Source organism: Lepisosteus platostomus, chromosome 3 (assembly GCF_059453375.1).
Source record: "Lepisosteus platostomus isolate fLepPlt1 chromosome 3, fLepPlt1.hap1, whole genome shotgun sequence".
NCBI classification, from domain to species: domain Eukaryota; kingdom Metazoa; phylum Chordata; class Actinopteri; order Semionotiformes; family Lepisosteidae; genus Lepisosteus; species Lepisosteus platostomus.
In genome coordinates this window covers 10,521,712-10,628,151 of record NC_142613.1, presented here as the reverse complement: position 1 = coordinate 10,628,151, position 106,440 = coordinate 10,521,712, and the positions used below count along the sequence as shown (strand labels likewise).

General features: G+C 40.3%; 4 protein-coding genes across 8 annotated transcripts; 1 reads left to right on the top strand and 3 right to left on the bottom strand.

Moving 5' to 3' along the window:
- Positions 1-3,069: 3,069 nt before the first annotated feature.
- Positions 3,070-64,260, bottom strand: LOC148674350 (disintegrin and metalloproteinase domain-containing protein 9-like). Of its 2 annotated transcripts, XM_088624455.1 has the most exons (23): positions 63,817-64,257; positions 52,476-52,579; positions 46,698-46,756; positions 43,433-43,511; positions 32,974-33,050; positions 28,562-28,760; positions 27,388-27,453; positions 25,321-25,392; positions 24,698-24,867; positions 24,258-24,339; positions 23,133-23,266; positions 22,024-22,195; positions 21,394-21,486; positions 20,659-20,854; positions 18,350-18,455; positions 17,586-17,769; positions 14,929-15,009; positions 13,636-13,741; positions 12,764-12,905; positions 11,708-11,786; positions 11,186-11,215; positions 9,024-9,100; positions 3,070-8,258 (listed from the first exon to the last, which is right to left on the bottom strand). In XM_088624455.1, the coding sequence occupies exons 1-23, from the start codon at positions 63,899-63,901 to the stop codon at positions 8,201-8,203; spliced, it is 2,451 nt and encodes an 816-aa protein (XP_088480581.1). In that variant the 5' UTR covers positions 63,902-64,257; the 3' UTR covers positions 3,070-8,200. The 2 variants fall into 2 exon arrangements, with proteins under 2 accessions (XP_088480581.1, XP_088480582.1); XM_088624456.1 differs by lacking the exon at positions 11,186-11,215 and having other exon boundaries at positions 63,817-64,260.
- An 871-nt stretch (positions 64,261-65,131) lies between these two features.
- Positions 65,132-69,410, top strand: nudt18 (nudix (nucleoside diphosphate linked moiety X)-type motif 18). 4 transcript variants are annotated; one of them, XM_088624458.1, is made up of 4 exons: positions 65,132-65,223; positions 65,835-66,031; positions 67,007-67,220; positions 68,746-69,410. In XM_088624458.1, exons 2-4 carry the CDS (start codon positions 65,873-65,875, stop codon positions 69,354-69,356), a joined length of 984 nt encoding a protein of 327 aa, XP_088480584.1. In that variant the 5' UTR covers positions 65,132-65,223; positions 65,835-65,872; the 3' UTR covers positions 69,357-69,410. The 4 variants fall into 4 exon arrangements, with proteins under 4 accessions (XP_088480584.1, XP_088480585.1, XP_088480587.1 ...); XM_088624459.1 differs by having other exon boundaries at positions 65,138-65,223; positions 65,778-66,031; XM_088624461.1 differs by having other exon boundaries at positions 65,139-65,223; positions 65,838-66,031.
- A 1,131-nt stretch (positions 69,411-70,541) lies between these two features.
- fhip2b (FHF complex subunit HOOK interacting protein 2B) lies at positions 70,542-85,350 on the bottom strand. The gene is made up of 17 exons (XM_088624457.1): positions 85,127-85,350; positions 83,621-83,699; positions 82,720-82,889; positions 81,484-81,588; positions 80,441-80,563; positions 78,964-79,230; positions 77,910-78,106; positions 77,276-77,393; positions 76,801-76,877; positions 76,173-76,365; positions 75,423-75,592; positions 74,688-74,828; positions 74,104-74,194; positions 73,678-73,821; positions 73,222-73,362; positions 72,191-72,291; positions 70,542-71,735 (listed from the first exon to the last, which is right to left on the bottom strand). The coding sequence occupies exons 1-17, from the start codon at positions 85,175-85,177 to the stop codon at positions 71,633-71,635; spliced, it is 2,271 nt and encodes a 756-aa protein (XP_088480583.1). The 5' UTR covers positions 85,178-85,350; the 3' UTR covers positions 70,542-71,632.
- A 2,616-nt stretch (positions 85,351-87,966) lies between these two features.
- Positions 87,967-103,174, bottom strand: mob1a (MOB kinase activator 1A). The gene is made up of 6 exons (XM_088624454.1): positions 102,920-103,174; positions 100,354-100,520; positions 95,247-95,340; positions 94,022-94,155; positions 93,658-93,821; positions 87,967-92,986 (listed from the first exon to the last, which is right to left on the bottom strand). Exons 1-6 carry the CDS (start codon positions 102,931-102,933, stop codon positions 92,909-92,911), a joined length of 651 nt encoding a protein of 216 aa, XP_088480580.1. The 5' UTR covers positions 102,934-103,174; the 3' UTR covers positions 87,967-92,908.
- Between the last annotated feature and the right edge of the window lie 3,266 nt (positions 103,175-106,440).

Here is a 106,440-nt window from a genome sequence, read left to right as displayed (position 1 = left end):
GTAAAAACAGGCGGGGGAGTCAAGTCACTCTATGGAACCGAAGAACATAGTAAAAGTGTCCACTAGAACAGTGGCTCCCGGCCCCCATCCTGGAAGAAAACTCTCTCTTTTGGTTTTTGCTCCATCTATGCTGTTAATCTCTGGCTAATTAATACTAGTTTACTAATTGGGACAAATTTGTAAATATAATGTCAGCTCTCAGAAGGTCAGATGGGATCAGTAATGGGTATCAAACAGGTACCAATTTCCCAGTTTTAGAACTGCCCTCATTTGTGCAAGTTACCTGAAATGTAACCAACAGGACCTCTGCAGAATAAAAAAAAAACGTACTGCAGGACCAGGGAAAATGAGTGCGTCCGACAATTAACAAGGAAGGGAAAGATATGATCGCTGAACACCAGCATTTTTAGTTGTCTCGTGACTCCACTTTCCTAGAAAAAATACACACCAATAAACACGTTTCTGGAAATAAAATAACTCATTGCATCTCACACCCACAAATCTCTAAGCAAACACTGTCATCTTGAGTCAGAGTTCTTCTTCCAAGGTTCAGGCCTAAAATTGTGAATTTCTTATGGAAACACTAGATATAGAGGCATCATATATAGTATACACTCATTTTAAGGCCCTGTCGCCCATACAATGTAGACGGGCTTGGAGGACAGTAAGGAGGGCAGAATTTGAAGAGCGGAGGTTGCGAGGTGGGAGTAGGGCGATAAAAGTTCAGACAGGTATTGAGATGCCAAGCCATGTAAAGCCTTATAGGTGAGCATGAGGATTTTAAAGTCTACGCGGAATTTGACCGGAAGCCAGTGCAAGGACTCCAGGATAGGAGTAATGTGAACACTTGCACTAGACCTGGTCAGGATTCTGGCTGCTGAATTTTGGACATACTGCAGCTTGTTCAGAGTAGATTTAGATACCCCAGGGAGTAGAGCATTGCAGTGGTCAATTTGAGAGAATACAAATATGTTGATCAGCTTTTCAGCCACAGTTAATGATAGCATAGGGCGTAGTCTGGCGATATTTCTAAGGTGAAAAAAAGATGTTTTGACAGTACGCTGTACATGTGGGTCGAATGTTAAGCCAGAATCGAATATAACCCCAAAGTTTTTCAATTTTGATTGAAGCTCAAGTACAGAGCCATCTACAGACAGGGTTACAGGACTGGCTTTACGAAGTTGATGGGGGGTACCAATAAGCATGACTTCAGTCTTGTCACAGTTAAGATAAGAGTCATCCAAATTTTTATGTCAGAGATGCAATTAGATAGAATAGAGACAGCCACATCAGTGTTGGGTTTGGTATGGATGTATATTTGAGTGTCGTCAGCGTAAAAATGAAAGCTGAGGCCATGTGATCTTAAAAGCTGACCAAGTGGGAACATGTAAATGCTGAAGAGCAAGGGGCCCAGTATTGAGCCCTGGGGGACACCAGACTTGACAAGACCAATTTCAGACCTGTACCCATTGAGAGAGACAAAGTGACAGCGATCAGTGAGGTAAGACTTAAACCATTTGAGGGCAGTGTCAGAGACTCCAAACACAGTCTCGAGACGAGAAAGTAAGATGTTATGGTCAACAGTGTCAAAGGCAGCACTGAGATCAAGAAGGATGAATATGGAAAGAGAACCAGAATCAGAAGCTATTAGGAGATCGTTGGTGACTTTGACTACTTTGACTCTTGACTGTTCTTCGCAATGTGCAGGCTTCCACTGTACAGTAGATTGAAATGGTTGCATCCTAGTACAATCCAATTCTTTTATCAAAATTCCCACCAGATGATGGAGTGAGGAGGGGAACAGTGAATGGAACTCATTCCGTTGCAGTTCTAACTGGGTTGCCATCTGGGAGTTGGAAAGCGAAGCCTGTCTGATGTTTCTCAAGGTAACCACTAAGTGCAGTGGTTCTCAGACTACATGCAAGTTTAGACTTTTTTTCTGCTCAGTCCTTTAATACCCTAAACTGCAACATTTCCAGGTCTTTATGCGACCTCTCCCCATCTTGTTAATTAAGGGTGTTAATCCTTCTGCTGAAGGCCAATTGGTTACATGTCTGCTCACACACCTGAAGGAGGGCATCCCTAATACTTACTGTATTAGTACAGGGCTCATCCATCCATCCATTTTATTTACCACTTCCTCCAATCCTGGGTCATGGGGGAGCCAGGGCCTTTCCAAGCAAGCAACAGGTGCAAGGCAGGGTATACCCTGGACAGGTCGCCAGTCTTTCACAGGCCACACACAGGCACAAACACGCACACACTCGCACCAGGGCCATTTAATCATTTCATTTGATCATTATTTCAGAATATTTTGCAGACATTGCACCTTAAAATGGGTGCCATGCCATGGAAGAATGGCAGTTAGTGCCACTGCAATTGCAGCTCCAACTTTGTCCTCCATTTCACGGTGGCTTGCTTTCTGCATTTTCACTGGATACACTGGTTTCCTTCCATCTTACAAAGACACGCTGGGCAGGTTAATTGCCGTCTCTATTGTGCATGCGCATGTGTGCTCTGTGATGGACTGGCCTCCTGTCCTGGGTATAGTCCCATCTTGCGCCCTGTACTTCCAGAGTAAGCTCCAGACTGCTGCACCCCTCACCATGATCAAGTGGGTTTCTGAGAATGGATTGATGGCCTTTAAACCTTCTTGTGGTGCAGTGCTTTTCTGCTGCTTATTATGCCTCTATTAATAGGACCGCAGCTGGAGGCTTTATTTTAACTAAAATATCTCAGGATGAAGTATTGCATAGGCACTTATTTTGATGAAGACCATTAATAATTATATAAAAGATGACTGAATTTTCTGATACTATAAATTGTGAGCAGGGTGAGGAGACACAGGAAATACCACAGACATGTTACTTTTAAAGCAGTAATGCAACACAGAATTATTTTAGTTGACTGCATCAGTTTCAATGCATCAGAGGTGGGATATCACCTCAAGAAAAGACAGCAGTACATTACAGGGACCTAACGCTTAATTTAATACAAACAACAGGAAAATCTGATCATCTTGGCATCTGAAGGGACATAATTAAAAAAAAACATCTGAAAAGGTGTCAATTATTTTTAAAAGGCTTCTTAATAATGATGAGGTACAATATCATGTCTTTATTCATTTTTAAATAAAATCATGTCGCTCCACATCAGACAAGCAAAACATTTTTGTGACCAGCAAGCACACCAAGTATTTACAAAAATATGGAGAGATACACATTAATTATCCATCATTTTGTACTGATGGCTCAGAAAACATTTTTTAACAGTCAGTTCCAAAAGTCTACAGATCATTGTTGAAAGTGTTGCAGGACAAATGTGGCAAAAGTATTGTGTGTTGTAGTGATACGGAACAGGCTAGGTGGCTTTTATTGTGTCCTGGCTTTCAGAAAAGTCTTATGCCGGCCTAAATTAATAGGTACTATTAATAATGTCACATTTTTTTCCATGCCTTTTTTTTCATACCCTACATCACACAATTGTGCATTTGGAGACAGAGTAATGAGAGATTTAACAAGATCTGTAAAGGCCTGTCTGAAGGACTGTATTTTGACCAGTCAGAATCTAAGCACTCTGAAATTCATTCTCACACTTGGCCTACTGTATATGGACCACTTTTGAGAGCCTAAGAGATCTTTAGAATGTCAGTTTGTGTTGCTTCTCCATAAAATGCACAGCAGTACTTTATACATCAGAGAGGTATATTCAAATGTGCATGAATCATATAGACAAGTGCAATACAAAATGTAAAAGTTTGCAAAATCATAACGGGGGAGAAAAACAAGCAGGAAAAACCATTCCCAGGTAGTGATGTTTGATATCTTTGCCTGTGGGTGATCATAATACCTTCAAAGTTAAAAGGATAAAAATCTGCACTGGTCTTAAGGTACTGCCCGGTCTAGACACCTACTTGTCTCTTTCCTCCATTGATGCTTTAAGGGACTTACAATTTCCCCAAAATTCTAAAATTAGAATCCAGCCCACCTAAATTATCTTCCTGATATGAGGTGATAAATTCTGCATAAAGGCTCTCGGAGAATAAAACGGGATACAAAAACAAAAAAACACCCATTTCCCATCTAGTTCACAAGTATACACTTGCTCATATACACTGGAATAGCAAATGTACAGCACAATTTGAAATATGATTAAACAACAGCTATTAATACAATATTTGCACTGAAAGATGAATACTTTCTCCCTCCTTACAGCTTTTGTATTTTTTTCCACTGATGTTTTTGGAAGTGTAATTTTAAAAATATCTCTTCTGTTGGAAAACATCTGGACATACCATCATTCAAAACCATTACAAACATTCAAAAACATAGATGTACCTTGTTTTCTTATATTTCACAGTAATTAAAATGAATTAAAAATAGGTACAGGTACCTGGTAAACACAAATATATTGTGTTGTGAGAAATAGGCACTAGGAAGAGCACAGGAGATTAAGTCTGTCATTAATTAATATTGCCTTAGAACTTCTTTAGTTACACAAAAGTCATTTTTATTTTAACAAAGTTTGCTCCTCCAACAATATAGATACTGTATCGTTTTGACTGTACTGACAATCCACCACCAGCAAATCACACCAAGGGGGATTTTAAGAAAGGTTATCCACTGGAAACACCCTAGGCAGCAAAAAGTGTTACATGAATAGAGTTCTGCATTTTCTTTGTTTTTTATTTTACAATAACACATCTCCCTTTAAAATACAAAGATCACTGTTTTTATCATGATAAAACAGTTTATTTAAAATGCCATAGTTTCCATTGCTGACACTTTACTGTCGGAAGTCTCATTCAACATCTACTGAAAAATGTACAACCATGTGTACGTACAGTATATCAGTTGGTATACAGCAGGGCTGAAACACAATTAAAACGGCTCTGGGATCAGAGATTAGCATCCTCAGTAAACTCTGCTTCGGGAATCGATAAGGCAAACACTCAGCAACTGTGATGTTGAGTGATAAGAAGATGTTTTAGGTAATTAGCACTTTTTAATATATTTTAAAGGGATGTCACATTACAGAAAACAATGAACACTACACATGATGTAATGTTTATAGTTCAGAGGCTGGGTTTAGTATTAACTCTGTGTGTGAGTATTAAAATGTAAATACTAAAACTAACAACTTACTTTAGCATTCTTCAAACCTCTGCATTAGGCCAAATAAGTTCAATTAAATACAGAACAATTAATCCAACTGTTCTTTTAAGTATTTTAGATGTGCTTTACTGCCCTAAGGTATTTTTTCCTTACTTTTTCAAATTCTCTGCTGTCAGCAGGATGTTGATCCAGGTGAGCACCCAATTAGTGAAGTGAAACATCAGCTTAACTAATAATAAGGGTTAATTAAGCCTTTTTAGCAGTTTTCAAATACTAGCAAGGATTGGCTTTGAGCTAAAAAATACTGATAACCTGTCATCCGTAAACGTTTCGAAAAACAAAACAAAAATGTGTGATGAAGGTCATTATTAGTCCTTGTACTTATATGGAATAAACATGTGAATCATCTGTTAAATTAAGTAACAGAGCTAAAGCCAGCACATGCAGGGGTACTACAGGATCAAGGTAAAAAAAATTCTGATCCAACGAAAGTGAATCCATCACTGTTTCTAGTCTCTGTATATAATTGTTTTACCTGCAGTGCATCTAAATGAGCACATCTCTGGTGATAAACATGCCATGGTTTAATTCTTGGCTAGCAGATTTATAGGCCAACAAATATGATTCCTCCTATTCTGAAAGTTACAGAAAAACATTAAATATATAATGTTTCCACATCCCATAGATCCCACAGATCATAGATCGAGTTTATTTTGATTGTTGCATATTTTCCAATGCAGTCAAAAAACATTGAAAATGCATGTTTCATTTACCTCTGCGCTACATTTGAATTTTCTCAATTACCACTGTTTTGGGTTTGCGATGAGCTTTTAGATCACAGAAATATTAAGTTAATTTAGTTCTGAATAAAGTTCTGAAAGTATTTTTTAAAATCAAATAATCTTTTTAGTTTAAAATCCCAAATCATTAAAACAAATAACCCTAATGCCTACAGAGATTTTTAAAACACACAAAAAATAAAATCACAAATATATACATTGCATTGTTATATACCATCATAACACAAAACTACCAATGGCAAAATGTATACACCATTTGCTTTCCTTATACTAATTCAATGGCGTAAGGCACAAACTGTTCTTTGACCAGAGGGCTTTGTCTGTTTCAGACAGAGAAGGAAAGGAATCCAGAAGAGGAAACAGCAGCACTGACAAAGCCTTGTGAAATCGGGACTATGACACACCTTGAAAGGAATGACTGTATCAGCTGCACCACTGCCCAATCCACCAAAGCCACAGGTGACAGCAGACAAGAACAGGTTTTTGGCAAGTGATCTTAAGAAAATGAAAGAATAATCATTCAGAAAACAAGCTGTTTTTTTCCTTCTATCCAGAGGCTTCTGGAACTTATGGAATCCTCTTAAGCGAAGATATTTCAATTATTGGTTCTCTAATTAGCAGTCAATATGCATACCAGGAAGCCTGTAAAACATCTTGATTCTGCACACTCTGTATCAGTACCAGGTGCTTCTCACTGCAGATTCCATCCAAGTCTCCTTCTTGCCTGGGCCCATTTGAAAGTCATGGCCTGCACGCCCCTACTTGCCTTATGTGTCTCTTGTCTTGAGTGCAATACACAGTGAATTGGCGCAACATAAACTCATTTACATCCGCAGGGTGATTTTCAAAGCTTTTTGGCACCAAAACGGAATTCAGTTTTGCCTTTTCAAGAAATCACTTTCCATCTCAAGTTGTGCCAATCTTGTTTGGGCCAACCTGCATGTAAAAAAGAAGAACTGAGTCCTGTTATTATGTTAAACACATTTTTGCATTGCCTGGAGATGGAAGGAGTGGAGCCAATTTTGGACTGGAGCAAAAAGCTTTGGTACTCATCCTGTAGGAACTTTGCAAGTACTGTAAGTGTAGGTTTTAAAGCATCGCTTGAGTTCATCACTCTTCTCATTGTTGCTCACGAGGAGGCAACAGTCCAAACGAACCCAACAGAACTGCCTTTTTAAGCCTAATTTGTCTTTGGACGGAAAAGACAAAAGCTCTGCTTAAATTTGGCAAAAATATAATTTAAAAAACAGTAAAGACATAGAAAAACATAGGGCATAAAGCAATGTAACGTTAATATTAAGGGTATTTTGCTAAGGACTATTAAAACGGACTCAATTATTTTGAATACATAGTACCCTTCAAGGAAAATTACGTCCGTAGGGCAATAAAATGTACTAGAACTACACATCTGCCATTTAAGTCCGTATTTCACTATACTTTGAGCACTGCTGCCACAGGTGAACTTTTATTATACAAGACTGCAATGTTCCTGATATAGTAAATCCATGAAACTGAGAATTCTAACTATTGAGTTATTGCACATTTGTTCGGAGTTACTACATCTGGAAGTTCACCTACAGTATATTGTTGTATGATATTGCATTTGAGGCTGAAAACAATTGCAGTAATTAGAATAGATAAAAGGAACCATTTTGATTTCAGACCTCATGTCCAAGGGGTCTTCAGAATTTGCTGCTGTTCTGTGGTTTTTTGTCTTTGCAAGCAATTAAATTTGAACCCCAAATTAGGCAGCATCAACTCCTTGAGTAATGAGGGTAAGAGGAGCACAAGATTTCTCAGGTCTGCAGTTACCAGTGGACCAGACCAAAGAAAGAGTAAACAGAGTAGCGTCAGCAGGTTTGCTGGAAAATTCCTCAGGTCACGTATGAAGCATCAGGATTCTCCAATGATGCAGTTACCCAAACCATCAGTAGATTACATTCCAAGTCAGAGCCAGGGAAACCTAATGCAGTATATAGTGTATATACCGTAAAGATAAATAAAAAAATATCCATCACAACTTGTGTACTGCTTCTACATTCCTACAGCTGCACTTGCAAAGCAGGAGGGGAAGTGATCAGGTGGGTGATAGAAATGTGTTCCATGTTCCTTGGTAATGGATCTGGAACATCTTTTGGAATGAAGAGCAGAAACTCAGAGTCCACAAGGTCTCTAATGTGCAAGAGGAGCTCTTTTTTCCTCTCTGCTTCCTGCAGTCCGAATTCTGCTCACTCCGGTTCAGGGAGGAGTCTCTGTTTGCCCACTGACCTCCTCACACAGACTGTGTTATACTGGAGGGGGTGGGGCTGGTCTTTGAGGCACAAGCTGCTTAGCATAGGGAGGTCTAAAAGAGAAAGAAAAAAGACTGTATGTATTTACACCACCACAGAAGGATTACCACTTACCTCTTACTAGTTGTTTGCAATTTTAAACAAAAAGTTTAGTATGAAAATGTTTTCATCTTTGAAGCACAGTTGCATTTTTCTCCACTTTTTAAAACCATGGTGTAATGTTTGTTGTTGAAAAAAAGAAAACGGGTCAAGGTCCATTGTCACTTTTGCATGTTCTCTTGATGTTTCTAAATCTTGCTTGTATTCAAATCAAATCAAATCAAAGTTTATTTATCAAATGCACACAACAATACAGGATGCAGCGGTAGTTGCTGGCCATGAAATGTTTTTTCCGCGAGCTCACAGAATCACAAAAACAAAAAAATCACAAAATTGAGGTTATGAAAATAAGGTTACATAATAATAGATGTAATATAAATGGAATAAAACTCAATATGAGTAGAGTTGCTATGTGTCCATGGTGTATGCAATATATACAAGTAGTGCAGTTATGCTGAATACAGTGAACACCGTGTGTCCATGTAGCCATTACAGGTGATTTGTTTTTGATGGCTTTTAATTCTTAATCAATTTCTTTCATTTAATTTTTTCAGTAATATCTGGTTTTATTGTACTTCTGTATACTATTGTACAATTTATATAAAGGGCATCTGTATTAAATGGTGCTGTAGTATATAAAAATGAAACTGACTGATATTATTTGCACAAACTGAAATGAAAAGTCGAGTTTATGGCTGGCATGGGAGTCCGTTTCTTACCTCGACTGAGAAGGCAGAGGTGGTTTGGGTTTGGCTGCATATGAGGGCACAGAGGCAGTCCTGTTGGTCTGTACAACCTGTATGAGCAAAGCATACACACACACGAGTGAGAAATACAGAGAGGGCTGGGGACCAGGTGCCCATACCATAAACTCCAGCTTATGCACCTGTATTGTGAACATTCATGGACACTGTTGATCACACAGGATGTCAGGATTTAATCAATCAATCCTCCTAGAGTATGTAGGTCACATGTATACATGAGTGTACATAACTAGATAATTTATACATTACTTTGTGTGCATTCTGAGTGGTCTGTTCTTCAAAGCATTTTAATGCACTTTTCTGCCTTGGGGTGTACTTGCGATAAGAGACCTAATTAATTGCCCATCTGACTTACTAACTCAGTGCCCGTGTCACTGCCCAGGTCTTTGGGTGTAACCCCACCCTCCTCGATCATGACAGCCTCAGGTAAACTCTTTCACAGATAAACTCCTAAAATGCTAAACGCAAACTAAATCAGTTAATACCTGAATCAATAAATTCATTAAGGGTTTGTGGCTTTCTGGAAATGGGAGGAAAGAGGGCTCTTTTGACTGCACTGTAACTGTCCAAAAGTACACGAGATGGAACAGACAACATACAGATCCCAAATTCCAGAACTTTATGAATCGTAAGCTATCAATTAGATTTTTTTACCTTTCCTATTTTTGAACAATGCACAAGACGAATGTAATACATTTAGCTCCTGCTAAATAAGAGGTTAGTAGGAGCTTAGCATTTACAAGGCTATGGATCTAAGTAATTCCTGTAGGAGAAAGCCACTTTATTTCCAGAACAATAAAAAAATTCCGAGAATGACCTTTCACGTGAGCCAATGAATTAGTCATGATTTGTTGTACGTGCAGATTGAGGGAAGTGGGCCAAATGCCAATTAACTTTGTGTTGTGAAAAGAAGAAATGAAAGTGCTTTAAATGAATGCTATAAACAGACACCCATTACTGGAGACAACTAGCTTTTCCTTTCATTAAATATGCTTTTTAATTTTAGTATCATTAGCTAGCAAATTTTTCTGCTAGTTCTGTGCTGAAACCAAAGTGGAGCTGGCTCACTTCTCTCAGATGGTGTAACATAAACAACAGCAATTAATCTTTTCTCGGTGAACAAACTGAATAGCTAATCTCTAAATATGACCACAAACATTTTATAGAAACAATGCAGCACCAGAAATAACACAAACAAACTCTATGCGTAATAAGCAAAGACAGTTTAACACCACATTTAATTAATTCAGTGTAATTTAGACCACCAAACAGATGAACCATTTATAGAGTGTTTGGAATCATCCAACATTTCATATTAACTGGGCAGGTTATAACCTGTAATCCTGTACTTAACACTCCCATTATGCAGTGACCAACAGGTCCTGGGAATACTCTCAAACTATGTTTGTGAGGTGAACACCACAACAGAGCAACAAACATCGTAACTTTGCAATGCAGGAGACACAGCTGTGGGATGAAGCAATGATAAAAAGCAGAAACTCTTCAGCAGCTGACAAGAGGGCAGGGAGTCACTGGGACACAGCGGAAACCCAACAATTTCTTCTTGATCCACCGGAACAAAACCCAAGAACAAATTGTTTCCCGTTACCATTCAGGTTAGTACTGGACTGATTTCATTAGTAAAGTATAGACTGTACAGACGCATGCAGCTTTATCATTTGTCCCCAGAAACCCACAAAACTCCTCCAGTCTAAGTGCAGTTATCAGCTTGTATTAATTTTCAACGTTTAAAGTTGTTCACGTTTCACATAAAATACCGATGCACTGAAATACAACTGTTTATGTTTAGATGCTGTTCATGTTAGCATGCATCAGTTAGAGTACATTATCTTTCCAGTCATGAACTGCATATTTGTGGTTATTTACTCACATTTAATTAGTTAAAACTTTACTTTGTTCTTAATCCTGAAATTGTCAATGTCACAAAGTCACCCTACAAGATCCCGGTTTCTATAATGAGCTGATAACTCTTGGAGGAGTTCTGTAGGATAATTACAAAGCATCAGCAAAGCGACAAGTGTACAGGATGCTCTAGCAGCAGAAGCATGTCCCAACAGATCCACTTCTCAAGAGTAAAGACAGTGAATTTCAATTACCTCTTCTGGTGGTAATAACTGAACCTGGTGCTTTTCACAAAAGAGAGAAAAGATAAGCCTTAGCAATTTACAAAATAGTAAAGAAGTATATTACTCAAATTTGCCTAGAAAAGGGTATGTCACTACATCAATCAATAAGAGAAATTACGGGAGTGGCACTGGCAGAGATTATTAGCACTTAGTACTACAATAAAGTTAATATTATGCTTTAAACGCTTTTGCTGAACAGGCCAACAAGACCTAATGGATCTGTGTTTATTCAAGTTATCTTTCTCTTCTTGCATTTCAAACCTGGGCCTCTATAGAGGGTGGTGAAGGGGCTTATGAAGATTAAACCTGTAACGTGTAACTGAGGAGGATGAATACAGAAAACAGGAGTTAATAGACAGGGATCTAATGTCAAGCTTTCTGCTAAGACTAAGTTAAAGTGCGAGATTGTGATTTAGAGATCTAGACTATATTAAAGCACATGCCTGGAGTTATTAAAAACAGAGGAGGTCAGTGCTTTGTTGAGTTACTCACCCCATCTTTTACTATGTTGCTGGAAGCACTTCTCTGGGGATGGCCTCTCCCTGCACTTGCCTGAGGTCTGTTGTCACTCCTGCAGAAACAGAAGATCAGGCCACAGACAAACACAGGAAAAGACAACATGTGATAGAAGGCCAATGTATTCAAGGCACTTCCTCATACCCTGCCCCAGCTGTTGCCCCAGCAGCCCTGAGTGGAGACCCCTGCTCGTGACAGGGAGTATGGTGCCCACCTGACTTCTGAAAATATGAACTTATAAGAAAGCAAATTGTTTAAACAAAAGTCTTAGTTATTTGTCTATCCAATCCAATCATCCAATTTCTAATTGTTTTATCCAATACAGGGTCTTGGGGTGAAGTTCTACCACTAATTTGGAACAGACTAATTATTAAATCAACTCAAGTCACGACTACAACCCTCGTATGAACTCAAGAGAGATGATGTACACACTCCATCGCAAGGACATCCTCACCTGAGCCAACCGCCAACTGCCACACAGAAGGCAAGTTAAGGTAGAAAAACAGGAAGCCAAGTCAACCCTGGTGACCTACACTCAGCAGTGTGGGGAATTTCGGGTCATTCTAGTGGAATGACATCCATAAGACTAGAGCCATGCCAGTGGTCATGAGACTAACTCAGACTACAAAAGAACATTCGCTGTGATCTACACAGTGGCGGGACTTCAAGTTCAAGAGCTTGATGGAGTTTCCTAAGAAAATTCTTTAGTTCTCCAGTTTATAGACAATGTGGGAATTTGAAAAAAACAAGCAAACAATGTTAAGTTATATAGTAATGTGGAGAATTTTAAACCACAAACCAGAGGAAGCAAGTGGAAACTACAGAGAGGTGCCTTTAAAACTAAGAACTGCAAGCATTTATTTACACAAAGGGTTGTAAGTGTCTGGGATTACACATCCAGCCATGTAGGCAAAGCCAAAACCCCAATATCTTTCAAGAAATGGCTGGATGAAATCCTTGGATCAACCGAATGAGCTAAGTGGGCCAGACTGCCTGCTCTATCTGCTCGGTCGGATGTTCTCGTGTACTCACTCATAGCCCTGGGACCTCTTCTTCCTGCAGAAACGCCTCCGCAGCTCGTTCCTCCTCAAGAAGACATAGCCAGCCAAGAGCATCAGGGGGAGGACCAGGAAGAAGAAGACCAACAGCCCGTCCCGTGTTGAGGTGTCTTTGTCTGAGGGGAAGAAGGAGAGTGAGGTGGGTGAACAGCGTTGTGAGTCACTAAAACAGCATGACCAGCACTCCGTCACACAAACTCCCTCAGGAAATGAGCACAGGACTGCAAACCCGCCAGCACACCTACAGCAACACCTCCCACAGTCTGTCCTTTGGATACCGTGATACTGTACATAAAGGTTTCAACACAATAGTTTTGCACTTTTTTACATAGAAAGACATATCTGGTTTTATCAGGGCACTTTTCAAAACTGCTTTCTCATTTGGATTTGTCATTTCTGCAGGCAGTAGACTCACTACCACTGTCACAAAAGCACATGCAATGCCTGCTGTCCATTATCTCGTTTGTGTACTCCAGCTGGGACCTTCATGAGTTCACTGAACCTCTAATTCAAGTCTAATTCAGTTGTTGTAAGTTCTCTCTTTTTTGCTGGTAACTTAAGATGTACAACTGTTTAACTGAAAAAATGAACATGTTTCAAATGAAGACCATAATTAGGTCAGTTAAGTAACTTGGATCTTAAATTGCCAGAAACAAGACTGTGTCCCACCCATGGAAACCACACAAAATCCACACTATAAATGGCCTCTTTGTATTTACAATTTTCTTCTGTTATAAATTCCCAAAAGGATGCAGGGAAATGAGCTGCAAGTTTCATTGAAACCTTGAAAGGAAAGTTACAGAATGATAGTGATGTCTAAACAAATTCCACAGCAGTGGTACACACCATTGTACGTTGGTCCACTATCCACACTGCCTCCATAGCCTTCAGTTTCACAGTTTGGGGGAGCCCACCCGCTCTCGCAGTGACAGTTTTTGTTACTGTTGCAAACCTTATAAAGCAAAAACAAAGGTCTTGGTTAAACACAACCTACTGTACCAGCTACAGAATGAGCGAGCTAGATCTTAAATACTGATCTGGATACATTAAGATATAGCACGAAACTGTGCTTCAGTTAGACAATCAATCCAATACTGAATTCAATTCAAAATACTTTATTCATCCCTGGGGGTCAATTTAAGAATAAAAAGGTAAAGGTAAAATGGCGTTTTTGGTGGCAGACAGATTAATATACTGAGCAGCGACATTGTGCTAGCCCCTAGAGAAGACAGAGCGATTTTCACGTTTTAAGCAAACCAGGCACTCTGGATATAAAAAGAGAATAAGTGCTTTTTTTGCCCCTTATTTTTATACTAATGTATAAGAACACAGCCCATCTTTGTGTACCTTTGAGCTGGTATCAGCTCCTTAGTCAGCTCAGCTCAACACTGTTAGGCTCACACAAGCACAGCAGAGATGAAGCCAACATACATGTGACCTCATAAGGCATGCATGGCTGAGCTCTCTATTTGTGCTTTCCAGAGGGATGGCCCATGGTGCCCTTGGCGGAGCTAAGGTACGGGAGAGGGGACAGGTGGCTGCAGCTGACAGCACTGGGAGCTCTCAGACGCCTGGCCCAATCTGCTGCATGGCAAACTGACATGATCCCAGCCGCCTGCGGTGGTGCCCAGGCACTGGTGCATTGCAGCTGGCGGAACTGCGACCGCAGGCAGCTGCTGACAAAGTCCCGCTGCCTTCCTGGTATTTCCTCCAAGGCCACGCGCTTCCTGTGGTAATTCTAGAAGAACCTAGGCTCCAACTTTGTCAAGCTGCTCACCTCCATTTTAACATCCAGCTAACCGCAAGATGCAAAACGCTTAACTCTTTTTTCTAACTATCCTAAAGAGGCCTCTATTCTGTAGGAAAGGAGACAGAGAATGTTTACCGTTCTGCACCTTCCAGATTAAATACACAAAGAGAGCATCACAGATAATCCTGTAGGATTCAGATCAGTAATGAATAGTTTTTGGATTATCAAAGGAACCTAAACTGTATGCAAGACACAGTCTTATGTAAGGAATGTGTCTCAGTGTTGCAGGCCACAGCTGACTGGGCTATTTTAAGGGACTGGTGGTTTCTATTACTTAATTATCTGGCTCTTAATCATCTGGCCTCCAAATCCTGCTCCAAACGCCTTACCCCATGTCCATGGCACTTTTTCTCCACATCACAGTCGAAATTCAAGACCTCAGAGTTCACACACTGGTAGTTCAAACACACCTGAAAAGGAAGAGAATGTGAGCCTACACTGGTTACGTCTTCCCATACTTCAAGCTAGCTGTGCACCATTTTGTTGTATGTGTGTTGCGCACATAAAAGTTGCAATTTAAAATAAAGGGAGGTTAGGATTGAAATTATATGATACATTCGTAAAGACCTCATTTAGACTAATCAGTTCAACTGTGGTCATCATGTTACTCTCTAATCAGTCCAAAAGATAGCAATCAAAGGAGCGTCGACTGTCACTGTAAAGGAAATGAATTTCTCTTGAAATCTTGAACACTGAATACTATAAGGGGATCTAGCTCAAGTATTAAAAATGAAAATGAAATATACTTTTAGGATAAAAGGTGAAACATGAACCAGGAGACACAAGTAGAACCTCATGGGAAATGGACTAAGAACAGGAATACAAAGAACTGTGGGAATCTGAAACAAGCTACTGTACCTGTCATGTTCTTGAAGCCAATACACAGAATTATTTAGTTTAAAAATGCACATTCATTTGCTCTGTACATATTATTAAACTGATCGGGATCCTTCATTATTGTACAAAGCTGTACTTGTGTGCATCTCGTGAATTTCTTTTGTTATAGAAAAAGAAAGTCTTGTACATTCCATGTGTCATCCTGTTATGGCAATATATGACCTCTGTCTTCAAGAAGCCAGCTGACTGTTAGGATTTAAGCTAGCATTGAGAGTATAGGAGCTTAGTAACAGGAACTGACTCCATTCATTTACATTATAATACTTTATATCTTTTGTCTGCATTTCAATTTAAAAAACACACTTTACAGTCAAGTCCAGCTAGATGTGTGTGTAATATATACTACTGATCTTCAATCAATTTTCTGATGATCTTTGAGACTTGGTTAGTAACCTGCCTGGTACAGTACGTATTTATAGTATATAAGTTTCTAATATTTTTTATATATAATTTTTATAGTCAGTGTATGCACTGTCTTGTGCAATGTTTTGAAATGTGTGATGAACAGAAAAAAATCTTGGACTGGCGAGACAAAAGCCTAAAATGTCATTTTCCTATAAAAATAAATTGTCACTAGTTTTCTCCAGTGCACAATAATTCACCCACAGATGTCTATTTACAATAAGGCTCTCCTCTGCACTATACAAAGGTCCACTGCAGGTTGGGTTAAATAGCAGGGAGTGCTCATTGGAAATGGCAAACACTGAGAAGAGGTGCCACTGTTCTCACTGAAATTGACACCTCCACTGCAGCCCTGCAGGGGACTCTCTGTGCTTAGTGTGGCTATGGATACTAAGTGCTACACAAGGACGAACAATATCTTTCTGCAATACAAACTCTCAGGCCTGCAGTTTTACAACACAAGCTACTGTCAGCATCTCAAGGCAGTTTCACTACTGGTCCAAAAACTCTGGGGGGGGGAGCGGTGGCTCTGTGGCTCAGGATTTGCCCCTGTGGCTGGAAAGTTGCCGGTTCAAATCCCGCGGCTGGCAGAGGAATCCTACTCCACTGGGCCCCTGAGCAAGGCCCTTAACCCCAGCTGCTCCAGGGGTGCCGTATAAATGGCTGTCCCTGCGCTCTGCGTGCCTGTGTGCCTCATGGAGAGCAAGCTGGGGTATGCGAAAAGACAAATTCCTAATGCAAGAAATTGTATATGGCTAATAAAGTGATCTTATCTTGTGTTACAGCCTGCAGATGGCTGTCAATACTGGTTAGTGAGCAAGAGGATGACTACATTAAAGGCCAGTAATGTCAGGTGAGTGGTGGGGTGGGCACCAGCCATTCACTAGGCCTAGTAAGACAGCCTAAAATTACAGAGCCTCCCAACTGGCAGTGTATTATGATTAAATACACAGCTGGAAACAAGACTGTGAAACTGACAAAGCTCAATGAAAACTCCCATGTAATTACATTATTCAACCAATAGGTGGCTCTGGATTTCAATCCTTACATTAACATTTGGTCACACTTGGTTGGTTATAGTGTTTGATACTGTATAAATGCCCAGATCTACAGTTCATATGCACTCTGCTCAGCAGTACAGTAGAATTAATATGGAAACACTTCCACTTATACATTTTTTATATCCAGTGCTTCACTTAAAAGTCCAGTTTTTCAAAGGAATTGTGAGCTTTGAACTTTATCTGTTTTCAGTCTGATAAGGGTTAAACTTGCTATTGTGGTTTGGTTAGCTAAACTGCTCATTAAGGGTGTTAAGGACATGCCCCTAAAGGCAGAGAAGGTCAGTATCTGTCCACTGGTACTATATATGAGAGAAGTCAGGTGACATAGAGAAGCCAGCAACACCCTGTGCCTCTTTCTTCCCACTACTGAGCCTGTATGCTTGGAACACAACTGAGGGGGGGGGGGCTCACGTTCAAGTCAGAGGTATGGAAAGGCAGAGCGCAACACCGATCTTTTCATCATACTGGGGGTGAAAGATTAAATGTTGTATTAATAGTAGTAATAAAACACTGTGGAAGAAATGTGTGGTGACTAACGCAGGGTTAATGCACCATCAAAAACAACTTAATACATCTCTCTCTTCCCACCCTGACCAAACCCAACGTGTCAGGGGTTTTCTGGGTACCTTGTTCTCGCCACACTTGGTTCCTTCATTCACCATGCCAGGGTCGGGCACGTCGGAGCCCAGCTGGAAGTCCACGCCCCAGCACTTCGTGCCAGCGATTGGCGTCTGGATGATAGAGGGCAGGATGCCGAACACCGTCTCCGACTGCACGTTCTCGCACTGCAGCTTCCCGCACATGGCGTTCCTGAGCACGAGAACACACGAGGGAGGGAACATAATGGGAGGCGAGAAACGAAATGAGCCCGTCTGGCCCAGTAAGACTGCCTCAACAAGAAAGTGGAGCTGAATCTGGAATCCTTTTTTACATTTTCTACACTTTTAAGTTTAAGTAAACAGTTACTCCAGCACTATCACCTGCAAATATAAGTGTATATTGTTATATATGTAATATAGCATAACAGATACAATTATTGCCTTGTACTATCAGTAACAGTTGCAGACAGGTGCAGTTATTACTTCTTGTGATTATTTTTTGTTTGTGTTTCATAACAAGTACATATGTGTGTACACATATCTCAAAAAAGGGGACAAAGATGGTAGATGTTAGCCTGTTTAAACCCAGTGTGTCTGGTAACGGAGAAAATAAGTTTAAATTAAGTTTAAAAGCTTGTTGGAAAGTTCAATAGCTGCAGCACCACATGACTACATATACCGACCGATTTACTTTGAACACCATCAGAAAGCAGACTTTCCTCGTGGCTTCTGTTCAGCTCATATCCTCCCTGCCCCTGTTTGATAGTTGAAAGATTCCCGAACAGACTGACCTGCTTTCACACTTCTTATAGCCTTGGCCCTGGTAGCCACAGTTTCCGAATCGGTCTCCCTTCAGGTTGACGTCTTTAAAACACACCTCTGGAGCTGCTTTGGCCTCTGCATACAGACGGACACGAGAACAGTCAGTGACACTGCTAGTCCCTGTAAAACACAGGCCTTCAACAAGCCTCAGCCTCTTCTCTTCCTTTCCTAAACAAGCCCTTTTGTAGGTAAAAGAATGTAAAATCCACGAAGGCAACATACAGTGCCTTGCGAAAGTATTCGGCCCCCTTGAACTTTTCAACCTTTTGCCACATTTCAGGCTTCAAACATAAAGATATAAATTTTTTATTTTATGTGAAGAATCACCAACAAGTGGGACACAATTGTGAAGTGGAACGAAATCTATTGGATTTTTGAAACTTTTTTAACTAATAAAAAAATGAAAAGTGGGGCGTGCAAAATTATTCGGCCCCCTTGCGTTAATACTTTGTAGAGCCACCTTTTGCTGCGATTACAGCTGCAAGTCGCTTGGGGTATGTCTCTATCAGTTTTGCACATCGAGAGACTGAAATTCTTGCCCATTCTTCCTTGCAAAACAGCTCGAGCTCAGTGAGGTTGGATGGAGAGCGTTTGTGAACAGCAGTTTTCAGCTCTTTCCACAGATTCTCGATTGGATTCAGGTCTGGACTTTGACTTGGCCATTCAAACACCTGGATACGTTTATTTGTGAACCATTCCTTTGTAGATTTTGCTGTATGTTTGGGATCATTGTCTTGTTGGAAGATAAATCTCCGTCCCAGTTTCAGGTCTTTTGCAGACTCCAACAGGTTTTCATCCAGAATGGTCCTGTATTTGGCTGCATCCATCTTCCCCTCAATTTTAACCATCTTCCCTGTCCCTGCTGAAGAAAAGCAGGCCCAAACCATGATGCTGCCACCACCATGTTTGACAGTGGGGATGGTGTGTTGAGGGTGATGAGCTGTGTTGCTTTTACGCCAAACATATCGTTTTGCATTGTGGCCAAAAAGTTCGATTTTGGTTTCATCTGACCAGAGCACCTTCTTCCACATGTTTGGGGTGTCTCCCAGGTGGCTTGTGGCAAACTTTAGACGAGACTTTTTATGGATATCTTTGAGAAATGGCTTTCTTCTTGCCACTCTTCCATAAAGGCCAGATTTGTGCAGTGTAAGACTGATTGTTGTCCTATGGACAGACTCTCCCACCTCAGCTGTAGTTCTCTGCAGTTCATCCAGAGTGATCATGGGCCTCTTGGCTGCATCTCTGATCAGTCTTCTCCTTGTCTGAGCTGAAAGTTTAGAGGGACGGCCAGGTCTTGGTAGATTTGCAGTGGTCTGATACTCCTTCCATTTCAAGATGATCGCTTGCACAGTGCTCCTTGGGATGTTTGAAGCTTGGGAAATCTTTTTGTATCCAAATCCGGCTTTAAACTTCTCCACAACAGTATTACGGACCTGCCTGGTGTGTTCCTTGGTCTTCATGATGCTCTCTGCGCTTTCAACAGAACCTTGAGACTATCACAGAGCAGGTGCATTTATACAGAGACTTGATTACACACAGGTGGATTCTATTTATCACCATCAGTCATTTAGGACAACATTGGATCATTCAGAGATCCTCGCTGAACTTCTGGAGTGAGTTTGCTGCACTGAAAGTAAAGGGGCCGAATAATTTTGCACGCCCCACTTTTCATTTTTTTATTAGTTAAAAAAGTTTCAAAAATCCAATAGATTTCGTTCCACTTCACAATTGTGTCCCACTTGTTGGTGATTCTTCACATAAAATAAAAAAAATTATATCTTTATGTTTGAAGCCTGAAATGTGGCAAAAGGTTGAAAAGTTCAAGGGGGCCGAATACTTTCGCAAGGCACTGTAAGTGGAAATATTTATTCATTATTTGTGTATTTAGGAGGCAAACATTGTTTTTCCAAAATGTATTTTGCAAACAAAGCTGCTGTAGGGTTGTCAAAAAAATGCTCCTTTTTAACACCATAGTTCCTTCACCGGCCACTGGAGGGCAGGAGATTCTTATATAACCTGTGATGTTGTATAGCAGATAATGTCAGTTCATTCAGAAACATTTTCAAGCAGCATTTTATAAACCTCTCAAAATTGTATGATTTCAGAGCTAGTCAATCTGTTTACTTAAAACAATTGAGTATTTGCACAGGAGACTTCAGGTATAGCACCTTGAAATGAGCAGTGGACAGAAAAGGACACCTTACACCCACTAGACTAATAATAATCCTAGCCTACACACAAAATAACAAAGCAATGAGTGAACTGATGCCAGACTCACTTGGCCCAAAGATGGCCTGGCACTGCCCTTCGTAGTGCTGGCACTTTCCATTGTAACAGTAGGCCTGGGTGTTCTTGCAGGGTTGGCCGTTTTGCTTAAAGACGTCAGGCTGGCAGAGCGTGGAGGAGCCGTTGCAGTACTCCGGGAGGTCACACTCGTCAGTGCTGCTCCTGCAGACTGTGCCTCCGGGCAAGAACTGGTTCACAAGAGAGCGGGGCATGGAGAAGCAAAGGACATGAAGAACTAAGTGGAACATGCCTAGCCTCCTGCTCCACCAATTTCCACAAACTTCCGGGAATTTCAAAGTGACCCCAAGGAATGGTTCCAAATCTGGGGTCTGGGGGTTCTCAATAGTAGGTCAGGACGTCCCCCCTGAACACATCATTCCACGCACATGCCAGTCAAACCAAGATCACTTCCATCACAATCGGCTGGTTCATCAAGGTTGGCAGTTTAATTACTACAATTCTGTTCCATTTCAATGGGTGGGAACTAGGTGGGAGAGGAGGAGTTCTGCTGAAAGCAACAGCCCCAAACTCTCAGAAACACAGGAAGCCCTAGGCTGCTGGCTGGTGTCACCAACTTACACCCCTGAGGTACACCTGCCAAATCCACACAGAAGACATGATACTGAGCTGACTTTGCATCCCATCCCCACGAGAGGTGCTTCGTCACGCTTGAAGGTGGGTGATGCAGAACTTGTGTTCTCACAAGAACAACAAATGGCACGGTTACCTGGCAGTTCTTACAGCACATGCCATCTGCACACTGTGCTCCAGACTTCAGCTTGCAAGTTTTGGCCTCGCAGCACGGATCCTTTTCGCATTCCTGTGTGCAAGGAACAGGAGCAATTAGTTGGAAAAGCAAGGTTTCCAAAGACCTTATCACACTCCAAAGTGTTTTAGCATAACAGATTGTGGGTGCCATACTTTCACAGCATTAATGAAACAATGCTTCCTCTATGATTTCCTACCCACACTCTATTCTCAACCGGTGTGTGCTCAAAAGAGTCATAGAAGAATCACATTTAATACCTTATGATAAACTACAAAAGCTAAATGATGAGTGCTTGATAAAGGTGCTCTCTTTTCTAACAATCTGACATATGCATATTTCAGCATTAGCTTAAATATCTGACCTTTTTTAATACATCTATTAAAAAAGATGAATACCTATTAAATTGTTTAGAAAATATCCCTGCTTGAACCCATTAAATCAATTTCGCAGGATTCCTCCTACAGTATCGGCGTCAAGTCTGGACTGCAAACATGCACACAATGATAGCTTATCTCTTTGGAAGAACAAATCCTGTATGCATTTGGTCAATTTTTCATTTCTAGCATCTTTCATTTTTAGCTGGCCAACCTTGTCCGAGCCGCAGTCACACTCCTCCCCCAGGTCCACCAGCTTGTTGCCGCAGTAGGGCGGGCTGTAGGCCTCCTCGGGACGGGGCACGTTCAGCAGGCAGCTGCCCCCGTTGTTCAGGATCAGCTTCTCGAAGTCGTCGGAGCTGCAGCTGCTGAAGTTCCGGGAGCCCCTGCGGAGAGAGCGAGCCGAGGAGCACTGGGTTCAGCCGACCGCTGTCCCTGAGGGGCTCTGCACCCTCACCAGTGATCATGCACACTGAGGCTGAGACCATTAGAAACAGAGACCACACTGACTTCCACGTTAGGCAAAGCAGTGCCCAGGTTTGTGGCGAATTCAAGGTTTATTCTGGAACCAGACAACATTTTCTGAAAGATGCTGCTTCGGGCCATGCCATCCATGCAAGACAGAGATGGAAAGAGTCAGGGCATCGAAGTTTTGTCAAAGCCAGCCAGCGCCCATAATCCGCAGTGAGGGGCTCGTGCTTCTAAAATAACAAGTGACCGTTCCTGACTAGTCTACTGCTGTTGAGCTTAAGAATTATAACCAAATGGAGCCCCATGACACTGAACTAGATGGGCTGGTAAATACTGCAGCAACCACACAGCCTTGGTTTTTTAAAATGTCTACATTCACAAATTATTCTTTTACAATCTCACAGGTTGAAGGACTGCAACAATTTTCACTTACTTTGAAAAGGTGTAACTTGTTTAATGAAGGGCAGAGCTGCACAAATGCTGCAACACCATAATTAAAACAAATATGAGTAATGCTGTAACCCATTTTTGGCTTAGTCTCAGAATCCTTCCAGTTGCCACAGTGAAGTGTTTTTATAATGAGCAATTTCAGCCTCAACGTAACATATTCACACCTTTTCATGCTATTGCTTGTTCCTGCTCCAAAAATAAAACAGATGCTCTTTCAACTGGCTTCAGGTCAGAGATACGGTAAAGCTGAGGTGATGAATAATTTTTCATTTGATGTTAAGAGTTCACATTTTTCATTTGAATTTGGAGTTCTAGCTAGTTCGACATGAGAGAGAAAATCTCCCAAATCTAAGAACAGGAAGTGATGTGTTATTCCAGGAGCTGGAATACGACGGGACTCACGTAGCCCCGGAGTTCATGATGCAGCTGCCAACATCGCAGTGGCAAGTCCGCCCATCGTCATGGTTCATGCCCAGGTTGTGGCCCAGTTCATGGGCGACTATCGATGCGAAAGACTGGACATTGTTGTTTGTGTACTGAGAGGAGAGACAGATAAAACCAGGCAGAGAAAAAGGACATATAAGTAAAGTTGCTCATACTTTACTTGAATGGGGCACAATAACACCATTTTACATTTCTATATTTGGCTGACCCTTTATTCCAAAGCCATTAAACTTTGCACCAATTTCTAGAGCTGAGTATTTTACTGGAGCAGTTCGGGAACAATAGCAGTGTCTCGCCTGGGATTTTAACCCCTAACCTTATGGTTACAAGTCCCGAACCCTAAACTCTGCTTCACACTGCTACGAGTTATAACAGTATTGTAACTCCTTCAAAAAACTATACAATGCAAGTTAACAACATGCATAAAAAACATACAGCAAAAAAAACAAAACAAAGATATCAGGACTTTAGCTTCTACTAGCTGTGACTGCATACAGTCCTTGTCAATTAAATTCCTTTATTTATCCATTATTTTACTTCTCATTACCTGGAGTTCATCTCTTTGATTTCAACTTAAACCATGGCTATTATGAACTATTATGAACAATTGGGTTCCTGTAATGTCATTTGCACAAACGGTAATAAACCAGGATGCATGTTATAATATCATAGTGTGTTGTGTTTATGATGGCCTTATGACAGTGTTACAGTATGTGACTCCAATCAAGAAAACTGTTAACACAAAATTAAAATGCTGCAATCAGCACCAGGAAATGTACACTGAAAATGAATGGATGGATAAACAACATAATTGGAAGAATCACCCAATCCTGTCCCCAATACCAGATTTTTCTCAAAATGTTCTAAGGAAAATCCAGAAAAAAACAATCTTGTCTAAACTAGGAGTAACATTTTCAGGCGAACAGGTCAATCAACCAGAGAATTGAATGAAAAATGAACTATGACAGGATATGGACCAAGTAGTATTATATAGTGCTGAATATGTAAATCTCCCTTTTGTGAACGCAGAACTTCTAAAACCATGCAATGAAAGGATCTGAAATGATCATTCAAATACCATACCGCATTGATTCCCCCTCCGTGACTTCTTGAGCAGACAGTGCTAACAAAAGCCATTCCTGCTGTACCTCCAAAGCTCTTCTTTCTGAAAGGGAAAGCAGACAACAGGAACGTGAGGCTCCCAGCTTCTCTCCCCTCGCCTGGTCAACACTGATATTGACGGTGCTAAAAGATGTGTCAGTCCGCAAAAAACCTTTCCGCAGAAAACCGACATTGGATTCATTTGATTATATTTATATAACATCTGAAGTCAAGTTACAGAAAATCTTAAATCACTGGACATCTTGGGGCACTGCAGGGCTATGATGCTATCTGGCAGGGGTTTGGGAGCAGTGTGGGATGGGCAGGGCTGTAATGGCGAATGGTTCTGATCTGCAGGGGTCCTGCAGGGTTGTTACCGCTGTACGGAGTAAGACGTTTAGTTAGAGCACCCCCAGACTCACAGGATCAGCTGGGCACTGTCGTGTCTCCGACGGGTCACCATCTCCTTCTCTCTCCACTGTACAAACTTCCCCAGCACCTCCCCAGCACTTCCATCAGTATTGATGGGGTTCTGATAGGTCCAGATCTCCAGCCCCACCAGCACAATGCGAATGTTAAGAGCAATGTACATCTGAGAGTGATCAAGAAATCAAGAAAAGAAGGAGGGAAAAGGGTTCAATTAACATGGCAAACTACACAGAAGAAACAAAGGAATAAATTGGAATTTCCTATATGACGTGCACACAATATTTAAAAATAAAAATATACTCATCACACAACAAGTTAAACAAGGCCCAGCTAAACTGCACCCATCCCACAAATGTTTTGATTAATTATTCAGACGTAATCCATACATACTGTTATTGGCTTAACATGAAGTAATCTCTGCAGACTTGTAGAATTTCATCAAACATCTCATTTTGATAAAGGTGGTACATAAAGAGCCCAGTATGAACCATTGCATTTGAGCTGCGTCAACACGGGCTTCACCTCCTTGAGAGTCAGTCGGAGCTTTAAAGGTGGGTAGCCAGGCAGAATATAAATCTTGACAATTAATTCAGCTCATTGTGGTGAAAATACTCACGCTGTCGATGTAGTTGGCAAGGTGGACCATCTCCTCGCGCACTGCGGTCTGATTGCGGTTCATGTGGTTAAACTAAAGAGAAAAGCAAGAGACAGAGGATGATGATGGTGTGTAATGAGCACACCACCTCCAGTCAAGCTCTGGGCTGAAAGCCCCCACAGGTGTTTTCAGTGACCTTGCCTGGCAATCCTAATAGAATAGGGCAACCTTTATACACTCCTCTTAGAACTTCTAAATTAAATTTTCCAGAAGTATTAAGATCTTCTGTCTGTAAAAAAATGAAACGGGGAAAAAATGAATTCATTAGTCGAGTGCAGACAGCAATGACACTGACTTCTCAAACACAGAACAGAATGGGTGCTTGCGAGCTGCTGCTGATATGCTATTAAACCTTTCATTCTATGTACACATACAGTGCTAAACTGTCGACTTCCATTCAGCGTAGCTGGTAGCAAAGCCTGACAGTGACTGCCACTCTTAAACTGAGCATCCCGTTTTTTCTGCCATGCAGGCAATAATCTGTCATGTTATTTCACAGTTTCTGACTGACAAATGTCCACACCATGAGTGAACAGCTTTGTAATATATTATTGAGCAGATTTCTGATGGCAGGTTTCTCATTCTTTCAGTTCATAAACATACTGTATAAGAAATAACCTCGGCTGTATGATAGCTACCCACAGGACTATAAACAAAAACAAATTATTTTTAGATATTTTGTGTGGAATAGAATTCCCTAGGGACATTACCATCATGTAAGCGCTTTCAACTTAAATACACTTACAAACTCTCCTCTTCCAAGTCCTAACTCCTGCAATAAAAAAAAAAATTCTACAGCCTACTAAAGGAAGGGAAATTCTTATAAGAACAAAAACTGCAAATGACAGGAGGCCATTTGGCCCATCTGGCCCATCTGGCTTGTTTGACAGATTTGTAATCTAAGCTTTTAGTATGTTTATCAACTTATTTTTAACTTTAATAAAGTAGTTTCTTTTTCTGTGTACGTTTCTTGATTATGGACATTTCCATTCACAATGACCACTGTGTAAGTGTGCCCACTCCAAGAGCGAAAGACAACAATTCCTACCCAGAAGTTCACATCTTGGTTTAATCTTGACATCTACACTGTTAAATACTTTGTGCTCCACTGATCATTGTTACTTAGCTTTTGATGGGAAAATCACCCTAACCTTCCTAAAACTATCCTAGAAGCATGCATACAGCCATTATAAGAAAAAAAAGCCTGTTTCATCAGATATGTCCAGGAGATAAAGTTGTAATTAATGATTTTCTCAGATGGAGAAAATGAAAGATTTTACATTGGATTATTTTAAACATCCATTCCATTTCAGGCATAAGAACAGTATTACTTTTGTCATAGTAGTACTTATACTATCAGTGCCAGTATTGCACTGTTGAGGAAGGGGTATCTTTTGCAAGCAGCCATATCACCCTGCAACTCACAACTGGCAACCCACTGAAGCTAAGCGGGTGTGAGCCTGGTCAGTACCTGGATGGGAGACCTGAAAAAAACTAAGGTTGCTACTGGAAGAGCTGTTAGTGGGGCCAGCAGGGGGCACTCACCCTGCGGTCCATGTGGGTCCTAATGCCCCAGTATAGTGATGGGGACACTATACTGTAAACAGGCGCCGTCTTTTGGATGAGACGTAAAACCGAGGTCCTGACTCTCTGTGGTCATTAAAAATCCCAGGGCGTTTCTCGAAAAGAGTAGGGGTGTAACCCCAGCGTTCTGGCCAAATTTTCCATTGGCCTTTATCAATCATGGCCTCCTAATAATCCCCCTCTAAGAATTGGATACATTACTCTGCTCTCCTCCCCACTGATAGCTGATGTGTTGTGAGCGTTCTGGCCATTGCATCATCCAGGTGGGTGCTGCACATTGGTGGTGGTGGAGGGGAGTCCCCATTACCTGTAAAGCGCTTTGAGTGGAGTGTCCAGAAAAGCGCTATGTAAGTGTAAGCAATTATTATTATTATTTTCTTTCCTGTATGTCCACATTTCGTATTCCTACTCCATTAAGTTTCCACAGACAGTCAAGACTCTCACCCTCTCGTTGTCCACCACTAATAGCAGCTCCACATACCGAGTCTGAGGAAGCACCGCCCTCTTTCGCTGAAAAAACAAAAACAAAACAGAAACACACACGTTAACACAGAATTGTTCCCCTGGAAAAATGCTAACAAAGCAGGCATGCCATGACAGGCAGCACTAAGCTCTACGTCCAGCTTCTGGAGAGACACTGGCCGTGCTGGCAATTCACAATGCCTTTGAGTTTAAAATGATATCAGCCACCTTCCGAGGGATATAAAATCCCCCTGGACCAGCTGTTTTTTAGTCCATCTGTGTCATCCATTCTTTCATTGAATCCTTAATTAAACTACTAACTGGCTTAATTAGACATTATTAATTGAAGAGGACGACCAGGATTGCCCTTGTCAACACAGATGCTCAAATGAGGGAAAGACGTTGCTGAACAGGGTTAACCTGTGATGCAGGGCCTCATCCAGCAGCCGTGCAGGACTCCCAGTTACTATTACACTGTGGAAACTATGAGCTCTGACCTCACATGTCACTAAGGCACATTTGCACACTGAGCACAGAAATTATATCTTAAGAATATAAGAGAGGTTACAAATTATATTCAGCCAGACTATCTTGTTCCGTTGTTAGTAACTAATGCGTCTAAGGATCTCATCCAGCCCTTTCTCATAAGAAGCAAAGGTACTGTTTTTAATAACATGGCAGGGTATCTTGTTCCAGTTTCCTATAATCAGAGAAAGGTTGCAAATGAGAAGAGGGCATTTGGCACATCTAGCTTGTAGCGTCAGAGAATGTAACAGGCATCAATCCCACCACCACTCACATGCTTAATGAGTGCTCTATACAGTAGTAGCTTTTAGATTAATTCCTCTCCTCAAGGGTTTCAGAATACTTTTTGTGATTTAATGATGATTCAGGAAATGCAGACAATATTCCACATCTTGATACACTGGTGCAGCAATGTAAAGCATTCCAGCATTTTCAGGCTGGGTAAGGGGCAATAGTCTGGCCATATGTCTGAAACAGTCTGAGGTGTACAGTGGGGGGTGGGGGGTCAGAGAATGTGAAGAAATGAATGCTGGGAAGGGAGGACAGGAAGTTGTGTCATTGGCATGGGCTGGGGGGGATCTTCATCTCTCTAGAAAAGTTCAGTCATAAAAGAAACCCAATATCCTCTCACTCTTAACAGCTGGGTCATTGACAATGGATCGAGGTTCTGTGCATGTTCTATGTCTGAGGGTGGCGGCTCTGTGTGCTGCACTCCGCAGGACAAAGGCTCAGACCGAACGTCCTTGAGGTGGTAGATGAGATGCTGGAAGGAGGAGGAAGACTGCAAGGGCTCTATTCCATAGGTGGCATTGGCTGTGTGCAGAACCCCTCTGGAGAGAAAGAAGGAAAAATCAACACACATTCAATTCAGCGCCGCACTCACTGCCCTCAAGCAAACCTGCCACACTGGTATCTTAAAACACTAGACTTTTCCATTTGGTCAGCGAGCTGGTAATCTGAAATGGTAGAATGGAAGCTTTTATATATTCTATATAGAGAAGAACGTTTTTCACGGCACAGATTGCTGTAATGAGAGCCAATTTTAAACCCACTGTAAGTGGACAGCCAAGTGGTACGCTGCTGGATGGCACTATGCTTGCTTATGTTCAATGCCTTGACATTGCACCTTTGTCCGCTCAGTTTAGAAAAAGCATGCAACTCGCCAAAAATGTTCTGACTGCCTCACATTTCCAAATTATTTTTATTCAGAAGATAAGCTCCTCAGACTCCACAGGGATGTTTCAAATCACAAACTTTGGGGAATCCCCACCAGCATTTTTATCTTTGTGCTCGGGTTTGCTAATACCAATAGTGTTGGAGTCCTCAAAAAGTTCCATCAACTGTCTACTGTATTTATGATACTGTACTTTCCGGGACAACAGCAAAGCCAAAGCAAATCCAAGCATCGACCACCCCCTCATAGTTTCATCAAAATCATAGATCACAAAATAACTTGTATGCACATTTTTTTAACACAAATTTAATAAGTGACATGGCAGTGGACAAAATCAAACCTCCTTATCAGCACCTACATACTAGAGAAGTCAGAAAATTAGGTTTCCAATGGAAATAAATTATCCAAAAATACACACCAGTCCAGTTAAATGCGGGATCTGTTTTTAAGCTGTTTTTATTCCCTATCAAATAATTGTTTATTAGCAGAATAACAAAGTACTTGCAGACTTGTTTTCAGACCAGACTAGATTCTTTGGGGGATTAAGAATTCTGCCAGCAGGTTGACCTTCCTTCTCTGGCACTTAAATTTTCCTTCTCACACTTCTCTAATGGAACTGACAAACACCTCCCTTCCCCCCAAAAAACAGTGTAAGTTCGCAGAGGAGGCTGTCATTAGATCTCGAATTTACTCTAAAATAAAGACTAAGGAAAAGAAAGGCAGATATTTCCCATTCACTTGAATCTTGTTTGTTAATATATTTGACCAAAAATCTTTAATTTAAAAGTAATTTTTAAAGCTCATAGTATTTTTACTAGTAACTACAGTTTGTACAGTGGGTCTATAATCTTTATTTTCAACCTGCTTTTTTAACAGATTGTGATCTGCTGCAATTCCTTATTGAAAGCGTTATAAAAAGATATAATAAGAAACAAGCACTGGCACTCTAAACATTTCTAAATATTATCAAACCATAAGGATTCAATGTTATTTTGTAAATGTGGAATCAGCTTTTGATTCAAACACCATAGTACCATGCAGGACAGTCAGTGCTGACTGTAGGAGCACCAGTAGGTGGCCAACAAGTTGCAGGAATTGCTATTGAACAGAGAGAAGACCCAAACTGGCAATTGTGCATTGAGGTTTGGACAGACAATGCCTAGTGTGTAGAGCTCAATCAGTTCTCTACAAATTACTGGTTGAGTTAGCTGTGGTGATTCAGGTTTACTGTGCTTTGTTGTTAAGTAAAATGTGTTGTCCAACTTCACAGACTCATCTCAGCAGCAGTACTAGTAAAGATTCAAGGTAACAACTAATAGGTTTATTCCATGCTGAAAAAAAGAAGAAAGAAAACACAACGTTTCTGCCATGGAGCCTTCTTCAGGTGTGAGGAGAACTGAGATTCTCCTAACTAACTGAGAACTAAGATTTTAGCTGGGACCACAGAAAGCTAAGGAACTGTCTCTACAGTACTGAACAGAAATCTGCTGATAGGCACTACTGCTTCCTGTGATGAGAAGTGCAGCATTACCAGCTGTTTGCAATACAGAGGGAAGGTCTTCCGCTTCATGAAATGTGTTCCTGCACTACTGCCTCTTTAAGACACTCAGCTTCCGTTTTTATTTTTACTGTTATAGAAACATTTTTTCAACCCACTTATGTTTATGAAAGCAGTGGGCTCTTGTGCAAATTGCACTCAAACATCTACGCATGCACACTTTTATACTAATTTTAGTTCCCCATCTCTTCGTTCAAAATGTAATCAAAATAAATTCAGAACCATTTAATTCCAAGAATACCAAGAACGAGGTGCTCACCTATATACAATGAGACAGCACTTTTGAATAATAGAAGGATTGAAGAGCTATCGAGTTCCAGTCATCGAGAGTTTATGAATGCACACAAAGTCACAGAAAGCACTTTTTCAAAAACCTCTCCACTCTACCAATATTTTATAGTTCATCAGACAGGCTCTATTGCACATTATTGTAGAGGTGCATTAAACGATGATTTTATTTTAGATGAGAATTTGGAGCTACATTTTAGAGACATAGGATACGTGGTGCAGCATTTTTTCTTTGTATTGGCATATTTTTCTAACATCAAAGATGAATTAAAATGTACTAGTTAAAAAATAATTAAAAACAGCTTTACTTATTAGATGAAGACCATAAATTAAACAGTAACATATGGATACTGCATGTGTTTAGGATTCCTTTCCTTTCTCACCAGGGGAATGAGATTCTCCCTGCAGACTGCCAAGCGATCAATAAAGAAGAGGCTGCTCTTCAATTTTAACTGTTAATCAGCTCAAACTCGGTCATTCTAATCTCCCTTCCAATAAACAGTCCAATATCTGTTTCATGTAAAGATACGTTTGTAAAATACAATGATGGCACACCTGTACACATTTACCAGATCTGTGCAGTCCTGCCTTTCATGTACAGGCTGACACTGAGAGGTCAGGTCAGTAGAATATCACATCAGCCACCTGTGACTGAGCCTGTCATTATCTCAGCATGACCTAATTCTGTTTGCCAGCTCAGAGATACATTCATTTCCACAATTCTTCGAAAAGCTGTTTTTGTTATCAGTCAGCTAATTACATATTTTGTTGCTTTTCCTTGTCATCACTCTTCATTTCTTTTCCCTTTTCACATACTGTAGTATGTTCCTTAATTGTAAACCCCAATATGATGATTAGTATTAGTCAGTTATCTTATTCCTTCCTATCAATTCTCTCTTCTTGCACACCACTGACAGCCATTTTGTTTTCTGAAAATTACTCATTTTCTTCTGATATATCCCATATCTTTACATTGTTTTTTCTAAGGTTCTGGACATTTCTCATATTACATTCTACAGACAATAAAGTGTAATTTTTCACATACCAGCAAAAATAATCTTGTGTTTTGCTGTCAGCCCATCTCACCAGTCCAAGCCGGTAATAGCTCACATGCACAGGCTTCTCTCGGTCCTGTAATTATTCTCTACTCAAGACACTAATCCAGCTGTATCACTGAGGTTAAGTACTATATGAAGCACTGTAAAGATTGTTACATCAAAAAGCACCTATAACGTGAAACCAGAAAAATGACCGTTCATGGCCCCATCAGGAAGATATATCATTACCTTTTCACAGCACACATGGTAACTTAACCTGTGCATTTGAACACTTAAGAATTTGTGATTCTTTGTGATTTGTGTACCATCTTTCAACATTTCCCTCTTGATTCAGTAAACATGAAAGCAGTTCAAGCTGCTAGTTCATTCTATATGTTTGGAGACTGTGCACGACTTCTTTAACTCTCAGATTAATTAAAAAATAAATGAATGATCAACAAATGAAATAAATGAATAAGACATGTACATAATCCCCCTTCTTGCCAATATCAAAACAAGTCTAGGGAGAACTAATCCCAAGGAAATTCTGTATATTTTATTTATGCATTTGATCAATTTTCCTAAACCCTGTTCCCAGGAATAGGAATGAACCTTCAGGAAACAGACTGAGTTACCATCAGACATACTTGTAACTGCATACAACAGCTTTTGCCTTAAAAAGCCACCATTAGAACAGGCCAAGCTTTTGTTGTAAGAAGCATTAGCAATTAACAACTCACAAATGACAGTAAATGGGTTTAACTGACTTGCTTTTTTAGGACTGTCGTTTCAAGTGGATTTCTGCATGGGTTTAGATATATCCTGAGCTCGGTCAGAGGGCCTGAATAATTAAACAAGACTCTGGGCCTGCAAAATCGGCCTTGCGTTTCGCCTCCGAGGGAGTCAATAATCCTGACCTCCTGGCTCTAATCTGCTTACTTTCCATTACTCCAAGGTCAGCACTGCTGAATGGTTTATTCCCTTACCTAAGGCCTGAGCAGATGCTGAGGGCAGCTGTGGATTGTGGGATACCCTCCACATAGCCCTGGTAATGGCAGTGGTCCTGGAAGACAGAAAGAAAAGATTAACGAGATACAAATGTATTCTTCCATTGCAGAGATATCTTAGAAATACAAACTGAAATGAGTTGGAAGAATCTATGAAAGCTCAGGAGCAGAGTGGAAAATGAGTCCTGTATCATACAGTGTCAGTACAGTTGTGTTAAAACCGGAAATGCTTGATCTATTTCACCCATGTCTTATTTAATTGTCAAAGTATTGCAAACGTTTCCGTTTTTATCTATGCCGAGAAGCAGTCACTGTTATTTTTTTAAATTGCATGCACATACACTTAGTTTTGACATTTTGTACGTCTACTGCCAGAACCATAGTGTGAGCTAGGGCTGTCATTCATGTCTATTGTGGGAGCTCTACGTTTGTTTACTCTCATGTGTGTAAACATGATCCTAATCCCTCTGTGTGGGATACATTAGAATCGCCCACCCAGGGGATTAGGGAATTTAAGCAATTATCTCTGGTTCTTTGGGGAAACTTTATTTAGGAGAATTGATGCTGTTTGGAGCGTCTCAGTAATCTCCAAGCTAGAAAAGAGCTCAAGGTTATGCCAAGGGTCTATTCTGGCACCTTTGATCATGCATCTTTGTGGAAGGTTAAGGCTAGGTTTTTTTTTTTTGCCTTACTTTGCCTTCTTTTCTCAAAAAATAACTGTTTTGCTTACCATCTTGTTTATTGAATGGTATTGACCCCAGATCTGCACACAAAAAAAGACTACAATTTTGTTTTTAAACACCCTTAAGCTTGTTTTTTTATCTTTAATGGGAAAATCTGCCTCCGTAGGGTAACATAAGGTATCGTTCTTGGTGACAGTCGCTCAATACCATCTCTTTGCATCAGTGTCACTACATTTATGGTGTCCATGTGGGATAAAATGTATTTTAGTCCTCTGTATACCCAGCAACACCCCCGCATTTTGTGCTCATTGAGCCAGAGCATTTGTGCTTTGTTTTTGTTTTTAATTATGGTCAAATCTGTCTCTTTAGTGTCACAGGAACATCTTTATGGTGACAGTTCCTCAATAGCCCGCCTCTGGGTCAATGTCACTACACAGAGGGGCACTGAAAGGCAGTGTTGTAGATTCCCACCCTTTAATAACACCGTTTTAAGCGCTCAGCAACCACTTTCATATCAGCTCTCACTGTGCCTGTGCAGTCAGGTTGTCTGACGTCCACCAGAGAAACACCTCTGAAGGTTGGGAGAGAGGGCTTTTCCGTCAGCATCAAATCATGTCACACAAAACAGCTGGGAGCACTCGAGGGCACACCCCTGTGGCCAGAGCAAGCTGGCAGCTTAAAAGACACCGCCAGGGTCTGCTTTTATCGTTGGGATGATGAAAAAACAATTACGTTGGAGCAACTGCAGATTGTGTTATCTTAAAATTAAATGCATTTCGTTAAACAAATGGAGAAGTAAACAATGAGAACCATAAGATTATTACAGGCCTTCCTTGCAGAATCAAGGGTGCTTTGTCTGCCCACTTACTTCCCTCTACATCCGCAGGTGGCTTTCCTACTGTTTCCTCTTTGCTCTGGCTCAGTATATTTTCATCTTTTGTGAGGCTCCCCATCTTTAAAGGTGCAATTTCCCACCAATGACAACATGATGTTTTTTAGGTTATTAAAGAACAGAGTAGGTGTGATCATTATTATCGTTTCTCACTTTGTGGAGAAGAGTGAAGAGGACTCAGCACTGCTTTTATTTCCAATTATTTTTTTTCTACGAAGTATGTCATTTGTTAATGTCATTTGTTAAACCAGTCTGTTTCCTGGTCGGGAGAAGGAATTAGCTGGGAGTTTGTATCTAGACTGTTATTACATTTTTTACAGCCACAGCCTCCAAAGAGGCTCTGACAGGTTCTTTTGAACAGGTAGCTGAAAGCAGAGATGCGAAATTGAAAAATTAACGTTGCAGGCTCATTGACTGGAGTTGGCGAAGCTACACCCAGCACCCAACCATTGAGCTTTCTGCCACTCAAGCACATTCGGCTCCATATACAGGTCTTCTTGCTACTTAAGCACTAAACCAATAACTGCTGTATTCTTCTCTGCTTCCCTGTTCTATCTCTTGCAAAAGTTTGCATCCTGGAACCCAGTCTCCTAACCCAAAATTATATAAATGTGGAAGTGTGCCTTGAGAACTACATTTTTCAGATCTGTTATTTAGCGTATGACAGCCGTTTGGCTTTAAAAGCTCAATGCTTCATCTGCTTTTGCAATTCAGAGTAAAGGTGAGGATTAGAGAGCTTTTGGACAAGTGCTAAACCTGTGACTTACTGATTAAGTAAAAAAAAAACTATGCAGAAGTGCTTTTAAAACAATGAAAAAAAGCATTATACAAAGGGTGTTGGATGTGAGGAACAAGCTACTCAGTCATGTGGTGAAGCAGATACCATGATAGATTGTTGTTTCTTTTGAGCAAAAGTTATGTGGGATCCTTGAATCAATTAAACTTTCAATTTTTCTTATGTTATTATTTTCTTAAAATGTTCTCAGGCCGGTATAGGTACACGTTCACAAATACTTTCAAAGAATGACACAGTTCATACAGAGGGGACAGAATGAGGAGAGGAGAAGCCGTGATGCATGCACAGGTCTGTAATCTTGCTAGCGTGGCTGTAGGAGCTTTGACTGCACTAGTCACCTTTTCAACAATTGTGAGAGCTTTAACGTGGCAGGAGACTGTCAAGGTAGTACAGCGGGGCAACACAAAACACCTTATAGTGTGTTTGGTTCAATAAATTGCTGAAGTGAAAGAGAATTCATTGTGGGGAAAAAAAACACAGCAGCTCGCTCCACACAGTGAGCTCTCGCTCTAACCTTTTGAAGAATGACCACTTTCAAATCACATGGCAACTCTGTATTTTTTTCTTTGTGGTTTCATGATGGCACTAAGCCACACATACTGCTTCCCACAGCATGTACCCTGTTTTACCATATTACTTCACATCGCCCTACTAAACTTTCAAACAAGGATAGCACAAAGTGTTATGCCGGCCAGACTGTGCAAGGCAAGAGCAGACTGCAAAGAGGAACCAGCATGACCTCTTAATGTTCTTGAGATTTGTTTCAGGCCAGTTTCCTGTCATTCTCTGGCTCAGACTGCCAGCCTGCTGGTGAGGGAGGCAAGTGGCACAGGAAGGTGTTCTGCTGTAGTCGGCAGATCAGCAGTTCAGGTTTCCATAGGGGGCCTTAATCCATAAGTGAAAAGTACAAGAGTAAGGCCTTGCGCTTATGTCAACAGGGCCTACAAAAAGTCCTATTACTGCAATCACAAACTACAGTTTTATTCGTGTTATTCTATTCTCTAAGCCAGTCTCTTAGTCTTCTTCGGAAAACATTTATTCTGGGGTACAAGCACTTGCGCTGCTAAGCAGCCACACAAACACTATATCCAGACGGGCTTCTTCTTTCTTGTAGCACTTCTTAAATCCACAAGGTCTTCACCAAGCTGTATTAAAACAAAACTTGTGTTTTTGTAATCCCACTTTTTACTGTCTCCAGGTCCCTGGGAGGAGGGCATGTCATAGAAATTGTGCACTGAATTAAGAAAATAAATGGGTAGACTTAAAAAATAAGTATGCAAAAAATACTGAAAGAAGAGAGCAATAATAAGGATAATAATAAGACATTTTGCAGCGATCAGTAAGCTGCTTGATTCGTTTTCCAAGATAGTCTGGTAGTATAGCAAAAGACTTACCTTTACTTGCAAAATCCCTAAAGACACCCTCTCAACAGTTTGCAGTATATATATCTCAGCTAGAAGTATGCTTGCTTCTTTTTGAGATTTGTATTTCAGATGTGCAGAAAATGCAGCAATAAAACATTGACCTTTTAATCTGGGGGATTTCCATTAAATTGTTTAGTTAATATAAACCTCTTAATTTCCTACAATATCCAAGTGCTTAAATGTACATTGTCTCCTGTCTGTATAGAAAGCAGATAGTCTGTCTGTCATGTCACAGATGCAAAGGATTCCTGTAAAATTCAATTGTCACAAAACGCCAGCACTTTACTTAAAAATTACCTCTGTTTTCTACTCATGTAATGGATCATATCAGAAAGATTACAATTACACCCTTCGCCTGTTCTGACCAGATAAAATGGAAGTTTTAGGAATCCATCACTTAACAGACATAACAGCTAATTAACAGGGATCAAGCTCCCTTATCCCCACCTTCCCTCGCCAAGCAGGCCACTAAAAATGTTAACAAGTAAAACGCTAAGTCACAGATCATTACAAGGTATCAAGCCAACACAAGCATGAAATTTTGTCTTGGAGCTCACTAAGAGGATATTGTTGAATTCCCAAGGGGTGGGTAGCTTATGCTTAGCTGATGTGAGCGCCATTATTTTATAAGAGTGAGGGACTGACAGTGTGGCCAGAGAGCGAACGCACTCTCCAGTCCTTGCATTTGTTTTCAGACGTGGAAAAAAACTGAAATCAAGATCTTTCGATTTGGAAAAACACATCTAAAAGACTAGACTCCCTATTCTTTGCCAATAAAAAAGGTCCGGCTCTCTGCAACTGCACTGCATGGGCAGAAGACAATGTTTCTGCTGTAAACAGAATGAACTGCATGCCTGGACACCTGCCAAGACGTCACAAACCAACCACTCAAAGAACTAAACATCGACTGACTTCCAGATTGATAGAGTGAGTTATACAGTTAGAAAAAGAAAAAACACAGATGACATCGTGTTTTTAACCTCTGCCATTGCAGATAAATATGCTTATTGTTTGTTGAATTTTTAACCTCTTGTTGCATTTCCAACATGGAACCAATTTTACCAGAGAAAAACAGCAAACATAACAGCTTTTAAGTTTTCTTGCCTTCACGAACATAATTTTGAAAACTATTGTTAGTGTGCTGCTACTTGTCACACAGTGCACAACTGGCAATCCAGCCAGGGCTCTCCAGGCTCTTGAGGAAACAGCAGCTTCAGCAACTTCCTGGGCACCTGCAGTGTGTGCAGTGATGCCAGCGAGGGAAGAGCTGTGCCTCCAATCAGAGCTCTCTCTCCTGTTAGCCACTGGGGAGCTTGCAGCATAAAGAGGAGTGAGTGGGTGGGCATTTCCTGTGAGCCAATGCCTTAAGAAACAATTGGTGATTCCAAAACACATGGATATACAACACAAAACCCAGGAAGTTGTAAAAAATATTAAATCCCTGTAAAGAACTCTCAACATATGTCTGGAAAATGTAGCTCTGACACAATTCAAATATCATTTCTGGATAATTCCCCAATGGGAGTTACAAAGACTTCCTGTTGTGCTTCACTCCACTTTATTATCTCTGAGACAGGAAAAAATAAATCTTTCTTTAGTTCTGCAACATTAGCTTCATAGTCTGAAGAATAGTAATGGCACATTATTATACAGAAATGCATAAAAGCTACATATGTATAGTACTACAAAATTCAGGATTGTACTGGCATTTTTGTTTGTAGTATCTTCCTTTGCTTTAATCTGCCACAGAAAATTGTGCCAAACTATGCTGTACTGTTTTTGTGTTTAAGCGCTTTTTGTTTTGCAGCTGGGATATGACTCGATAACTTTAGCCCTGCCTTCCCTGTGAGTAGAATAGGATGTAAATCCAACAGTTGAAATATTAATGAAAACAAAAAAAAAATGAAGACAAATGACTTAGTTTTCCAGAGGTATACAAAAAGTGCAAATCTGACCAAAAAAACAGTACTGAAATTAATGAGACTGAGGCAACATTCTGTTTATAAAGAAATAGGATTAAAAAAAGCAATGAGTGTTGCAACTTGCGAATACAAAGAACAAGGGGCCACACACCCATAATCACACATGAATTTCGACTGAACTGGCAATCTGGCCACCTCTGCTCCTGAAAAAAGCACAGTGAGCTCTCACCCCACACACACACTCAGAAGGTATTGCTCTGTGCATTGCTGGCTATAAACACTGCCCACCACAAGAAGTACAGTATTCTATGGGATGGGAGAGAGGCGATTGCACTGAAACAGGTTATTTCCACACATACTGTACACCTCAAGCCATCTGCTCTCAAACCAGAGAAACCACAAGTTTCCCTCCTGTTTTTCCACTTGTGCTGACAAAAAGAAACTCTTGCCAATCCTTCTAGAACTGAAACTTTCATCTTTTATGCATTCCCTCTTTCTACCCCACTGGTTTTTAATGTGAAAAGCTGCAGATACCCAGGCATGGTATACAGCACAGATGAGGCACAACATTAAGAAACACTACAGACACTCTCTAACATATGGCTATGCAGATGAAATACTGTACATCACCTACAAAGTAAGCCCCAATGTCACAGGCATGTCAACAGTGTTTAGGCTTAACTTTTGGCCTAATATTCTGATTATCAAGAAGCAAATTAAAATTGCCTTTTATTTCTGACCCATCATGATTTTAACAGGTCTAGTTTTCTGTGCACATTTACTGGTTTACTAGTGACCTTTTCTATGGCTTTCAGAAATCTAGGTTTGAGGAATTTCTCACAATTCTAAATTCCAGCTACTGCTTCTTTTTTTCTACCAATGAAGAAACAAAATCCAACACTTCCAGAAGGCACTGAAATCTATTGGGGTAGCATTTTTAAAATTATATTTTCCTTCTAAAATAGGATGTACTACTGAAATGAGTACTACTATTCTTCTCTGCACCATAACTTATAATAACAGGACAGTCATATTAAAGGATTACCATTTAGCCTATTATGGTTCACCCCTAGTCTCTGTCACCCATTCATGTCCTGAGATGCCATAATTAGCATCTATAAATAGTATATCAGACTAAAACATCAGGAGTACACCTATCTAAATCTAGCATCTTAATAGCAATGCACACTAGTAATATCTAGTCATTCCTGATGTTCAACCTTCCCCTCTCACGGTCTCTTACCAACTGAACTGACAGCTGCTGCCTTCGCTCCAGCTGGGATGTTCATGTCCCCGAGCCAAACTCTTGCTTTCACTCAGCAGCATGAGAATGACCTTCTACGATCTGCCGCATACTTGCCAACACCCCCCACCATTTACAATATACAGTAGGCTACATGTACATTCAGGACGCATCTTAGTTATTACCAACGTTAACTTTTTCTTTTGTTGGTAAATTTAAGACACTGGGGAGTTGTCTGCCCCTCTGCTTACACCTTTGAGTGTACTTTTTAGAAGGGTATGACTTTGAAGCGTTAAGTCATAATCCCATGGATAACAGTTTGGACTAGTGAAATAGTGCATGTTATTGTGCTATAGAAGCTTTCCAATTTACTTTCCATCACCATGTAGAACTAAGCTCACCTGCCTAAGATATACTGTCTGCAGGGTGTTTTTAATATACTGGTGACAGGCTTCGGGCTTGGCTGTAGAGAGTTTCCAAAAGTAAGCTCACCTGAGTAAAGGGATTTTCCAGCATAACCTACAGACTACCTCTTTACTTCCAAAAATCAGGCCAACTGCCCAATCTAGAAAGAAAACCTCCTTTCTTGTACCCCTTGTAAAAAGCAATACGCATTATGCTTTGCTGCTGCAAAAAGGTTTGTGTAAACAATTCCCAAAGACAGCTGCTCTCAGGTTATAAAGCAGAGGGCAGGGCAAAGCAGCAGGTAGGGCTCTGGAATATCACAAGTCAAAGGTGGGGCTGCGGACGCTGTTGTTTTCACCCCTGATCAATATACTTTACCCAGTGGCTCTGGTCCCCACAACTGTACAAAAGGGTAGCCCTGGATCACATTCTGGGGGCGTCCCGTACCCCAAGGTCCACTCAGGCGTGGGTAAGGAAGGGCCTTACGTTTACTACACTGTAGTGCACAGCAAGCTGATCTGATTTCTTTCAACTTTAAACAAAAATATTTTCACTGAAGTATGTCTGAATGTTATTCAGACATAATGTTGTAAAGAGGACATCTGCTCAGGCTTAGTCAGAATGTAAGCAAATATTGTACAAATGTGTAAACGACGTTCATACTGATCTGAAAACCTTCCTTCACTTTCTGTTCTGTGAAAACCATTTACAAGCTGTGTACAAGCTCTGTAAGCCTAGGAAAGGTTGCATGTGTTGGCAATATGTTTTATAAGCTTATTTATATAGCATCTTTTTTTTATACATTTCTAAGTGCTTTGCAAAAAATCTATACAGATAGGAATACAGACAGTACAATATATACAGATTAATATAAAGAAACAGGAGTAAAAGATAAAGTATAAAAGTGAGACTAAAAACCAGACTTGAATGCAGATTGATTCAAAATTGATTCAGGAGAACTAGTACTAAGAATAAACATTATTTTGGGGAAACAGGCAGATTGGCCACAAAACTTATTTCATCCATTATTTTTTAATAATTATTTTGCTTCTATCCTTGTGCAATTAATGTGTCCATTTATGTAGAAAACAGCTTTCCGGAAAACCAGCTAAAGTCAACCCTTTGAATACAGGACAATCAATTATCAATACCAGATGAATGGGATCAGTTTCAATGAGTCACATCACATAGCAATGGAAAATAGATTTTATTGATACTTTACAACATACCTTATAGGCTGTTAAGACAACAAGATTGACCTATACAGTGGTCAGCTCCTCACAGACACAAAATAGGAATCACGGGAAATCCTGTTTTCTCCTTAAAATGCATCTTGAACTTCAAATAACAGGCTACTGAGCCTGATTAAAAACAGAGTAACCCAGAACAAATCAAACCTCAATCACACATCACTCACCAACTACAAATTCCAAATACTCTTACTGTGGTTTTCCACTGAGCAGCTCCAAGAAGCATTTAGTAAATGGAAAACTGCCATCAAGAGACGCATTTGTAATTTGTTGCTTAAGGCTGGATTGTAGTTTTGATACGATTAAGGACTTTTTAAAAAAAACTTTTGTCTTATCTCTCACAAAACTGCTAATTTGCTAAAAGTAGACATTTAAATGAAAAACTCGTGGGTAGCTCAACTGAGACAGGCTCATTCTCACAGAAATAGCTATTGAGCAAATTTCCAAACTACTGTACACCCTTCCAAAAACCCCTGAAATCCCAAGAGAGTACTGAAACACTAGCAGCGATTACACTAGAAATCATGCAGTTCTGACTGGAATGCAGTCTGGGATACTACTTTCTCTTTCTTCAGAAGCCCAACACACTCAACTGTTTTGAACTTGCATGCACAACATACACAGCAGCACACCGGCAGTGCCTGTTGAAGACTGCTCCCTCCACACTGCCACAGATACCTCAGGGTGTGGCCAGAACACCGTGTTCAGTGATACCGAGTGCTTCTAGACATAGGCGACTTAAGGAGCTGTCACAAAAGTCACATACAAGACTTGTTCCCAGGAAGGACTGGGACTACCAATCTTCTGACACAATGTCTTTTGTTCATATGTCTACCTGAATCCAAAAAAACATATTTTACAAGGTTGGGAGCAGATTGAGATTTGCACTTGGTTACCTTCACCTGCAAAAATTGTTCTTTAGGGAAGAAGTACAGCTAGGTAACATCTTGTCAGTGTGGACAGTGCGACAGCATGGTAAAATGCCTTTTCTCATCTTCAAATCTTGTTTAGTGACTTGTTTTTTTCCCTTACTTACCTCGTGCAAGCTCCTATTTTTGGATGTTGTGCGGTCTTAAAAATGAATTTTAAAAAATAAAATGAAATCACATTAACTCTCCAACTTCCATCCAAAATAAAATGAAGAAAATGAACAATACAGCTTTCACAGGTTATACGGGAAACTAAGAGCCTAAATAGTCAACGGTCATGAGTAATAAGACAGATCTAACCAAGTTTTAAAAATACCACCCTTCGGAAAGAACTAGGTTTCATAGAGTTTTATACATTTAAAACTACAGTACTTTCACCAACAGTTGAACGATTTACTCACTATTGGCATCAGATGTCCAGATGTACAAACACGTTTGTATACCCTCAAAATATCCATTCAATGCACTTAGCCCACTTTTATTATCACACTAAATAATTAAATGGTAGTAAACTGAAACAATCAACTGCAAAACACATTGTCCAAGGGCCTGCTTCTGTATTCTTATTGTCAGTGAAGCACATCAGTGTTGTGTAAAGAACACTAACATAAACAAGCTTGCACAGACATGTCAGAACAGCAACAAAGAACACAATATGTTTATGAACACCACATTCATAATTTACTGAAGACTGCCAAATATACAGAATGAATTAAGAACTATTTTGCATTCTGTAGAGTTACTGCTGCTGTGGGAGGTATCGATATGACATTTTGTCCGTCTGTGAACAAGCTTCATATAAAATAACCTGAATCTTTTTAAGACTGTTAACAAAGCAGTCATGTTAGAGTGAAGCAGGTAACATGTTCTTGCATAGTGAGCACCAGATCTTACCTGCATCTCTGGCTTCTGAGTAATCAATGAACCATCCAGGGAGTATGTATACAATGTGAAGTCTTCAGGAAGGAGAATTCTGCAGGACAAAATGGTGATCATGGATGGCATTGCTTCTACTGCCAAGCAAATAAATTAACATGGTAATTAAATTCAACTTCATTGAATTATTTCTGTTTTAACAGCAAATTTTGTCAGCCTACATATTCAGGACATACCACCCTCCCTCCATACAGAATGTTAAGAGCATTACTGTCGTGCTTTATTTGCAGATAAAGACAAACCCTCTTTTCGCTGCTCAACAAAACGCCCAGGCCCGCAGTGTGGGGTGAATTTCATGCAGGCCTCCAAGCTCAAAGCACTAGCAATACAAAAGAACACTCTTCTCTCAACATTTTTAGATGTCCCGCCATACTTTTTTACATACAGCAAACTATCCAAAAGGACTGGTGAACTGGTGAACTTGACATTCACCTTTTCTATTGCCCAGACGCCTGTGACAATAAACTTTAAAGTGATTTTATCTCATCCCACCCAGTCTCAGCATTTGTCTTCCCTCTATTGCGTCACTCATCTGCCACATGGCCCAGTGATGGCAGCAACTAAACTGTCCTCCGAGGCCACTGCTGTACAGGTGAGAGCTCCATGTTACATCTCTGTTGTCCTGCTTATAAACTAGAACACCAAGGGAATATGTGCACCTTCTTAGCTGAGAACATTATAACTGGGGCAGTTCTGCCATAAGGCACCAGGCTTGTAACCTGCCTCAGGAAGATGGAAGAACACTATAAAGGAAAGCCCCATTTACAATACCGCAAGCATTTTTTATGTGGTTTCTAAAATGTTTTTTCTGTTAACCATGAGCCGAAACGATGAGGCAACTGCTTCAAACTGAAGCACTGGCTGTGGAATTAAAGTCAAAAGATTAACTTTGAGAGTTTTCTTTCATCAGCTTCAAGATGAATAAGGTATTTGTTCATTCCTGAAGAGACTGCCCCTATTTTTGTAGAGAATCCTTTATCGCAGACTGACTTCCCGTCTCATCCCATGCTGTGTAACCCTCTGTCACCATACTCCCTTTATATTCCCTAATAGGATATTAGCTATACCTGCTGAAAGCAATTCTAAAAAAAACAGAAATTATCCCATTTCAACTGATCAGTGGGAAAAGAACATCTCAGGGGACAGAGCACACTTGTTCTCTAAAAGAAGAATTTTAATAGATGGCTGTGCTCTCATTGCTGACAAGTGGGCTGCTTTCTCGACAGTTGCTGCATAAATAAAAATGAACGTTTAATGTTGAAATCGATCTAGCAACCAGGAGCCAAGCTGAAGCACAGTGCTGATCTCGGAACCTGCTGCAAACACATTATCACTTCTTAGCACAATCCCGCAGCTATAATCATTACAGAATTCAAGGTACATTATTTTTTATAGTTCGTGTCAGGACTACAGATTGTGTTTAATAACAATAACAATAGTTATGGGGCATTTTCCCAGCCTCAAGGCTAATGTACATTAGACGCAACAGAGTCTGTGAGCACCTGCTACCTACACTGGGCAAATCAAGAATTGTACATCATCATAATCTTCAAATGAAAACTGTCACAGACATAAGAATCTATGATATGTCAGCAGGATTTCATTACGTTTTAAAAATACCAAAACCAAGTTTTGCTTTATCATCCCACAAATGTAAAGCCAAACCATCGTTCTAATCACCCAAAAGCACCAATCCACGCCTAATTTTTGGCATTAACAATTTCCTGCATCAAAACTCATCAACATTTAAAAGGATTTCAGTTGAATAAACAGATGATTCCTAATGAACATTTTAACATTCTTCTTATTTCTCCGGACCCTTTAATCAGCTAAAATAAAAACAATCTTCCGTCGTGGCACTTGGAGGACTCATCTCTTTCAGTCTTCTCGGTCTTGGTAAACGAGTTGCTGGAGTGGTGACCATATTGCTGAGCGAAGGGACGGCACTCGTTTCTGCAGGGGATGTGGTGCACATGTGCACATGGTCCCAACAGGAAGAACAGTTGCAGACGTGGCAGCTTTCACACCAGCGTTGGGTGTGAAAAACTTACACTGGGTCTCAGCTGCATTTCCGGGAAGATGACTGCCAGAAAACCACCACATGGCCAGTTTTTCCCAAGCCCTGCTCATGGAGTACCCCTGTCTCTTCATTCTAACTGTGCTCTTTATCAATTAAGCTTACTGCAGCCTTAATTGCACAGTTCAGAATAGTTCTAGCTCTTAAAAATTTGAAATGACCATGTGTCCTACGCCAGGTGCTGGGATTCAAAACTCCTTTAAATTAGGTTTCTGTCCTTTGTTGGAGGTTCTTTTTAGAAATTTAGAATAGTCAATTGTTACTACTTGTTAACAGAAGAGATGTACAACAGCCATTTGTCTGCTCCCATGTAAAAACCCTGAGATAGGAGAGGATGAGGATCCTCCAGGCATCTACTTTGACCTGCCCACCTTCGACGGACTCCTCTTTCATCAAGTCACAGACAACACAGCCCCAGACTGGAGCTTCAGCACTGACTGGAGGAGAGGTGCGTCCCTCACTGACAGTGCCTCATGCCTGCACATGCCCAGGAAGCCATGGGGTTTGCCTTGTCGCCAAGATCTGAGAAAATTGTGCTCATCTAGTGCCTCCTTACCCTTGGAGACACTCCAATTGTATTCCACCTCTTGGGAAATCCTGCTCACAGTTGGCAAGTGACCTGGCCCAGGTTCGAACCGTGATCACACAGCTCAGACTGTGCCCTGCAAAAGCCTTTACTGGTTGAGCCAGTCTGGAGGTCAGATTGGGTCAGATCAGGAAGCACGCAACACTAACCAAGCTTATTCTGGGGAATGACTGACAGGGCATGTGTCATCTCCTCCTACTTCTGTACAGCATTAAATCAATGAATAATTAGAAAGCTAAGAAAACTTTGGCACAGCAACAATTCTCAATTAATTTGGAAAAGAGATCTGTTTACTACATTTTGTGGAAAGAATTAAAATCCAAGAGATTATTTCTGAAACTAAAACCTGACTGACACCAACCAAGCAAAGTTAAAATCAATTGAAATAATTTAGGGTGTAATATGAAAGCTGAGTTATAACAAAACAATGGAAAGCCCTGCTATAGATGAACCTTGGCTTCTCTCACAATGAGGTCATGGTACTTAAATTCTGACACAAACAAAAACATCTTCACCCTAATTGAGAGCAGACTGAAGTTTGAACTTCCAACGTGACTTACTCATTCTTCTCCAAGGTGACAACATGATCCCTCCCTTCCAAATGGATGACATAAGATACCTGGAGGGAGAAAAAAGACAAAACAATATTTGATCAGTTGTAGGCCTTAAAAAAAAAATCAATAAAGAAAGAGTGTGCAGGTTATCCATTATTTCCTCAAAGCCCATTAGAAAAGGCTGTTTGCTGGACTCTGAAGCTTTCTCCAGCACATCTGCTAATGGCACTGATGGGAAACTCCAACAGAATGCAAGATTTTTATCACAAGATAAATCACTGTGCATCTGTCATTCTGATGAAACAGCACAGACCTTTCACTTCACTTCCACTTCAACAGAATTGCAGATACGCACAAATCAGATGTCACAGCAAACCCTGTTCGGTTCATTTTAGTTTCTGTCACCTGAAGCACAGATCACTGCCTTAAACTGTCCTAGTTCCAGCAATCACTGACATGGCTCCATAGACTGCAGAATCTTATATGACACAGATCATGTCCAAAAATAACACACAAACCTCAGTGTCACTGTACATTAATATGCTTTATGTGATGTGAGAAATACCCATCTTCTATTATTTTTCCACCTTTACTCCTTTCACAAAAATGAAAATACCTTTGAATTAAAATAGCTAAGTAGTGGGAGAACCATACTGTACTATACTCTCGAGTTAATTTTCCTATCACCTGCAAGCAGGCAGTGTTGAAAAAGGAATGTGTGTTATTCAGAAAAGGCAAATAAATATTAGACCAATCAATTAATTTATAGGAACTTGCATTTCTAACCAATGTCATGAAAACAAATGAGCTGGGAACTTTCAAAATCGTTCCTAATGATACAACAGAATTAATCTGGGTAGAGGGGAATGACAAGACCTGATGAAGGACCTAAGGCCATAAGTAGGTATCCCAAGGTCACTATAGTGGAGAGCAGACTGGGCTCTATAGCCTGGTGGGCTCTTGGTTTAAATCTGGGCAATAGCATTTAGCCAGATGTAAGCAGGAAACTGCAATCAGTGGAACAGAACTAGCCTGAGCTCCGTCAGCTTGTAGAGGGAGAGGGTATCCTTGGCCTGCGGAGCAAGAAGATCACCAACCCCCCCACCTGCAGCCGATTCTGATGAAGCCTGCAGCATGAGAAAAAGTGTATAGCTTGACCGCAGCACACTCTCAGAGACGCACATGCTTTATGTTGTCTTAATCTCCCTTGTGCGAATGCAACAATCAAAGCGGTTACCAAGGTGATTAAAAACTGCTCAATTTCAAAGACGGAGGAAGAAACGCATTTGTAGATCTGCCTTTTCTGAAAATAACAATGCAATAAAAAATGAGACTCCCGGAAACGGATGGATTATTATCTGTCTCTAGACGGCACAGTACATAATTGCTATTTTTGCTTATACTGTATGCAAGAAGGCAAAGGTCCAGCCAGGTAGCCGGGTGGAGGCAGGGCTGGGAAGCAGCAAAGGTGCCAACAACTGGCTGTTCATCACCACACCACACAGGAAACTCACCTCTCTCGCTCATTTCCCAAACAAGCCTGTCCCCTCCGTCTCAACAGTCATTTTCCAGCATTCCAGCAAAGCTGCCCGCACCCTCAGGTCCTCCTATGAAGACTGCCTGTGCTGAACTGAGGTTTGGCACAGTTCTTTCCCAGCCCTGTCCTGCAGACCCACATCACCTTCTAATATGTGCTCACTCCGAGTTCCCAGTTCTCACATCATTCACTTAAACAGACCAACATTTACCCCAATTAGGTGATTTCATGACTTTCAGAATTAAACAGATAACCAGACATCTTTACCAATATATTTTCTGAAGTCTAAACAATGTTTAAAAATGTCTTGTTGGGCAAACAAGTTAAGTAACAGAGCTCAGGTGGAATGAAAAGCCAGAAGACGGGGACAACCTCCAGGAGCAGACCTAGGGAATTCTTGCTTTGTCAGATTAACTTTTCTATCCAGCGGAAGAAATAAATTATGTATTTATAAAGGTATCGTCTTAGTTCATTAGACTCAAGACATTTACTGAAACATCTTCATTTTCGGAAGATTAATTTGCAAATAATAACTACGTAACTAGCTAAGATTTTATAACTATTCTGTATATCATATACCATTTAAAATTACACAGCATAATATGATTTTACCCTATTTGGGAAAAGCTTTTTCTTTTAAAAAAGTCATCCGTAAGATACTACTAAGGATTAGTTCACAATGTACAATGATATAAGCTTTTGTCAAACAAGAGCTGATATTAAAAGTGCAGCAGAGGCAATATGTAGGAAAAGAAAGAAAAACCCTTATTATATAATCTCTCTAGGTCTCTGTGAGTAATTTAGTTCAACTGCCAAGTAATTTAGCCTGCAATGAAATCTAGACAGTAACACAGTGAAAAAGAAAGACATTATCATGTTAATTACACTTCAGGGGGAGATAAATTAAAAAAACGAAACCAAATGAGTTTTTGCTTCATTCATTTCTGAGCGCTATGCCCTCTTAATATTAATATTCTTCAAAGATATTTACAATGAGAACAAAACACAGGTCCATGCAATCAGCGTCATTTCTTCGAAAAGCTAGTTATTCATTGTAGCATTATCTCACCTTCTAAAGGTATCTGTGGAGATGAAGCAGCTCTTCTGGATGTTCATTAATTTCATTATACAGCAGGTATTATTATCAGTTTCTCCTGATAGCTTTTTCTTCAGCCCCCACACTGATGCAGCACCTGTTCTTGACAGATGGCTCCTATAAAGCCCTGTAGTACTTGGACTCCAACTGTAATAGGTGTGATTTGGCCTCAAACACCATAGTGCACAGCCAACAATGAAAGCTGGAGATTCTGAAGAGCAATGGCTCCTGTCAGTTTTCTTAGATTGTAATACGGTCGCACAGCTACTGCATGAAATGTTTTATAGTAGCGGCCTTTGGCACAATGTTAATGGATTTGCAGTCACCATAGTAAAATGTTCAGTGAAAAATGGAGATACTCAACCCAGATATTTCTGCACAAGTGCAAGGTGATCAAACTTAATTCACATAGTTTTAGGGATAAGAAGTTATCACTCTCCCCAAAGAAAACATATACTGCTCCATTTCCAAAATCAGACAATAAAATCAAAGTGATGCAGCTTCTGAATTGCATTTAGTGCCTGAACATAATCTAATGCAAATGCTCATTACCTCAGACATCACCCATTTATTTTACCAATTAAGCATTAACAGCACCACACCAGTGCCAATCAGTCATGCTAAACACACAAAAATCCACTGTAGAATCATTTAAACAGAGCTATGTGTCTTTCCCACATTTTTATGAGGAAAGGTGATAAAACAGTGATAGAATCCTTTTTAAACCTAAAAATGTTCTACAAATGAACTACACCAAAATGGCATGGCAGCAAAAAATTACAGCCTGGGCTCCTTCAGCTCACAGGTACAATGAAAAAAGAAACTGTGCCGAACCCAGGTTTAAAGCCTTCTCATAGCTCTGGATTTTAAAGTCAACCCTGCCCTTAGCTGATCTGCTAAACATGTATTTTATCCATATCTTAACCATATCGCAGCTTCCTTTCTTGTTTTTTTTTACTCCAGCCTCTCCCATAAAACAGCTCACCAGGGCACGATTGCAAAAGCCAATGACATCACCACGTGCCAGCGTGTCAGAGTTCCAAAGAATTCCTAAACCAATTCACCTCCACCAAGGGCTGTTTGCAGACCAGTCACACAGCTCATGTTATCATCTCTTTGGTTCCCCCCCCCCCCCATCTGGTGAAGAAATCAAGTTACCAGATCTTCTCGGGGAGAGGAGGACAAGTCAGGAAACTAGTTCTACTGAATGCAAGAAGTGAAGTTCTTATCCTGAGCTTGCTCATTCCATACAGCCCATTTCTGCAAACTATATAGTTGCATATTTACTGTACATCTTTTTCTGTGTCAGTGGCTAATTTAAAACACCTCCTGTCAACACTCTACAAGTACATTAGGAGAAAATCACAGGCCTATGCAGTTGAAAGCATAGGGTTAATAGGGTAATGTGAATGTGATTTGGAAAAAATATCTTAGTCATATGACCAGCATAAAGAACCTCCCTAAAAGGACAGCTGGCCAATGTTCTAGGGAAACTATCCATAACTACATTACAAAATACAAAGGCCTGCTATGTTAATATCAACACAGCCAAAGAGTGGAATTGTCTGGTTTCCCACAAAACAATTTTGCAGCAGAGGTAAAAATATCAGTGTACTGTACATGTTTGTATAACAAACACTACATGACTCACAGAATGAAGCTATCATATACTATTGGGGTTGTGTTTTCTCCGTTTTGTGCTATGTACATTACATGTTACCATGTGTATGTTAATCCTTCTCATGCAAATAGGAATGAGCTTTGCATTTTTGAAGCTTTTTGGAAAGGGAAAGGTAGTCCGGTTAATCAGTGACCAACAGTATTTGTATTTGCAGGTTTCTGCAATATGCTTCCATGTTTCCATCACAATTTTGCTGCATTTAGTTGCTTCTCATCAAATAGTTTTTCTTATACAGTACTTCAACAGAACCCTTTTCTAGATTAAAAGTGGAGTAGATCTTTCTTCTTTCTACTTTTGAGGCAGAGACATAATTTGAAAGCTGACAAAATAATCTAGCTGTCACAGCAGCTGTGACATGAAGAATCGATAAGAAACGATACTGATACTTCTTTGCTGATGCTCTGAAAATTGTATTAGTAATGTGTTTGGAATTTTCAAAAGGGGTTTTTAATTTAAATCATTTGCCATTTAACAATTACATATTTCCCAAGTTTATTTGAATTGCCAATTATTACTCCTCCCAACCTGAAATCTCCAATAACTGGGCTTAGAGCAACAACCCCTGTACCCACATGAAAGCAAAAGGAAGTTTAGACAGGCTCCATCAACCACCCATTGGGAAATTCATCTCTTGGCATATTACAAACTCCACAGTGACACAGAGGAGTTTCAGAGCTGATTGGAGGAGAGTGTTCCTCACTGCCATCATATCGAGTCTGCAGACAAACAGGAAGTCATATTGGTCACCGTTTCCCTGGAAACCGAGGAAGCTAACAAATATATACGCCATACCCCTAGTGCCACTGCATTACCTGTGTCGCCACCTGGAGCTGCTGGTGATTCGACGCAGCTCGGTCTTGTGTAGTCTGGATTATAGAGCTCAAATGGCACCCGGAAGTGAGAGCCTTTACCAGCAGAACAAATCCAGGTCTGGAGGGGCTTTGTTTGCCAGGGAATTCCTGCTTATACATTACGGAAACATACTATCAAATACCAGATGTGTAATTACAGAACAGCAGTTGGGCTTAAGCTTTAAATTGTTGTCAATTCCAAAGGTGAAAGACTTACCCAGTATCAGGTTAAGCCTGGTTTATTTAAGTGAGTGCTTCTGTGCCTGTCTGTCTAGCCGTGTGCGCCAACGGCTTTTCTGCTCAGCAGGAAGCTGCAATTCCAAACACCCTCCCCGCACACCAGCACTAATGAGGGTGCTGGGAAAGGAACACTCCATATAATGAAGCCATCACCCCAAGAGCACAGTTTTGGTACTCAAGAGCAGCAATAGATCGACACAAAGACCAGCTATCGGAGAATGCTCTCGTTTTGACTTGCTGGGCCCCAGACTGTATGGTATGCAAAAGTCTTATTACTGTACTTATCCTATAATCCCTGTATCTGGGGGCTGCAGCTGAAAGTGTGAGAGAAGCCTGGAGCACGCAGTGTTGCAGAGTGCATGCGCTGCTGTGTTAATACCTTGTCAGAGGCAGCATGGCTGAGGTCACGTCGGTGTCTTCCTATTAGCTGTGGAACCACGACTTCATATGCAGACAGCTGGGAGGTCTGATGAGAGGCCGAGCCTGAGAGTGAAAGGCAAAACAGAAAAGAAACTGTCAGTGAGTGCCAGGAAGAATGTTTTTACAAAACACGAGCACAATTCAAAATGTAACGATTTCATGATGCGGAGAGATTTACAGACAGGCCAAGAAACACACAGTAAATGAGTAAAATGGAAGAAAAAAAAAGTGAACATTATGAGATTTTACTTTTTAAGGATTATGTTATACCACAAGAATTGAAGGCCCTGACAAATGAGAGTGAACTGTGAATGTGCCAGACAGTATCAAATAATCGGCGGCATGGTGGCGAGGTGGTGAAGCACAGCTGCCTCGCAGGAGTGTGGCCCTGGGTTCAATTCCTGCTCTTAAGTTTCCTCCCACAGTTCAAAAATACACAGGGAGGTTAACTGGCTTCTGGGAAAACTGTCCCTGGAGTGAGTGTGTGCGTGTCTGTGTCTGTGTGTGCTCTGTGATGTCTTGTGCCCATTGCTTGCTGGGACAGGCTCCGACTCCCCAGTGACCCTGTATTTGATAAAGCTGTCAGAAAAAGGATGGAAATGGCTACGTCCTCATTTTTTCCCCTTTCCCCCCCTTGTTACCTGCAGAATAACAGAGTGACTACTGTATGGTCATTTCCTGTGCTGTGAGTTTTGAGGGAGAGGCAGTACAGACAATACAATGTGGGGCATCCTCTGACAGGAACCCGACTCCCAGATAAGGTATCAGCAATTTTAAATCACGCACTATGTGCAAGTAAAAATACTTTTTAGAAAAAAAAGCAGTCTTAACCATTTAAGTAGACACTGGCCAACTGAAGTGTGAGGAGACATTCCACAGATACTATTTTCATCATAACCTATGATAATGTGTGTGGGTTGCAATATTTCAAGCACTTGGAAAGGTCAAAAATGACAGCAGACCATTCAGCCAGCTTCATTTGTTTATCCATTAACAGCTTACTCATCTTACAGCCCGGTCAAGCCTTTTTTTCAGAGCAGTGATCTATGGCATGCAATGAGATCTGATGTAAATGTTTGCAAAGTTGCATGTTTACGTTTGCTGCATTTACAAGTCATTAAAGTTTCTTTTAGTTAACTGTATATGTAGTTTTAGCAGTATTTTGATGCTTTTTCACCAATCAGATGCTCTTGCAAATTGAATGTTTGCAACAGAATTATCTAGTTAAATAAAATGGATCTAATTACACAACTGAAGCCACACAAAAAAGAGAGATTGTTTTAATAGTGCCCTCACACACTGTGGGTGTCTAAATAAAAAAAAATACTCCGCAAATCTCAAGGAAAGCTTCAGTGTCAAGTTCTGGTGTGGCCCAAATTTCTTCAACCTTGGGAGGGCACCAGAATAACACTAGTGGCTTCCTCCAGAATCAAGAGTGAAACACGAACCAGAGGACAAGCGGATACTACATGGATGTACAGAAGTGCATTTAAAACTAAGAGCAGATGGCAGTTCTTTATCGAAAGGGAGGATGAAACAAGCTACTCAACCATATTAGTGAAGCCAATTGGCTTGTTTCAAGAAACATCTGGATGAGATCTTTGGATTAATAAGCTATTAACTACCAAATGAGCTAGATGGACAGAAAGGCTTCCACTCATATGTTCTTATTGGAATCCCATAATCTGTTCATCACAACTGATGGCACCAATGGGAGCAGAATGACAGATGAGTCATCTGGACTTACTTAGAAGGTGGCTTAAGGAAAGACCATACAGCATGGTTAGTGGCTGAATCTCTTTACAGGCTGTGAACTGCAACAAAGCAAGGCGACTCTATTGAAAGCTTCCACATTGAAGCCCAGTCTAAACAGTGGGCTCCATAAACTGGCAGTAATACAGTATAAAAGGGCTGGAGTTCAGATATGTACAGTATAGGTTTCGCATGTCTACACTTCCTCTTTCTAACTGTGCAGAACAGGAGGTATTGCTGTAGGCTATGAAGTAAGGAAACAACTGGGGATGATGAATCGGCCAACAACAGCAACAAAAAAAAAGAAAGTACAAAAAACGTTTAAGAAATAGACTGCAGATTGAACAACAAAGGCATTACATTTTTTACAGAGCTGTCAGTGTTTAGACTGAAATAAACTACACAGCCATGCTGTGGAAACAAGTGCAGTGGTGTGATTTGGAGGTTATGATTAGATCAGCGTTTCCTTGATCCTGAAGGGTCAAGTGAACCCGATGGTTTCAATTCCAGCCGAGTTCACTTAATAGAACTATCTCACCTGTTTTAAGAAGAGAAAACCATCAAGCAAGTCACAATAATCCAACTATGACCTAGACATAGTGTCCAAATACATTATAACTACAGTGTTCCCACCTTGTAATCTCATCAGATCTCAGATGGGGCAGGGATGGGTGTGGACATTACTGGGATGGGAAACTTCTAAGGAAAACCAGACTGCTTTTGAAAGAGCTCCAGAACAGCCCAGTAAGAGCCAAAAACCGTTAAACAACATATTTTAAAATCTTAGAATAAACTAGACTATTTGAAAAAAGCAAGCAATCCAAAATATACAATTCTAAAAGTTCTAATGGTATTTTAATCCAAATAGATCTTATCAGGACAACAAACTCAGCACAGTCTTCAACAATCAATAAAAAGGTTAACCTGAAGCTGTAACTTATTGAACTGCAGTACAGTGTATTTGAAAGTCATGTTATAACCCAGCTGTCGCTTCTAACTTCACAGATAGACCCCAAGGTAAAAGCTTGCAAGCAAACTAAATCTTTGAATAGTGGAAAGCAAACGTGGACAAAGATGTACCAAAAGATTTTCCTCCTTTATAGTGTGCTTTTGCATTCATTTATTAATCATACCTGTAGTTTCAGTGAAGTCAAGCTTGTCTTTAGAAAAGATGTTAAAAAAAAAACTCTGAAGCAGCAGCTGGCCTTGAGTTTGAAACCTTTCTCACTGAGTCAAGGCCACACGCCAATTTTCAATGTAAGAATCAGTGCCAAGAATTAAATCTGAGGTTAAAGTTAGAATCAAGAGCTTGAAACTGAATGCAAAGCAATTCTGTCAATTTACAAAGCACAACAACTTTACAGTTTGTTTGAACTAAACTAAAAAGACTGGGGCAGTAGGTGTCATGGTCATACTTGTCTTATTAAAAAGCAGTCAAGAGTTTTCTTAATTAGTAGAAACGAGACTGTTTTGCCATTAGCACTGTCTTGTGCCTTTATTATTGAATACATCCTAGAAGGAATCAAGGGAATTAATGTTATCTGCCAAAGGTGACTGGGATTTGCCCAAGAGGCAGTGCACAATTAGCACAATCCAGATGAGAGTAGTGGGATTAGTTAGCCAAGAGATGCTTGAGTGTCACCACAAGCCTGCAGACATCAGTGAAGGATGTATCTTTCATCAAATCAGCACTGAACCTCCTGTACATTACGGAGAAGTGGGTGATGTGTCACCATTACATCTTGATGACGATGATACTTTTGAATTACAGAGATTGTGCAGGTTGGAGGAGCAGACCTGCATTTCCCCATTCTTCCTGTGTGTGTACAGGGAGCTGAGATTTGGGTGGGACTGACCAGTCTAGATTTTCATAACCTGGACAAAAATAATAAATAATAGGGAGAAGATAGCAGTTGAAAGAGCACTCTGTCTTTCTTCTTTAGACTTCATGCTTCAGTCTTGTAGCTGCTACACAATTACTGCTATGAAAGCATTCTTCAGTTATTCTCACAGTGCTTTCAGGGAAAGGTTTGGAATAACTGAGGTGTCAGACACTTGAAATTAAAAAAAGCTGATCGAAGACTCTTTATACTGTCCTTTGTTGGATAAAGTGAAAGGAACTGCTTCGCCTTGCAAAGAAAGAAGAGATCTTCATTCTCAGAAAGAACAGACTTTTCTCATTTGATTGTCATTTTATAACATAACTCGAAAAGCACTGACAGTTAAAACGAAGACTGATTAAAACTCTCGAGGAGTCAATCAGTTTTAATTCTGTACAATAAGACTCATCATCAAAAATTAAATAAATGTTTCATATAGCTCCAGATACAATTGCAGAGCCTGTTAACCAATCTTTGCAACTATACAAAATGATTTAATTCACAGTACTATTGCTATACTCTAGGAAATGTACTTCACAAAGCATTGTGGTCTTTTTTCAGGTGCAGACCTTCAGTGGTGGACAAAGTCCATCTCCTCCAATACATAAATAACTTTGAGATCCTAGGGATGAAAAGAACAATAACAGCAAGAATTTGGCTATAGCAGGGAGTAATATGAATGTACTGTATTTTCCAACAACATAATGCCCTTTAAATGTAATGCTTAAATGTTTTCAAAAGCAATCTGCTTATGAATGTTAAAAAAAATCAGCACCATCTGAGTGAATACTTTCTAAATATTGAATGATTTACATAAACTGCACCTGTGATTTGGAAACAACATACACCTTTATTTCTGGTGGAGTAATCTGTCATCTCTCTTGTTCAACAACAGGCAACAATAAGGTGCAAAAAATATAAGCATCCTGGAGGCAAACGAGGCAAGAGGAGGAACAGGATGTAAATTAATCAGATTTGGGAGAGAGTGAATCTGGCTAAGAGCTACGTTCCAAATACTGAAACACCAGCTCAGCTACAATACATAACTAAAAGCACAAAAAGATCTGCTGTTAAAATGAGACATTATAAACTAAAAAACAGACTATAGGACTAGTAACCAAAAAAAATATTTTATAGCATATACGGTATAACTTTTATTCATATATAGTACTACATAAGCTCAGTTTATGTATGTTTTCTGAATAGGCACTTTCCATTCAGCAAGAATGAAAGTGTTCAGAAAGCGAAAGAATGAAAAATCTTTTGTTTAAAACTGTAACCACAGAATTAATGTTTTCAATTTTAGCTGCTAGTCTTAGAGAACCCTAGGTGAATAGTACATATAAAAAGTGACTAAACAGAAATTAAAAAGTCGGATGTGACTGAAGATTTATATTACAGACCATTCGACAAGAAAGGCCTAAAAATCTGAACCCAAGAACGCTTCCCTTATACAGCAAAGACACTTGAGGCTGAGAATGTTTTAGATGTACAGTACTGTAGCAACGCTGTCCAAATACACCAATGAGGCAATGCCCAGTGCTGTTCACAGAATTACCTTGTTTCAGGACGAAAATGGCTTCAGTGCTCTAGTGTTCAATGAACCGGATTTGTTACAAAACTTGAAGACGGCTTTTGTCTATTGTTTCTAGATCAGTACCTTCTGTGTGTGTGTGCGTAAGCATGCATGCGCCAGCAGAATTTCTCTACCTTCAGGATGGAGAACAGCAGCACGGTGAGAAGGAATTACCCTTGAACGCTGCCTCAGCCACCGGCAAATGCTCGTTTGGGGTGTGCCTTTTCTAATTGAAAATCTTTCATTACAGTAAAAAAAACACCAGGCAAAAATGGCAGCTGCGGGAGTTTACAGTCGCATTTCACTTCTGCTTGTGCGACTATCATTTTCAGCCTGTGTGTGGGAAGTGACAGGCATGCTAGCAGTGCTCCCTGCCAGTTGCCATGGCAACCTTCTTACCTTGCCAAAAGAATGCCTAAACGAATGCTTATAGAAACTGCAGCAGAAAACATTCAGCTGGAGTCTGCTGGTGACCAGTACCTACTGTACCCGTTCAGAACATTTTACAAGACTATACAGACCAGCTTATTACAGCATTACTTTCAATGAAAGCGTTTACATTCTACTAGCAAATAATACGTTTATGAGAAGTTGACTGGTAAGCAGTTAAACCAGTTTGTAATTTCTATTAGAACCAACTGGAATTTCCACTAAGGAAGGCTGAAATGCAGCCAATTGCCAGCCATATTGCTGAACAAATAATTAGCCTGCTAATTTGTACCACTTCCGCTGAGGTGTGATACTCCAGTTCACTGTGTAATGGCTCTTTGCTTTCTATGCAATACGGCAGGAAAAGATATGTCTGTCCATTTCAAGAGAAAACCTAATTAGGCATAAGGTTATACAGTACATCAGCTCAGACCGATGCTGGAATTGAACTTAAATTTCACTGGAACCGAAACAGAAAGCAGCACTTACAGTCACAATTGATAAAACGGTTTACAATTGTAAATACCCAAGCAGTAAGGATTAACTAAAAATGGAAGATAAATGATGTCTGGTGTGCCCAAGCAATAAAGGGGGCAGGTAAATAAAATGCACTAAAAGTTCTTTTAGCTGGGATGAAAAGATAGATCTATTGTCCAGTAGCTTGACTGACAGAGCTTTAAATTCTACTCCACTGCCAAACGCTCAAAATTCAGCTCTCCCTTCCAGCATGTCTCTAAGCACATAAAACATACAGGCTAAAAAGAACCACAAGACAGATTTCACGGCTACCTAAAAGGTCCTGGAATTGATAAGAGACTGCAGCTTGGGGAACTTATTATTTCCCTTCTCAATAAACACATCTGAAACTTGCAAATTGAAGCCCACGGACAAAATAAACAACTGGACAAGAACCCATTCTATAAGGTGCCCAGTGTGCCGCTGTTTGCCACTCAGTATATCCCAGAACGAATCTTAAAAGTTCTCATTGTGTAGCCAGAATCCATCCATATACGTTTAATTTGACAGTGAAGGGCAAGACAATGTTTTGATATCATGTATGCATTGCTCAGAGGGGCTGTAACATGAAGTTATCCTGCCATTTGTACCAGTGAGAAAACTGCTAGCATACAGCACTCGGCACCAACAAACGTCACTGAAAGCTGCAGCAGTAAACTTATCAGGATAATGGCAAAACATTTTGTAGCAGCTACACTGACATTTTATTGGACAGAAATGACAGATAAAAAAATCCCATAAGACGCTTACGCTATCAACAACAGGGGACTTTTCACTGGCTCAGGTCTAACAAACAGGGCATCCATAGCACAACTCTCACATTCTCATTTTGCAAGAAAGCAATTGTTATACCACCAGTAAGAGATCATCATTCCAGCTGCTTATGTGATCTATCCTGCTACATGTCATGTCACCATGAGATTTCAGGTCTTGAGCAATGAAGCACCATGCAGTCAGGTTGCCTCCAAGCATTACAATTGGAGCTTAATGGTAAATAGACACTAAATCCCAGACCATAAACACCTGGACTGCCGTACTGATTGGTCTGTTGTATGCAATTTGTGTGCCAAACTCACTCATGAAACTTTTGATTAATCAGGAAAGAGCACTCAGCTATACAGTACGTCCGTCATATCCACATGGAGTGACTCAGTTCAGCCTGCAACTTAGTCATGGTATAAAGGAGTGGTGCACTTGATAACTGGGGCATATTGGTTCCCTTTCTGTGTTTCAGCAACTCATTGATGAGTTTTTTTCTGCTTTTGCAGAAAATGTTCTGCTTATGCAGCAGTCCAAGTCACCAGTCTTAAGACATGGTTCATTTATATAATCTGTATTGTCTGAATTAATTGTGGTTTATCTTTGAACAAAGTCATTTATAACACCTGGACTGAGAGCATAATCTCAGTCATAATAATTGCTCACACTTATATAGCGCTTTTCTGGACACTCCACTCAAAGCTCTTTACAGGTAATGGGGACTCCCCTCCACCACCACCAATGGTGCAGCATCCACCTGGATGATGTGACGGCAGCCAGAGTGCACCAGAACGCTCCCCACTGATAGCTGATGTGTGGTGAGGAGAGCAGAGTAATGAAGCCAACTCATAGATGGGAATTATTAGGAGATGACATGATTGATAAGGGCGAACAGGAAATTTGGCCAGGATGCCGGGGTTATACCCCTACTCTTTTCGAGAAACACCCTGGGATTTTTAATGACCATAGAGAATCAGGACCTCGGTTTTACGTCTCATCCGAAGGACGGCGCCTGTTTACAGTATAGTGTCCCCGTCACTATACTGGGGCATTAGGACCCACATGGACCGCTGGGTGAGCGCCCCCTGCTGGCCCCACTAACACCTCTTCCAGCAGCAACCTTAGTTTTTCCCAGGAGGACTCCCATCCAGGTACTGACCAGGCTCACACCTGCTGAGCTTCAGTGGGTTGCCAGTTGTGAGTTGCAGAGTGATATGGCTGCTGGCGAAACTAAAGGCTTAAATAAAACTTAGAGGTTTACGTTATCCAGGGCAGCCCTGTACATCAACATGCCTATATACTGTACATAGTAGAGATGTAAATGAGGAAATAAAATACTGAATACCCAGAAATATTTCAGTATTAATGTTTTCTTATTGTGACAAACCTATCTTTCAGCACAAATACAGAAAAATATCCAAACCAAAGTTTCTGTAAATAGCCTTAGAAAATACAAAAAAAATGAAAACCCACAAGCTTCTAGAAATGTTAAGAAAAATCAAAAGGCTAGTCATTTATTTACAAAAGAACAATACAGTAGATGTACGATGGCAGACAGCACTTTCCAGCACTCTTCTGGAACAGTGTTCAGGGCTTGGTCTGTCAAAACAAAAAACAGCCTGTGGCATTCAAAGGATATTTTCCATTATGGCCTGAAACAAAAGATGTTCTCTGAATCTTGTCATGGTCAATACAAAATACAGTAATGAAACCAATACAGACAGTGTAGACTTTAAAAATCCATTATTGTATTAAAACAAAACTATGCATTATAGTTTTTAAATACTTAGATGTGAGGGGGGTACAGTATAACAATTACTAAACAGCAATCAAAGGATCTGAGATGATGTATTTGCTAAGGCTGTTTCCACTGTATAGGTGCTGTCAGAGTTGAGCCCAGTCCTCTCAGATTCCACACTATTCCTGATAATTTACACCTCAATGAAAAGGGATCCTGACTGGGAGGACAGTTTTTAGGAAGAAAACAGTTCTGAAAGCACTGCATAATGGATCATAAAAGATTTTCTATTTATAAAACACTTTTCCAATCCCAAGGATGCTGTACACAGTGATAGAGATCAGCAAAAGAAGAAAAAAACGGAACAAGAACATACAGGATCATCCGTAGGGCAATCAGACATAGGTCCTAATACAAAAGGTGAGTTTAAGGTTTAGATTTGAAAAGAGTCAAATAATTTGTCTCTTGAAGAGCCGGAGAAAGTGCAAATCATAACAACAGAGCAGCCTCTGCAAAGGCACAGTCACCAGAAGACCAAGATCCTGGCTACTGTGAGCAAAGGACCAGCCCCAACAGAACAGAGCCTACGGGAATGGAGCCTATTAAGAGCTTTAAAAGTCACTACCAAGGACTTATACTGAACACTTCATTTTATAGGCAACCGATGTAGAAATTTAGGTGTAGGAGTGATATGCTATAGGGTCTGGTGTGAATTAGAATTGTAGTTGTAGAGTTTTGGACATATTTTGGAGTTTTGGAGCAAAGAGTTAGAGAAATCGAACCTTTTTATTAAAAAAACGGGAATTAAACTCACAGCATCGGATATTAATAGAATTTGAGCAGATTCCTGACTGAATGGGGAAGCCATCCACCATCGCTGTAAAGCTCTCCAGCTTTTCCCAGCTGACATTTGCTGCCCGTCAATATCATTTCCGTTGTATCACTACTTATCTTCCAAGGACTTTGACGTCAAGCAGAGTATGATGTTACGCAGACCAGCGATAACTGACGGAGGCGGCAGATCCCGAGGGAGAAGAGGTTTTAACGTAAATCTGAATATCTGCATAACAATGAAACTACGTTTATAATCCGAGCGAGAAGAAGCATGTCAATAATAAAAAGCCATGGGCCCCCAGACTAGCTTCTCTGATGGGAAAAAGTCATTCTGCTTCCAAACTGTGGAAAGAATGGTTTAATTCTTGAAAAACAAAACGACAAGCGGTATTGTAGAAAATGGGAGGCGTTTGGACAGCTCGTTATTGTGAAAGCACTTCAGATCGTAGAGCCTATAAAACAGGCTTGACAACCCATTCAGCACCACTCAAGGTGTACAGTACTACCTGAGTCCGAGCGGGAAAAAAATATCACACTACTGCAGCAAAAACAAATGTTGTCATGTTTTCAGTTAAACTACAGCAATAAAGGACTTACTTTTCAATCATTTTCTAGAATTCCTCTGAACAGGATCTATCTGTCATTTAAACGATTCCATCCAGGCATGTTCAATAGCATTATCCAAGTATTAAATTACTTTCAAAAATCGACTGCCAGACGCCCTCCAAAAAAAAAAAAGAAGATGAAACTGAAGAACTTATTTTTTGCAACAATAACAATCGTAATAGGCGGCCGTTTGAGATCGAGTACAATTACAAATCTTCACAGCAAGCACAACAGATCGATGTGTTGCCTTTACGGTGAAAGACCTCCCAAAGCAGGACAACTGTTGTAGACCACAGAAAGTATTTGTCAAACCCGCTTCAATCAGACGATGCGTCTGTGGGACACCACCACAATCTGTTCCCGTTTAAAGCCAGTTACTGGAAACGCTTAAAACACACGATTAGACCGCCTGCCAAGACTGTACACCCAAGGCCCTTTATAACTACAGTAGATGATACTTAAACGAACAACTCTTCGTAAATGTGTAAACTATGTGGCAGCGTGCAGGTTGACAAACACTGGATGTTTTCCCACCACGGCAACACTTCAAGAAGCCCAATTTAACACAACTACATGGATTATTTGACACACAGGGAGACAAGGGGATTTTGTAACTACTGTACATGCAATCGTTTTGGGTGTACACACCACCCCGCTTTAATCTATACCGGCCAACCTCTTTATTTCCATCTCAAGAAAAGGACAGCAGGATGGTGTACGATGTGAACTGTATTTGTTTTCTTGGCAGGTATTCACTAACCGTATAATCGAAAACGTCCTTCATCCGAGGATGAAAAAAAAACAGCTGCGTCGTTTTTTTCCCAAAGGCTTCCCCAAGAACACCAGCCCCAATTCATTCACCTCGGTTACCTACAACATTCACCTTCAAACTGCCATTAACTTTTGAAGTGGACAATTAAATGGGTTGTATGGAGTATACAAATTATTCAGCAAAGAATATCATTACGGAACAGCTTTTAGAAACTCGCGTTTCTCAAAACGACCCGTGTAGCAACATAGCGAAGCACATGTTAGACGGTTACAAACGGTGGACCACAAAAGTTTCTCGGCAGGTTGTTGAACTGAAAAAAAGGCTGCATTTGTAGGTTACGACGGTGAGTATGGTACTCAAAGTGCCAGAGCAGCTTTGAGTAAAAATGTAGACTTAATTACTGAAGTCTGAATTCGTGAATAGATCGGCGTTACTTACTTTTACTACCGTAGGTGAACCCGTCTGAAAGCAAAATCCCCCAAAAAACGAAAGTAAAGCAGCTCTGGGGCAAAGTTTTACCCATCTTCGTTAAGAAATAAAGTCGGCGTAATCGCTTAACAACTCAATTCTTTTTCCTCTATCCAGGCGTTGCCTCCTAAGAAGTAGATGCCTTTTCCACATACTGTAGTAGACCACCTCCGACAACCTTTATCGAGCCATCTTTGTCTCTGTTTTTCTCTACCAAATTCCCAGATTATCTTATGAGCAGTTATTTTTCAAAGAAAAAAAAACAACAACAAATGACTACCATGTGCTGGCAATAACGACTAGATATGCTGATTCACTGACTTCCCAGCGTTGTTTGTCCGGACAGCTCAGGTTGGGCTTTCCATTGAGTTCGAGTGGAGTGGACTACACGGAGCATGCGTCACTCTACAAACGGGCCCGTAGCTAAGGTTAACCCTTCTTCTTCCGCGCACACAGGCGTACGCCTGGCACACGTACCGGGCAGCAGCAGCTGTTGAAGAAGGACAATTTAGAAAGAGGATACAAAGAAAAAACGTCGCTGCAAGCCCGCACAGTGAAGAGTAACGATGATTCTACTTCGGCCAGCAGCTAGCTACAGTTGTCTGTTTTTCAAGGACGCGCTCCTTACTCTAAATATGCTGATGGAAGTGTTTATTTGTAAGGTCTGTGGAAGAGGTTTCACATTTAGGCGCATTCGTACAAATAATTTGCACGCATGAATAAATGCATATCCCTTCCTTCAGCCGTTTCTTCATTTTTGACTGTTTTCCATTTAAGACCGTGCTGAGAATAAGCTACAGACCTCCAAATGCATCCAAAATAAGTAGTTATCGAAGTAAAATCGACATAGTCCATTTATGGCTGAAGTCTGAGCTGTAAATTCGACTTGTCAACAAATGCAGTAAATAAAAATATTAACTATCCTGTCATTCGTAAATAAATTTACTAGGACCATCATCTTTTATTCTGGAGGAGTAGAACGGTCGCAGCTGTAAGCAAAAGATAACTAATGGTTCAAATTGTATGCTACATTTAGGACTTGTCATTAGGATACATTGCCGGCCACAAAAAAAATACTTATTAAACATGTGAATGTTGAAGAAAAGCACTTTATAGATGGCCTCTCTGTAGCAGTGAGACTACAGAAGAAAAAACGCAGTTCTGCAGGTACTGTATCTGTTTTGTGCAATCAACCCTTTTGTGCGCGTTTTGTTATGTGCGTTATAATGGTATCTTGGACTTTTTTTACTATCCCTTAGCTCGCAGCCAATGGCAGTGGGTGGGTTGGACTTCCGCTGTTATTACTGTACAACATATACTGTACGTGCGAAACAAGAAAACAGCTAGCGTACCAGTAAAAGCAGAGCTGCGTTTTAGGTAAAACTGAATTGCATGTCCACTTTCCGGTTGTTGACAGATGTACGAAACACTTTTGCTGAGTTTGTTTTTGTATGTATGTCAGACGGAGATTTCTGGTTTGGTAAACAATACAGATTTGATTTCAATGACTCTTGGGCAGTAGCAGAAAAAACACGGTTGCTGCAGAGGCACTTGGGAGTCCAGTCCAAGGACGTTGCATTTAGCTCCTTACTAATCATAGTTTTTTTTTTTACAATTTTATGAGCCCTCCCAGTAATCTTTACGGTGGATACAGTTACCACAACATTGTACATCTGCATCCATCAGCATATGTCAGGTGCTTTAGCTCTGTGTACTACGCAGCTATGAATTGAAACCAGGAACAATGCACCAGATCGCTGGTTTCCATGATGCAATAATAACTACCTTTTAAAAAAGGTGCATTGAAGCGCTAATCGATAGACGAGTTTCTTCTCGGTGAAACTAGTGACGATCACAGGTTTCCACCAAGCGTTGCCCAAAACACAAATTATATATATTTAAGTTAACTTCCCTATATTATTTTCTTTAAGCCCGTTAAGGGATCTGCAAACCAAACTCAGTCGCCGAATTTCTTCGATTATAAACAGAAGGTTCGGGCCGGCCCGGGACTTCGCTTTCCCCAGCAATGGGTTCGGCTCATCGGACAGTGGAAGACGAGTTGGAGAAGATTCTGAGCGGTGAAGGCTCGCCCGTCCAGCGGTTTGATTCCGCTCCGGACCTGCAGTCGGTAGCATTAAGAAAAACTACCTGCTACATCGTCTGCGGTGTCATCTTTAACGAAAAGGTAAACGCGGTAGACCGGAAGATAGCTTTTCAACGTTTTGGATTCATTTTTTGTTTCGGAGAGCAGAAACGTGCCATTGCGGCATTAGAAACGTTATTTGTACCCGAGCCCAGCTAACCGACTGGACTTCCCAAACCAAAACTCTTCTGGATTTTAATTAAAAAAAATAGAATAGTACAAAATACAGTACTTTCAATCTTTATACAATAGTGAAGGGTGAAGTGTTTATTCAATAGAAGCAGGTTTCTTATTTGAAGAGCTTTGAGATTCTGTGGGATTAAAACGCTGTACGAATGTAAACAAATGTCAACTGTAAGCTTCCATTTAGCCAATAGAAGGTAATTACCGCCGTCAACTCAGTGGTAAATTGTGTATTTCAGTCTGTGAAAGCACTTAAATTGTCGTTTATTACTTTCAAGCCCGTGCTTTTTAAGAGTTGTGTATCACTCTCCTCAACAAGCAGTTATTTTATTTTAGTGCTAAGCTCCTGTCCTCTATGACCCTGTAGATTCATACTGCCATCTATTGGCTTTAAATACAAACGTTTTATGGTTCTGGTACCATTAGGTACAGCACACTGATTGAAGTCAATAAGTATTTTTTTTACATACATACTAAATACATATTAAAGTATAGAAATATTAACAGTGTCCTAAAGTGTTTTTACTTATTCTTTTACTTCCACTAGCCAAACTGCTCCGTATTTTAATATTAGAAACACAGCTGTATGTAGTTAAAATCCCACACAAGCTAGTGCCTACAACAAAGATTTAATGAGAAAAATATCGTAGTAAGGATTAGTAAATGATTATCTTTAGTTGACAATATGAGTGAATATCCAGTGACTTGATTATCCTGTGCACTCTGTGTCTCCGAGCCCTGCGGCACCCATACCCTGCATGCAAATGAGCGCGTTGAGGGATGCCTCCGGCCTCATGGTGTGTCTTGTGTGTCTGCTGGCCTCCTGCCTCACAGAACGAAGTGCTGATGATGCAGGAGGCGAAACCCGAGTGCCACGGGCAGTGGTACCTCCCCGCCGGCAGGATGGAGGAGAACGAGAGCATTGTGGAGGGGATGAGAAGGGAGGTGAGGGAGGAGACGGGCCTGGAGTGCGACCCGGTCACCCTGCTCCTGGTGCAGGAGAACGGCCCGCGCTGGATCCGATTCACTTTTCTGGCCCGAGCGACAGGTTGTGCAGAATTTATTACTGGCTTTTAGAGCTTGGTGCAGGGCAACGTGTTTTAGAACGACACTGGTGACCGGATGGAAGAATCGAGTTTGTGAGGCACTGACATACAAGGGGGAGGCACAGAGGTTAACATTGCTGCCTTGCAGCGCTGGGAACCCTGGGCTCAGTTACTGGGATTCTCTCGGTGTTCACGTGCATTGTCTCTGGGTGCTCTGTTTTCCACCCAGAGTCCAAAGACATACAGTATGTGTAGGTGAATTGGCTACTGAGGAAACATGACCCAGGCGTGAGTGTGTGCTTGTTTGTGTTTGAGTGTGCCCAGTGCTGAACTGGCATCTGCATCCTGCCATGTGCCTGCTGCTTGCCAGTATAGACTCTGTCTCCCCCGCCACCCTGAATTGAAAGAAACGATTAGAAAATGGATGAATGCAAAATTCAAGGTGGAGCCTGCCTTCTAAGTGGAGATGATGGAATTAAGAGATGAAATCAAAAGGATTTGATGCATCAATCCTATTACAATAGATTCTAATCCAGAGATCTCTCAGACCAGTGTGCTCAACCAGTTGTTAGGAGTTGGTTTCTCTGTCTTCCTTTTCAAAGCGCCTTAGATATTTCACCACCACTCGATCAAGTGGAGTATACAATTGATATAATGGACGCAAGAAGCACTGCAAAGTTTATTGCCTGTAAAAAGAAGAGATAAAAAGAAGACACGAGATGATTTATAAAAACATACAAAAAATTAACAACAATCCACCCATTTCCCCCTCTGACCCTTTTAGTGGTTATGAATGAATTGCTCCAAAAACGTCGTCCAGTTCCGTCTTGAGAGGCGCCCCGGTACTGTTCAAAGATAAGAGTTCTCCGTGAAGTACAGACAGGGCACAAGGCGAAAAGCGTCCAGAGTGTGCGAACCAAAGTTTTATTTGCAGCAATCTACAAAGGAAGGAGTTTTTATCAAAGACGGTTCTGTGCGTTGTACCTGTATAATGGAAGTAAGCCGGTTAACAAAAGAAAGTACACCAAAATGGTCAGAGATAATAATGAATCAGACAGGACAATATTTCACTTCTTCTGTACATAAATAGGATACATTTTCTTAAATGAACCCATTAACAGTGAGAGGGAAAACAGCTGTTGGCGACACAGAGCTTCATGACTTATAAATTAAAAAGTCTGAGCTCTATGTTTAATACCAAGTGAGTCATCTGAATGGATGACACTCTTAGCAAACAAGTGTATTAAACAGCTATTTAAAGTCTTTTAAGTTATAAGTAATTAAGCATGATCACTATAATCAGTAGAAATGCTTTAAATTTGCATATATTTAAAACAGGAAATGTGCAATATATACAAGTAGGCTTATTTTTTCTTGCTTACCATGTTCCCAGCAGCCTTTTCTTCAAAGCAATCTCTTTAAATTCCAGTGAATGGAGTTACAGAACATGACAGCTTGCACTGTTTGCCCGCTAGTTAAATTGTATTATTAACGCACTTCTGTGTGTTCGCTCCCTCTCTTTCGCAGGAGGAATGATAAAGACAGAAGCAGAAGCTGACTCTGAATCGCTGCAAGCCCGGTGGTGGGACAGGCTTTCCCATCTCCCGCTGAGAGCGCGGGACATCCTCCCCCTGATCGAGGCCGGACTGAGGTATAAAGAGGAGCAATGGTTCCCTCCCACCCTCCCCGTGGACATACCCTGCCACCTGCTCTGCCAGAGGCTGATCCTGACATTTACAGACACCAGCAACCACCTGTGGCTGCTGCTGGGCACCCAGGATGACTTGCATCTGCCCGTCACCGTTTCGGGCATTGGGCCAGCGGAGAGGTCACGGAACCTCGCGTGGGCCATCCGCAGGCTGGTCAGGGAGTGCATGCCGTGCTCTCAAATCACCAGCAAAACCCTGGGGGTTTTCGGACTCCAGCATCACGGGAGGGACCCAGGCAAAACGGATGGGATATGTTTCAATGTGCTGATTTCCATCGAACACACCAGCGAGACGGCCAGCACAGGGAACCCCCCAGTACTAGAAAGCGACAAGTTTCAGTGGCACAAAGTGGAGAACCAAGATTTGAAAGCACAGCTGGAGCAAAGGCAGGACTCGAGATCTGTTGTTCCAATTCATAGTATATTTTAATTTGAGGAACTAAAAAAAAATAAAGCAGAGAAATGAGTGCCAAATCTCAAAAAGACATTCAGTTGCACTTTCAGATGCAGGTCTTGGTGTATTATATACTGTACATGACAAAACCTCATAATGAGAGGGCGTGTCCTGGATAAATCCCACCTTGGGTTGCGCAGTCTGGCCTTTCTTTCTACTGTAATTCAATTGGTGAAGCAAGTTCACACGATCTGCAGTGTAGCAGGGGTACAGGCACGTAAGCTCAGCCTAATGTGACTCAGGTGGGTGCTGCACTTCAGTGGTGGTACACGTGGGTCCCCTAAGTTTTGTAAAGTGCTCTGATATTCTTTGGAATGAACGAAAGCACTCTATTATTAATGTATCCCTTTAGGCTTGCTGTCATTTTACATCAGAAAATAGTTAAAATTAATAAATCACTCGTGATAACTTCTTGAGTAAAGTACTGAAAAGGGATGTTTCAGTGCAAAAGGTTTTTGCCATTTTTATACAGTCTGCCTTTGCACGTGGCTTAAACGATTTGCAAAAACACTCTCAAATATGTATATCCATCACAAGCATGTCTTTTTTGGTTACAGGACTAGTGTACCCTTCAATGAACTGATTCACTGTAAAAGTAGCTATGAAAGCTGTTTCTTACCATTCCTGTTTGGTTTTAAGAGGTATAAGATCATAGAGTAAGAGATAACTAATGGAATGCAGTTAGATCTTAAGAGTAGATAATTCCAGATTTTCAATACACATTCTCCTACACAGGATATATATAATTTATCTTTCAGACATTGGTATGACTCAATCCTAGGGCAGTTAGCATATTGCTGATCTCAATAATCATAAGTATAGATGTCTGCAGGACTAGATTACAGTGATCTCAAACAACTAAGAAACTAACTTGACCCTGCTACATAACTGATTCCCGGCAAATGGTTCTAACTCCCTGTGCATTTACCATTATGGGTCAATTAACAACAAAGAGCCATATTCAAATAATTAGCTCTTTAAAACATATAATCACCTCCAATCCTTAAAACAATAGATTTCAGAAACTCCTAGTTTTAGCTTCCTGTTCATGAGTCAGGTAAGGACTTTGTTCTCAAAGTGTTCGAATAAAAGATCCTCAGTCATTCTCCGATTATGTGCATAAACAAAGTAAAACATTTGCAAGTCACTGACCGAACTGGATTAAAATGAACATCCTTTTGAATTTATTTCCCTACATCATGTTAATTTTCACAACATTTTCACAAGGACAACAGCCAATGTTGGCTTCCCCAGTATAAACTAAGTTTTGATACATTTGCACAATTTAGAGTGGTATATTATCAATCACAACTCATCCCAAGGTAAAAAAAAAGGTTCAAGGTTTAGTTTGCTAAATTAAAAGATGAGAAATGAAAAACAGAAAATTCAGTATTATTATTATATATCAAGAGTGCAGTTTTACGGTTTGACTTAACTAACTTAAAACATGATTCAGTGATTTCTTTTAGTAAGAAATACCCATTTTCTGACAAACATAGAAACACTGGTAGACCAGACATAACTTAAACTTCATATACTGGCGGTAAAACTCCTGATGACACTGCAGTTATTCTAAAGACAATTAATCACAATGCAGAATCCAGGAGGAAGTGGATAGGGGTGTGCAAAAACAGCAAAGACTAGAGCAATTTCCTTTTAATTTCCAAATTTTTCCAGTCTTATCTCTGAAAACTGTCTTTGAAGCTTTTTCTGTCCTACTCATTTCCTTTCATTTTGTCAATTGTTCTTGATTTGAATGTTATCTGAAATATTTAATAAAGAAATATATCATTCAAAACAATCAAGAGATTGCAGATTTTTACCACCGGTATATTAACTGAAGATGTTATGTCTGCCAGGCTCTGTGAAAGCTTCCTTATCTTTATCATTTTAAATAAATAGATAAAAATTACATACACCTGTACTGTTCATATATCTTACATAAATTTCATAAAACATTGCATATAGAAACAAAACTCAAGCAGTTACACAAAGGTCTCTTCTTAGTTGTACCATCGTTACTGTGCAACAGATTTTGTGTCCTCTACATTTTCCTCATGAGAAGCATCAGGCTGTACTTAGAGTTGTTATTTACATATAAAGAGTACCTAGATTATACTGCTTCCTACACCTGTATAATCTAGATGCAGTCCTTGTAATGTCTTGTGTCCAGGTTCAACATCTTTTTGTAAAAGCGCAGGATTCCTTTGTGACCAACAGGCTGCCTTGGGATCAGTGTACACGAGAGCACATTAATGTTCTTCAGTGGGATATTTGACAAAAGCTATTGCGGCCAGTTCCTTGCAGAACTCCTCCAATACTATAACCCCCTTTAGCAAAGTCATGTGGTCTGTCCTGTAGTGATGAAGAAAAAAAAAGATTATGGTAGAGACTACCCAAGTGGTATGTGTGAAATCCTTAACATCACTAATCACTTAAATCAGATGAAACTGAAAATGGAAAAGAGCTTGTTTTTGAAAGTATGTCTATCCAGTTGCTCCCAGAAAGTACAGCTGAATAAATCAATACCCACATTTGTAAAGCAAAGAATTGATGTCCCACCCTGGGAGACCCTGAACACTGAACTCTCCATTCACAATGAGCCACTTAGTCTCACAAAGGACTTAAAGGACGAAACTGCTGGGATAGAGGAGTTATATTGTTGCAGGCGGACGCTGTTTGACCAATCTGTATTTAATCAAATCAAATACAGCCCTTTGTTTTTTAATGTAGCTAAGAAATAAAAATGTCAAATCCAGCTTTTGCAGTTTTAGGGAGGCAGGGCATAGATGTTTCATTTGGTTACTTACATTGTCTCATGCTCCAGTCCCATCAGCTGCTTCCTCACGAACAGCAGCTTCTCAGAAAAGTGTGGGATGTGCTGAATTCTCTGCATGAGATCTCCGATCACCTGTAAGGACAGATAATTTGAAAATGTGCCACTGTCCAGAGTCTGCATTTCACTGGGCGTCCAAGGGAAAGTGCAAGGGACTTCCAGCAGAGAAAGTTCAAAACTTCTAAATATAATTCTGGCAATCGCAACAGTTCAATTCACACAGCAGGGTGGCTGAAAGCCAACATTCCAACAGCGATGAATGTGTTATAATTTCTTAAAGAGACAGAAAAGAAAATGAACTGGAAATAATTTTATGTACATGTTTGCCAAATTTTAGGTCAAAAGCAGAGCCTTAACAAAACATGAAGAAAGTATGTAAATAACAACAGCATCACACTGTTGTACATTAGATTAACTTTGCTCCATGTATTAAAGTACTGGTAACTATAAAGAGAGCAAGTTTCCACAATGGTTCATTTGAAAAAAGCATAGCAAAATACAGGTACCATCTGCTTTCATAAAAGTACATCAAAATACTCCAGGCATATCTCACTTTATATAATCATACTTTTTGGGTTTTCCTATCAACACTTCTTCTCTGTTTTATTAAGTTATATTCATGTTCAGACTGTTCTTTGCCAAGCTAAAACAAAATACAATTACAATTATTCATTTGATGAGGAAGCATATTAGAGTTGCACAGGTGAATTTCTAATCCTGATCATGAGTAAATTTATGGACAAGTCTCAAAATCTCTGTTTAGAGAAGTGCAATGAGAAAAAAAAACCACTGAATGCATTACAGAGTTTTCACCATATGTCAACTTTCAATCAGTTAAGTCCAAACTGATGCAGACTTCCAATTCCCATTTTCTGTGCACAATTCACAATCAACAGAAATCCACTTTCAAACCAGGCTGTTAAAATATTTAGTTTATATTCACCCTCTTCACATTATCCCCAAAACACACAGTATTAACCATACGTGCCAACAGGCCTTACTCACTCTGATGAGCACGGAGAAGAGAGACCTGCTGCCAGGGGCCAGGCTGATGTAGGGGTCCAAGAGGTACTCATGCAGGTGGGGATGTGGGAACACAGCTAGCTTGGAAAGCACTGATGTCACCTGCAAGTTCAGCTCGTAGGGCTGCAACGGAGCACCAGAATGGGAGAAACCGTTACATCGGCATTTTCCATTATTACAACTGAAGAAGCAGACAGAACTTGGAAACAGCATTTCTCAAAAGGAAGTCTGCTTTTGCGGCACTTGCTGTAGAAATGTTTTTTATGGGAGCTACAACATTAACCAACAAATGAACTCATAATTGACATTAAGACAGCTCCAGGACAGGGATTTTCCTACACATTTAATGAATGATGTTGATGAACTACTGCACTAAAGACCGTACTGGTGGGAGTAGAAGAAAATGCACTGTCCATTTGTGAAGCAGGCTAAGATTACCTGGTCAAGAATTCGTGTGATTCTGTCAAACAGAACTTTCAGGAAGTGGCCTTCATAGAAGTCCAGATTTGGGTGAACTGATTCCTGAGGTTTAGGGGTCTTGGGCCATCCCCATTGGAGAGAATAAGAGGTGCATTCTTTAAACTAGAAGGGAATATAAAGATTTAAAAATAAATACAATTCCTTTTATACACTCTGCTTTGGCGTACATTCCAGTAATACACACAACTGGGATCTTCAACAGTTCATAATATCCCAGGTATGGATCTAAAAATCATTTGCCAGTCTTACAGCACTTAAAAGAATCAAGAACATTACATAACTCTGTACATTATGGATGTTAAAAAGCTCTGAAGATCTTTATTATTCACTCACATGAATGAATAATGAGATGGATTATCAGACATGCGACTGTTGTACTCTTACCAGTTCATGAGCATCATGCACATATGTGTCATATCCTGATTCTTGGACACAATGAGACGTTTTTGCTTCTTGTGGAACAAGGCAGACAAAGCTGAAACAGAAAATATTCTAATTCATAATTTAAAGTTCTTACAGTTACCTTACAAGAAAACATCTTTTGAAGCTGTGCTCTGGGCATTTCAAAGCTTTATATGGCACTTGGAGAACTAAATCAGGAACAGTGCTTCGCACAGAGAGATACCTGTCTATTTCTATGTACTGTTAATTCAGTACCTCCACAGTAAAGCATGTTTATATCTTGTGACATGGAAGGCACTTAATAAAATTATTAAAATTCTCTCTAAATCTCATCTCTACGTGTGTCTTTACTGACCCATTTTTTGTGCCAGAGTGGCATTCCTGCCAAAGGGATTGTTATCTCAAATGCAATTAAATAATGGGAAATAAATACATGAAGGATAACTGCTTCTATAATTACTTTTTTCGTACAGCACAGGAAAAGGATAATTACAAAATGTCCTGCTGTTCGCATGGACTTGCAATGTGCTGGACTACGCCGAGCACTGAGGTGTCTACATCCTCACCTGTTGACAATGTCAGTGACCTGGGTTTTCCCAGGGGGTCGAGGTTTGGTCGTCCTGGGTGGTAAAGACAGAAGCTGGTTGGGGGTGTTGAACTCACTCTCAGGGTACATGTCTGTGAAGAATGGATCCTCCTCCAGTTCCCTGTTTAGTGCCCAGCAGAAGTTCAGAAAGACCAGTTGTTTTTCTCTGCAAGCCTGATGTTATCATGTAGAGTCAGCATGCAGCAACCCCCAAGACTGATCTGTAGATCTGTATTCCTGCCCAGATTTCTCAAATATTAAAATGGGTACCCTTTTCCCCAACCCCAATAACACTAGTGCCCCATTTTTGTGCCTCATTTCTTCAATGGTATAATGATCCTGGATGGCACACAAGGCCCAACTACCACTGTTTCTACTTGCTCCTTTTTAAGACTGGAGTATTAAAACTGATCACCTCACAGGAAAGTTCAGAAGCCAACATATCTGCCAACATATCTGCCATTTGAGCACAGAGGATCCCAAGTTATACAGCTCAAACAGCTCAATATGTTTTTTTATAAAACCTCCATGTACTGGCAAGCAGAACCAGAGAAATAATCAATTTATTGGGTTGGAGGAACAAGTAGTTTTCTAAGAACAGATGGAAATGCGTTCCAAATAATTCTGGGGGAATTTTTTGAGTCATACCTAAGACAGGTTAAAGGAAAAATGCTGACTGCCCTCCCTCAAAGCCCGATAGAAAACAGCCTCTTACTCTGACTCGTCCAGATGCTCTGTGTCCCCAGCGGGCCTGTCCTCTGCCCCACCAGGGCTCTGAGCGATGTAGCTCCTCTGCTCCAAATTGCGCAGCACAAGGCTAAACACAATCTGCTCATGTGGCTTCTGTAGCAGCTCCTCAAACAACCTCAGAGTAGCCAAACTGATCTGGGAGAGAGAGGGGAAAGGGGAATGGAGACACACAGGAAAACAGCAAGAGACAGGGGTGACAAAGGATGAGTGCATTAACACTTTCAGCTACGCATCTCATTTCTTTTCCTTCCAGAACACCGTAGCCCTGCATAATCTAGGCCTTAGGCAATACCTTGCAATTATACACGTTACAAAAAAGTAGAAGTGTATGAAGACTCACTTCACACAATCAGTGAACTGTAGCACCTATGGTTATCCTACAGCACAAGATCAGCTGTACATTAGGAATGGGAGGGAGCTGAAAAACGCTAATTCAATTATACTAGTACACTCCAAAAGGGTGGATACAGTAAGCCAAAATTGTAATTAAAAAGGGAATTACAGACAGCATCCCTACTCTTTGATAAATAACAATCAGATGGCTACAAGTAGCAGGGACGTTAGCTACATGTCTCAACCAAAAGACAGTACATCCTACATCGCAGTCTCCAGTTACCATATTCCATACTGGACTTTCTGGGAAGAAATGTGGATATGTTGAAGGACATGGACTCCTATACAAGACACCCAAAACTGAATTGGAAGCCCAAAGTACCTCATCCGATATGTGGTCACAGTGCTCAATGAGGTGGAAGCGCAACGCATGAGTATCGGTGTCCATGCGTGCTTCTGGCTCCCGCCGACTCCCCAACAGAAAGAAAACAAGCTCCTCCAGTAACAGCGGGGCTGAGATCTGCCGCACACTCAAGAACAGCAACGCTGTGGCCACAAGGACTCCCACCTCCGATCTGAAGCACAGAGACTGCACTGAGGCTACAGGCCAGTTAAAGAAAATGTACTGGTGATGGATGTAAACATGATGATGTGGTACTTTTATTGTTATCTTTGATGCTTATCACATACAAACATATTGATGGTAGCATCTATGCAACATTTCTTCATATCTCCTAAGTAACACATACCTGCCTTTTACAATATAGTGGCAGAGAATGGGTTATAATGATAATAATAATAGTTTTCCTGTTTTAGCAACAAACAGACTCTAAACACAAGTTGAGAATGTCTGTCTCTCTCTTTCATGTTTAATGGTCACTACAGATTTTAAGACTTTCAAGAACTCATTGCACAGAATTGGTGGGCACTAAGTGAAACAACCCGTCTAGGCACTCTCCCCCATTGTTCTGATCTTAAAAAGTAATTTCAAAAATCACATCCGCCCTTACATCTGTAAAAGCTGGGGTTGCATTACTGCCGTAAGCCACTGTTGGTGAACTGCTTTGGCCAATCGGGAGGCAAGAACCTGAAAATGAGATGAGAAAACATGCAGTGCCTTCAGGACATGCTTTTTCTGGCACCATTATTCCTTCAAGTCCAGACCGTGCTTTTTAATTTTTGATACTTGACCCAAGAAGTCAAAATTTCTGCCCAAAGAACTGCTGCTAATTTGGAGAGTCATCCTAATGAAACGCAGAGCCCTGAGATTAGACAATATGACTTGTTTTGGTATCTGAAAAAAAATCTTCAGCTTCTGTCCAAATCAAATTTCTTCCCTTTTATTTCCACCCTCCTCATTCTCTCAAATATCGAGGTCCGTACTACATGACCCTCTAGATACGGTTCTGGTGTGAGACTAGAAGAGTAACCTCTTTTCTCATGCCTTGACTATAAAGTTTCCCAGTCTGGTATGGAGTCTCTTACCCTTGGTGTGTCTTTTACAAGCTGATCACAGAAATCTAACCAAGTTAAAAACGCCTCAAGGTGCTCTTTCCCAGGAAATGTGCAAGTCTCCTCTTTACCGTTCTGAGAAGGCAAAACTCTGCACAATAAACAACAAAACAACTATTATTAGGATGACACTTATTTAAGATTCAATTCTATGACTTTGCCCCATTGAAATGTAGAATGTAATATGCAAGTAAAACCTTAATCAGTTTATATGTGCATTAAAATGTGTTTTATAAAGAGCATGTGGACCTGCAGTGTACTGTACAAATTAATGGATTGAAAAAAATTTGCGTTGTGTACAAGGTTTAAAAAATTATAAAAATATTTGTTTCAGGATATTAAGGTCATCTTCTTTGGTGGTTTATTACCCTGTTAAAAGGTAACCCTTTCTTTCCTGAACGTCCTGAAACAAATAATTTAAAACAATTATTTACACCATAACTGTCTTTTCTACTAAGCCTCCAGAAGAATCTATCAGACTTACAAACAGAGTGTATCAATTACAATATACAGTATTCCATTATGATAACCACAATACAGAAGTAAATTCCTGGCACCCTCAGTTAATCACAAAGAAGCCATTTGACCGACTGCTGTAGATACACACCTCCAGTACACCCTGTTGACTGTCTGAATGTCCGTGGGGTCTACTGAGGTAGGGATCAGGCTGTACAGGTCACACAGCCGGTCTGTCAGCAACTCACACAGTGCTGCACTCTCAGTCAGGATGATCGCATTCTCTTCCTTTGGTATACTGGCGAGAAGGAGCAGACCTTCACAGGCCTTTAGCGCAACTCTGCTTTTCTAAGAAAAAATAAAGATCAGGGATGATAAACATTATTGTCCCCTAGGGAAAATTTTACAAATCACATCTCTTGCACATACATACTGTCCATACGTAACTCATTACATAAAACAGTCATGACATGTTACAGATACATAGTTTGTTCCAGGGTTCTACTGCATACCAACTCAGAGTGAGTTTATTGTCTGTTTATTTAATATAGAAAAAGGAGACACCTCTTTCACAAAGTAAGTGTTTGGAACAAACTACCCAAATAAACCGTGAAAGCTGATTCATTCAGATTCCTCTAAAACTTCCTTTATGAGAGGTTTGGATCTATACACTGCTGAGTAACAGGATGAACAATAAAGGCAAACGACTTCCTCTGCTTTATGATTATTGTTGTTGTTCTAAAGGTACAATGTTAAACATACTGCAAACTCTTCTGCTTAAGTCAATAACAGCTGCTGGACATTCCATACCTCTTGCCTACAATTTGCACACACAGATGTATCCAGTTTAAACATGTTCCCTGCTCCCGCCCCTCGCTCCTCCTCTCTCCCAGCCTTTGTTCTCCCGTTACATTACCTTCGCTCACTACCATGTGTTTCTCACACCTGAAGAAGGCTCCATGGCCGAAATGTTGTGTTTTCTTTCATCTCTTTTCAGCATGGAATAAACCTATTACTTGTTCCATTCAAAACACATCTGTCATGTGCTTCAGCAGAAACAGCTATATTGTAATTTATGCAATACTGTCCATACTTGCTGATTTTGAATGCAATGTTACTGAAAACCAGATAAGTTACTGATTGGGAAAACATTCTTTTCCTTGCACAACTGAAATGTTATTAATAGAAAAAAGGATTGCACATACCTGGCTTTTAGCCAAGTTAACCAAGGCACTGACCAGGTTGGTCTGGGCGTTTTGCGCGGCAGGGGGAGATGAAGGGTCCGTTGGATGGCTGTGGCTGGAGCAGGCGCCTGGATCTCCCCCAGCCAGCGAGGGAGCAGCTGTGCAGTCAGACAGGGGGCTGGAAGGCACTGATTGTCCACCGTGGTCACCACTTCCCTGTGGGCTCATTCCCCCTTCTTTCTCCTTCTCTCCCGAGGTACAGCTGGGTTTCCTTGTGCCCTTTTCCCTCTTTGCACACAGGGACAGCAGAAATGCCATACTCACCAAGAAATGCAAAGTGATTAAGCATATATAACAGGACACTGAATGAGGAACAGAACAGATGTCAACCCTCTCTGGCAATCAGATGGAGTAAAACTGCCCTGGCAGGTCACCCTGCATGGCACAGGTACTCCCTGGCATTCGAGGGTCTAAGTGTTGAATTTGGATTGTCACACAGCTGGACTGGTGAATTTAAAAAAAAGGACAAAATGGAAGGGTTTCCCCGTGTTCTGTGGTGCCCGTTTCTTAATCCAAACCAGGTTTGGATCCAAGGTGTTTCCTGGTGAAGCATATTTTTCCATTTCACATTTATGACCAGTCAAAGAGGGAGAAGCATAACAAGAGAAAAGCGAGAGAGAGAGAGCTGTCAATGGCAAGCAATCGAGGTAAACTTTCTGTGCACTGCTGCTGAAATGAGCCTTATTTTAAAACAATAATGCTGAGTGCAAACTTGTACCACCCTTTTTTTACGGAGACCTGAATTTCAATTTTGTTATTAATATACATCAATGTGTTAAAGGAAGGCTTAACAACAAGGACTCCTGAGTGACTACAGCTGTAATTAAATGTATCAGCAGATGCTTAAATGTATCCAAAGCAACTTAAATTTGTACCCATTTATAAAACAGAACCTACAGTACGTGCCCCACCTGGGATATGCATCCACACCTTCTAGTTACCAGTCCAGAGCCCTAACTCCTACTCGAATCAGAAGCACTCATTCGAGGGACAAACCTGCTGTTATCATAGTCTTGGACATGTCATTAGCTGAGTGTGAGTAGTATTGCATGAGTGGTGGTAATAAGGTAAAAATGGTTATGTGGGCCTGGGTTTGGGAAACACCTGATCCATTTGGGACCTGCCAGGCACCTGATAGCTAGTAGTGATGTCAGCACACATCTAATGACAAGTGGCTCAGGAAGGCGAGAGGAGTGTGCACGCATGTTTCCCGATTCCACTACTGTCCAGGAATCAGAAATGATACACCCGGTGGCTGGTTACCAACTGATTTAAAAGAGGAACACAAAAGACACTAAAGAAAAACACTAAACAGAAAGAGCCCTTACTATAGCAAGTTACTCCCCTTTTCCTTAGTCCCAATATTCCCCATGTCACGAAAACACAAAAGCAGGTCTCTTCAAGCAACAGGAAAGGCTCTAATGACAAGCAGTGGTACCTCTAGGATGTAGTTCAGCACATAGGGATCCTGTTTCAGCTTGAAACAGATAACCAAGAGAAACTGGACTTCATCCTTTTCGGTCTGTGATGCAGAGACCGCTCCACATAGTCGAATTAGCTTCTGTTAAGGACAACACAGTTTTGCCATTGTGAGGCCAGTGGATCTTAAGATATATCAGGAGAAAATACACATTCTGTTGAGTATTGTTCATGGAATAGTACTATAGGAGTATAAACATTATTAGGTCCACATCTTCATTTTCAAATATCTGCTAATTTGTAGTGCTGTTCCAAAAACAGAACTCAGAAAGTCATGCTTTTAAATTGCACAATTAAGGTGCTGTTGATCATACAAGCTGTATGCTTTTAATTGTGAATTAAAATGTGTTTATCCTGCCAGGTGTTCACCTCAATCCAGTTCAAGTAGGAAATTCTGAAAAAGTAACATATTGATCCCAATAGGATTCAAGTTGTTTTGTTAGTCATGGAAACTCAAATATTTTGAAAAAAGAGTGCTTTCTCAACTACAGCCTTTGTATGTTAAAGTAACATATGAGTAGGTTTATATTCACATTCCTATTTAGGAAACCAAGAAATTAAAATTGTAACTATTATTTTAAAATGTTGCAGTTCAATTTAAAGAAAGATCAATTCACTCTCAATACAAAAATGTACAGAAAAAAAACACTGGCAATTCTGTGCAAAGAATGCCAATAAACATGTACTGGTATATTGTGCACCGTACAGTACTTTCACAACATACCAAAATTACACCATGGTGTAATTAGTTTTATTAAGTGCTTAATCTGAACTTAATTTCTAAATTGTCATGTACATAAGATAAAAATAAATTGGTGTTGCCATCATGGACTGGAGTTATGAATTTAAAAGTGTATAAGGTTTGGTGCTTCAACTTTTTTAGAGCTAAAAGCATACAGAGTTAAATTAAGAAATTAATTGCCTGATCTAAGAAAATTAAATCTCAATTGGGAAGAAATCTAACTAAACTGGGAAGTGTGAATGGAATCAGTCATCACACACCTGAACGGGTCTGTGCACATTAATAATATGGAGCATCGGCTGCTGAATCTGTCCAAGCAACTTCGTGAAGAAAATCAGGACCTGCTGGTTCATTCCAGGAGGATACTAGAGAGCGGAGAAGAAAGACATCACATGAAATGATGCATTGGACCAAAATGCACTTGCACCCCATTACCTCAACAATTTCCAAGCCTGCAGAATGCAGGAATGGATCCTAGTTTTCAACTGCCCACGCCATCAATGACTATTGTGGCGCCATACTGTAGGTGATACACTGCCCATTCCAAATGCCTGCAGTCAAATCCTGCCATTATCAGACCAAGGAATTAAGAAATGGAACCTACAGCTGATAAGCTTGGTGGTCAACATATGCAATAGAGGCAGGGAAGTGGCTGCTGCCACAAGGTGTGGCAGGCTGCCTGATCTCCAGCATTTATTGATATCAGGTGACCGAGACTGTATTCAAGAGTGCTACAGGGTCAACAACTTGGTTGGGACAAACAGATTCGCACTGTGTTCATGTGCTCACATATAAGCTGCTTTACTTAAATACAAGCAGCAGCTATGACAAGTTTGCAATGAACAATTCTGCCCCGTTACACTACAGTACTAAATATGAGAATGGTGTAGGAGAGCTTGAATGTGTTTTAGAGAAAAGGTAAAATAGCAGCAATAGCAGGTGTTGTAACACTCTCCAAAACCAAAGGTTTTCAACTGTTCTCCACACCAAAAATAGGTGTATTGTTTCCAAAAAATTGCAGCAAACAGTAATCCGTTCTGCTTGCCTTCAACTTTATTTTTTCTGCAGCAGGGTTCACTTAGTCTGAGCCTGTTTCGACTGCTCCTTGCTAGCTATCTAAACCACCCTTAAGTTACCAAATGATCTTCAGAGACAAGCAGGAATTACGTTGTATCGAGCTTTCTGACATATTCTTTCTAGAATTCTGATGGAGCCATCCTAATCAAATTGCAAAAACATACACAACAAAGACAAATATCTGAATTATTCTGAAACCAAGCACAAGATACAAGATTATTTCTAATTTTTCTCAATTTTTATACCTTAAAAACAGGTCAAAAGGTCTTACCAGTCTTAGCCGTTAGATTAGGTAAAGACACTCATTTGCCTAAATAAAATAGGCTGGAACAAAAACCAGAAGATAATGTGTGGCCTCAACAACCAGAATTAACCTTACATTAACAAATATGAAGTGCAGATGTAAGCAGAATAGTTACCTGGGCTTTCCCTAACGTGCAGAGCGTCTCCAGCACTTTGTGCTGCAGAAGATACTCCATGCAAGGGCCAGTTTCCTCCATTTCCTGCTGCTTCTCCTCATACACCAAAATATCCAGCATCTGTTTCAGCCTCCATGGGATGTCCGTCTGCTTTGCCGGGGTCATTTCATCTGTAAGACAGTCGCAGATTTCTTCACCAACATTAGTCATAAATTACAGAAGAGAAGAAAAAACATTTTTAAAGAAATATCACCCTGTGCAGTTTTAAGGAAAGTTTGAAGGACAACACTGCTTTTAGACAACCTCAATGAGGAAAAGGATACTGCGTGTGACATTGCAAAGGAACAGGCAGAGGTTAATTCTACTTTGCAAAGTCAAAAAGAAAAGAAATGGCTGTGGAGCCTTGCTCAAGTGTAGGGCTCCATGGCTGTAACACTATTTTTTTCTCCTTTAGCTTTTCAGTATGGGATTATCTCCTGCTGCTTCCTCTGCAGCTCTCAGGCTGATGCAGCTCATCAGTGTAACCTTTGTGTCTTATATTTGGTATTTTTATTAATAGCAAATAGTATAAAATAAAGCATGGTAAAGAGTCCAAAAGAGCAGACCGTTAAAGATATAATAACAATGAGAATGGAATGAAAAGACTTTCCAGTAAAAAAAAATCCAAAAAAGGAAAACGAAAATTGGGATATAACAGAAATGTGCCCAATTTCCCTTGATAAAGAATAGCTGGTGTCTACAGCAAATATCATTGAAACTGGTTCTCCAGTTCCTTTAAAAAAATAAAAAATAAAGGAGGGATTGTTAAAGGATAGGTGAGCAAGGGTGATCACATTTGTCTTCTGCACTTCATACAGCAATCTGTGGTTTCAAAAGACCTTGACCTTTTTCATTTCCTTACCTGACGTCTCTATGTAGTAGTTTGTTATGCCTTTCCAGTGCTCTACAAAGGATTCCAGTAAATTCACTGAGGGTTCTCTCTGGAAGAGAAAACCAAATTAGGGTCAGTTGCTGATTGAAACCTTGTGTTTTATGTAGATTCTGTACTTGTGGAATGCCTTTTCAAGAGTGGACATAATTTTTTAATTCCCCAAATTAAAGATTAAAAACAGACAGGTTTTTAACTTTCACTCAGCATATGATAGACAAGAATGTGGCTTGTCAAATCTTAACATAGAAAACAGCAGTTGGCAATCTCCCTTTGAAATTAACAAGATCTATATAATGCAGGATACAATTTTAAATTACATTTTAAATAATACAAGTCCCACCATCAGTTTTAAAAATAAAAGGAGCATCTTTAAGATTTTCAATATCTTTAGGCAATGAGTTGCTCAGAACGAAATAAATAATAAATTAAAGACGTGGCCATTTGTCCCATCTATCTCATGTAGTCGCTCTGAGGAGCTCTGTTTATAGGAAGCAGTGACGGTGCCAGTTACAATATAGCAGGGTCGCTTATTCAGGACTCCCGCAAACCTTCGGGTAAAGAATAGCCTCATTTTAAAAACACTCTCTTTAGTTCCACTTGTATCCTCTGGTTTGTGTTTCAGAGTCGATTCTGAACAAGTCTACTGTCAGTGCCTTTGAGTATTTTGAATGTTTGAATGAATGGTCCCTTCGTATCACATATAATTATCCAACCGCCCTTCACAAGTCATACTAAAAAAAGTATGGTACTGAAATAAAGGTACCTTTACAGTTCAGGACAAATTCAGAGTTAGTGTCAACATACAAAAATAACTGTCAGAAATTGACTTAAGAATCGTTAAGATAGCTAACGCAGTGTTAGGGCACGAAAGCGTTAACCAAAATAGATGACTTTTTAAACAGAATTAATATTTTGAATTCAGAATTTGTACATTTTTAAATCGGTTCAGGTGTGCTGTTATTGATCAGTGTCAGTTCTAGCAAAATGATTCAGGAATGTAGTTCTTGCCTTAAGCATGTTCCACGTAAACAGAAAACCACGAAGAAACATGAAGATGCTGATATGTTGTATAATATTAAAAGTCAACAGCTATAAGACAATAAATATAGTGCGATATTTGCCTGCATGGCTATCTAACATATACTGAATGGATTCGTTTTAGTAATACAACATATTATTGTATCGGCTTTCTCGGCGCAAAAAAACAGTTGTAGTTCAGCTCAAACTAAGGAGCGACTTGTTGATACTAGTAACAGCCAGAAAACACACTTATAGATGAGCAAAGTAACTAAACACTTATAGCTAGAGTTGCACAATAGTTTAGTACATCACAGTCTATCTCAATATCTAATTAAATAGATTTTGCAAAGCTATAATATTATTTATAAGCCTCACAATCAGGCCATGACAAAAGCCGGGGACCTAAGTTTCTGACCTTGCGGGCTTCGGGAACTCCTTCACCAGCTTTTCACTTACCGTTTCCAGCGCCTCCTGGAAGAGAGCCGTCAATTTACTGAACATCTCCATTGTCGGCAGGATTTCAACGTCGCTGGTACCTCCTTAGTACATGCATTTAGGTACCGGAGTTGTCACACATCAGTATACAAAAAATAAAATTAAAACCTCAAAACAGCTGTTCCACTTTCCGCCGCTACGCTGGAGCCCAACTTCCTTCTGTGACAGGGGGAGTGTCTTGTTGTGTTGATCAAGTTTGCAATATTTACTTGTATCATGGTCACACCACAGAGAAGGGCTTTCCATGAGGATGTCGGCTTTCATGGTTTATTTGACATATAGCAGTTGCATCGATAGGTTATTTTTGCTTCAGATGCACGAGTACAAAACAATAAATAACACGATGATCTGATATTATTTATTTTCCAGTTTCTGTATTTTAAGAAGCACAAACGTTTGATTGCTTTCTTATTGCTTCCCCACCTTGTGTATAAGACATAAATATGTCAGCATTAAAACCAAAGTCTTCTCTATAACTTTCTTCAAGCTTCATGTTTCCCGTTTTATATTTGTAGCCAGTGGTTTTGCTGCACCTGTCTACATAATAACTGTCTTCCGCCAACGGACTCTCTAGTCTGCAATAAATATATTTGAATAAATAAATATTTTCAATTTCATTTACGTGTTCTACAATATTTCTCAATCCTGTACAATTTATACATTGTGTAATACAGGCAGGACATAGTGAAGCAATAAAAAAAGATAAGAATGTAACGTTTTTCAACTTATTGTGCCAAACAATACAGCAAATTCCAATGGAGTAAGGATTTTATAGACACATTTTTTAAACAGATGTCTTCTTTCTCCTTTGTCTATCCGCTTATCCCATGAGGAGTCGTGGGGAGACACAACTGTGGGCCAGCCAGACGTCCCCCTGTGAGGGAGAATGTCATGTGCTCTGAACACCTCTTCCACGTCCTTGAGCCAGGTTTTTTCTTGGTCAACCTCTTGCCATGCGGGCACGTTGACTAAACCAGCTGATCTACTGTTGTTGTATATGGTGGTGGACTGGTGTAGGCCCCACCATTTCTCCAGTTCTTTTATTTTTGATCTTGTCTCATCTGGTTATGTTGGCTGCTCTTCTCAGCCACCTCATGTTACAAGAGGCGAGTTTACATTCGAAGGTCCATGTTTTGCACTGGTACGTCAGAGTGCGAATGAAGACGGAATGAATTGGTTTTGTTTAGGTGTCTATGGGGATGTGTGGGTGTTTCAGCAGAGGTGAGAGCTGATAGTTGACATTTGCTTTTGGTACTCTTGTCTCTGTCTCTGTTGAGTCTTCCATCTTCTGTGAAGATGCTCCCCAGATATTTGAATTCTGATACTTTTTGAAGCTAAATGCCATACTGTAGATATTGATATTAAGGCTGCCGGGTCTTGTGCTTACCTTTATCGTTTCGGTCTTGTTTATGCTGAACTTAGTATACTTTTCATGAATGACATTTAATCTGGTCATATGAACCTGCAGTTTCTCATCTTCATTTACAAAGCTTTGGTAATCAGAATACACCTTCTTATTCAAGGCTTCTGATTCTGCGTGTGCTTCTTTGGTAATTTAGTCCGTATACACGACAGAAAGCATAGAATACAACACACATGCCTTTCTCACTTCAGATTTGACTTCAAACCAGTCTGAGTCCATTTAAAGTACAGTACATACAGAGCTCATACTGTTAGTGTGAAGAGCTCTGATAGTATCCCAGAGCTGTCCCTTCAGAATGTTCCTCTCCGGTATTCTCCACAAATTCTTTGTTTACCCTGTCAAAAGCTTTTTCTTCATCCAAAAATACAGAGTTCTCAGTCGTACTATTGCCTTCTCATTCAGATGTCATAGAGTAAACATGGCATCTGTGTACCCTCTTCCTTTCCTAAAACCCACCTGTGCATCACTCAGTTAAGGTTCCACCTTGTACCTGTGCTGCTCCAATATTTTTGCCTACATTTTCCAGTGTGGCTCAATAATGATATCCCTCTGTCTGTGCTACAGTTTTTTCTTACTTCCCTTTCTCCAAATTGGTACGACCACTGCATGCTACCAGTCTTCTGAAACCTTTCTCTCCTTCCATGCCTGTTGAAATATTTGAGTCAGCCGTGAGATTTGAACAAATGTAAAAGGTGGAAATACGTGTACCATGTTGGTTTTTAGGAAGGAAATGGAAAATAAATTATATCAATTTTAAGTTTCTATACAAGGTTAATTGCTTAGAAGTAGCTACACTGTTTATAGGCTACTTGTATGGTGAAGCTGTGTATGACCTACTTGACAACTACAAATAGCAAATAGCAAGTTATGTAAGGAAACAGTCTTGACCTTTCCTGTTGCGTTAGCAATGACCCCAAAAGGACCAAGGTTAATATGCTTTCCTGCAAATCTTTTTATATGCCCTCCCACAAAGTACAGACTAATTGACAGACACCTTTAGAATCACAAATCTGTAAGACAGGTTATAGATTCACACCAGATCATTTGAATTCCGTCACTTTCCATTCTCCCTGTATTCAATTTCTGTACTCATGCGATGAGCATTTTAATCCACTAGGGGGGCCTCTTCACAATAGGCTTAGCTTTAAAGTTGTTTTCCTGGAATTATAACATTTCTTCTAAATTGCTGAAAGTTGAAACAGAAAAAATACATAATCTATGCCCACCTTATTAAACTGACATTGCATTATGAAACTGACTCATGCTGTTTCTACACATAATGCAAATTTGAAAACAATCTTTGAAAACCTTTTTTTTTAAATGCTCTAAAAGCTATTGTGCATGGCTATTGTATTGTCAATAAGGAGATTCTGCTTCATTCTAAGGCACAGTTCTGTTTATTGAATAATGCACAGAAAACAATTCAACACAAAAGAAACCACAGCAATGACAGTGGTGCTTCTAGGATTTGCCTACTCCACAACAATGTCAAAAGATATACAAACCTTAAAAAGTTACAAGTCATACTACAGAACTACATAAGGAAATGGTCCAAAATAGTCTTTTTTTCCATACAAATGAGTAAAAAAAATAAAAAAATAAATCATGAATCCCACTTTAAGTTTGTGCAAGTTTAATTTTAGAAGAAAGAAAACAGGTATTGAACGACTCTTAAAAATGGTGATACCAGAATTGAACTGTAATACAAAAATCACTTCAACACTTGATAAATGTAAACCAGAGCAACAGAACCAGTCTTGCCCACTTTGCTTAATTTGGGTTTATTCAAAACACAAGTTTACATGTGCCACAGCCACAGAAATTGTACTGCAGGCTACAGGTCTAGGCTGGGTCCAATTCAACATCTCTGTAGCTATTGCAGTTGTAACAGTGTGGCTTTATTTAGAAAACAAATTCTTAAAAATAATTTCACCTGGATCCAATGGAAAGTTATCGCCAACAGTTTCAGGATGTAAGAATTTTACATTTTTGAATAACCCAAGCAATTTGACAGCACAAATTTTTCTGACAAAAACGGAAAGTTAGAGATCTTTCATTAGCTCAAATGAAATGAAAGGGCAGAAATTACAAAGCATCTGTGATTAAACTGATTTTTATGGAGTTTCAGACCCCCCCCAAAATCTGATGGATATACAGTATATTAAAAAAAATAGACCTAAATACTGTTCCCCCACCCTCATGTCCAGCATACTGGATCTTACCGCAGTCTGGTATTCCAGTCAATGACAAACAAGCTAAAGACAGCATGGGAAACCAACACAAAAACAACCTCCATCTGTAAATCTCCCTGTTTCATTGAGGCAAGAATACAGGTAATTTTTTTAACCTCTGTATTGCCATTCCACTCTACTGTTAATCCATTGACTTCCATTTATTAAATGATGCATTTGCATCACTACTTCAGATGAAAAATGTCAGCGTAAAAGCAATGGATCACATCAAATTTTCCTTTTCCCTTATTCTTACTGGGAAAACAAGATCAGGATCAAGATGCCACGGCATCTCATTCTAGCAGATTGGATGCTTGCAGAATCAACAGCACGCACAGCAGTATGGCAACATCTACCATTTTGGTTTGGAGAAATCCTGGTGCAACATCAAGGGAAGAAGTAACCACTTGACATACTTTTCCGTTTATTTCTTTTGTTGGCTTTTGTTTATTTATTTATCTTCCATGTTACACTCCTGAAGAATACATAATTACCAGCAGTATGTCTGTCTGAACTGTAAAATTCAGATCATCGCTCTAACGGTACAAGCCCTAGACTCTCAAGATGACTCGGATCATCTGGCTAGAATAAATGTTACACTACTTATTCAGAAATAGCAATGCAAGTTTGGATGATCTAAATGTCTGCAGAACTGAACAGCTATAAATCACAGCAGGACAGCCACAGTCACACTAATGCAGCCACTCTATTACACGGTCATCATACAGTACTTGTGTGCAACTGAGTAGCTCTCTTCCTCAGCGGTGTTACTGGCTGAAGCTGATAACAGACTTTATGGGGTGTTTAAGCTGATACATGACTGGACCCATATGTTCCAGTATATCACAGTATTTTAACAATACATGGATATTACTGTAAACACTCCTGCTTTGCACAGTATAGAATACTTTGATTTTTAAAAACTGTATTTATGGGCACTTGTATATGCACATGAAATACACTGCTGCATGAAAAGTATTTGTCACTAACACTGTTAATTGTAAGCAGCCCTGTCTGACTGAGGTCATTTTAAAATGTTTTTGTGCACACTATCAAAGAATACTAAAAACTACCTCTTTACTCTGAATTAACCCTGCACCATATATTCTAAAAGGCTTGAAACAGCTGTACAGAACAGTGCTTACACAATGGAGGCATTTATTACTGCAGTAATAATTTTGAAGTCATATTGGTCAGACACAGGTGTGCACACATGGCAAGCTTATTCACCCTGTGCAACAATTTTTATAACAAGCTGAAACGTCAGCTGTATGGGTTTGGTGCACAATTGCGAGAGGGATTTTAAAATGAAAGTTTTTGCAAGATAGAGCTGTGCATCACTGCACTGTTCTTCTTTATTGTGTAATTTTATCAGGTACATCAATCGAGAAATTCTTCTCTTTTACAAATGACAACCTGGAGCCCCCAGGATGTTCACTGAAATTATGAAAGTACCTTGCTCAAGACTACAACAGCACAGTCTCAGCCGGCATCTGATCTCAAATATCATCCAGTCAGGAGTCCAAAGCCCTAACAGCTACTTAGCTTACCTCCCTTTTATTTTTCATGTTGCTTAAAAAAAGGTTTGGGCAGTAACCTCAGAACGAGCTATCTAAACGCCTTATGGTCCCTTTTTATGTTGCCATCTTTAACTGGATTTTAAGCCAATGTAGTCAAAAACAAGATAGAGAGCTGTAAACTCCACTGTTTTCTCTTTGTAGCATTAAAGATCTTAATCATAACAACTTAAAGAAAACAAAAGAAGAATAAACGGTTTCCTAAAAAAAATTTAAAACATCCCCCTAAACTTATAAAGATGTCATAATTATAAGTTTAAAGACAGGTAGTTCCTTATATGCTGAAAAGGAAAAATTACTAGTACATTTTGTATATTTTCTTATTATAACATTTAACCAATTCAAAATAACTGAAATACAAGTGATTACCACATTTATTTTGAAATGTGGTATTTACTTATAGGGCAGTGTTCATTTCAAATGTGACAGCATGGCATAATAACAAGTGTACATTAATTTGATGTAATTAAATGTTCCTTTTTTATGAACAATTATGAATAACCCAAACCCAGTTATAGTTTGTTAATATTGCTTTCAAGTATCATAGTTTACAACTATTAGGCACTATAGCTAGGAAAATGACTGATAAAAAAACAGATATATTTATTAAAAAAACTATACTCTGTTCAGATTTAAAATGTTATAACGAAGCAGCCTTATTTAGTATAATAAACTGATTTTAATACTAATTTAATAAAACAAACTTAATTCTAAAAATTTTATTCAGCATGTTTTGGTCATTCATTTTTAAAATTATAAAGAGTTCAATGAAACTGAATAGTCATTCTGAAAAGTATGTTAAATTTTGAATATTAATGAGCTTAGTAAAGCTACTTTGTTATTGTTTAGAACACAGTCAAACATAAATAAACCACTTGTTAGTAAATGTGTTTATATTGACTACATCAAATGGACTATATTGCCAAAATTCTGAAAAAGATACTCCTTTAAAAAATAGTACAACCAATACTTTCAAAAACATGTTAAACCAAAATTGTTTAGATTTTTTTCAAAAGTATAAAGGCATGAAAAAAGAAAATAATAAAGATGTATAATTAGTTGGGGGTACAGGGAACATCTTTGTAGACCATTATAAACCCATAAAGCTGACAGTCTTTTTAAAGTGCTACTTCTTGTCAATTCTAAAAGATGTCTTTTATAAAATACTCATTACCAACATGCACCGTTTCTTAATTTGAAAACTTAGACCATACTGTATGTAACACTTAACAACCAGTAACCTGAGTTTGAGTCGGGCAAAGAAAAGCACTGCGTAAAATACATGAAGAACAGAAAAACGAACATATCTGAAGATCATACAGAACTACTGGCACGCCAAATATTTAACTCTAGGCTGCAATCTTAACAGATCTGTAATCCAAGCAGCTCACTGCTTTCTGGTCTTACCTTTGTCACAAGAGTCAATAAGGGTCCCTTGAACTGTACCTTTTCAACCTAGCAACAAAAGGCTTAAAAGTTTTACAGAAAGTATGGTCCAAGAGGCCTCCGAACTGGCTCAATAGGTAAGGCTAATTGATGAGCATGGGTGGAGTGCTATGATTACAGATCTGGGCCTGGGGCATATGACCAGGACTGCAGTGCACAATTGGCTGAGCATCTCCGAGATTAAAGTGGGATTAATTGGTCCCTCTTGTTTCTTGGAGATGCCAGTGGCCTCCTGGGAAGCACGCAGCGCTGTTGGTGAGAAGCATGCTTCTGCTCCACTCAGCACTGAACGCTCAGCTCAGGTGCGACGCAGCCTGTATTGCCTGTGGCGTGTTAAAAGTGGAGCTGCTCAAAGGTGGGCAAGAGTCAGTCTACACTTCCTCACTCTCCCCCGTGTGTGGAGAAAGGGTTTTGCAGCTGCAAGCAGAAACGTGAGAAATATACATTTGGCTTTTCCAATCCCGGTGATTATAACAAAAATAATTGGCGATTTTACATTTAAAGTACAGCCCTTGAAAGAGGAAGTCTCAATATGAAGGTATAGTAACTGGTTGCTCTTAGCTATTTTTACATCTGTCATCCACTAAATCCAGGCCCGTTCAGATTTAACCTCAAGGTTAAGTTTTTGATGCTTATTAAAATGTTCCAGGAAATTAAAATCTGGATTTTCCCTGAAAAGATAAAAAGATCAGCTATGGGAACCTATAAACTTCTATTGTATATTACATCTATCTGAAAAAAAAAAGAACTAATCTCAAAGAGAACATTTTTGAGAGATCAGGTCATACATTTGTAACATAATAATATCACACATAATATGAGCTCTGTTGAAGTTTGAGAAAGAGGAAAAGAAAAGCTAGACATAAAGAGACTAATTTCCCATTGTGGGCAAACAGAGTAGAATTACCATCCGATTCATTTATTATTGAGTGGGTAGTTTTGCCCAGAGTGGAAACTTAGAGCAGAAAGAGAGATAAAGCCATAAAAAGAGGGATGAGTGCAGGATACATAGATTTGTGCAATGGAGTCCCAGTGTGCTGCAGTCCACAGCCTAAGCCTGTCTCCTCTATCTGTCCTTGGAGCCCAGCTTCTCAATCAGGTCCTGGAGTGGGGCCAGCTCCCTGCGGTCAATCAGGTTGAACTCCTGCAGGAAGGAGAAAATGAGGAGCAGCACTAAGGGATAACACTGAAATCCAGACAGAGGGTATCCCGATTTGAAAGGGTCGTGGCAGGAAAAGATTGGGAACATAAACGTAACACTTGCCGTTTACACTCGTGGAGTTCAATAATGTATATATTTGCATTTCTGCAGTGCATACCCTCTAGTTTTCCGGTGCACCACACGAATGCAGCATTTCTAACTGGTAATAGGTTTATTTCGTGCTAAAAAGAGAAGAAAGATAATAGAATGTTTCGGCTTTTTCAGGAGTAAGGGCACACACCTGAAAAAGGCTCCACGGCCGAAACGTTGCGTTTTCTTTCTTCCCATTTCTAACTGGTGAATCGAAATCAATATGCGAATAATATGCAGAACCAGAAAGAGGGGGCATAAAATGCTAGTGTGACAAAATGGCTGGGCTTGAGGGTTCTCCTCTGGTGTTATTCCATGCGCAGAGCGGGATGGTGTTAAGTTAACTTAGCAGCTCCGACAAGATTTTATTGAATTGGAGGTCTCCGTTACAATCAGATCCTTAATTACATCACTAAATTAATTAAATAGTTTGGGAACTCTGGTAGTTTAACTGCTTCCCTGGTCAGGGAATGGTCTCTATCACAGGCAATGGCTTTCTGTGATCACTGTCTTAGCTGGGTTACCTGCACAAAGAAGATGAAGTGTTTGAAAGAGGTGTTGAGATGTGCCTCTTCCTGCAACTGCATCACAGAGTCGAAGTGCTGGTGATAGATGTGGGCATAGACTCTGAACAGGCGCTTCAGGATGGTCTTTGCCACTGACATGAAGTTCTTAGGGAAAGGCACACCTGGAAACAAGAGGCAAGAGGATCTGACAACCTGGGAGAAGTGGGGATTTTAAAAGGGTCCAGTTCATAAGATCTGACTGTACTTTGACAAGACGCCATTTATTCTGCATTAAACATTCACACACAATTCAGTCAGCACTGCAGACAACCCAAGTAGCTCTCATAACTAAATAAGTTGTAACTCTGGGAGCTGTGCTTGCCTATCTTAGATGGAAAGAGGGTCTCATCATCCAGCTGGTCCTGCACCCAGGTCATCAGGTAATCGATGTACTTGGGTGCTGAGCACTTGATCGGCTTCTTGATGTTGGTGCCATCAGCCCAGTGGTACTCATATCTGAAAATGGGAGAATGGTGGAAGAGAGAGAGAGAAGATTACATTAACCAGCATAACACACTTAATCACAAATTTTTAATGCCATGGTAATATTCAAAGAAATACATTATCAAGTATCATACAGTAACAGGCAAAGATAAATGATCCTTTTACCACCAACAACAGAAAATGTCTTTAAATTAAGATTAGAACTTGTAACTAAACCTGCCTTTAATCTAAGAAAATACAATATTAACCTCAAAGGGGAATTACAGAACTACAGCCTGCACAAGTATTATTTGATTTCTAAAGAGACGTGGAAAAATCAACATTACCTGTTTTTGATTACTTAATTCCAATCACATTGATTCTGGCCAGAGAGCAGGTTGTTTCCTGCACAATGCTGATCACGTATGTGATTCTGTATTGAATTAAGACAGTAATCTCGACCCTGGACCTAAAAAGTATATTGACAGGAAGCCACAGCAGGCACTCTTCCTCTAGATTAGATATTAAAATAGCTGTTTAAATACAGAACAGTAGTAGGTAGACAGGAAGTGTTTAAGGCAACAGTAGCTCACTGTACTGTTAATTGAGCACTAATAAAATGCAAAGTAAAAGAATAGCATTAAAGCAGTGTTATTCTCACGGGTACAGGAGACCAAGGGTTTTAGAGGGTTTTACTGTACTTCAAACTGTAAATGACTTAAATGATGCAGATCTTTGCCAACAGGGACCTTTTAAGTCGTTCCCCCCAACTTGAAATTGCCCATTGTAAATGAATTCAAATCAAACCATGGGAGTGATAAAATGTGAACACACTATCCTCTGAAACATGCTTGGACATCTTCAGGAAACAGTACTGATAGGCTTTCTTTATGATAACATTATAAGCACACAGGTGCCCAGACAATCACAGGAGTACATTGTGCATAATGCCTGAAGTTGCCTGAAGTCCTAATCTAAGCTGATGGCCTGTTTGGCACTACTGTTGGGTAAAACTTATTATGAAACATTACAGGTTTTCTAAGCTACAGGTGTGCAATTTTGAGCTTAGTTTTGTGTACAATGGTTTGCCTACCAGAGACAGAGAACAGGTTTGTTTTCCCTACCTGGGGCCAGCAGACATCACTGCACAGCTGATCTCTGTGCAGAACTCTGTAATGGTGCCGTAGAGCATGTTGATCTGGTTGAAGAAATCCACAGCTGCAACACACAGAAGGTACATTAATACAAAACTAAAATAATTGAAGCAACCTAATGATTATCCTGACTTTTCATCTTGAGCAGAGGCTGTTGTACTGTATAAAGCAACTTACAGAAACTATACATGAAGCAATACACCACCAACTGCAGCTAAAGAAGTATCACTTCCCATAGGACTTTACTTTTACATCAAATTCAAGTAACAAAAAAGAGGTGAATAACTTCATCAATACAAAATACCCTATGGAGTCAGCTATTAAAACACACTTACTAGCAAGCTCTTTATTCTCTCAACCAGAGTCTCCGACCAATAGACCACTTAAGATTCTTAAAGAACCCCATTCACAACTGAATTGCGCTTCAATGTAACCAAAAAGAAAGTTCAGTATCACAAGCTCAGCAGAGAATATGGTTTACTTTGACTTGGGTCGCCATGTACCAGTCATTTACAGTACAAACTTTAAGATATAAATTCAATTTCAAAATAGAAATTAAAAGCGTGAATGGTATTTAACGAGATCAAACAACGCAGAGGGAAAACAGCAGATTTTTCTAGGAGCAGGGCAAGTTTTCTCTGACTATAACACTGTTAAATTTTTCACTGTTTCAGGTAATGGGAAAGACACCTCTGGTTCTCTAGAGCATCTTAAACAGGACGAATCTGTTACCCATCAAATATAGGACCTAAACAAAGCCCTACTAGTCATGACTTTTCCAGTCCTGTTATTCTTTCAAAAATGCCTTGCACAAAGTGGTTTTTGACTAAAATTAATCCGATAAAGCAGAGTTGAGGTGGGAATAAGAATAAGAAACATCAGCCTAGGTGAATCAAGGTTGCCCATACCTGGTCCACTCCAACAAAATATCAGATTTACAACTAGTGCTTGAAGGGGAACAGGAGTCCCAATTTCTCAGATCGGTTATTAAATCTTGGCAATAGAAAATTCATTGACTTTACATAACAAAAATGACAAAACTTCATATAAAAGCACAAAATCGTTAACTTTGCAAAAGTACGGCAAGTCGCCCTGTTGATGCAACTCGCATTCAAGTTCCCACGAACTGCCTGGGGATACGGCCCTTCCTGCTCACTAGTCTCCTTAATGAATAATGTAATGTGATGTACGAGTGTATAAATACAGGTTGTGCAGCAGACATTTCCCTGCAAAAATGTTCCAAAGTGATCTGCATGCAGAGCTAACAAGTAGTATCTGTCGCAAAGCCGCCTCGAAATTGAAAGCAATACTCCTATCGGATTAAAAGAGATGCATTCACAAGCCTGTTGTTTACAATGTCATAGGGCCACGCATGTCACCATATGTTTTGTTGCCTCATTCTGAATCGCTGCACATACCTGGAAATTTTGTTATGCAAATTGCAGGTTTTACAGGTTACACTAACATGTTACTTTTATTATGGTTTGAAATGCAGTCATCAATGGTGATTCTTTCTAAACCCGAAATATGAAAATAGGTTTGCAGTTTCCCTTTAATTATAGCCAGCAGCCATATCGCCCTGCAACTCACAACTGGCAGCCCACTGAAGCTCAGCAGTGTGAGCCTGTTCAGTACCTGGATGGGAGACCTCCTGGGAAAAACTAAGGTTGCTGCTGGAAGAGGTGTTAGTGGGGCCAGCAGGGGGTGCTCACCCTGCGGTCTATGTGGGACCTAATGCCCCAGCATAGTGATGGAGACACTATATAGTAATAAGGCATCGTCCTTCGGATGTGACGTAAAATAGAGGTCCTGAGTCTCTGTGGTCATTAAAAATCCCAGGGCGTTTCTCGAAAAGAGTAGGGGTGTAATCCCGGTGTCCTGGCCAAAATTCCCATTGGCCCTTATCAATCATGGCCTCCTAATAATCCCCCTCTATGAATTGGTTTCATCACTCTGTTCTCCTCCCCATTGATAGCTGATGTGTTATATACAGTGCCTTGCGAAAGTATTCGGCCCCCTTGAACTTTTCAACCTTTTGCCACATTTCAGGCTTCAAACATAAAGATATAATTTTTTTATTTTATGTGAAGAATCACCAACAAGTGGGACACAATTGTGAAGTGGAACGAAATCTATTGGATTTTTGAAACTTTTTTAACTAATAAAAAAATGAAAAGTGGGGCGTGCAAAATTATTCGGCCCCCTTGCCTTAATACTTTGTAGAGCCACCTTTTGCTGCGATTACAGCTGCAAGTCGCTTGGGGTATGTCTCTATCAGTTTTGCACATCGAGAGACTGAAATTCTTGCCCATTCTTCCTTGCAAAACAGCTCGAGCTCAGTGAGGTTGGATGGAGAGCGTTTGTGAACAACAGTTTTCAGCTCTTTCCACAGATTCTCGATTGGATTCAGGTCTGGACTTTGACTTGGCCATTCAAACACCTGGATACGTTTATTTGTGAACCATTCCTTTGTAGATTTTGCTGTATGTTTGGGATCATTGTCTTGTTGGAAGATAAATCTCCGTCCCAGTTTCAGGTCTTTTGCAGACTCCAACAGGTTTTCATCCAGAATGGTCCTGTATTTGGCTGCATCCATCTTCCCCTCAATTTTAACCATCTTCCCTGTCCCTGCTGAAGAAAAGCAGGCCCAAACCATGATGCTGCCACCACCATGTTTGACAGTGGGGATGGTGTGTTGAGGGTGATGAGCTGTGTTGCTTTTACGCCAAACATATCATTTTGCATTGTGGCCAAAAAGTTCGATTTTGGTTTCATCTGACCAGAGCACCTTCTTCCACATGTTTGGGGTGTCTCCCAGGTGGCTTGTGGCAAACTTTAGACGAGACTTTTTATGGATATCTTTGAGAAATGGCTTTCTTCTTGCCACTCTTCCATAAAGGCCAGATTTGTGCAGTGTAAGACTGATTGTTGTCCTATGGACAGACTCTCCCACCTCAGCTGTAGTTCTCTGCAGTTCATCCAGAGTGATCATGGGCCTCTTGGCTGCATCTCTGATCAGTCTTCTCCTTGTCTGAGCTGAAAGTTTAGAGGGACGGCCAGGTCTTGGTAGATTTGCAGTGGTCTGATACTCCTTCCATTTCAAGATGATCGCTTGCACAGTGCTCCTTGGGATGTTTGAAGCTTGGGAAATCTTTTTGTATCCAAATCCGGCTTTAAACTTCTCCACAACAGTATTACGGACCTGCCTGGTGTGTTCCTTGGTCTTCATGATGCTCTCTGCGCTTTCAACAGAACCTTGAGACTATCACAGAGCAGGTGCATTTATACAGAGACTTGATTACACACAGGTGGATTCTATTTATCACCATCAGTCATTTAGGACAACATTGGATCATTCAGAGATCCTCGCTGAACTTCTGGAGTGAGTTTGCTGCACTGAAAGTAAAGGGGCCGAATAATTTTGCACGCCCCACTTTTCATTTTTTTATTAGTTAAAAAAGTTTCAAAAATCCAATAGATTTCGTTCCACTTCACAATTGTGTCCCACTTGTTGGTGATTCTTCACATAAAATAAAAAATTTATATCTTTATGTTTGAAGCCTGAAATGTGGCAAAAGGTTGAAAAGTTCAAGGGGGCCGAATACTTTCGCAAGGCACTGTAGCTCTGGCGCACTATGGCTGCTGTCGAATCATCCAGATATGGCTGCACATTGGTGGTGGTGGAGGGGAGTCCCCATTACCCGTGAAGCTCTTTGAGTGGAGTGTGCAGAAAAGCGTTATATAAATAATAATTGCTTACATTTATATAGCGCTGTTCTGGACACACTCCACATGTAAGCAATTATTATTATTATTATTATTATTATTATTCAAGGAACCTTCTGCACTAGCGGCAGGGTAAATTAAGTTCTTAAAGTCCAGATTGATCTGGACTTGGTTCTTGCCATGGTTCTTGGTAAAGCCAAGACTGGGTGGAAGAGCCACTATTACGGTCAGCCTGACTGAGTCATTAATGGTAGATGCACCAAACTGCTCCAATCAAGCCCATACTATAGTTTCAACAGGTAATGAAGAGTTAGAAGGAAAAGTGTGCATTCTCTTGGCCAAAGGAGGTCACAAAAATAGATTCTCAAAGTAGTATGCAGGTACTCACAGAAAATGAGAAGTAATTAACAAACCCATGTACAAGTACTATAAAAGCAAAGAGTCCTCTGGATTAATTATGAGCACCATCGGGCCAGACATGCTGGGAATCTTAAGAAGATTCCACAGAAAATACTAAACAAAAATATATTTTATTACTGCAACAAACAAAAGGATTGTCAGGGACAAAGTAAAATATATCTGTGACAATAACTTGAAATATCCAGACAATTAAATGGAATAGGCTGATCTACACTATCTCACTCATGTGTTCACTACGGACGAAGTCAACATTTCTCAGGCAGCAGAAGGACAATGTTCTCTATTAAACAGTCTCAGCAAAGAAGAGTCAGAAGCGTTTCAGGTACCAGATGCACTCAAGATTAATAAATCCTTAAAGCTCAATGGTATTTTACCAATTGTACTGAAGTAAACAAGATGTTATTGAGAAGCCATTGATGCAACTCTTCCAATAGTCACCTAAGACAGGAGTAAAACTCATGGACTGAGAACTACTAATGTATTGTCCATCCATAGATTTCCTGTTTGATTTCCTCTACATGTTCAGTAAGAATAACTAGATACATTCCAGGGCTTAAGGGAACGTCCTTCTCTGGAACACAACCCTTCTAGCCTTGAACAGAGAAGAATACAAGGGGACGTTATGTAGGTATTCACATCCCTAAAAAGCCCTGACAAAGACGACCCCGGTGGATTTCTTCAGAGCAAGCACCGAAACTCGAATGAGAGGACACAAAGGGGAAACGATGCACAAGCGCATTTAAAACTCAGAACAGGAGGCTTGTCTTTACACAAAGAGTTGTGGGAGTCTGGAACAGACTGCCCAGGCGTGCTGTGGAAACCCATCCACTGGCTTCTTTCAACTAAGGTCTGGACGAGATCCACTGGCTACTAACGACCACACAGGTTAGACCTCTCGTTTCTAAGTGGCCTCGCGCGCCGAGGTACTGACTGTTGACGGCGATCCACTCGTTGAGGTCCTCGCCCTCGGGCAGCATGACGGCCTGCCGCAGGTTCCCGCTGCCCAGCGTGGCCTCCGCATGCTTCAGCAGCTCGTACTGGTGCGAGCCCTCCGGGATGTTCTTCTTGGGCTTGAAGGTCTTGGAGGAGCGGCTGCCGCTGTGGCAGAAAAGAGGAGAACCCCGTTACGGAAACGAAGTTTCGGGTCAAGTCGTTACTTCGTAGAGCGTGCTTTCACCACCCACCACAGCAACCGGGGCGACCTTCACAATGTCTCGTTAATGGCTCTCCCATTGTGTAAGAAAAGCCATGGGGAAGTGTCTTTATAAAAATCTGTGATCAGGTAGACTGTAATAGGGGGTTAGAAACAACGTTTAGGCTTCAAGTGTGAAGACACCCGAAGAAGGCTCCACAGCCAACACATTGAGTTTCTTTTCTTCTCTTTCCAGCATGGAGAAATGCTTTACTTGTTCCTTTTGCAGCCTCCGCATGCTGATGCAGCCACTAGCTTGAACCTTAGCAGGAGATGTCAAGGACTTGGAAACCATTCTAACCGGCTCCAAGCTGAGCTGCTCTGACTTCCAAAAAAAAGATAAGTAACGAAGTACTGCGGACTAAACTCAACTTTTCTTCGCTCGATGACCTCAGGTTTCCTCAAAAGCTCATCCTTTTGTATTCTAGTTCTGCAAAATCACAAGGCTGGATGTTTTATCGCTGAAATAGCATTTTGGCTCAAGGCCACCAAGAAGCAGGATGTGAAGTGTCATATGATAGCCAAGTTCTCAATTTTCCACTTTTTAACTCGGTCCTAAAAATCATCTTCTACTTAATCATTCGAACAGATATCACCTAATTCTATAAACATATTTGTCATATCATGCCCAAAATGAAAAATACAAGCATGAGCCCCCCCAAAAAAAGCCTTGTTATGGAGGTTGAATACATAAATTATATTTACTGCTGCAACCTTACTTTCAATCTTTTTATTTAACAAACTGCAGTTTGTCCAAAATTCAGCAGCCAGGATCCTGACCAGGTCTAGTGCAAGTGATCACATTACTCCTATCCTGGAGTCCTTGAACTGGCTTCCTGTCAAAATTCTGTATGGACTTTAAAATCCTCATGCTCTACATGGCTTGGCACCTCAGTACCTGTCTGAACTATTATCGCCCTACTCCCCACCTCGCAACCTTCGCTCTTCGAATTCTGCCCTCCTTACTGTCCCCCAAGCCCATCTACATTCTATGGGTGACAGGGCCTTCTCCTGTTATGCCCCCAAGCTCTGGAACTCTCTGCCCAAGGATATCAGAGAGTCACCTTCTCTAAACTCCTTTAAATCCAGACTCAAAACCCTCTTCTTCAGAAAAGCCTTTACTTAACTGGTTCCATTCTTCACCCCTCTGCTTTTCAGAGTACCACCATCCACGGTCTCCTCTGCATATTGTAATTGTGTTTTATGCTTTTTATTTATTGTTGTTCTCATTCTGTAAAGCGCTTTGTGAAGCCACCTTTAAAGACGCTATATAAAATAAAGATTATTATTATTATTATTATTATTATTATTATTATTATTATTATTATTTAAAATACCCCTAAAACTAGTTTGTGAGAAGGGGGGACACCTCAGACTCCAGGTTGTCTAGGGTTCTTCAAAGTATCAGCACCAGAAAAGAGCTGGAGGGAATTTGCAATCTGACATCTGCTTGAATACATTACAGGTCAAAACAAACCCCGCAAACTTAGGTGGACATAAAGTTCCAAATCAATTAAAGTATGGAGTTAAGGCACAGGAATGGAGGCTGAGAGCAAAACTCGAATGCTCACCCGCACCTATGATGCACCTACTACGATGCAAGTATCGAATAAAACCCCTCAGATCACATATCAATGGAATGTATGATGATAAATTCTAGATATACGGTTTCAATTTACTATTACGCGCAGAACTCCCATAATTTTAGTTTATTTCATGTTAATAAGAATGGTAAATGTAATTGACCAGAATTAAATAAATACTGACTTCTTGCCCTCTCCCAAACGGTTTACTTACTTTTTGTCGTTTCTTAAGATTAACTACGACGACATGCTCATTTTTCCGTGGAGGTGGGTAAATTACCAGCAGTTCCGTCTAATTGATCTCTGAGATCACGGATTTTGCAAGGGCTTCTTCAAAAGCTTTGATCGCTAAAATGTTTTCTTTTTTCTCATTGTTTCGAGAAAGCTGAAATAAATCTTTTTTTCGGAGTAGCGGTGGTGGTTATTATATAAGCCGTCTTTTGCGTGTGTGCCAGCAGACTAAGTTAACAACAGAAAAAACACCTCCCCAACTTATTTACGCCATTAGCCATCTGAAGAGGTACAACCTTCGTACCGCACTTCTTGCTTCGTGAAAATAAAGTTTATAATTCGTCGTTTCAGTGGGTAACCATCGATATTTGTGCCAGAGTTTACGGCAATAACAAAGGAAGACTTTTAGACAGCAGAATTGAAACAAAAGTTTAAAATAAAAACGCTTAAACTGAAAACAGGAAGAGATTAACATTTCTCATTCTACTTACAAGAGGAAACTCATTTCCAAGTCCGGATGATTACAACTGTGCCCTCTCCCACTAACGAAGAAAAACAAAAAAAATGGTCGTTGCTTACTTGAAACAATTAAGAATATAAGAGACAAAGGATTCTGAGGGAGTTATATTTTTTTTCTCCACTTCAGACAAATAAAATGAAATATTTAAAAGTGACTCGAAAGACCCTTGTTGCGACTCTCATCGCACTGAAGGGAATCAGACCGCAAGTACAACCGCGATATCGCGAGACTGGCCCTTGAGATGTGCAGAACTGTGCCAAATAACACGCATCTGCTGCCCCCTTCTGGATAATTAGCGCTAAAGTACTGTACAATATTAACTGATTCTCAAAAACACAAGTCGGAGTACTGTACATGTCCATGCGGCGGCAAACTCTGGTTCTGTAGAGCCACAATCCGACAGTTTATATGGGTCACCCTTATGTCATTAGTTTCTAAGTGCTTGGATCAAGTAGTTTAGAGATCGTTTGAAATGAAAAGAGCAAAACCCTGTAGCTCTCAAGCACTGTGGCTGACCATTCCTGACCTAATTGGACCTATTCATGTGCTTCATTGATCAAACCTCGCATGCGTTCCAGGCCTTTACAGAAAGCTGATTTCAATGTGACCAATGAGATCTGCTGGAGTGTGCTTTGCCAAGTGATTTCAAAGTATTTGATGAGACATCAAATTGTAGAAAAATAATAAAACTATTCTAATGTGAATCTATATTGTTTACAGTTTTTGCAAAGAATCAAAACCAGGACATTTCTGTAGATGTGTGAGAAAAATATGAATGAAATTCCCTCCTTGTGTACAGTGTCTGTTGGGTTAGGCTCCAGCCCATTAGGGTGAATTAGAGTAATGAACGTAAAGGTACACCTATCCTTCAAACAAATCTGAGAATGCTCGTCACTGACCGGCAGAAAGAACTAAATCTTTTCAGTCTTGAACAGAGAAGACTACAAGGGGACCCGATGCACAGATTAAAAATCCTCCAAGTCAACGAAGCGGACTTCTCCAAAATGATAAGCGAAACACGAACCGGAGAAACCTCAGAACCTATGTGGAAGTGCAGTTAAAACTGAGAAAAAGACGCTCTACTTCACCCAAAGGCTGAAGTGTGGGGGTATGAAACAAGCTACCCAGCCATGTGGTTGAAACCTATACTTCAGCTTCCTCCAGGAAATGAGATCTGTGGATCAATTAGCAAATACCTCACCATATTGGCTAAACAGGATGAATGCCCTCTTCTCATTTGTGATCTTTCTTATGTTCTTATGTTTATTGCCAGAATGCTACAGTATATGCTGCCTATGAAATTCAAACAAGACTGTTAGTATCCACCATGTACAGAGTTCTCCACCTACATGTGGGAGAGGACATTTCTGAGTTATTCCTGTCCTCAGGGTAAGAGCTGTAATGACATGACCCCAGGAACTCATTGCTGAAAACATCTTAATCACACAACACTTTGAATGGATACATTTTTCCTTAAGTAGGATATTCACTCCAATGTGGTATGTAACACCACATAACTCTAAGAAATATTTCAGGTGGAATTTAAGGAGTAATGTCTCTGAAGAATGTTGCTTGCACTGAAGAGAGTCTAATACAACAATGACTGGTCAAGACAGCAATAGAGAGAGCTGGGGTTACAAAGGTACAGTGTAAATAAGGTCCTATACTTGACTAGATGCTAGTTTGACTTATAATTGTTAGTACAACTAAATCGAACCAAGAAATGCATCAGCTGTCAGGATTTCAAGTGTGCCTTTCAACAAAGTATTGTTCTCCTAAGAGATGTTTACAGCGAACACAAACTGCATTTCCAGCATTCTTTAGGTCAAAAATCAACTACGTAAAAAAGGAGGGAGAGTTAGAATTATAGAAGTCATTAAGAAATAATTAAGATTTTGAAGAAAATTCTTCAAACATCTTTGCCATCCTATTGACAAACAGTGGTGTTTACAGTGAAGGGAGGTGGTGACCAATCTCAAAGTGATCTCTGTAAAGACATACACCATTCAGCTGGGGTTCAGAGTTGCCTGCAGACTACAAAAGGTCACCCTGCATGAGGGTATTTAAGTAATTCACTGCTTTAGCACTCTTGTGGTGCTGTTAACAGAGCACTTTCCACTCCACACAGCAGCCCAAGAGCACAAATCGGTCTCTTCACCTCACCATTCCACTCACTCCTTCAGCACCATGGCAACAGCGCAGAGATGACCCACCACACTTAGGGTCCTACCAAACCCTTCCACAGAAGTGCTGTCTCTTTGCACAACCACACATCACCTACCTCTGAGATGTTCAGAATTTCACCACTCAGGTTTAAACTGAAAGTAGCTAACCAGCTGTTGTGTTTCTGCACTGCACATGTAGGTGAAATTGGCTTGATGCATTGAACAAACAAACCTTCTGCATGTCTGTGTTAAAATGTGTCTTTGAGTAATCTTGTCTTTAGTAAAAACTTGGGGTTATAATAATAATAATAATTGCTTACATTTATATCGCGGTTTTCTGGACACTTCACTCAAAGCGCTTTACTCCCCTCCACCTGGATGATGCGACAGCAGCCATAGTGCGCCAGAATGCTCACCACACATCAGCTATCAGTGGGGAGGAGAGCAGAGTAATGAAACCAATTCATAGATGGGGATTATTAGGAGGCCATGATTGGTAAGGGCCAATGGGAAATTTGGCCAGGACGCCAGGGTTACACCCCTACTCTTTATGAGAATGACCACAGAGAGTCAGGACCTCAGTTTTACGTCTCATCCGAAGGACGGCGCCTGTTTACAGTATAGTGTCCCCGTCACTATACTGGGGCATTAGGACCCACATGGACCACAGGGTGAGCACCCCCTGCTGGCCCCACTAACACCTGGGCGGAGCTGTGGCTCTGTGGCTAAGGATCTGCGCCTGTGACCAGAAGGTTGCCGGTTCAAATCCTGTGGCTGGCAGAGGAATCCTACTCCGTTGGGCCCCTGAGCAAGGCCCTTAACCCCAACTGCTCCAGGGGCGCCGTACAATGGCAGATACCATTGTACAATACCCTGCACTCTGACCCCAAGCTTCTCTCCCTGTCTCTGTGTCTGTGTCTCCCTGGAGAAAAGCTGGGGTATGCGAAAAGACGCATTCCTAATGCAAGAAATTGTATAGGGCTAATAAAGAAACATTAACATTAACCTCTTCCAACAGCAACCACATCCAGGTACTGACCAGGCTAACACCTGCTGAGCTTCAGGGGGCTGCCAGTTGTGAGTCACAGGGTGATATGGCTGCTGGCATTACCACTGGGTTACACAGCTCAGATGTGTTTTAATAGATTCACTGGGACCAAATGATCTAAATCTACTTTACTTGTGTGGGTATCAGAAAATGTCCTGTAATACAATTTGGAAAGGTGGAATGTTAAAATATTTGTATACAAGATTATCTATAGCTTTTGGAAACACGTCACATTTCACAATATCGACAATTGTGAGGGTAACCGTTGTTGCCAAGGCT

What these genes read in the sequence shown, in the direction of transcription:
- LOC148674350 (XM_088624455.1), bottom strand. Translation starts at nt 63,901, where the DNA reads ATGGGTAAAACTTTGCCCCAGAGCTGCTTTACTTTCGTTTTTTGGGGG. An exon ending in CAATGACCCAGCTGTTAAGA is followed by an intron (nt 27,454 to 28,561) that starts GTGAGAGGATAT and finishes TTGTTTTTTCAG; the next exon opens with CGAAAGAGGGCGGTGCTTCC. An exon ending in TGTGCTGTAAGAACTGCCAG is followed by an intron (nt 20,855 to 21,393) that starts GTAACCGTGCCA and finishes CTTGTGAACCAG; the next exon opens with TTCTTGCCCGGAGGCACAGT.
- nudt18 (XM_088624458.1), top strand. Translation starts at nt 65,873, where the DNA reads ATGGGTTCGGCTCATCGGACAGTGGAAGACGAGTTGGAGAAGATTCTG. An exon ending in GTGTCATCTTTAACGAAAAG is followed by an intron (nt 66,032 to 67,006) that starts GTAAACGCGGTA and finishes CCTGCCTCACAG; the next exon opens with AACGAAGTGCTGATGATGCA. An exon ending in TTTTCTGGCCCGAGCGACAG is followed by an intron (nt 67,221 to 68,745) that starts GTTGTGCAGAAT and finishes TCTCTTTCGCAG; the next exon opens with GAGGAATGATAAAGACAGAA.
- fhip2b (XM_088624457.1), bottom strand. Translation starts at nt 85,177, where the DNA reads ATGGAGATGTTCAGTAAATTGACGGCTCTCTTCCAGGAGGCGCTGGAA. An exon ending in TGCTGAACTACATCCTAGAG is followed by an intron (nt 79,231 to 80,440) that starts GTACCACTGCTT and finishes CTGTGTGCAAAG; the next exon opens with AGGGAAAAGGGCACAAGGAA. An exon ending in CAACCCCAGCTTTTACAGAT is followed by an intron (nt 76,366 to 76,800) that starts GTAAGGGCGGAT and finishes TCTGTGCTTCAG; the next exon opens with ATCGGAGGTGGGAGTCCTTG.
- mob1a (XM_088624454.1), bottom strand. An exon ending in GTGATGTCTGCTGGCCCCAG is followed by an intron (nt 94,156 to 95,246) that starts GTAGGGAAAACA and finishes TCCCATTTTCAG; the next exon opens with ATATGAGTACCACTGGGCTG. An exon ending in ACTTCATCTTCTTTGTGCAG is followed by an intron (nt 92,987 to 93,657) that starts GTAACCCAGCTA and finishes TCCTTCCTGCAG; the next exon opens with GAGTTCAACCTGATTGACCG.